Source organism: Ambystoma mexicanum, chromosome 5p (genome assembly GCF_040938575.1).
Source record: "Ambystoma mexicanum isolate Mex_15411 chromosome 5p, UKY_AmexF1_1, whole genome shotgun sequence".
Classification (NCBI taxonomy): domain Eukaryota; kingdom Metazoa; phylum Chordata; class Amphibia; order Caudata; family Ambystomatidae; genus Ambystoma; species Ambystoma mexicanum.
This window is the reverse complement of record NC_090930.1, coordinates 281577664-281721842: the sequence shown is the minus strand read 5'-3', so window position 1 is coordinate 281721842 and position 144179 is coordinate 281577664.

The following is a 144179-nucleotide window of genomic DNA, read 5'->3' as shown; positions in this document are numbered from 1 at the left end:
ATTTAAGTTTGTGGAACCCCTTTCTTGAACTCACCCTCTCCTCTGACTACTTTAACTCCACCCCCTAACCCAGTCTGCCTACATCATAAGAACTTCTGTAATGAGAACCTTGGTGCAAGAGGGCCATTGTCATGTCAGGACTGGCTTTGAAGCGCTAGTTTTCAAGGGACCTCTTGGGAAGCGTTTCATGTGCCTTAGAGGAAGGTTTCAGCCTTCCTCAAAGAGAAGAAAAGAGAAGCTTCGTGGGCAGGATCCCACATGGTTGGTGTGAGTACACCCATGCCAGACAAATGATACACAGCCGCCCTGTCAGGAATGAGCCACCTCGCCAAGATAACACTAATACAACATTCAAATGCATGTAGCTTTATAATTGTCTGATGCCAGTATCCACAATGTTATAACCAGGCATGGTGTATTTTCAAATATTAAAGCGGCTACTAGAGGCGCACAATTATTCTATTTTAAACCAGAAGTGCAGACGATGAACAAGGCCAACTCTTTTTGTTGAAACTTTGTTTTTCAGCAGTCTTGTTTTTCAAAAGTCCTTCAGCAATGCACAGGTGAACCTTGAACCTGTTCCACCGTTACTGTAGGGCATTTGCTTTGAGATGTCAGTAGACAGGTTGTAAAGACTGGACTGGTGTATATGTACTCCTGCCCTCTATATGGCAGAGTAGAAGCACAGAGCACCCCAACCAAGATTCTGTATATGGTAGTATGGACGAGCAACCAAGGCTTATGCTCTCAGGAGGTGATGCAGGCTGGTTCTTAAGCACAGTGTTGTCTCCCAAACCCCCACAAAGAAATGTCCACACACTATGTTATGTGCTAAGACAGTTCTTTATATAAAAATAAGGTTCAAAGATATTTACACAATTAATAATACACTTTGTACTCTGACAATTCTAATATGGTAAATATTTACAATCTCTACGTGTTACCACACTTAGCTTTAGGTTGCTTTAAAATGCATCAACTGCTGACAGTTATAATGGCATACAAATCATGCAGCAAGGTGTAAAAGCATTGATCATAGGAAGGAAGGCAAATTAGGTTAAACAATGGCAGAATGCTTTCTTTAGCTACTAAAACATCATTCTGAGTGAGGATCTCCACAGCTGTGCATCCTGTAATGAAGTATTAACAAGCCCAGTCCATTAATGTTTAATCAGTCTTGTTTCCTGGTCAAAACGTTCAACCACCCCAATGTATCTGACATAGAAGAGTTTCTTCGATGGTTCGTCGATGGATCCCTTGAGTGTGGACTCACTTTAAAGGAGACACAGGGTGTCGAGATTCCTCATATAAAAGTGAACACTTGCGTCGAGACTGCAACTTCGACCTTCGCTGTGCTCTTCAACGATCGTTCGTGGAAGTCCTGGGAAGATGAGGTCTGCGGTCCAACTCGATGGAAAGAGTTAGTCACCGCAAAGACTCAAAGAAGACTCAGTGATGGATGTAGGCCAAGCAGCGGGCGTCAGGAGATGCTTCGGCTGTCCTCTGGTCAGTTTCAGGCAGGGCTGTCTCATTCATTGTGTCACACACACAGAAACCAGAAACCCACAAAATAGAATGCATATTGGTCCCACCCTCTTTTCACACAGGTCCCGCCCCAAGAGTGTATCCACAACATGCAGTCACTGGGTAGGCACCAGTCAGTCTGGCCTGGACTTCCCCACAATACCATCTATGGTTCTTCCACCCAACAGCAAGTCAGGGGAAGGGACAGAGTCAGGGCTTCCCAGGACTTTGGGAAAACAAGGTAACAGGCAAAAGAAACCAAGAGGCCCAGGGGCCATCTTGCTTACTATCAGGAATCCACTGATTCCTATGGCAGGGGCTGGGTATCTCAAAATGGAGGTTACTCTGAGCACATGTAATATTCAGTATGGAGCTGCCACCAGCCCAAACCCTTCTCTGTGGGCAAATCACAGGTGCCCAAAAACATACACTAGTGATACAGGGTTGTACCCCCACCCATGGGTGCAATAAGGGTATCCCAAAGGTTTCTGTTCACCACATCCAAAAAGAGGAAGAACTGCACTGCCAGGAGACTGTTGTGTTCTGCTCACAGGCATGCTATCAATAAGGCACAGACACAGGGCTCCAGGTCTATCTCCTTTATTTCCTCTACACCAACTGACTTCCCCACCTGCGTTCCCTCCCCTTCCATTTCCCTCCCAGGGCCCTCCCTCAGTCTCCTGTTCTGTCTCCCTTAAAGGGGACAGTGTCCAATGAGCCTGTAACTGAGACCCAACTGGACTCCTGTGCAGAATACATACAACACAGAACACACATAAGGGAATACGGGACAAGGAAATGGAGGCCCTGTCCCTCCAATGCATTTCCAGCATCACACAGGTACATGACAGACTATTCTTTTTGGAATGTACCTTTAATGAAAGCGAGTCCAATTAGCAGTGCTTGCTTCCAGAGATAGAATTACCTGCACCATGTAGGACCACAAAAGAAAAAAGCTAAGGCTTTCACACTCACACAGATACATCCTGTCACACAAAGACCCCCTCATTCTTGTACACAAAATCATACTGATAATTTCCAAGACAAAGCCTGTGTGCTGCTTAATCCTCCCCACAGCTCTCCTTTTTTCATGTTCACCTAAAGAGACTGTCCTTAGTTTGGATTTAGCATTGCCAGATTTGAAAAATCTGTGGGATGGAGGATTGGTGTGTGGAGTAAGAAAGGAGGGACTAGTACTCAGTGTAGAGGAGAACGTAGTTTGAATTCCATGGAACAAGTGCAAGTCACTATCCAACTTTCCATTACAACACTAATTTCTCGTTAGTGTAGGGAAAGCTATGAAGCCTTTGAGGGAGTTTAGACCGCCTGCACTTCAGGAGCCCTCAGTAGTTACGGACAGTCATTAGACAGCAGGGTTTTCTATTCTGTAGAACTATCCGGGGTTACAGATGCCTGCCTTAGGGAGGAATCGTATGGGAGACGAGAGAGAGGGATGGCCCTAAGATCCACAAAACTCCAAAATAAAAACTCTTGAACTCCTTGAGACCCATTGTTTCTGTGCCATCTCTGACATGTAGTATCAGACGAGGGATTTGTTAAGGCCCTGATATAGAGGTCGGCATATGTCAAGGGAGCGCAGATAAGCCATCAAAAGGTGCTGGGGGCTGGACCAACAGGTCACTTCAAACACTGAGCCAGAGACTTTTGGTAAATATTACTAGAGCAGTACCAGAGCTTGCCGCCTTATGTTTCGACCCACTACCGGAAACCCTGAAGGAAGACCTAGAAAGGAGGGATATGGATAACCAGGCAGATCAGAGCCCCTATGTGAGGCCATACCCTTCCCGACGGCAGAGTCTGATCGACAGGTGTGTGACCCAGCACAAGAAACCCAAGTGAGTAACAGCCAGCAGAGCAAGAGGCAAGCCACAAGGACCAGCTGCTAAGCCATCCTACTGGTAGCACCTTCGGATCGGGAGAGATTCTGTTAGTCCAGACGAAGAAGTGGAAATACTTTTCCATCTCCCATGGCTGTGGGAAAATCTGCTTCTCTAATCCCAGACCAAGATGGAAGACCTTTTATGGGCCCTGGTTGGGAGCCTATTACATATTAGTCGCCAACACCAGGAGAGAATGGCGCGCTTGATGGTAATGAAAGAGAGACTGGAACAGCAAGCAGTTCTCCAACTATCCTTCAGCAGCTTGGCACTGGGATCGTTCCAGTCACTTTCTTTGTCAATTTTGAGAGAGTGGCAGAAATGGTGGGATGGCCCCGTGATAGGTGGTTCAGATATATTGCACTTCTCTTGACGGGCGAAGCCCAACAAGCATTCCGAAAACTAAACCTAGATGGAAGAACCCCTGTACGAAAAGACTTGAAGACGGGTGTCCTCAGCGGCTTGGGCAAGATCGAGAACAACACTATCAAGTTTGCCATCAACATCTGTGTCTACGTGAAGTGGACAGACCCCAGCAACTTTCCTATTGAGTCAGGGATTGATTAAACAAATGTTTAGTGGACAAAACCTATGGAAAAGTAAAGGAGATGCTTATGTTGGAGCAGTGTGTAGATTCACTTCTCCCATTCTTACAGAATGTCATGAGGCAATTGCATGAGCCCCCACTAGAGGATGCCATCTAGACCAGTAATGCCCATCAGAGTGCCTTGTATGCTAGTGGGTCTAGCGAAGTTCCCAAGAAAATAGAGAACCTGCAAGCACTCAAGTGCAGAAGAGGTGAATGCCCAACCATTAGAACGTAGGTTCCTGCGACATATCCAGAATACACATCCAGTCCTATCCCTTCCACAGATCTGGGGAACGGAGTACCTCCCCTCCCCTACCCTGAACCTATCAAATGTTATTCTTGTGGGAAGTCAGGAAACCAGGCTAGGTTATACCCTGGGAAACCCAAGGAAGAACCCATGGAAATGGGCATCTTAAAGGCTGGGACCCTTCCTGGCCAGAAATTAGACGACCCATCCTGCTGGACTGGGAAAGAACCAGACCCCAAATATCTTGCCAGTTTATTTCCAGAAGAGGAGGATGGGCAGAACCAGGGGCATGGACAGTTTGCACTACCAGTAGTGTAAGGAAAGCATGGTATCACAGTAAGACAGACACAAGTGATCACATTTCAAGGGTGCTTATTCAACTGCAAAATGGGTGAGATAAATGCCTAATCTAAAACTAAATCTAAGATGGGAGCAGGCTACGACCATCAAATAATAATAATAATACTGTACTTGTGGAGTCTAGTCAAAATAAAAGGGCCTATACTAAAACAAACTATTGCCAATCCTTACCGCTATGCTACAAAGTAGTGTGGGATAATGTTCACAAAAAGAAAGAAGTGTTTACAAAATGATAAATCAGGATGTGTAGGCCAGAGCCTCCCTTCCCCACGCTTATAGCACGGGACAAGGTGGGTCACTTGAGCACAGAACACTCCAGGGCTACTCCAGTACAAGGTCACAGTTTCTTTCACCAACATCAGGGCCTTCTGTGCCCAAGTCTCTTGACTTAGAAGATCTGATGTCCCATAAACAATAAAGAAAAGTTTCTTTCTCAATCTTCACATAGGGCGATCTACTCTTCACCCAGGATCCCCCTCAGCCGGGCTCTGATCCTTCTTTCACCGTTAGCCTCCTTCATTCGGGTTCAGACTAACTTCATTTCGTAAGCATCCTTCATTTGCGTTCACATTTGCTACAACAATCTTCTCGGGTGCATTACTGGTCACCCTCGTTTGCGGGCTTCCCTCAGTCGGGTTCACATTTGCCACACCAATCTTCTCGGATGTATTACTGTTCACCCTAATTCGCAGGCATCCCTCAGTCGGGTTCACATTTGCCACAACAATCTTCTTGTGTGTTGTTCACCCAGGATCCCCCTCTTCTGGGCTCAGACCCTTTCTTTACAATTAGTCCCCCTCAGCCAGGCTCAGACCAACTTTAGTTTACAGACAATCGAAGACTTTCGAGTGTGCACGGGATTCAACGCAACCCGCTGCAGGATCTGGCTATCAGTGCGGGAGGGCCCTTTGTACCTTTGACACACGCTACACCTTTTGTCAGCTGCAATTACTGGTCTTATTTTTTTTTCCTTGAGGTTTCTTGAAAGTCGCGGTTCTGGGTTGTAAAGGGCAAAGGTAATTCCCTCCTTGTCGTCCTCTCAGATCTCAGCGCTTTTCTCCTCGGTTTAAACTGCTGTCTCAGGATAGCTGCTTCCTCGTGCGTTTGGCCTTGCTCAGAGTGTGCTTTTATTCTCTGCCTTTTTTCCGTGTGTGGAAATGTAATGGAGTCAGGTGTATGTAGTTATCAGTAATTGCCTGACCCTTGTGTTGGGACATGTCAGGTATATGGCTCTGGTGTTAGTCTGTTGTCACTCACAATTGACTGTCTGTGAGAAGGTGGCCGTGTCAGAAAAGGGGGTGGGGGTTGAGTTTCTAGATATCCTACCTGGTAGGATGGGGAAAAGGTGCCACAAGGAAGTGGACACCGCATCTCATCCTTTCGGTGTCCCACTTCCACTACCCGAAGACCCCTCATCCAGGTGATCCTCCTGCACTGGTCCACCCCCAGGAACTGGATCCAATAGCGATGGCCGTGTCCTGGCCAACTGGATGACAGATCCCGGGGACTAGCGGGTGAGCCACCTTCAGGTTTCTCACAGTAGACAGACTGTTGTATGAAACAGACTCATCCCGAGCAGCTAAGCCAAGAAGATCTCATCCAAATCGTATGTGTCAACAGGGACACTCATCTCTACACCAGAGCAACTCTGACTCTACGAGTCCTCGGCTAGGAGGTCTGGATGCCCATGATAATAAGATTTGGTCTTCCAGGTAAGCTGTTATTGGGCACAGACTTCCACTGTTTGATCAATGTATGGAGGCAGTTTAAGGCACTAAGAGAATTTTTGTGGGTGGGGAGACCAGTCAGTTAGCCATTACAGACAGAAGATAAACCTCGGATAAAGGGTGGAAGTGTGTAATAAGGCAGATCTTGCCTGGAAGTGGAGGGATCTGAAGACAAACCAGCAGAGGATTAAATCAACCTCCTAGCCGGGTAGGAAAGGCAGATAAGGCCCCACCCAATACTTACCCCTTCCTCTTGTGTCAAAATGTTTTTGTGCAGACCTCCTCACTCCCGGATCAGGCCTCAGCAGATTACTGGTCTGTTTCCTCTTTCTTTTCAGGTGGGAAGACCAAGAAACGATGGTGAAGAAGCAAGGGGAGAAGCACTAGCGGCGGATCCCAGGCCACGGCATATCAGACATATCATCTCATAATCACCCTTTTCAGAACTTCTGGCTGCACATGTATGCCCCAGCAGGGACGGTCATGACTATATTGGTGAGGGGAAGTCAACCAATTAGGTAGAATGGAGTGGGATTTAAATATAGCACAGGAACTAGGATGTGTGGGTTTTCGGTTGTGGTCAGCAGTGGAGGTGGATCAAGAGACCAGCAGGAGGGAGGAAGGAGCAGCAGCCTGTGGAGGAGGCTGTTTGAAAAGGTTTGGCATTGCTTTGAGAGTGAAAGTAGGTCCGAGTGTGTGTATGTTTGTGTGGCGTGATGAGAAGAAGAAGTTAAGGAGTGAATGAGAAGTCACTTTTAGTGGGTGAGAGAAAAGTGTGTCTATAGTTGTAGAGAGGTGTGTAGCAGTGGAAAGAGGAATGTAGCAGTGGGAGGAGTGCATACGTGGGAGGAGTGTACTAGTGGGAGCAGTATACTAGTGGGAGGAGTATACTAGTGGGGGGAGGAGTGTAATAGGAGGAGGTAGTAGTAGAAGCAGGAGAGTAGTAGTGGAAGGAGGGGTGTAGTATTGGGAGGAGGAGTGAAGTTGAGTGGGAGGAGTGCTTATATCAAATGGTGAAGGGGAGAGTAGAGGAGTGAAACATCTGAGGGAAAGAGGACTGGTTGGTAGAGCAAGGGAGGTAGGAGTGGCAGTAAGTGTAGAACAGAAAGGGTGAGTGGCCATCACTGAAGTAGTCTGAATACCACAGAGCAAGAACAAGGCACATTCCAACTTACCATTAGAACAGTAACCCCTGGTAAGAGTAGGGAAGGCTAGAAAGTCCCTGAAGCTGTTTAGAAAGCCTGCACTTCAGCCATCAGTAGTTACAGTTAGCCATTAGACAGCAGGTGTTACTGTTCGGTAGAACTAACTGGGGTTACAGATGCCTGGATAGGGAGGAATCCCACAGAAGACCAGAGAGGGGGACGTCCCTACTGCCCACCACACTACAAAATAAAAACCCGTGCACCGTCTTTGAGAGTCAGTGTTTCTGTGCCATCTATGACACTCGTGAAAACAGAAGTCATGTCCATGTTCTCAGAGCCTTATCTAACCCTGCGCTGATAGGTTCTTCATGATGGAGAGGTCCTGTATTTTTAGTGTAGGCTAAAAGCTGCTGCTTTAGCCATGGCATTGGAGTACAGATGGAGGAAGAGGGGACGTGAGGAGGGACACACAGCTTATGGATGTTGCTTGGTTATTTACGGACCCACTGACCGGCCAAGGCCATGAAAATGCCTATGCCCATTCCAACACGATAACTGCCCAACCCCCACCCCTACCAAAACATCTCTTTGAGTTTGCTGTGCTACGCAGTACACTCCTACTTTCTGCTCTATAGTGACTGCCAGGAATGTTTCTAAGAATTCTACTGCGAGTTAATGACTTAATTGCAGCTGTTAATGAGCTCCTGGTGCAATAACATTTCTTAAGTAAGTGTGCCTTCATTGACATGATCTATAACGAATGTGTGTCCTCACATCTGTTAATTGCATGGACGTCCTGTTATAAAAGAGCATTGGCCAAGTCAACAGTTTGAGTTTCTGTATAGGCCTGAGACAGTAACATTATGCCCAGGTACTGAAACCATTTTCCAGCTGTTGCCATCATATGTCCAGCTAGTACCATTATAGCAGAGTCTGTCAAAGACCTAGCTCACGCCTACACAAAAGCCAAGACGAGTCTTTGCCAGGCTTGTTGAATCTGTCCAGTAAATACTTGGACACATCCTTTTGCTTAACACACAAAGGGGCTCATTACAAGTTTGCCGGTATCCTGCCAGTAATTCGGTAGGATGTCGTCAAACTGCCCCCCTTTTTTCCGCCACCTGATATCCCGGAATTACTGGGATAGTACAGGCGGCGGAAAGTGTGGTAAATCCCCATTCGGACTACCAGTAATTCTGGCATTTATTTTCCAGTATGGGCCTGGTTTACCTACAGCTCTTGGCTGGAGGTAAATCAGTACGCTCCCCGGCAAACTTGTGTTTTGTCGGTCCAGATAAATTGCTGGTGCCAGAATTACTGGCAATTTTACCTGCAATTGTTTCCAGACCGGCAAACCTGTAATGAGACTAAGGGGCTCATTCCAAGTCCTATGGTAACTGCACCAGTGCCATCAGTGGGTTGCCGCCAGACTCTGAATGATTTACCAGTGCCTAACTTCGCAGTGCCACCGGGAAATTACAACCCTGGCGGCCTGGAAAGTCAGGTGCTGGTAAAATTGGGAATGGGGAACACGGAAGCACCGGCAGCGTTGTTAACGGTGCCGGTGCTTCCGTGACGGTCTGCCTACCATGGCAGCTGTGTCTGACAGGGTCAGACCTGACAGGCACGGTGGCTCCAGCAGGCAGACCTATAATGTGCCGGTCCAGAAACAACGGTGCCGGTAAGCTTACCGGCACTGCTGTTTCGGGACTGGAATAGTTGTAATGAGCCCCTAAGTCTTACTCACAAGCCATCCTTATTTCGTCTGTGGTTGTTGAGCAGTGCAACTGCATAAACAGAGCGCAGAGTACATTTCACTCCGCCAAGGAAGCAATCTTTATTTCTAAATCATGCTCCTGTCTAAACGCTTTCCTGATCCACACCGCTCTCTGGGGGTTTAGAGTCCTGCATGCGATTTCTTTATTAGTACGCATTTCATAAACATTCATTTAAGACAAATAGGTGCTTTCATTACAGTTGCAAAGAATCTGTGATGTTGTGCCTTCCTTGCAGCTGGTCTCCTGAAAGCAGTCACCGCCCAGCCTGGGGAAAGCGTGGGAGGGAGAGGCGGAGGTCACCATAAGATAACACTTGGACGCCTCAGCGTGAGCCTCCCTTTCACTTTACAGTTTTTCATTAAGGCATGCTCTCATGGTGCGTGTCATGAACTTTCAATCCCCTCTGGTTTGGAGGAATCTTGTTCCTCTGTGAGGAGAAGGAAGAGGTCACTTCCTTCCCACCAGCGCCAGAATCATGTGCGTTCATTATTTGGCTTTTTATTTTGATGTTGTAATGATTGTTTGCCTTCTGGGTGGCAGACAGAGCTTATGGGTACAGAAATATGGCACGAGGGATCTGCAACATAGTGACCGGGCATCCTGGTCTGGGTCACTTGAGTATGCAAGAGGGACCTAGGGGCTCATATGAGACAGAAAGAGTCTGGATTCTTGCAGTTTGGCTTTTCCCACAGGATTATTGTCATGTATTGCATGCAGAAGTGACAGGCACTAAAAACGGGCCGACCCCAGGTTCTCGTGCCTTTCACTGCTGGCTGCGATGAATACGTAATTGGCGTGAGCAATAATGGATGCCATGACAGATGTTATGTTAAAGACAAATGCCAATGTTAATAGTTAATAAAGGATGCATCTGATTGGGCTCTGGTTCTGGTTCTCAGCAGAGAATTCCCTGTAGGCTGATGCCGATATAAAACTGAAATGCTTGTGTGAGTTACACTGAACAGTTTATATTGCAAGATGGTATTGGATTGCGTTTACTTCCGCCTTACTGGGAAATGAAAACGAGGCTGAGAAGGACTGAGATACTTGTACTCAACCAGCGGAATGCAGAGAGCATTCCTGCACGGGAACAGATGTTTCTAGGGCAAGAACCTCCCTGGACCTGGAACAGAGTAGAGCAGCCTTCCGTTTGCTTTCGGAGGGGATAAAAGATGCTTGCCTACAGTAGTTGCTTTGGGGAGAGCTCCTCCCTTGAGGCCCAGTTACATTAGCTTTACCAAACACGTACCTGGTCCTTGCTGTGTGCACTAGTGTTGCATGTCACCCCTGTTGGGAGACATGGTAGCTCCCAGTGTGTTGTCTTGGTCACATGGAGCGACCATGTGACCAAGTTAATAAAAACAACAAGCTGTTTCAGGCTCGTCAGTCAGACCAACAAAGGCTCCGGTGTAGTTATTGTCCGGCACCATGCTGGTGCCACACCGCGTGCTGTGGGCCCAAGGACGGGGCCAGCACGAGGACGGTGCCCCTGCTGGGCAACGCCGTCCCTGAAGGCTGCGGCCGCCATGTGATCATGGCTGTCTGGGCGACCCCGGCCTGGGTGCCCCCAGAGCCGGAGCCGATGTGTGCTGGGTTCCCCCAGCCACGTGGGTCGCTCCAGTGATCTGGAGCGGGTTGGGTGACCCCCACTCATTTGCCCACAGCATGATCGCCGCACCGAGGGACTGTGTCGGGTGTTGCCGACACGTGTAGGGGCCTGCCCGGTGGTCCAGGGCAGGCCCCCAACAACTGTGCAGCGAGGGTGAGGAAGAGGAGGAGTGGTATGTCGCGGATCCAGTAGGTACAAAGTAAAATACAACCAAAGGAGATGCTGGCGGCCTGCTGCCCAGGATGGTTAGCTAGCCCAGTGAGATAAGGTGCAGAGAACAGCAATCAACCTACCACTGCCCCAGTCTCCCAGAATTCGCACTGTGTTTTCCTGGCAGTAGCCACTTGAAGGGGCCAGAGTGGACATGCTCTAGCCCATTGTCCGTTGATTGATGAACTACATACATTTTGGGTTCCGGGGGAGCAACCACGGAGCAACCGCTGTTGAAATGTTGGGGGAGGGTGGGAGGCACTACTGTCAAGTGTACATTTAAGATTGCATCCTTGGAGCAGTTTATTAGCATTACTTTACAAAATTACTCTTTAGTCACAGTTGCAAAATAAATTACCTGTGTACAGTGACAATATGGTTGCCGCCTGCAGGGAAGAATTAAGGACCTGTCTGATGTGGGAAGGGCGGATTCAGTGGGGAAAAATAACCTTATTTTAGAAACTTGAGCAAAAGGCATTCAAGCCCCATGTACTGCCACCCAACAGATTGAGGAACTCTAGGAGTTTACTTACGGAAAGAGAATTGTCACTTGCACGGCTTCGGGTCTAGAGTATTGCCAATGGACAACTACTTTTCACCTGTAGGCATAGATGTATTGTTGGCATTGCCACTGGGACAAAAGACATTTCACCTCTAAGATTAATAGATTCCGCCCATTTTCCCATGGACAAAACACTGCATTGCACCTGTTCACTGGGCATTGCCTCACTGAAAAGGAAGGGCCTGTAACATGTTTACCTGTTGAAATATTTTTTTGGGGCAATGTCCAGGTCCCAAGAACAAAGCATGGCCATATTACCTGAAGGATGGAAGGATCTGTTGATTCATAGAGGAATTTAGAATCTTGTAGGAAGGGTGGAACCTGTACATTTTCTCAGGGACAAAAACGAATAAAACCTTGTAGAAAGTAGGGGTTCTGGGGATTCGCCCATGGACAAAGACCTTGTGATTTGTATGGAGGATGGGGTTGTGGGATTTGTTGGTGAACAAAGAACATTCTACATGTAGAGAAAATGGGCTCTGAGGATCAGCACATAACAGAGAACCTGTCATTCAAACGTGAAACTGAACCAGTAAGCGCTATACAAATGCTAGTTATTGTTATGTTGAAAGAATTGGCTGTAATGATTAGCAGATATGTGAAACGTTCTGGAGAGTGGTCCCAGGATAATCAGATAATTATGTGTGGGAGGAATGGGTTTTGGGGATTTAGACATTGAAAGAAAACCTGTGAAGAACAAACTGGGATAATATTGGTAAGCTTTAAGGCGAGCGTTCACACCTTTTCAACCAACTGCAGTCAGAGACAGGCCAAATGCCTCCTCATTGCACCCATAGCTTACACATGGGTGGCATAGACCAAGATCAAGATGTCTGCCAGAAGTGCCATGGGATTAATAACCTCCGATTGCAATGTATTTAAGATACGGATCATGAATGGATTAAAAGGCCTCATTACAAGATTGGCGGTAATGCAGTGGTAATTCTGTTAACACTCCATTACCTCACTGCCAAACTACGACTTTGGTGGTAGGGAGACAGGTTTATTGCCACCCAAAAGTTGGAAGTAAAACATCCTCCTACCGCCAAACATTGGCAGAATTACCGCTGGTGGTAATTCTGACGAAATTCCTATGTACTCCAAAATATCTGGATTTACACAACCTACCACCACTTGTAATCCCGCGGTCAATCATCAGGACAAAGTGGCAGCAACATTCATTCCTTTTGGTGTATTCCGGTGGATTTTCAGCCGGAATATCGCCAAACTGGTAATGAGCCCAATGTGATTAACTAAGGGAATACATTCTGTCACCTGTAGGAAGGATTGATTCTGGGATTTACTCACCCAGGAATATAAAACATGTCACTCAGAGAAACAACATGTTCCTTGTATTTGGCCAAGGACAGACGTCACTTGTAATAAGGAAAAGACCTGGGGAGTCACCCAAGGATATGAACAGAGCAATGTATCAATGGTATGTTGTATGAGTTCACACAAATCAGACATTTTTTGACCCGGGAACAATATGTTCATGCATAGATGAATAATCTGCCACCTGCAGATATAATTAGCCTTGCTATCTCTCCAGACACTGGGAAATTTGCCTGTAGAGTGATGGGTATCTGAGGGTATGCTCAGGGGAAATAGAACCGGTAACCTACCGAAAGGATGGTTTCTGATGATTAAGCCTACAAGAGAGCGTGGCGGGTTTGAGCAGTCATCTCAGACATTTGTATTTAGCCCAGACGAAACATATTTGAAGCCTGGCAAGTCCAGCTCAGCTGTTCACCAGTTTGACTTCTATAAATGAACTACGATTACAATGGCTAATAACAACACCTATATTCAAAAGATTTGGGGCCAGTGGAAACCGGTAGGACGCACTACACAAAAACATTGTTTTTAATCTAGTGGCAGAGAACCTGTCAAAACAGTATAGGGCTCTGGAAAAAGCACCTAGGTGTAGAGCCTCCCATCTGTCAGGCTGTATGTTCCTGTGGGATACATATGCCCCCCTTCAAGACAGAATGGGCTGCAGTGGTGAGCCTAGGGACAGAACGCCTTTCACCTGCAGTGCAGAGTGAGCCCAGTGGTTCTGAGCAGGTATGCAAAGTCGCTCACCTTCTTCACTAGCGGACTAGTCCAGTAGGATTGGGAGGGGCTAATGGGTTTAACAAAGAAAAATAACTGCCTGTCTCTTAGAGTTGATGGATTCAGAGCTATGCCCAGGAACATGGGGTCTGACAGTATCATCTCTGGGCCTGAATGGGTTTAGGAAATTGGGACAGGGATCGAGAGCCATTCCAACACCACCCTTAATCAAGACTGAATGCATTTATGGGAACAACACAGGGATGGCTAACTCTACAGTGCACCATTTGAAATGTTCAAGGCAGGAATTACATGGATTGGCAATTCACATGCTTATTGGAAACTTTCTGGAGGCCTCATATTGAGGCTCTTGGGTTCACTTGATCATCCATTCTTCGACTTCTCTATAAAGGTGTGAAATCTCTGAGTGATTCTGGGTGCTGGGTCAATGCCAAACCTGTCTTATTACTGCAACAACTCCTCTGGAGATGAGGCTTTATGTATTGATGCCTATTCATTCTTTATCCTCTCTCTGGAGAGATCTCATCCAAAGACGAGGTGTAAACTCTATTTCCAAATATAGCCCCTTGTAGCAATCCATGCTCCATCAGTGGGACACAGGCCCCTACCCAATTTGCTCTGTCTTTTCGGTTCTCCATGCTCTGCTTTTGGCTCACCTATTCCTCTGATTCCCCTTTCCATGATCCATCAGCATCACTCTCAGGAAGTGGTGGCGATCCAATTCAATTATTGGATGAAAAAACAAAATGCATTGGCAACCTTCCAATCAGAATTTAGAGAAGGCTGCAGTATTGATACTACAACATTACCCATAATAGACGATAGATGATGTAGGTGAATGTGTGCTTATACCTTTAGACTTATCAGTGGCATTTGACACAGTTTACCATGAGGCACTACTAGATATTCTTCAGTAACGAAGGGGGATCAGAGGGAAAGGGCTGGAAAGGTTTTGGTCTTTCCAAACCTATCTTCATCAGATGATTGTTATTGATCAACAATGTTCTGACTCTCGTCTAGTACCATTTGGTCTTCCTAAGGGGTAAGTTCTGTCACCAATTCTGTTTAATTTGTACATGAAATTGCAAGGAAACATGGAGTGTATATGCATCATTATACAGATGGAACGCAGCTTTACACCATAAGGTCCTCTGAGAAGGCGGTCATACAACTGGAACACTGCCTAAAGGAGCTTTTTGATTGGCAGCTCACTTCTTGAAATTGAATCCTTCAAAAACAGAGTTTTAAATGTTCTCACATAAATGATAAAATGCCCAAATTGCTGATTGGTTTTCGAATTTGAAGATTTTAGTATTTCAGTCTATTGAGTTTACAGACTCAGCAATATCATTGGGTTTTATATTAGATGCTAAATTATTTTTATCATCACACATACATGCTATGGGTGAAAGCTGCTAATTTTCACTTGCTCCAATTAAGATCTGTGAAACATTTCCTTTCACACCTGCACTTCCACCTTCTCGTTCAATCTCTGGTAATGTTGCCTATTGATTTGGGGAATTCATTACTAATGGGTTTGTCTAAAACCCCATTAGCCCCACTAAGAGCTGTCCTTAATGCGGTGGCCCGTCAAATTGGGGGCGCATGAAAATATGAACATATATCACCCAATTTGAAAACATTACATTGGCTGCCTATAGAACAGAGGGCTGAGTTGAAGTTCCTTTGTATCATGCGCAGAGCACTTTATTCCAAGACACCTTCATATTTAGCAGAAACATTTCAAATTTCTGAGGGGCGATAGGTCTCAGGAGTCGAGATTCTCTACGACTAGAAGTGCCCAGATGTAAGCGGTCGTGCACATTCAATCAATGCTTCATTCTCAGGAGCAGCAGAACGATGCTGGAATGCGCTTCCAAGTGATTTAAGAATGCATCTGACTACTTAAGATTTAGAAAATGTGTAAAGGCATAGTTGTGAGCGAACATTTTCTATTAATTTCAACTTTCTAAGGACTGATTCTGTGACTTAAAACATCCTTTAAGGTTTTTAGTATGGTGTGTATTCATTGTATTATATCATATAGTCTATGGGCTTCATTACGAGGAAGACATGGTGCTATTAGCACCATGGCTACCCCCTTACCGCATACCTGGTCCGGGTTCTCGGAATGGGTACTTACCGGGTCATTCCAACCTTGGAAGACCCGGTAAGTCCCCATTCTGAGAACCATTCCCCATTCCCATTTGAGCCCCCACAGGGCTCAATGGGAATGGGGAAGTAGCTAATAACGGTACCACAATTTGCGGTACCGTTATTAGCCCTGAAGTCCCTTAGCGGGTCCCGTCCTTAACACCTGGTCAGACCAGGCGTTAAGGAAGGGACCCGCTAAGGGACCTCGGAATATGGAGGTAAGGGATCACCGGCACCCTTACTGGTGCCGGTGATCCCTTACCTCCTACCTCGTAATGAGGCCCTATGTCATAATTTGTATTTGTAGTTAATGTGTACAGTGCTCGGATACATTGCTATTTAGTTTGCACTATATAAAAACTGTAAATAAACAAATACAATCTCTCTAGCCACTTCCCCGTTCCAATCAAGCTGAGCGGTTAGGGTCTAATTACTGTTGCCGTTTATTATCCTTACAGTGTTGCTTCATGAGCTGAGCTCTCACTGAGGCTATGCGTCTGTATAAAGTTCTCCTCTCAACCATTAACACCAATCAAGGACCGTAGCCATTCTGCACTGCTTGTGGAATGTTCGACTTCCAGTAATTCAGTATGCATCTTTTAGCCACTCAACTAGCCACATTAAACAGACATCTAGAAGTTTCAGGCATTTTCTCTATCTCCTCCGGTAGGTACTTAATTAGTGAGAGGGATGGAGGAATATGTAACATGGAATCAAGTATCTTCGCAAACATCTCTCCAAAAGTCCTGAACAGGAGGGCAGCCCCGGTCCATATGAAATGAGTGTCCTTGCCCATGTCCACACTTGACACAACTGGTGCAGGCATCTTGGGAAAATTTAGCCAGCATATAATGTAAATGGTTTAACACTTTATATTGTATTGGTGGAGGCCGGCATTCAATGAAACAGTTCTGGCCAGTTGGCAGCATCGTTGCCATTGTTCATCTCCCAGTTCAATAGCCAAGTCCGTTTCCACACTGTCCATCATTCCATATGCACTGCTATATGTACCCAAGAAATGTGCCAAGTTGCCTCAGGGCTTGGTGCGATAAATAAATAAATAAATAAAATACAATACAATTGTTAGTGCGACTATGTGATTGTAGTATGCAGTATAGTGTAGACACCACATGTCGTGTCGTACCTGCCACAACCAGCTAATGCACTTGTGTGTCTCTGGCTCCGAAGGAAAGGAAGGCCATCTCTGCCCAAACGTGGCCTGCATGCAGTATGATATATGATATGATAGGTTATTTATAACACACTTAGAGGGTAATTCATAGAAATTCGCACAAAAGTGGCGCATGCGGCTGGCGCAGTGTCCCCGTGCGATACACTGCGCCAGCCGCATGCGAAAAAATCCTTTTCATCGCACAGCGTATTCATGGATTTTAGCCTCCGAAACCAGCCGTGGTGCAGAGTGGCGCAGCGACCCTGCAGCAGCGCCAGTTACGCCCCCAAGAACTCCCTCGCGCAAGGAAACGCCTTCAAAATTCCCAAATCATCGCAAAGGGCTGCGCTAACCCTGGACCAGTTCACAGGGCTGCCAAACAGCAAACGCCAAGCGGGGAACGTGTATTTCAGTGGTTCGCGGGAAGTTTCACACGCGATTTTCCTAGGTACGTGTACATCAGGGGTGCGTGGGAAGTAACACACGGGATTCCATCAGGGCACGTGTATTTCAGGGGTGCGCGGGAAGTATCACACGCGATTCCATCAGGGTACGTGGCAGCAGGGTACGTGTATTCCAGGGGTGTTCGGGAAGTATCACACGCAAAAGCAGCAGGGTACGTGTATTTCAGGGGTGCGCATGAAGTATCACACCCGATTCCATCAGGGTACGTGTATTCCAGGAGGGTGCGCGGGGAGCACCACACGTGAATTGCATGTGTGGGTCCTCCCAGGTGTTCCCTCTACACCCTCCACGGCCCCTGCAGGCGGCCCACACCACAGGGGCCTACCCTGCACATGCCCCGCAGGCAGCCCATCCACCATGCCCATGCCCCCCAGCCAACCCACATGTCACCTTGCACTACTGCCCACCAACGCGTGTCCCCCTGCACCCCCAGCCCCCAGGGGCACCCTCCACCAGGCCCCCACTCATGTCCAACTCATGTCTCCCTGCACCCCCACCCCCCAGCAGTGCAGGGCACCCTCCACCAGGCCCCCACTCATGTCTCCCATCGCCCCCACCCCCCAGCAGTGCAGGGGCACCCTCCACCAGGCCCCCACTCATGTCCCCCTGTACCCCCACCCCCAGCAGTGCAGGGCACCCTCCACCAGGCCCCCACTCATGTCTCCCATCACCCCACCCCCCAGCAGTGCAGGGCACCCTCCACCAGGCCCCCACTCATGTCTCCCATCACCCCCACCCCCCAGCAGTGCAGGGCACCCTCCACCAGGCCCCCACTCATGTCCCCCAGCACCCCCACCCACCAGCAGTCCAGGGGCACCCTCCACCAGGCCCCCACTCATGTCTCCCACCACCCCCACCCCCCAGCAGTGCAGGGCACCCTCCACCTGGCCCCCACTCATGTCCAACTCATGACTCCCTGCACCCCCACCCCCCAGCATCCAGGGGCACCCTCCACCAGGCCCCCACTCATGTCTTCCACCACCCACACCCCCCAGCATCCAGGGGCACCCTCCACCAGGCCCCCACTCATGTCTCCCATCACCCCCACCCCCCCAGCAGTGCAGGGGCACCCTCCACCAGGCCCCCACTCATGTCTCCCACCACCCCCACCCCCCAGCAGTGCAGGGCACCCTCCACCAGGCCCCCACTCATGTCCAACTCATGTCTCCCTGCACCCCCACCCCCCAGCATCCAGGGGCACCCTCCACCAGGCCCCCACTCATGTCTCCCACCACCCCCATCCCCAAGCATCCAGGGGCACCCTCCACCAGGCCCCCACTCATGTCTCCCACCACCCCCACCCCCCAGCATCCAGGGGCACCCTCCACCAGGCCCCCACTCATGTCTCCCACCACCCCCGCCCTCCAGCATCCAGGGGCATCCTCCACCAGGCCCCCACTCATATCTCCCACCACCCCCACCCCCCAGCATCCAGGGGCACCCTCCACCAGGCCCCCACTCATGTCTTCCATCACCCCCACCCCCCAGCAGTGCAGGGCACCCTCCACCAGGCCCCCACTCATGTCCCCCAGCACCCTCACCCCCCAGCATCCAGGGGCACCCTCCACCAGGCCCCCACTCATGTCTCCCACCACCCCCACCCCCCAGCAGTGCAGGGCACCCTCCACCAGGCCCCCACTCATGTCTCCCTGCACTCCCACCCCCCAGCATTCAGGGGCACCCTCCACCAGGCCCCCACTCATGTCTCCCACCACCCCCACCCCCCAGCATCCAGGGGCACCCTCCACCAGGCCCCCACTCATGTCTCCCATCACCCCCACCCCCCAGCATCCAGGGGCACCCTCCACCAGGCCCCCACTCATGTCTCCCATCACCCCCACCCCCCAGCATCCAGAGGCACCCTCCACCAGGCCCCCACTCATGTCTCCCACCACCCCACCCCCCAGCAGTGCAGGGGCAGCCTCCACCAGGCCCCCACTCATGTCCCCCAGCACCCCCACCCACCAGCATCCAGGGGCACCCTCCACCAGGCCCCCACTCATGTCTCCCACCACCCCCACCCCCCAGCAGTGCAGGGCACCCTCCACCAGGCCCCACTCATGTCCAACTCATGTCTCCCTGCACCCCCACCCCCCAGCATCCAGGGGCACCCTCCACCAGGCCCCCACTCATGTCCAACTCATGTCTCCCTGCACCCCCAGCATCCAGGGACACCCTCCACCAGGCCCCCACTCATGTCTCCCATCACCCCCACCCCCAGCATCCAGGGGCACCCTCCACCAGGCCCCCACTCATGTCTCCCATCACCCCCACCCCCTAGCATCCAGGGGCACCCTCCACCAGGCCTCACTCATGTCTCCCATCACCCCCACCCCCAGCAGTGTAGAGGCACCCTCCACCAGGCCGCCACTCATGTCTCCCATCACCCCCACCCCCCAGCATCCAAGGGCACACTCCACCAGGCCCCCACACATGTCTCCCATCACCCCCACCCCCCAGCAGTGCAGGGGCACCCTCCACCAGGCCCCCACTCATGTCTCCCACCACCCCCACCCCCCAGCATCCAGGGGCACCCTCCACCAGGCCCCCACTCATGTCTCCCATCACCCCCAACCTCAGCATCCAGGGGCACCCTCCACCAGGCCCCCACTCATGTCTCCCATCACCCCCGCCCCCCCAGCATCCAGGGGCACCCTCCACCAGGCCCCCACTCATGTCTCCCATCACCCCACCCCCCAGCAGTGCAGGGCACCCTCCACCAGGCCCCCACTCATGTCTCCCACCACCCCACCCCCCAGCAGTGCAGGGGCAGCCTCCACCAGGCCCCCACTCATGTCCCCCAGCACCCCTACCCACCAGCATCCAGGGGCTCCCTCCACCAGGCCCCCACTCATGTCTCCCACTACCCCCACCCCCCAGCAGTGCAGGGCACCCTCCACCAGGCCCCACTCATGTCCAACTCATGTATCCCTGCACCCCACCCCCCTGCATCCAGGGGCACCCTCCACCAGGCCCCCACTCATGTCCAACTCATGTCTCCCTGCGCCCCCACCCCCCAGCATCCAGGGACACCCTCCACCAGGCCCCCACTCATGTCTCCCATCACCCCCACCCCCAGCATCCAGGGGCACCCTCCACCAGGCCCCCACTCATGTCTCCCATCACCCCCACCCCCCAGCATCCAGGGGCACCCTCCGCCAGGCCCTCACTCATGTCTCCCATCACCCCCACCCCCCAGCAGTGCAGGGCACCCTCCACCAGGCCCCCACTCATGTCTCCCATCACCCCCACCCCCCAGCAGTGTAGGGGCACCCTCCACCAGGCCCCCACTCATGTCTCCCATCACCCCCACCCCCCAGCATCCAGCGGCACCCTCCACCAGGCCCCCACTCATGTCCAACTCAAGTCTCCCATCACCCCCACCCCCCAGCAGTGCAGGGCACCCTCCACCAGGCCCCTGCTCATGTCTCCCATCACCCCCACCCCCCAGCAGTGCAGGGGCACCCTCCACCAGGCCCCCACTCATGTCTCCCACCACCCCCACCCCCCAGCAGTGCAGGGCACCCTCCAGCAGGCCCCCAATCATGTCCAACTCATGTCTCCCTGCACCCCCACCCCCCAGCATCCAGGGGCACCCTCCACCAGGCCCCCACTCATGTCTCCCACCACCCCCACCCCCCAGCAACCAGGGGCACCCTCCACCAGGCCCGCACTCATGTCTCCCACCACCCCCAGCATCCATAAGGCCCCCACTCATGTCTCCCACCACCCCCCAGCATCCAGGGGCACCCTCCACCAGGCCCCCACTCATGTCTCCCACCACCCCCACCCCCCAGCATCCAGGGGCACCCTCCACCAGGCCCCCACTGATGTCTCCAATCACCCCCACCCCCCAGCAGTGCAGGGGCAGCCTCCACCAGCCCCCCACTCATGTCCCCCAGCACCCCCACCCACCAGCATCCAGGGGCACCCTCCACCAGGCCCCCATTCATGTCTCCCACCACCCCCACCCCCTAGCAGTGCAGGGCACCCTCCACCAGGCCCCCACTCATGTCCAACTCATGTCTCCCTGCACCCCCACCCCCCAGCATCCAGGGGCACCCTCCACCAGGCCCCCACTCATGTCCCCCAGCCAACATTTCATCACAATCTAGATCCCTGGCCGTTATTGGCAGCCTCCAAATGCCAAACACCCACCTGAGTATTGCATCCACCCACTCAGAAATGGCAAAAACATGATAGAACCCCAATTGCAAGTTTGGAAATGAACACATGTCCCTCACATACACCCAATGGGTGTCAGTGAATGTCAAAACCCATATCATGATATGCATGAAACCAATGAGATGATACTACACATTGAAGTTTGAAGAAAAAATATGTATTAAAAGCAACATAAATTGAATCAATAAATAAACAAACAATAATGGAAATTTTAAAAAAATAAACCAGCAGGTCCGTGAAATAATTCAAAACCACAAATCATAATCCAAAGGAAAGGTGTCCAAAGTCACAGCCCACAAAAGTAAATCCAATGGAAAATTAAAATCGAAAACCATTGCTCCATGGGTAAATCATAAAAAAAATGAAAATCCAAAAGTCAACTATATACAGATAAACAATCCAGGGTCCATGATCCCAACTGAAGAAATGAAACCTATCTAATAACACTACCTAAAAAATAAAAACTATATACAAAAATGTGGCCCATTGTCCAAAAGGTCCAAAAAAAATGCAAAACCAAAGGAAACCTAACACTAACTACAGAACTATTTACAAGGGCAGCGGGCTAGTCTGACGGCTCACTTCGGGATGTTCCGGGCCAGGGCATCATCGAACTCTTGCTCAATGTCCCGGAGGCGGTCCTCCTCCATGGCCCCGAGGGTCCGCAGGGCCGTCCACATGTTCACCCCAAACTCCCTGCGGATTGCCTCGAGGCACTCGGCCCGCCTCAGGGCCCTACGCATGGAGTTCTCCACCCTGACCATCGTGAGCAGTGCCTCTTCCGCCCGCTGCCGCTGCGCATCTATGGCGTGGCCCAACCGCTGCCACACGGATGACACTTCCCGTCCTGGGTCCTCCTGCCCTCCGGCCGTTGCCTGCCCCTCCGATGTCGAGGGCCCAGAGCCATCATGGCTCCCACCACGTTGCTGCTGCTGCTGTGTCTCTGCCCGTGCACTGCCTCCTGCTGCCTGCACATCCTCCGCTGGCTGGGGTGCAGTCGTTGATGTGGGCACCCCTGCTGGACGTCCGACTCCCAACTGTGGCAGGGATGCCTCCTCCACCAGCCTGGCCGCACTATCAGAGGCAGCTCCACAGGGCACCCAGGTGATTAATGGGTGGGAAGATGGCACGGAGGACGACTGGCGCATAGGGGGTTCAGTTTAGGAGGGGGTCATAGCAAGCCCCATCAAACGGAGGAATCCGGCCTGGGTGACCTGTCCCAGTAGGCCGACGCAGTCAACGAGCCATTCGAGATGACGTGCAGTCTCGCCATGAAAAGACTGCAGGTCACCTTGCATGGCCCGTTGACGCAACGCCACACCAGTCAGGACAGGCTCAACCCGGACCCGGATAGCCACTTCTGCAGGCATAGGAAGGCCAGTTGTCGTGAGCTCATCCCCTGCCTGAAAACGGGTCTGGATGTAGGCATCCCTGCTGGTGCAAGATGATGCAGTGACAGGATCAGGGACAGGATTGCACACAGGCACCTCCGTGGCGACCTGTGCTGCCTCCTGTCCCTGGTCCTGCACTGCACCACTAGCACCAGTGGACACCCCACCTCCAGAACCCGTCTCTGTTGCTTGCACGGCCTCCTCCTCCACCAAACCCCCCACCAACCTGGAGGACTCCATGCCATCTTCCCCCGTTGGGCCCAGCTGCCCCTTCTGCTGCCGAGGAGTCCAACTCCGACCTCCGCCTCTTGGAACTCCCCCCGGCAGCTGCGGCCTGGGACGCGGCACCAGACTCCTCACTCCCCGAAGAGATCACAACCTGGGAGGGGAGCCGGGCCTTGCGTCTCCGGCTGGCGGTGCGATCCCCGCCGCTGTGCTCCACAGCACCTTCTCCGCCCTCTTCATCAGTTGACGCTGCAGACAGCGAGAAATAAAACACAGGCATCAGGGCACTGCACAATGGTCACATACACACATGACAGTTGCACATGAGTGGCATTGCCAAACCTCAGACATGGCATCACAATCGGCAACACACATGTCATTTCAACTTGCACACATGAGCCATACCACAGCCACATTGCAACTGCCAGCACCATCCATACACATACAACAGCATGAGCAGGCAAAGGTGAGCCAAACATCACATGCAACACAGGGAGTGCACTACACATGCACGCACACCACCACACTTGCATGCATGTGTACACCTCAGCCAACTGTCGCAGTGTTCAGATGGGCATCCATGTCACATCTGCCAATCAGGCTTCCACATCCCGCTGTCACATGCATCCATGTTGCATCACTGTTGCACCCCTGTCAAATACACACACATGTACATGTACACAGTGCTGATACATGCAGCTGAAAACAACATACATGCGTGACATCACGAACATGCCTACTTACATACACATTCATCCAAACATGTGTGCCCACACAACTGCATTTGGCATGCAAGCCTACACACACAAGCACCATCCATGTCTCACACATGACAGCCCTCGCATGTGTTAGCCTCACGGCCTTGTACACCCCACCCATTCTCGGCCCCATACAAACAAATGTGCAACCGGCACACTACTGGCACATCACCACACGCACAGCTTACAATCATGATGCATGTACACTTACCGCTCGACTCCAGACGGGTCTGCCTCTCAAGGACCTGGACGTGGAGCGCTGGGGATATGCGTTCCAGGACCCTCATCTGATCTAACGACAAGTGGCCCCGGTGCCCCTTAGCATCCGCTGCCTTCAAGAGGCGCCGGGCCTTGTTCAGGGTCCTGGACCTGAAGTCCTCCCAGCGCTTCTTGACATGTTGGAAGTCGCGGACTGCCACCCCCTCCTCATTGATGGCAATCACGATGTCCGTCCAGATCCGGGTCCGTCCTTCCTTGATGGCGCGCACACTTCCGAAGAGGGCATCATACTGCCCCAGGACTTGCTCCACCAGGACACCAACTTCCCTGGCACTGAAGCTGGTGCCCATCTACCTCTCTGGCCGGGGGTTGTCAGTGGTGCCAGATGTTGCAGTGCCCAACATGACAACCCCAGAGGCAGGAGTGGGTGGGCAACTGGGTCCTGGGGCTGGGCTGTGGAGCGGTGGAATCCCAGTCGGGAGTCTTCGGTTCTAGCAGGGGTAGTCACAGCAACAGCACCCCTGGCTGATGTGCAGGCAGCAAATGGCAGGGCACGTGGGCAGCAGGCAGTCAGGCAGCAGCAGATGGCAGGTGGGAGCGTGCTCGGGGTGCTGGGGGGCAGTAAACCGGCTTTCTGGGCAGGATCGTGGTCTTCCGTGTGCTTATGCGTGGCCAGCTTGATACGGAGTGATTTGGCACGTGAAAATCCTGCACGTCTGCGTGTAATTCGAGGAAATGGCCTTAGCGCGTAAGCGCGTCTGCACGCATACGCGATTTCATTGGTCCAAAGGCCCCCATGCGCAGCTATGACGTCACGCCCATGGCCGTAGAGAATGGCACGTGTAAAAAAAAAAAGATACACGTCCGAGTGTCAAAGCGTGTAATTGGTGGAAATTGCCTCATCGCGTATGCGCGTCTGTGACGTGTGTATAAAAGGTACGTGTAGAACGCCATTTCCTTGTACATGCTTTTCGTGGAGAGCGAGTGGGTGAAATCTGTACTTCTTGTCGGTTCACACGCAATTTACTTCACAGCGTTTCAAGTTCGTACTCCCTGTTACCTCTGACAGCTTTTTCTCTTTTCCTCTTTTTCCTGGGCCTGTTTCCTCAAACTGCGTTCCCTTCTACTGTTGTCCTGTCTCCTCAGACAGCGTACAATTCTTCTTTTGGTGGGGGTGTTGCCAACGCGCACACGCGCATATTTTTCACGCTTTTGTTCCTGGCAGATGGTGAGTCGCGCACGTATTTAACATCTGTGCTTGCCCCGTGTGTCGCGTACCCCTTCAGAGGTCATTATAGGCTGCGTGTGACACGCATACGTTCATTCTTGTGTTTCTGGGTGCCACAGCGTAGTGCAGGTTTATTTTTCCACACACGTGATCTAGGAGGGGTTGCGTGCACCTTACTTCCCTTTTTTGGGGTGCCTGTGCGTTGCATGACCCGTCATCTTTCCCCAGGGGTGACATACAGCCTTGCTAGAGCACTAGGTTATGATTACCATCTGATACCCAACCCCTTTCACCCCCAATTGCCCAGGACAATAGTTCACATCGACTCCCATACGCACAATAACATCAGTGCCATGGCTGGGAGGCGAACAAGCCGTAAGGGTGGCCAAGGTGGCCGAGCCCCAAGTGGTGGCCGTGGTGGATTCGGTAGGGGACGTGGCCGTGACTTGCAGGGTGCCCCTAGCCCCCCATGTGTGGAGGAGCAGTCAGGGACACCCATGCCCCCCCCCTGGTTGAGAGTAACGTGGCTGACACCATCCATGCTCAGCCCTTGTTGGACCAGCCCACTGTGGAACCAAACCTGGCACAGGGTGACTCCATGGCTGACTTCCAGGTCAGCAGGTCTAGGCCACGTGCGCCGGTGCACGTTGTTGTCATCAGGCCACGTGGATCAGGGGCATCTAGGTCATCTGCTGCCCCACGTAGGCAGGCTGGGGAGGCTGCAGGGTCAGCTGCGGCTCCATCCACCCCACCTCTCATACACCCAGCCAGGACAGTGTCGGTCCAAGTCCATCATGCTGACATTCCCCCTGACACCATCACACTTGAGCTAATGCCTGCACCAACTCCCATGCTGAGTGTGCAATCCCACACTCCTAGTACAGAGTCCACCGGGGCTCCTGCCCCTAGTGTCCAGAGCGGCGTAGGACACTCAGGATCCCCACCACCTTCCAAGCGGAAGAGGAAGAGTGTTCGTCCAGTAGAGGCTGATGCCCCAGACACGGCTACACAGTCCGGCCCGTCAAGGAAGCCCAGCTTCAATGAGGCCGAACTGAATGCACTTGTAGAGTATGTGTCTGCACATGACCGCGAAATGGTGATTGTTGCAGGATCCAAGACCACACCTGCACAATGTCAGGCACACTGGCAGACCACACGGACATCATAAGTGCCCTTGGAATCGTGAGGCGCACAGCTACTGAATGCTACAAGCGCTGGAATGACCTGAGGCGCAGGGCAAAGAATAAGCTGGCCTCAAGTCATGCCGCAACTCTAGTGACTGGAGGTGGGTCTCCAGCAGAGGACATAGAACTCACTCCACATGAGCAGGTTGCTGGGACCTATGTCACAGAGGAACAGATCCAAGGCGTGGGAGAACTGGCAGATTACGAGGAATTGTCCGGTGAGTGCACATGCATGTGTGTGTCATCCATGTGCATGGTGTGTGTGTGAGGGCTTCTGTTTAGGTTCCAGGTGAGGGTGTGTGTGCCTGAGTGGTTTGGGTCACCCATGTGCCTCATCCAATACATTCTGCGCACCAGCATTTGGGTATAGCAGTATCCCTTCTGCCAACATTAGACATCCAGCCCAACACCACGCCAGTTGACCTTGAAGTGTCATCTTGCCACAACATTGTTGCTTATTTTCCTCTGTTTATTCAGGCAGATTGTTTGCATACCACCACTTTTACTAGGCATTTCTCAGTCCTATTGTCACATGTCTGACATGGCTATGTTACAGTGGACTGGCTTTGTTTCCTGGACATGTCCCTGTGCTATAGGACCATTTTGGACTGGCAGCTCCAGGTTAAAACATTTGAACCATTTCAATGAAAAAATCAATTTCATGAACAAACTGGACTGAATGAACAATTGGTGCCCTCCTCTCCCTCTTCACTTTATGGCTAGGGTACATGCCATCTGTGTGATGGCATGTGTATTTGACCTGCCAATCACAGGCCAATGTGTGATGCCACTGCTAGGCAGCATGCAGCAAATGTGTTCATCTTCCATCTTGGTGTCATCAATGTGTGCCATCTGCCTCCCCTTCACACGCAGTGACGTTGCATGCATGGGAGGGTTTTAGTCATGTGGGACATGTGTCAATCAAGTACTGTTTCTGTAGCTTCTCAGCCCTAATTGTGTGCCATAGTGCTAATGCCTGTTTCCATTTGTTTTCTTTTATGTCTTTGCAGGGGATGACGCTCTTGATACTGCTGGGGTTGTGGAGATGGTGCAGACCCAGGAGGGGGTCTCAGGCCCGACCGACCACCAGTGAGGGACGTGGTGTGGTGGTGGGTGAGAACCCACAACTGCTGCAGGTCATGCTCTCAAGGGGTGTCTCTGGCTGCACCTCCCCTGAGCTGTATTCAGGTGTCGATTCGGATGATGAGACCTATGTGCCGTCGCAGGTGAGTGTTCCTGGGAGGGATTCTGTTCAGTCCGACCCACCTGCACCAGGGTTAGAACCCTCAATGGGGATGTCAGTGTTGGCAGGTACGCCTTTGGTGGTTACGGATGCAGGGTCACACTCTGCAACATCTGATCCTGTTCCTGGGCCAGCAGATCAGAGGGGGAATGCAATCCTGCAGCCTCAGGCAGTGCCGGCACAGCAAGGCGCAGTTCGTCTTGCCCCAGACAGGTGTGGTACCCGCCGACGTGGTGGCCGTATGCCACCTGGCAATACCGCATGGGAGCAATCCATATACGGTATGGCAACCCAACAGGCAGCATCATCAGAGATGATGGCTCAGGCCATGGATAGGGTGGCCACTTCCATTGTCCCCCCCGAAAGGCTGATGGAGCGACTACAGTAGGCAACAGACTCCATCTGCCAGTCACACAGGGAGGACATGTTGGCGTCCGACAGGGACAGGCGGGCGGCACTGGCGACTCTTCGGGAAGCCATTTCCATAGAGTCCCAGGGCCACAGGGAAGCCCTGAGGGTGGAACTCCTTCACCTCAGGACGACTCTTGTTGAGCTTGAGGCTTCAACAAACAGAAGGACAGAACAGCAGCTGGAGCGTCTCACATGTACGCTCTCAGCTGAGATGCAGGCAACTAGGGCGGAGGTCTGGGCATCCCGTGAGTTGTTGCATGGGGACCTACGCACAATTATCCTCCAGAACGAGACCTACCACACCCGCATGCTTGCTGCCATGGAGGAACAGACTAGGGCTTTGCGTGGGCTGCCTCCCATAGTGCCACCACCTCCTGATGCAGCTGCAGAGGGTGAGGAGAGCGACAGCAGTGATTCTCTCACAATAGGGTAGCCGTGCAGGCCATGAGCCCATGGAGGTGTTTTTTTTTCGCAAGATCCACACAGGTGGGTTTTGGTGTGCTCCCTGTCCTCGGACCTCCTGGGTGGCCTCCCCCACCCCCCAGGCCCATTAATGGCCATTTTTGATTTTATTTATTTATTTATTTTTAAGTGTTTGTTTTTTGGACAGTGTGTTGCCTTGTGTGGCTCCCGTGGGCATACGCGGTATTGTGGCTGGGCACATGCAGGCTTGTCATCAATTTGGTTCAGATGCTTGGGTTTGTATGACACACACCCCTCCTGCTTCCCGTTTCCATGGGCTTGCAAAGGGTGTGCCCAAGTGACATTGACGTACATGGTGACGTTGGACTCCCATTCGATGTGTGGGCATTCTGTAGTCAATACTGTGTATACATTCATAGTGCATATTGTTGTTGTATTGTACACTGCATGGTGTATTGATATGTGCCTCTGCATCCATCTCATCCTCCTAATTTGCAGGTCCATTTCTCATGTCTTCACAAGGCGGTCCACCTTGGAACTGGAGTCCATGTTGTAAGCAGTGCACCTACACTCTTGCGTGGTGCTAACACTGTATACTTGGAAGTGTTCGAAGTGCTGGCATCATCAGGTAGTGAGGCTACCAATTTTTTAAGTCTGTAATGTCATGTTTAAGGTAGGTTGGAGGTTGTGTAGGTGATTGGTATTCTTGGTAAGTATTTGGTAATGTGTGTTGTTGGTCCTGCATTACTGTGAGCATTTCATGTGTGGCCATGTTTCCATTAGGGACACTGTAGTTGGTGACACTTGGGGCATGTTGTGGGGATTAATTTGTTTGCTCTCACATTGCATGACATGCCATGGTGTGTTGTGTGGCCGTGCCGGGGAGGGGTTGGGTGACATGGCACTGTTCTCATGTAGTATTTTGCAAGTGGGTATTCATTTCTGCGGCATGGAAGTGTGTCTTCTGATGACACTGCATTGGTGGTGTTTGTGTAGGTAGGGATGCACACATTGTGACACTTCCAGATGAACAATCTCAGGCTGCTATGGTTCTGACAGTTGACTGTCCCTTTGTTCGTCATAATTGTCAGGTCGAGTCATCATTGCTTATCAGATGGTATGTGCCAGGGCTATGTGCACTCCACAGGGGTGTGATTTCTATGTGAAGTAATTAGCCACCAGCTGCTTACGGGCTGCCTCACCCTGTGCCCTTTCCCCTCCGATGCGCAGCGAGCGTGCATGTGGTTGGGGATGTGGGGGCACCACCATGTCCACAGCCAGGCCCCGGCGTGTTGCAACATTGTACAGGACACATGCTGCCACTATGATCCTGCACACTACTGGGGGCGCATATAACAGCTGCCCGCCAGAACGGTCAAGGGAGCGAAAGCGTGACTTGAGCACTCCGAATGTGCGCTCCACTATGCCCTGGGTTGCAATGTGGGCTGTGTTGTATCTTACCTCGGGAGGCGTGATGGGGTTCCGAATTGGCGTCATCATGTGGGTGCTCAGAGGGTAGGCACTGTCCCCTGGTGAGGAGGTGATGGGAATCATTAGTGGGGTAGTGACATAACTCTGCATCTGACATGCATGCATGTGCAGTGGCATTCATACTCACCAAGCAGCCATGTATCGCCATGCCGCCCAGCTTCTAGGTCCCGGCTTAGGGTAGACATTCGGTAAATGAAGCTGTCGTGGGTGGAACCTGGATAGTTGGCATATACTGAGGTGATGATTCCCTTGGCATTACATACTACCTGCACGTTGATGGAATGCCAGTGCTTGCGCTTCCTATAGATGTGCTCATATGCCCTGGGGGGATGTAGTGCCACATGGGTGCAGTCAATGGCACCTAGCACTTTGGGGAATTGTGCCACACCGTAGAAATCAAGGGCGGCAGCCTTCCTTTCTGCAGGTGTCCTGGGCAGGTATATGTGCCTGCGGACTGATGGGCGTGCAGTGATGATGTTCAAGACCTGGTGTAGGCAGCGTGACTGCGTGGCCTGTGACACCCCACCCACTATGGCACTTGTCCGCTGAAATGATCCTGTGGCCAAGAAGTGCAGTACATTGAGGACCTTCTCTAGGGGGCTGAGTGCTTGGGAGCACAGGGTGGGTGATGTGAGGTCATCCTCCCACTCACTTACCAGGTCCAGTATTATGTGTGGTGGAAACCTGTACCTCCCATACACCTGGTCATCAGGCATCCTAAAAAGGCTGGTTCTGGGAGTGAAAATTCGGGCCCTCACTATCCTCCTCCTCCTCCTTTGGTAACCCACGGCCACTGCTGCTAGGAACGGTATATTCATCCTGGCGTCTGAGCTTGTTTGTTGCTTGAGCGCACTTTTATGCTGCGCGGGTCGACGTACGCCTGCTTCATGCTGGCGTACGTGTTTCAGGATTGGACCATTTATTTTTCGGCGCGTTGTAGGCGTCCGTGTGAATCTTCCCGCCCACCCCAGGAATACACGTACCCCACTCTCACAGGCCCAGTCGCATGTGGAAGTTCACGCGCACACCGAAATACACGTACCCTGCAAAATCACGTGTGATACTTCACACGCACCCTGAAATACACGTACCCAGGGCAATCGCGTGTGGAACTTCCCGCGAACCCCGTCATACACGTAGCTTGCAGGTATCGCATGTGGAAGCTCACGCGGACCCATAATACACGTACCCTGATGGTATCGCATGGGAGACTACCCGCGCACCCCAGGAATACACGTACCCAGGCAAATCGCATGGCTGGGGGGTGGGGGTGGTGGGAGACATGAGTGGGGGCCTGGTGGAGGGTGCCCCTGGATGCTGGGGGGTGGGGGTGCAGGGAGACATGAGTTGGAGATGAGTGGGGGCCTGGTGGAGGGTGCCCTGCACTGCTGGGGGGTGGGGGTGGTGGGAGACATGAGTGGGGGCCTGGTGGAGGGTGCCCCTGGATGCTGGTGGGTGGGGGTGCTGGGGGACATGAGTGGGGGCCTGGTGGAGGCTGCCCCTGCTGTGGGGTGGGGGTGATGGGAGACATGAGTGGGGGCCTGGTGGAGGGTGCCCTGCACTGCTGGGGGGTGGGGGTGCAGGGGGACATGAGTGGGGGCCTGGTGGAGGGTGCACCTGCACTGCTGGGGGGTGGGGCTGGTGGGAGACATGAGTGGGGGCCTGGTGGAGGGTGCCCTGCACTGCTGGGGGGTGGGGGTGGTGGGAGACATGAGTGGGGGCCTGGTGGAGGGTGCCCCTGGATGCTGGTGGGTGGGGGTGCTGGGGGACATGAGTGGGGGCCTGTTGGAGGCTGCCCCTGCACTGCTGGGGGGTGGGGTGATGGGAGACATAAGTGGGGGCCTGGTGGAGGGTGCCCTGCACTGCTGGGGGGTGGGGGTGCAGGGAAACATGAGTGGGTGCCTGGTGGAGGGTGCACCTGCACTGCTGGGGGGTCGGGGTGGTGGGAGACATGTGTGGGGGCCTGGTGGAGGGTGCCCTGCACTGCTGGGGGGTGGGGGTGATGGGAGACATGAGTGGGGGCCTGGTGGAGGGTGCCCCTGGGTGCTGGGGGGTGGGAGACATGAGTGGGGGCCTGGTGGAGGCTGCCCCTGCACTGTTGGGGGGTGGGGGTGATAAAAGACATGAGTGGGGGCCTGGTGGAGGGTGCCCTGTACTGCTGGGGGGTGGGGGTGGTTGGAGACATGAGTGGCGGCCTGGTGGAGGGTGCCCTGCACTGCTGGGGGGTGGGGGTGATGGGAGACATGAGTGGGGGCCTGGTGGAGGGTGCCCCTGGATGCTCGGGGTTGGGGTACTGGGGGACATGAGTGGGGGCCTGGTGGAGGCTGCCCCTGCACTGCTGGGGGGTGGGGGTGCAGGGGGACATAAGTGGGGGCCTGGTGGAGGGTGCACCTGCACTGCTGGGGGGTGGGGGTGGTGAGAGACATGAGTGGGGGCCTGGTGGAGGGTGCCCCTGTACTGCTGGGGGGTGGGGGTGATGGGAGACATGAGTGGGGGCCTGGTGGAGGGTGCCCTGCACTGCTGGGGGGTGGGGGTGATGGGAGACATGAGTGGGTGCCTGGTGGAGGCTGCCCCTGCACTGCTGGGGGGTGGGGTGATGGGTGACATGAGTGGGGGCCTGGTGGAGGCTGCCCCTGCACTGCTGGGGGGTGGGGGTGATGGGAGACATGAGTGGGGGCCTGGTGGATGCTGCCCCTGCACTGCTGGGGGGTGGGGGTGTTGGGTGACATGAGTGGGGGCCTGGTGGAGGGTGCCCTGCACTGCTGGGGGGTGGGGGTGCAGGGAGACATGATTGGACATGAGTGGGGGCCTGGTGGAGGGTGCCCCTGCACTGCTTGGGGGTGGGGGTGAAGGGAGACATGAGTGGGGGCCTTGTGGAGGGTGCCCTGCACTGCTGGGGGGTGGGGGTGCATGGAGACATGAGTTGGACATGAGTGGGGGCCTGGTGGAGGGTGCCCCTGCACTGCTGGGCGGTGGGGGTGATGGGAGACATGAGTGGGGGCCTGGTGGAGGGTGCCCCTGGATGCTGGGGGGTGGGGATTATGGGAGACATGAGTGGGGGCCTGTGGAGGGTGCCCCTGGATGCTGGGGGGTGGGGGTGCAGGGAGACATGAGTTGGACATGAGTGGGGGCCTGGTGGAGGGTGCCCTGCACGCTGGGGGTGGGGGTGGTGGGAGACATGAGTGGGGGCCTGGTGGAGGGTGCCCCTTATTGCTGGTGGGTGGGGGTGCCGGGGACATGAGTGGGGGCCTGGTGGAGGCTGCCCCTGCACTGCTGGGGGGTGGGGTGGTGAGAGACATGAGTGGGAGCCTGGTGGAGGGTGCCCCTGGATGCTGGGGCGTGGGGGTGACGGGAGACATGAGTGGGGGCCTGGTGGAGGCTGCCCCTGCACTGCTGGGGTGTGGGGTGGTGGGAGACATGAGTGGGGGCCTGGTGGAGGGTGCCCCTGGATGCTGGGGGATGGGGGTGGTGGGAGACATGTGTTGGTGATCAGTAGTGCAAGGTGACATGTGGGTTGGCTGGGGGGCATGGCCATGGTGGATCGGTTGCCTGTGGGACATGAACAGCAGTGCAGGATAGTCCCCTGTGGTGTGGGCTACCTGCAGGGGCCGTGGAGGGTGTAGAGGGAACACCTGGGAGGACCCACACGGCCAAATCACATGTAGCATTCCCCGGCACCACTGAAATACACGTACCCTGCTGAAATCGCATGTGAATCTTCCTGCGCACCTCGGAATACACGTACCCAGGCCAATCGCGTGTTGAACTTCCCGCGCACCAGAAGTACACGTACCAGGCCAATCGCGTGTGGAACTTCCCGCGCATCCTGAAGTACACGTACCCAGGCCAATCGCGTGTGGAACTTCCCGCGCACCCCGAAACACACATACCCAGGCTAATCGCGTGTGGAACTTCCTGCGCACCCCGTAGTACACGTACCCAGGCTAATCGCGTGTGGAACTTCCCACGCACCCCGAAGTACACGTACCCAGGCCAATCGCGTGTGGAACTTCCCGCGCACCCCGAAACACACGTACCCAGGCCAATCGTGTGGAACTTCCTGCGCACCCCGAAGTACATGTACCCAGGCTAATCGCGTGTGGAACTTCCCGCACACCCCGAAGTACATGTACCCAGGCCAATCGCGTGTGGAATTTCCCGCGCACCCAGAAACACACGCACACGCTATTTTTCACACAGCGGGTGTCCGTGTTTGTCGGTACCCCTTTGCACCTCATTTGTCCTAGAGGGCCACTGTATGGACCATTCATCATGGCTGTATATGGGTGCTTTTTGTTAGCGCACATTTTGGCGCACATTTATTTCAGGCGCAGGGACGCTACCGCCTGCTTTGTTGTGGCGTACTTGTTTGGCCCTGTGCGCGTCTTTCACGTGCGCTGGTTTGCCCTATTCGATTCCATGAATACGGGTTGTAGGCGAGCGTGTGGGCGTTCTGCGCACTTGCCTCCTGTACTTCCCCCGTGACGCCCCTGTTTTCACGCGTTGTTCCCCATTCAGAGTGTTACGCCCCGTGTTCCGCCTACTTTTGTGATGTGTGCCGCGCTATGTGCGATTTCGCAGTGGCCGTGGCGCACGCTGTTGGATGACCTGTGCGACGGCGTGCGCTGGTTTCCCTGCGATTTTCGCACTTGCACTGCGAATCGCACGTTTTGGCACCTCTGCGCAGGAATTTTCGGCGCACATTAATTCCATGAATCGACCCCTTAATACCCAGAGGTTTCTAAGCGCGGAACCGAGTATCGAACCTGTGTTAATTTGTGTCCTCTTGATTCCAAGGCGAGCACGTTGCTGCTGTGCTATCCTCCCCGGACGATAGTATAAATATATACTAAAGATACTAAAATATATACTATAAATATATACTAAACATATTAAAAATATATAAATAAACAAACAAACAGCATTGCAGCAGGCAGAGGGGGCCACCCCCCAAATGGCGAGAGAAATCCTCTAACAACACAAATTCCCCTTCTGGAACATATGCCCAAGAGTCACTTGCCCAGCAGGGTCCCAGGCCTTTTTAAGTTCCCTGTCAAATGTAGGTGCTAGCCCCGGAAAGTCCCAGAGCAGGATCACCTTATGGTAAGGAGTTTGGATCTGCAGTTTCCGCAAGATCCTTGACCAGGCATTGACACTGGTTCTAACAGGGTCATAAGTGCAAGAAACTCTATATAGCTTGTGGTTTTCTATATATAGCACCTGATGGTCCCTGGAGACCACAGGCCCCAAGTACCAAAATTTCAAAGCTGTCCAAGGAAACCCTCCAAGATCCGCAGACTGCCCAATGGCCAGCGTTAAAGGAAATAATTCCAACTCAGTTTCATTGATCTTATATCCCAAATATTTTGTGAACCTAAGAACCTCGTGCATAATAGGGCCCAGATTCCGATCTGGGTCGCGGACAAACAAAAGCGAATTGTCGGCATATAGCGAGATGATCTGTGGGGGTCCAGCTATTCTTATCCCTCTATGTCCATGAACATCCTGAACCAGCAGTGCCAGCAGTTCAATCGTGAGTGCAAATAACAGAGTGGAAAGCAGGTAACCCTGCCTGGTGCCAGGCCTCAATGGAAGGGGGAGAGAGCGTGGACCTTGATTACCTTCCCCATGTGCGTTCCCCAGCACCCCCAACTGGCAGTCAACCTCTGGTAATTACCACCTAATATTGCTAAGTGACCCAAAGGATGTGGACATAAGCACCCCCTCATCCAAACCTTAAATGTTTCCCACAAAGTGGAATGCAGTTGCACTGACCCGTCATTAAGGGTGAAGAACGCAGTAACATCAGTGTGTTGGGATTCAACAATGTTTGCGTCCCACAACATAGCCAGAGCCATTCTCCAGAGAATGTGAGGTCTCGGGATATCCTCAAACATCAATGACAGCATCACCAGGGAATGGTCAGACAGTGTATAGGTGAAAATGGAGCAGCCTTTAACCATCGGCATCAAGCCAGGGGAGATCAACAAATAATGTATACGTGACCCAGAATCATGTACTGAGGAGTAATATGTGCATTTCCTGCCATGTGGGTGTATGTATCGCTGCCGCCGGGCATCTACCAATGGTAAAAACAGCATCAACTGATGCAGTGTCTGCACACCCCTAGATAGAGCCCTGCGACATTCAACGTCCTGTCTAGTTGGGAGTCTAGGATTGTGTCAAAGTCCCTCACCCATATTATCATGTCCCTCTCAGTGTCAATTGGCTCATGGGTGACCTATTTGTAGAATTTGGGGTCATCATCCAGGTTCGGGCTATACGTGTTGACAAGGCTAAGCAAATGCTCCTCCAGCGATCCCCACACTTTAACATCGCGACCCATATGGTCTGCCACACTCCTAGCTACCTTAAAAACCCCAAAGAGTGGTGTATATGCATAAGTACCCCCCTGGATTGTGAAAAGTAATCTGTCTAGTACCATAAAAGGCCCCATCTGCTTGCAAAGACGTCATGGAGTCTCCCCAGCTCATGGGTTTCTACAACATAATTATTTTAGAGCATTGCGCTCTATAGACGAAAGAACCTTACGGGCCTTAACTGGATTGTTCAACCCCCGGATGGTCGATGTGAAAAGTGACAGCGGGCGCCCTTGCCCGCCCGTTCACGACATGTCACTCCCCTGCATTGGGACAAAAGCTTACGGGATCCACCACATCGCCCTGCACACAACTGCCCACAACATGACTGTCATACTTTTGAACTTTAAACCACTTTCCCCAACCCATCCACCCCCACCCACACCATCCACACCAACTTCATAGTGTACCCCAAATAACCCTGCTTGTGCTATCCTATGGAACGCCAGTAACATTATTATGCTTAAGGCAATGTAAGAGGCAGGTTTAGGTGCAGGGAGGCAGGTGGCACCTGAGGGGCTGCCAGAACTGTAAAAGATTCAAGGTCAGTGTAAGCAGGTAAATAATTTTAGTGGAGGGGCATTCACATCTCCTGCAAATTAGCGTGAATGACCGAGTAATAACAAGGGAGCTCTAAGTAATGTAGGGGGATGTTGGGGGGTTCCAAGAATGTTTTTAAAATAATGGGCCTTATTACAAGTCCGGCGGTAGCCGTACCGGTAAAACCGGCAGGTTGCCGCCGGACATGCAATATTTACCGGCACCTGGCTTGCCAGAATTACTGGGGGATTACGACCCCGGCATTCTGGGATGTCAGGCACCAGTAAATGTTAATCCCCCCATAGGACTCAATGGGAATGGGGAACACGGAAGCACCGGCACCGTTAATAACGGTACCGGTGCTGCCGTGTAGGTCTGCTTACATATGGCCGCTGTGCTAGGCAGGGTCCCACCTGACGGGCACAGCAACCTCGACATGAAGACCTGTAGTGTGCCGGTCCGGCAATAACGGTGCCGGTAGGCTTACCGGCACCGTTGTTACCGGACTGGCACACTTATAATGTGGCCCAATGTGTTGAAATGATACTTTTGAAAGCACAGTTTTTGAGACAAATGGAGTAAAAAGACATACAATTTACAATTTGTTATCTGTGGTAGCACATTAAAAAATTCAGGAAATGTGAAATTTGTGGCGTATAACGAGGGGTGTGGCCTAAAGAGCGATGGACGTTGCCTTGATGAGGGGGGGCATGCCTTATACAATAACTTGGGAGATCCTGCAAACATGTTTTTTGGGTAAGTGAACATGGGCTCAGGCAGGGGAGTTGCTAGGTCTGGAAAAGACCCGGGGCTAAGCTGATGTCGGAACTGTTGGGACTGGGGGCTAGCTAGTCTTTTGGCTGTAGCTCCTGAGATTCTATCCGGGGCTACAACCAAAAGATCAGGGGCTATAGCCCCCTTAGCCCCCCCCTAGCAACGCCCCTGGGCTCAGGTGTTCTGAGTTGTAAACAAATCACAGTCTGTATATAAAACACTCTCATACTCAGTATTCAAACAATTCGATCAGTCCGGCTCATTTTGTCAAAAACCATAGGGGACGTCCAGCGCCGGCTTCTTGTGTGCTGGTGAGTCACCTGCATGCAATTTTCCACTTTTACATAACAGACTGCAAAGGGAAAGGGGGCATATGGGCAAAATCACCTTTACTCACCATTGCAGGTGCACTTCAGGGTGTGACCAGCTTTATATAAAATGTTAAATAAAATGATAACTAAAATACTCTTTCATTTTACTCTTCGTTTTGTAAAAGAAAATGTGAAAGTCGCCTGCAAATTACACTTTGCAGACGACATTTACATGCAGTTAAATGCAGCCGATTCCATCGGAATCCATTCGTTTTACGCCTGCATGGAAATTACATTCAGGTGTGGAACTACATGGTTTTGCAGGTGGAGTGGGAATGAGGGGCGGGGGGAACCTATGTACCCTCTTGTCTACCACGCCATCTGCAAAAGCCTTTTAAAGTGTCCCACAGCAGTACAACAAGTGTGAAGACTGGTCTAACCCTTTTATGCCTTATTGTCATATGTAGTTTACCTCAATTCGCGCTTAAATGATTCCCAGTCAATAAATCTCACTCATTTGGTAAATGACCTATGAGAAAGGGGGGCTGGCAAATAGCACCATTTCAGCGACATAAGAATGATCACAGGTTGTTATGTTTGACAAATATGTCTGTGATAGTGATTTAAGCTGAAATGTGAGCACGTAATGTACACTGAGTTTGGTGTTCAATTAGTCACAACACTCACCCTAATAGTAAAATGTCTGCAAATCTCAGGACATATTTACCCTTTTTCAGACAGCCTTTGCTCTCGGCTATATGGTTTGGGCTATCCTGCTTACACGTCAGGCATTCCCAAATACATTCCTTCTTATGCCAGCACTAAGAACATCAGGCAACCTGAAGGGATGGGGACCAAAGTAATGTTTCATATTTTTGAAGGGATCATGACACCCTTAATCCCCCCCCCCCTGGTAGTTACGCCCATGCGATGGTTGACATTTTGTAATACTTCGCAGTCTGCAACTGTATGCTAGATAAACTTATCCGCCTAGCGATCTGGGCAGTGAAATTGATGCTGATTACCTAAACAGGACCTCTGATTATTACATGTGGTCGGTAGTATGGACCAGGATTTGCGATAGGTTTTCAGAGGTTCTTTGGAAATGTGTGGCCTGGTGTTGACTCATCGGAGGACTGGGTCCTTGGTATTCTTTTTTACTTGTTCCATTATTGTGTTTTGTGAGAACAAAGCAAAACATTTCACTGTGTCTATGTTTCATGTTTTGCAGTTGCTGTATCACACTGAAAGATTGGGCGATAGATTGAACATTTCCACTGATATTTTCTTGTTTTATGTAAGAGGTTGACTAGGGTCTGGTCTTTGGTCCTTTGTAATGGAATCAGAGCCCAGTGTGTTACCTTTCTGAAATCAAAGTATTGCTCACTGTCTCTCCTTGTCTTACTTGAGATATTGTATCAAGTCAATCTGTCTTCCTCTCATTGTCACAGGGACTACCTTTCCCATCATGCATCAGCTACTTTCTTTGAAGCCTCGTCAAAACAAGTTCATCCTTGTTCCTCTAAAACCATCAACGACCACATTGACACCCTCGCCCCGGCCCTTGCCATTTTTGCAACCACTCCTTTGCCTCAGGATCCTTCCCCTCCCCTCTGAAGCACTCCCTTGTGCATCCTCTTCTCAGGAAGCCCATAGTTGATCCATCCTGTCCGGCTAACTATCGCCCAATTTCCATTATTCCCTTTCTGGGCAAACTCCTGCAAAAGCTGGCCATCTCCCAACTTAACCTTTATCCCAATTCTGTTGGCTGTCTCCATGACCACCAGTCTGGCTTCAGAGCTGCCAGAAGCAAGGAAACTGCGCTCCTGAACATCCGTGAAGATCTGCTCTCCAACCTCGACTCTAACATTCCCTCTGTCCTCATCCTACTCGATCTCTCTTCTGCCTTTGACATGGTCAACCATACCATCCTGCTCAACCGTCTCCATGATAACCTGGGTACCACAGATCAGGCTCTGGCCTGGCTGACATCTTTGCACTCTGATCGACCCTCCCAGGTCATACTGGGGTCCTTCCCTCTCTACCTGTGGTGTTCCCCAGGGGTCTAACCTCTGGCCCTGGCTTTTCAGCCAATACCTGGCATCTCTCGCCCACTGCATTGCCATTTTCTGTTCAAATTTCCAGTGCTACGCTGACGACACTCAACTCATTTTCAGGCTGCCCTCGGCCACCTCCTCTCCCTCTCTCATCTCTGATTGCCTTACTGCCATTCAAGATTGGTGTTCCGCCAATGATCTTTGTCTGAATGCCAGCAAGACTGAGATCCTCCTCATCGGCACACCTTGTCCATCCTTTCCCCTCACTCTCTGGCCGGCCTCCCTTGGCCCTTCCATACCCCCACCTGCCAGGCTAAGAACCTCAGGGTCATCTTTGATTCCACATTTTCCTTCTCTGCCCACATCTCTGATGTCTCTAAAAGGTCAAACTTTCCACTGCACCTCCTTAGAGGTACTCTGCCTTTCCTCTCCTTCCCCCAGAAGCTCATGGTGTCCCAGGCTATGGTTCTCTCTAGATTGGACTATTGTAACAGCCTCTTTCTAAACCTACCTGCCCTCTGCAACTAATCCAGAACAGGACTGCAAGACTTGTCCTTTGTCTCAAGACCTGGGATCGTATCTCTCCAGCTCTGAAATCTCTCCATTGGGTCCCAGTGGATGCAAGGATTAAATTCAAAAACCTCTGCATTGTCCACAAGGCTTTCTGGGGCCTGGGTCCAAAATACCTTCAGCTATTCCTCCGCAAATGCCTCCCCTCTCTTTTTCTCTGCTCCTCTACCTCTAACTCCCTCAGGGTTATTTGTTTTTCAAAGAAACGAGCTGGGGGTAGATCTCAGTCTTCGGCTGGGGCCTCCCTCTGGAACACCCTCCCTGCCACTCTAAAACTTGAGGAGAACCATCTCCGGTTCCGGAAGCATCTCAATACCTTCCTCTTTGCTTCTGCCTTCTCCCCCCTCCCCTGCTGATCTGGTCTCTCTTGGCACCATGCACCTGGTCACCCTCTGTCCTCCGGGCCCAGGTTCCTGCTCACCTTGCCACCCTCCTGCACTATCCCTGGGCCACCTCTTGCACTGGGGTCTGTATCTGTACCCATACAGCCCCCCCTCTTTCTTCCTGCACTTATCTGACCTACCCTGTCTGCTGCCTTAAACTCAGCACTTGCCACTTGCTGTCTGCACTACCACTTTTGTTGCTTTTATTAATTAATGTATTTATGATTATTTATTCTTTCTACTTTTTGCTCTGCAATTTCCACTTCTCCCCCCTTCCTTGCACTTTTCCCCTCCCCTCTCCCATGCACTTGCACGTTCTCAATATCACTGTGCCTAGTAAGATCGTTGTTTTGTTATCCCTTGTTCCCCTCCCTTGCCTTGTCGCGCTCTGAAGCACTTGTGTATGAGTGCAAAAGAAATAAAATATCAATATCAATCAATATTAATATAGCCTCTTTCAGTCTTGGCCTGTGGAATTATTGTTCATTCCCCATTTTCTATTGTCCATTAGCTCTCTGGCGGAGGGTGTCAGCCAATCACGTGGCTAGGAACACTGGCTTGAACCACCAGTGAAAACCTGCATTCCATGCTGCCTGACAGCCGGCTCCCCCTGTCGCCCTCTACCATCCCCTTTTTAAAATATTTGTTTACATCCCGCTCCCTACTTACCTTATTTTGGCGGCGGGGGTGTGGCCGCTGCATCCGCTCCTTCCCCTTGCATCCTGTAGGCCACCATGAAAAGGGAGGAGGGGCTCCATACGGAGCTCTGCCTTCCCTTTCCATGGCGGCTATCTTTGGAAAGGATTTTCCTTCATTCAACAGGATGCGCACGGTGTCCCGTTGAACAAAGGAAAGTCCTTTTTTTAGCACCCCGGGTTACTGCTTTGGTAGCCCGGGCTGTTAATGGCCTTAAGGTCGCGTTCCAAGTGCTGGAACAGGGGGTAATGGCCCAGAGCCCCCTTTAATGTCCCTCACTTTGCTCGGGCCATCAACTTGGACTACCCGGCCCGTTACCCCGGTTCCAGCCCTTGGAATGGATGCTTCACGCCCCATTCAAGACTTTTCCCATTTCACTCTCTCAGCGTTGAGGATGCCTTATTTCTCATTATCACGTTTGTTTAGATATAACCTAGGCATTTCACCTCAGTATATTCACTTACGTCTTTTATCACTCAATCCCTCATTGTTGAGGGACCTACATTTCCCAGCATGCATTCACTTGTTCCCACTCATGCTTGTACTCATAGTATGCATACTCATAGTACTGCAGAGTGTTTTGTGTTCTGTGGCTCTGTGACTCAATGTTTGGACTTGATCACAACCAACCAAAGGCTCTGCATTTGAAGTGATTTGATGGTAGGGCTTCAGTGACTGCGGGGTGGAGGTTGTAACGTCTTCCCTTAGAGCAAGTACTTATGCCAGTGTATTTGCTTTAAGGAAAGTAAGACCTGACTGAATGCTCTACTGAAGAAGCGGCTAGTGGATTGGCTGTCCGCACGACACTCATTCATTCAATTGGTCGATTGATTTCCGTGATTGCCAGGGCGGTGAACTAAAGGAGCGGCAATCTGATTGGCCGCCATCGCGAACATTACCTCCACGTCCACTCTTCCTCGTCCCAGTACTTACCTCATGAGGCACCCGCCTCCGACACAGGACCTTCTTCTATTTCTTCTTATTTCTATAACTCCTCCCCCACACCCACGTTACTTAGTTTTAATTTTTCCTGCCTCCGGCAGGTTGGGCTTGTTTTTTTCTTCCCGGCGCGGGGCGCTGGGGAGCTCCGAATGCTGGCCCCCTGGTGGGGCTGTGTGGCGGGGCCTTCGGCTCCTTCAGGTGTGGCAAGACTCCTGGGTTCCCTGCGGGGCTTGGGACCCGGTTGAGTCAGGCTGCCTTGCCTGGTTTCTGCTGGGCTTTGGCCAGCGCAGGGCATCGTGGCCCGGGTTCTGGGAGAACGGACCCGGGTTAAGGTAAGGAGAAGGGGGGGCATGTTTATCCTGTTGCATGGCCATGCTGCATGGGCGGCTGTGCATGGATTGGCGGCTCCTTTTTCTTGTTTGAGCCACGTGCTCCGGAGGAGGGTGGGCTCCTCCTCTGGTGCTGCAGGCATGTTGCCATAGGAATTGATTGATGTTGTTCCTATTGGTTGTTGTTCTTTCTGGCCTCTATTTGAATGTGGGAGAGGCACGTTAGCAATTGTTTGTATGTGGAGCCTTGATTTGGTGTACACGGGTCTTTGGTGAAGCAGGCTTCCTTGGTCACTGTTTTTCAGCTTACTCAACATGGGAAAACATTCTGCAAAGAGCAGGCATCTGGTCCTGTCTTCTTCTTCTTCGTCTTCCTCTTCTCCTGATTTACACCGAAAGAGAAAGAAGAAGGCTAAGCGTTTTTCCCTGACCAGAAAGGAGTTGAAGAAGCTGCTTAAGCATCGTAGAGGGAGTCGCACACGTGCTCATGGACGCAAGCGCAGGCGTCTGTCTTCCTCATCCTCCTCTTCTTCTGGCGCGGAGTCATCGGCCTCTTCTTGTTCCTCTTCGGCTGATGCTGAAGGGAAGTATCTGGACAGAGAAGTAGTGGATGAGGTGCTGGCTCAAGTTGGGGATTGCATGGGATTTTCAGAGCCCCTGGTGCCGGTGGAGGGGGCCGACCCTTCTATTCCGCAGTATAGGCATACACCTAGGAAGGGGTTGCCATTGGTTTCCGATATCCGGGAAAAAATCCTCCGGGAATGGCATAACCCTGATGATTGCAATGCCCTGCTTCATGTCCAAACTTTACCCTTTGAAGGGCGAGATTTTGCTGTCTGATCCAGTTGAGGTCGACGATATCCTCGCCAGCCTGGTGGGTCGCACCTCTATGTCGGCCGAGGAGGCGGCCGTCTGGGATCCAGTGGACCGCCGAGTTAATTCCGGCCCTTCGAGCAAATATCTATGGTTCCTGCACAGCTGAAACAGTGTTGCATGGTTTCAGGGAGTAGAAAAAGGCTGTCAATGAAGGCTCTGATTGTGCCCCTTTGCTTACAGACATGCAGAGACAGGTTGAGTTTTTGGCCGATCTGGCTTTTGATGGGGTACATGGTTCAGCCATGGCCATGAGGGCTGGTATATCGGCCAGGAGGCATTTGCACCTAAGGGACTGGAAGACTGATGGGTCTCAGAAGGCGGCTGCCCTGAAACTTCCTTTCACTGGGTCCAGGGTTTTTGGTGATTGCCTTGAGGATAAGGTGCACAAAGTTTTTAGGGCGGACAAACATGCTGACAAACTTCGACGCAAGCCTCCTTCAACGGCCAAGAAATCTTCCTCTGGGGCTGGTCCAGTGACCAGCAGGTCTTTTCCTGGCTCCTCATCACATTCTTTTCGGAGATCTAGGGGGGGTCGGGGTCCTCCACGCTCTTCACGTCCTGGGCCGGCACCTAAATCCTGACGGTTTGGAATTGCCGGTGGGCGGGCGGCTCCGGCAGTTTTTTCCAGTATGGGAAAGGTGGTGTTCCGACTCATGGGTTCTGGACACAGTACAATGGGGGTATCGAGTGCATTTCCTGTCTCCTCCTGTCCAGCATTGCATGGTTCGGACTGTGGTTCCCAGGTCTCGGTTCAGGGTGCTCCCGTTCGGACTGCAATCTGCCCCCAGAGTTTTCACCAAGCTGGTGGCTCCCCTGGTGGCGCACTTACATCTTACATCTGCGGGGCATACAGATATTGCCCTACCTGGGCGATTGGTTGATCAAAGCGTCCTGCCGGCAGACTGTCATTTCTCATCTCCGATTGGTCTGCCAGGCATTGCAGGACTGGGGTTTCCTGGTGAACTGGCAGAAGTCCCAACTGGAGGCTTCTCAGGATCTAGTTTTCATTGGTGCACAGGTTTGCACCAGGATGGGGAAGGTGTTCCTGTCCCTGGAGAGGGTCCGTCGCTTGCTGACTGTTCTGGGCAGGGTTCTCGGGAGGCAGTATGTCCCGGCCCGCCTATTGCTGAAATTGCAGGGGCACATGGCTTCTTGAGTGTTTTTCTAGTTCCCTGGGCCCGTCTTCATCTACGCCCCCTGGTGTCCTACCTTCTCTCCCACTGGCTCCCTTCATCTCAAGCTTTCGAGGCTTTGATTCCGGTGTCTCTGGCGCTGCGGGTCTCCCAGCAGTGGTGGTTGAGGGTTCCGAAACTACGGGCTGGGGTGTCCCTGATCATTCCTCCTGTGACCACACTTACTACCGACGCCAGTGGAAGGTGCTGGGGAGCTACGTTGGGAGTCCTCTCTGCTCAGGGGTTGTGGGATCCGGAAGAGAGCCATCGGACATCCAATTGGCGAGAGTTGTGTGCCATTCTCCGGGCTCTGGTGTACTTCAGGAGGTTGCTGGTGGGCCGGGCAGTTTTGGTCCAGACGGACAATACGACAGCTTTGGCTTACGTCAACCGCCAAGGGGGTTCCGGCCGCTCCTTGAATGCCCTGGCAGCTCAGATAGGTGCTTGGGGGGAATCACATCTGGTGTCCCTGGTGGCTTCACATATCAGGGGGGTGGACAATGTTCGGGCGGATCTACTCAGCCGCCGGTTTCCCTCCTCGGTGGAACTGGTCCTCTCGACCCAGGTTTTTGCAGAGATCTGTGTCAGGTTCGGGACCCCTATTCTGGACCTGTTTGCGTCTCCAGCCTCAGCAAAAGTTCCCCTCTTCTGCTCTCGTTTTCAGACAGAGGGTGCGTGGGGGGTGGACGCCCTCTCTGTGCAGTGGCCTCAGGGTCTCCTTTATGCTTTTCCACCTATTCCTCTTCTGCCTCGGGTGGTTCAGCGCATCAGAATATCCAGGGTGACTGTATTGTTGTTCGCTCCGTACTGGCCCCGCCGGAGTTGGTTCCCCTCTCTGTTGGAGCTTCGGTGCCAGGAGCCTTGGCTGGTTCCGAAGTGGCCTTGTCCCCTTCTGGGGGAGCTACGGTTGGGGGTCCGCCAGATACAATGGGCAGTGTGGATATTGCACGGGTTAGGCTGATATCTCAGGGGTTTTCTGGTCCTGTGGTGGATTCCATAATGAATGCTCTTAGACCCTCCACTCTGAAGGCTTACGGCAGACATTGGAGCCATTTCCGGGACTGGTGTGGGCGGTCTGGGATTCCCCCCCTGCGTTCTGGCCTCCCCGCTATCCTTCAATTCCTCTGGGATGGATTTGACAAGGGCCTGGCGGTTTCCACGCTTCGCTCTCAGTGGGCCTCCATAAAATTCCTTTTGGGGGACTCTGATGGGCACTTGGATGGGGAGGTGTTGGTGGGGAAGTTGCTCAGGGGTTTTTCTTCTTCCTGTCCTTTTACTTATAAGGGGCTTCCTCCTTGGGATCTCCCTCTTGTCTTAAAGTTTCTTCAAGGGCCTCCCTTTGAGCCCATTTCCGAAATTGATATGAAACATCTGACGCTGAAGACTGCTTTTCTGATTGCCATAACTTCTGCCCGCAGGCTTGGGGAGATTGGGGCTCTGTTATGTCACCCCCCTTTCCTGAGGGTTCTGCCGGACTCGGTGGTGCTGAGGTGTGATCTGAAGTTTCTCCCTAAAGTTGTTTCTCGTTTTCACACCTCTCAGGATCTGGTTCTCCCTGCCTTTTTTCAAAATCCGCAAACGCCAGAGGAAGTGGCTTGGCATAACATTGATGTGCAGCAGGCGGTGTTGGAGTACTTGGCTAGAACTGCCCCTTTTCGCCGCTCTGACAGTCTTCTGATTACTTTTGGCCCGGCTGGGGCTGGGCGTAAGGCATCTGTAGTGTCCATTAGCCGATGGATCCGTCTTGTGGTCTCCATGGCCTATGTGGCTTCGGGCCTGCCTGTGCCTGCACACGTTCAGGGACGGTCCACCAGAGGTTTGGCGGTCTCATGCAAGGGGGGATTTTTAAAATTTTTGGGCAGCTGCAGGGGTTTCCACGCAGCCCCCAGCTTTTTTTCCATTTTTATTTATTTAGTTATTTAGTTCGGGTGAGCTGCGGGAGTGTCCCCCAGAACACCCGTTCATTATACTGTATAGTATAGTGAGGTGGTTGTTGCGGGGGACACCCCTGCAGCCCCCAGCTTTTTTTTCTTTTTTCTTCTGGCTGGGGGTTGGGGGTGTCCCCCGCAAGACCCGCTCACTGTAGTGAGTGGGGTGTTGCGGGGGACATTCCCCAGCCCCATACCGACCCCACCGAAACACTTAAACACATACCACGAAAAGTTCAAACTTTTGGTAGTTAGAACTTTTCATGGTGTGTGTTTTAGGTCTTTTGGTGGGGCCAGTAATTTTTATTCTGACATTCTGTCCGAAAACGGTTGGCAGAGGGAAAGAGGCAAACCTCTGCCCAGACATGAGCAATGTTGGAATTTATGTTCGATAGATCTGGCCCTGGTGTTCTGAATAGATCTTGTGTCTTTGTCCTCTTTAATGAAATACCTGCCCTTCGATTAATCACTACTAAAGACATTGAATTGGAATGCATACATCCTTCAAGATTTGACCAAGTTAAGTTGGTAATACCCTCTCGAATGGTATTTGAGGTTTTGCTAAAGGAAGCATCTAATTCATGGAAATTGGGCCATGAGCTCTCACCCTATGAAGAAAGAGGGGCCGTGATAGAGGCCCACATGGCTCCATTGGGGGGAGCTGATAACAATTGTGAGGGTTATGGGAAGTTTGGTAATCGGAAAGAAGAATTACATGGGAAAGTAACCCATGGTGTTGAAGATGGGTATGGTGATGGTTAGCATTGTGTCTGAGAGAAACAATTCTAACTCATAAACACGAAGGAGTAACTTTGGCAGAGAGGAAACTTAGTCTTATATTTCTTGGAATGCGAGAGGTTTTTCGTGCACTGCTGACGGATGCCAATGTATGTTCTTTTTTGGGAACTTTTTCAATCATTCTTTTTGCAGGAAATGTGGCTAGTTAAGCCCACTATATTTGATGGGTTCACAGATGTTTCCCAGACAGCCGCGAAAGGGCTATGTTGGGGCCCGGCCGATGGAATGATAGTGGCAATACATAATGATATTGGGTATAGTGTTTTTACACAAGTGAACCTTTCTAGGGGGGTGTTAGCAGTAGGTATAAAGAATGAAGCTGAAGGAGCATTTAACCATATTGTATTGATTAATATCTATTGGAGTCCTAATAAGGATATAAACCTGACAATGGAAAAGCTCCATGAACTACTTGAAGACTGGCTCATATCATGTGCAGGTGGACAGGTTATGGTGGCCGGAGACCTCAATGCTGACTGCGATAGTACTTGGTGTCCCGATTTAGACTATCAAGCGGTAGAGGGAGTGTGTGTAGCCTGGACAAAAATAACCCATGGGGTATAATGGCATAGGAATCTGGAAGGTTGGGTTCTTAACATGCTAAGTGAGCTATTGGGGGGTAAAGTGAAGGATAATCCCACTTGGTGTGGAATTGCTCGTCTGCTATTGGGTATGTCTTTGTAAGTAAAGTCTTACTGGATTTATGTATAAAATATGAAATCATCCCCAACCAACTTAGTGACCATTATATGTTAGTATGAGTATTTGTAGGGAATGGTAATGACCATCTCTTGTTAAAGAATCGGAATACCCTAATGGTAAACATGTGCTGCAATCCACTCAGTTGGCATGAGGGCAATATTAATTGTTTTAATATGGTGATGGTGCAAGACTATGTGTATTGTTCATATGAAGTTGAGTTGCCTATGTATCCTACCAAGACTATTAACCAACATATTGAGCTTTTATAAGGCTTTTATAAGGCCGATGCCAATAATCTGCCCCTGAAACAACATAATCATACATTCAACCATCGTGTTCAGATTCTCAGAAGGATAACACGTAAAAATATCTCCTGGATAAAAAAGTAAAGCAACATTTAAAAAATTGCTTAAAATTCTACCGACATCAGCTGTACCAACAGGATGGTGAGGCAAAGTTGGGTGCTTTGAACAAGGCCAATTTTAAAAAATGTCGGCCATTGATTAGTGGGCTGGAATTAAGCCAAATGGTTGCTCAAAGCATCCCCATTTCAGAAGTTATATGGATCTCCCATCTTGCTTGTTATATGAAAATGGGGGTAGTGTCTTTGAGGATAGACAATTATATTCATCTAATGGTTGGACCTTGGCGTACACAATAGAATCACTTGGCAAATAAAATGTTTAGGAATGCACCGGGACGATGGGCTTGTATACTATATATTTTGTATATGGACATTGTGGCTTCTATGTGCTCACCATCCTCATAGAAGACAGCCTATGTTATTCCAATTTATAAAAAGGGAAACAAAATGTCCCCCAATATCAGCCAATCACCCTTTTGGATGCTGACTCTAAGATCTTTGCTGCATTGATTTTGTAGAAAATGACAGAGTGGATTGCAGCAAATAATGTGTTACATATGTTTCAAATAGGCTTTAGAAAACAGATAGGAACTGATTGTGTGGGTCTTTTAGTGTCTTGCCTACAGAACCTAGCCTGGAAAGATGATACTTCACCCATTCATGCCATTTCTATTGATTTATCTATGGTTTTTGATTTAGTTGATCGGGACATTCTATGGGCCAAGTTAATTGATTACGCCTCCCAAAAGTCCTATTGAGTATTTTGATTTATTTACATGAAGGAACATCAGTCCAAGTGTGTCTTAATAATGAAGGGGTAGTGCTCAAATGAATACCAACTCGAAATGGGCTCAGACATTGTTGTATTCTGCCCCCCTGTCTTTTTAATCTGCATGTGACTAATGTTGGTGAGTGTTTATCTAAGGCCTCTTTTGTCCCTCCTAAAATTGGAGACCTACGTATTACATGGCTAGCTTATGCGGATGATTTTGTTTTATTTGACCTCACCCTAATAGGTCTGCAGAGATTAATCAATGCTTTTACTCATTTCATCTCAGAAAACAAGCTGAAGATTAATCCTCAGAAAATGGTTGTCTTAAAGTTCTGTAAACAGGGAAAGAAAAATACCAACTCATGGTTCAGAAATCATTCTAAGGTACTGTTTAGAGAAGGGCTGTTGTTCTTGCGGTACCCAAGTATTACTCACTTTTCTGAGGCCTTCTTTAGAAATTGTTTAAAACAAAAAGCAAAATGCTAGCTGCTCAAATGTGTCAGATGGATACAAAATATGGGAACTTTACCATGCTTCCAGTCCTGAAATTTTTGTTATGGAATGGACATTTTCCCTGTGTGGTTGTTATCAGAATTGGATGCATATGAAGCCTTAATGTGGATTGTATTGTATTCCCCATAGTGTCTCTTTGTAGCAATGCATCATGAACTGGGCTTGCAGTCGCTGCAGAGCAAAGTATGTGGGAGGCAATAAACTCTTTATAATAAACTCCTTAGCTCCCCCAAACAGACATTAAATGCTGAATTGGGTACATTGGGTGCGATGAATGAATGTCCTATGAGTGTGTTTATTGCTCACTGTACTCAGCTGTAATGTAAACTGGAAATATTGCCAGAAACACTGATATGCAATACGGATACAGTAAAGAAAATAATACAAAAAAATGTCTGGATTGTTACGAGAGAAACCATGGCCCACTTAAGCTTTCATCATGAAGGTGAAGGGAATGTTGAACAATTTCTAATGCAGTTTCCAGATAGAAATTTTAGAAATGATTTTACGCGTTTTAGATAAAATGTATTGTCAACAAATTAGATAATATACATTAGAAATGGCTATTCTCTGGATTCTGCCACTTGTCATTTCTGTAAAATTGACCAGCAGTAAGAAACCCTGCATTATTTGCTGCTAATATGCACAGCTCTAATGGTCAATCACATTGCCTACTTTGGTTAATGTACTCATTGCCTAGCCTGGATTGATTCTGCTAATAGGTGGCGGAATATACTGAATGGGAGATCAGTTTCTTTGAAATTGTCTGTTTGAAGGTATTTAAAAATGTTTTGTAATTTGTATAATTAGTCAAGAAAGTGTTTTTTATACATTTGTTGTATAGTGATTGTTAAAGACATTTTTAATGAGATGTGACTTAATTTTATGTGATTTTTTTTGTATTTTGAGAAAGTTTTATTTTTTTAAGAATGATAATTTAAAATGTTGATGTTATCTAAATTTTGTAAAGGTTTATTTAAAACCATATACAAATAAAGATAATAATAATAAAACATAGTATGCTTTATTGTAGATTAACGGGTATCTTTGCCTATTGACTGCTGTCTACAGTCTCTGTTGCAAACTGGTGAGTTTTACATATGCCCCTGTCTTGCTTTATTGCTTCATTGCCATTCCCTGATGTCTACCAACCATGTCCCTTCTCAACTCTTGTTCATTTCTCCTCCTCATGCCTCTGCACCACTCTCTCAGTTTCTCCTCTAATTCTCTCACAGACAAACTCTGTGTCTGAACTGCATGGATTATCTGCATCCAATACTTTTTTTTTTTTATTACCCTTTTGACTTCTGGGCTACACCACTATCAAAGATGGCTCTGACACTTCATTGGTGGGTCTTAGTTCCTATTCCAGGCTCTTAAATCCAGAAACCCATCTCTGAGTTGCATGATTCTCTGTGCGTCTGATGCAGGTAACTTTAGAGAGGGTAACTTTTCCCCTCACAGCCAAAATGGGTATGTCCGAATTGGGGATGCTCTCTCTCTGTTGGTGCCTTTTAGTATAGTTTTGAGGGGCCCGTTGGTTTGGGGAATTGCTCACATGATAATTGAAACAGAAGAAAAATGTGTGTTCTTCTTTCAGGTGTTACATGCCTGATGCCCGGGTTGGGATGAACAAGCAGCTGATTTGCATATGGTTTTCCCCTTTTTGTAATGGCATGGCAGGCGAAGAACGATGGTCTGGAGGGTTGCCCAGAGCAAAGCCAGAGGTTCAGATTAATTCAAAACCTTCCAGCCATCACCTGTTTTGCTTTGCCTTTGCAGACATAGCACCATGCAGATTTTTCAATCTCCAAAGGGATCAATAGTGTGTAAAAGGCTTTTGTTTCTATATGGGAAAGTCCTCAAGAAGATCGGCTCAGACTCTGCCCAGCTGAAATGATTCCAGAAGAACCAAGAATCTACAATCCCTCACAGTCACCACATGGCACCATCCGTCAGTTCAACAAACCATGTTACAGTATCACATGCCACACATTTTTAATCTCCAGCTCCCACACTGTGTGGCCTTGAAATATCCAACCAGTAAAGCCAGAAACAGCTAATGTTGACAACAGTTGGTACCTTTCTTTTTGGGTCTGTATTAACAAAGAGGGCTGTCAGTCAGAACCCATGTATTCTACAGGTAATTCACAGTGTGTATCATTGACCCACAGTCCATTGCACCCACGAGTTCTAGAATCACAAATCCTCAAATATAATCCAATCAAATGCCTCTAGCATTCACCCATCACACCACTCCAACCCCCACTCATGTTAAACAATGCTTTCTCCACTGAGACAAACATGTATCTGAAATCCACCAAAATAAATAACCTATTCCAAAACTTTGAAATCACAAAATCAAATGCTGAAGCCCATCAATCCACATGTACCCTGCAAAGTCCCTAGGTGGCACAGAGTTCAGCCACTGCCATTGAATCACTTGCTCAACTATCAGCTCCTTCATAGCTACAATGATGACATCCTACCCTAATCAATCATAAAATCTCTCACACAAGCAGATCTTATTTTTTGTAATGATAAATTGCTCTTTGCACTCTGGCAATTTCCTCTGAAAACTTGCCAAAACTCATTGCTCTTCATAAGACGCATCTAGACCCAAATTGACTTGCCAACTATCAGCCATCTCTCCCTTTTAAGACCTCGCTAGAAACCATGCAAAATCCATAGCAAAACAGCTATCCGCCATATAAACCAAAACAACCTCTCAAATCCTCCCAATTTAGCTTCTGTTGATGCTGCTGTGCACAAATAACTACCTTTTGAGTAGTCAACATGGCTATTAAAATCAGAGAAAATGGTGATCCGCGACACCAGCTTGTGCTAGATCCTTTGATTGCTTTACCCACATATGGCCACAAGGCTCTATTGTCATTGTTCTCCTCTAAAACAGGCAACACCAGCGGAGTATTCATCTTGTTCATTCATTTCATCTCAAATAGACAATAATACCCCTAAATAGATGCTTTCAGATTGTCTTCAATTCTAGTCGTTTGAGCCGTCCCCCAGGGTTCCATCCTGTCACCTATGATTGCAACCTTCACATGGAAACTTTGAAGGTTTGCTTTTTTAGGAAAGGCAGTACTCTATATCAGTATGCTGATTGCACACACCTCAGTCTTGTAGAGTTGGCAAACAAGGACATGAAATGTCTCAAAGAAAGCCTGGCACCATTGAGGCCTGAATGTCCACAGCGGACCTCAAACTAAATCTGACAAAGCCTGAATTCATGGGCGTAAACCCCATTCTCTATAAGAAGGCTGTGTCATAGCGATTAAGCCTGATGCCATCTCTGCCCCTCTGTCTCCATGATGGACAAATCCCTTGGTTTCCGCTATATTTGTGAAAATATCTTTTTGAGTACTGACTTTCTGAGTAATGTCTTTTCAATATCACATTTTGAGTTAAGACTGACTTTGTCTTTTTCTAATCGCTTTCACAGAAGTATCACCCTAATCCCTTTCTTCCCCACTCCTGTCCACTAGCATCCCAAAGTCTCACTTTTTGTTCCCTTAGTTACTTCCCCTTGCCCTTCATAACATTATCCTTTTGTTGCAAGGTCTTCTACAGAAGTTTGTTTTGACATGTTACCCTCAGTTACTATGCAGACTGAGATTCATGGTCCAAAGAACACATGAAGTAGAAAACAGAGCTATCTTGGTATCAGCTAAGTCTCATCTGGAGAATGAAACCATTTCTACCACTGACATTTGCTCCCCTGTGCAAGCTTTAGACAGGTCCCACATTGATGGTGGCTATCGACTCTTGATAGGCCTTCCCGCTTCCATTGGCACACAGTCTGAGGACAGTATAATTTCAACCACACATCCCCACACTTGAGGACCTCCATTGTCTTTCCCGCCATGCTTGCATGCAGTTGAAGCCCCTGTGCATTATCTCCAAGGCTCTCCACATTGGCAGCCTGTCCTACCATAGGGACACACACCACCTTGTTGGACAAACACGCTCTTTCCACATCTCGAATGCAATGCTTGCTGAAACCCATTTACCCTACAATGAATACACTAAGAAACACACTTTCCTAGCTAAGCTCATGCACACTGAAACACTCATCTCACTTGAAGCTAGTTTCTACCTTACAAATATTCAAAATGTATCTTAAAACCCTTCTTTTCATGCCTCAATACCATAGTACTTAATCTAGTCCATCCTCCTTAACTATCATCTTCATTGACCCGCCCTGTCTGTAAATCCCCACACCAACCACTCTCATCACATTCATTCATTGTAAGAACCCAAGTTTTCACTTTTAACCCTACCAGCTCTAGTGGTATATTTTATTATGTAAAGCATGCCACTGCCCCACGTCTCCCTTAGCCAGGACAGAGGTACATCAAAATCCCCTATTAAAATAAAATAAATAACAGAAGGTGCTTGGACCCTGATCCTGCAACTGTGGAGCACCAACTTCAATGCAGAGGGATATGTATGAAGCAGCCCCCACCACCCTCCACATAAACCACAATTCACATTTGTGCATGCTTTTTTGCTTTTACCACGTGAGTTGGTGAAGGAGGGTTCAGGTTGCTGTGGTATGGAATGCATGGAGCATGCATAGTACAATGTATTTGCCCTTATTATTATCATGGTTTGTTTGCTAATAGTCTTTAGTAAGAGGTGGGACACAAATAACAAGTACCTAATGTAAAGGCTGGAAGGGTATCTGTATTTCTGCCCCCAATAATACAGTTGGGGTAGAGGCACAGAGCACCCCAGCCAAGGATCTCTAATGGTAGCAATGGACAAGCAACCAAGACTGCGACTCAAGGGCAGTGATGCAGGCTGGTTCTTAGGTACAGTGAATTGCCAGGCCCTCACAAAGAAATGCCCACACTCTGTTATGTGCTAACACAGTACTTTTATTATAAATATGGATCAAGTAAATATATACACAGAAATAACACACTTTTTACTCAGGCAACACTATTCTAATAATGGCAATATTATACTCTATGTGGTACCTGTTATAATGTGGCTTGCAAGCCAATGCTGCTGATGGTTGGAATGTCAGCAGGTCATCAGCTGTGTTCGTGTTCTACATATGATGTACATTGTTTGTGATATATTTGTTTACTTTCTATTGAAGTTCTATTGTAGTCAGTTGTAGTTTGCTGGCCCAGGTAGTGCTGTGCTGGCATTGCTGGGGGTCTTTATGTATACTTTATATCTTAATAAAATTATCAAAACTTACATGACAGCATGGATCATTACAGCGTAACATTGGCAACGAGGATCTTGTGAAGTAGACCCCCAGCGAAGCAGGAAAGTGAGGAAGCAAGAAGAGGGCGCCTCAGTTCCTACCCACTGCCCAGCTCCACAGGCATCATAGTGTGCCGCTCTGCTCCATTAACACTAACGTTGCAGCGGCGAGCGGCGAGTTGATCAAGTAAGGAGCAACCAGCTCATATCACCGTAACATAGCTGCTCCGCCCGCGGGCGTTACAGCGGCAAGCGCACTCAAAATAAAAAACATTGCAGCGGCCAGGCGATCAAGTGATGAGCAACCAGCATGTTTTAGTGCAAGAGAGCTGCTCCGCCTCTCCCACATTGAAACAGCCAACATACTGAAAGGTAACTTACCTTTTCACCCGCGTCCGCCCTATTACCCTATGGTAATATGGAGCCCTGTGCTCCATACCACGCGCGCACCCCTCCTCATCTCTCGAGCAATCCAAAGCCTGTAGGAGCGCAGAGCATCACGTTGCGTTTCACGCCGCCCATAATAAACCGTAACACACAGTGTGGCTGAGCACCTTCAAAAGGAACCGTACTACAGCATATAACGGTGCAACCAACATTGGTATTAATGAATAGGCAGACATTAGATTAGAAGTGGCAAGGAGCAGGAGGCAAGAAGTTCTAAGCAATGCAGAGTCCACACCTCAATCTAGAGTTGAGGTTTGCACCCTGGCAGCTTCAGAAAGAAGGGGAGAAAGGAAGGAAGAGAGAGGATGGAGCAAAAAGGGGAGTAGGAGTGAAGAAGAAGAACGCGGTGAAGAGCAGGAGGGAAGAGGAAAATAAGGATAGCAGAAACAAAAAGAATAACAGAAAGGGAACCTAGTGAGGCGGTACAAAGTGTAAGTGATTTGATCAGCAAAGTTTTAACTTATTGGAGGAGTATTAAAGGAGAAACCAATTCTTTGTTCCATCAAGATGGCTATGTCAAATGTGAGTGGGCCACCAATGTTCATGGCTGTCCCTGGACCAATAAAAATCAAGTGGGCACAGTGAAAGCAGCAGGTGGAAATTCTTTCTCCAATGATAGGAAGCTTGCTCTCTTAATGCAGCACTTGGGATAAGAAGGACAGAGAATCTTCGAAACTCTTCCTGTGTTATTGAAGCAGAGGGTGATGCCACGAATGAACTAGAAAGTGCTTTTACCAAGTTGGATGCCCACTTTAAATGTGAGTGTACGTAAAAACAGAAGAAAAATGAAAGACAAGGCGAAGCATGTGCCCCGCAGTAACAGTGACACGAAAGTGGTCCGACAAAAGAGTGAAAAGAGTGGTAGAGTGGTAGAGAGGAACGCTTATGCTTCCAGTGCGCAAGTAGCACCCATTTTGCTGCATCACTCACATGTCCTGGGAGAAAGACAACATGTTCGAAATGCAAGAGGAGAGGACTATTTTGCCAACTATTGCAAAATCTATCCGTTTAACTGGAGGTAGGTTCTATATGTCAATGAGGAAGAATCTCGAAGGCCATCGTCAGAAGAAGAAGAAGATGACTATCCAGTGGATAACATTACTGTTAATACGATAAATGTAGTGTGTGGTAGTGACGATGAGAAATGTGAACATCCCTATGCAAACGTGAAAAGTCAATGAAAAGGATGTGTGCATGATGGCAGACTGTGGATCAAAGATTAATTTGATGTGCAGGGAAATATTTGAGGGGAATATGGGAGGTAATGTCCAGAGCCTATTGAATCCTGATATCACCAGGATGTTATTGAATTGTTAGGGTATGTGATAGGGCAGTTTGAATTTAAAGGCTGTAAGTGTGAGGGTAAGGTATACATAACTAAGAAGGGCCTCACATTATTGGGCTGGAGGGAGCGAAACAACCTGAAGATCAGGTTGGACCCCAATGAAGTAGAGCAAGTATTACAAATTGGGAGCTCTGTTGTCAATAGATACCCCAAGGTGTTTAGAAAGGGTGTTGGCAAGATTAAAGGTGTACAGCACCAGATCATGCTAAGAAAGGGGAGCGTACCTGTGGTAGCAAAATTGAGACCCATACCCCTGGCGGTAAGGGATGTTGAAAGGGAGCTAGACAAGCTTTTGGAGTGTGGGGTTATTGAAAGAGCTGGTGGGGTGGATTGGTCTTCTCCCCTGGTTGTGGTTCGGAAGAGCTCGGGAGAGCTATGTGAGCTATGTTTATGTCTCGATTTGCGCCAACTCAATAAGTGTGTGTTGGTGGACCGCCATCCGCTCCCCAACATGGGAAAAAAGCTACCAAAAAAAAAGCTACCAGCGTACCACCAAGTGGAATTAGAAGAGATGTTTTGCAATCTGACGGCGTTCATTACACATGAAGGGTGTTTCAATTTAGACAAATGCCTTTTGGACTTCTGTCAGTGTCAGCTGTATTTCAAAAAGTCATGGATAGATTGGTAGGTGGAATGAGTGGAATTTTTTGTTTTCAGGATGATGTACTGGCGTGCGGGAGGACGGAAGAGGAACACGATGAAAGATTAGAAAAAGTGTTGCGCATCGTTGAGAAGAGCGGCATTGTATTGAGAGAGGAGAAGTGCGAGTTTGGTGTAACCAAGGTGGAATATTTGGGTCATAAGGTATCTGCAAAGGGTGTAAGACCAAACACGAGCCTGGTTAATGCCATAAAGGAGGTCGAGACACCGGAGGATAAAGTACAATTTAGGTAATTCCTCGGAATGACGGAATTATATCAGAAATGTGTGTATAATTATGCCAGTAAAATAGTGGAATTGAGAAAATTGTTGAGGAAAGGATGTGAGTGTGTGTGGTCTGCTAAATGTGAAGAAGAGTTCGAGAATTTGACGAATGAGATAGATTAACCTCTTGGGAATTTTAACACAAGACGGCAGAGTAGGATCACTGTAGATGCTTTCGGAAAGGGGCCTTGTTGCTGTCTTCTCCCAGGTAGATGACAAGGGTGTAGAGAATGTTATGCATCCCTGGGTTTGAGGGGTGCCGAGATCTGCTATTCAGTTTTGGCATGTTATTGGGCAATGGAAAAGTTTAGAAATTTAGTGTGGGGCACCAATTTTGTACTTTGTACTGATCGCAAACCTTTGAATGAAATATTGGAGAATAAAGGACTGGAAAAGGTGTCGAGGAGGGTAGCTGAATGGATCGCATGGATGCAGTGTCATAGTTTTGGGGTTGAGGTAGTTCCGGGCAAGGAAAATATCCTGGCCGATAGTTTATCCAAATTGAGGATGAAGAATAACGCTGATACGGAATGTGAATCCATGGAAATGGTGTTTGTGAACACAGGTGGGATTGTGACTAAAGAGGAGTGGTTAGAAAAGGTTAGTAAGGACTCGATTTGGAGTTATTAAGGCTTAGGTGGAATTAGGCACTTGGCCAAGAAAGGCAGATGTTGGTCAGGAGGTCAAACAGTTTTGGGAAGTGAGGAATGAGCTGAGTGTGGTGGATGGTGTTATATTCAGATGGGAGCGTGCAGTGGTGCCAAAATCGATATGCAATAGAGTTATAGATTAAGCCCATGGAGGACACAGGAATTAACAAAACCAAGGGTGTTTTGCGAAATGACTACTGGTGGCCCGGTTTTGACAGGGATTTTGAAAGGAGGTTATTAGAATGTCAAGTGTGAAGCAAGATAGGAAAGGGGGAAGAAGCAAGAAAACAACCCATAGTGGAGGTTGATGTGCCTACGGGCATATGGAAAGATTTAGCTATGGATATTCCTGGGCCTTTGGATTTGGGATATGGAAGAGGAAAGTTTGTGGTGGTCAATATCTATGTTTTCTCGGTGGTGTGAGTTTAGTATTGTGAGGGAGATTTCAGGTGAAGTTATGGTGACAGAGATTCAGGAAGTGTTTTCTAGGGAAGGTATTCCTGAAAACATTTTAACAGACAATGGTCCCCAATTTGCAGGTGGATGTTTTGAGAAATATTTAAAGAAGTGTCGTGTGAGGCATAAGAAAATGTCTCTTTGTCATCCTGAATCTAATGGGCGTGTTGAGAGAGTAAATAAATGCATTATGGAAAGCATACGCTTGGCGGTGGAAACAGGATGTGACAAAAAGGTGGCAATACAGGAAAGAATATTTGCCTTGCAAATGTCTCCGCACACTACTACGGGTATTAGTCCTTTTGAGCTAGTGAGAGATCGAAAGCCCAACACTGTAGCTAGCCCGCCATGCTTGGGCAGGAGCAGAGAAAGTGACTATGTGGTGGATGGCGTGAGAAGAGATTTGAAGAGGAAGAAGGGAGAGTGGGTGGCCTGTGAGAATGTAAGAAGAGGTAAGAAAAAATTGAGGGTTGAATGTGGGGACATGGTGAGGATAAAGAAGGGGGTAATCAAGAAAAAGAGGGAGTCGTTATACTCAGACCCCGTGAGGGTGGTGGCTGTGATGCGTGGTGCGTCTATAGCAATCTATGTCAATTTTCCAGCATCATGTGTGATAGTCCATTGTGTAATTAAACACCACTGGAGCAAAAGTACAGAAATAAGCAATACTACACATCAATCTTAATTCTCGTCACAAGGTAAGCATGCTCTTGTTTACATGTAGCATACACCTAGCTGTGAATCAAGTGACAGCTGCATGGCAAGCGAATGGCGTAACTGGATACACTAATATGACCATGATTAGAAGGATAGATTATTAAGGGCAGAGTTAGAAGAAAAATCTGGGAGGGGATACCGAAGGTTTCAGACAGGAATACAGGTTACAGAGGGAACGGCAGACCCATTCTGGATCAGGGAGGTTATAGGGTTTGTCAGTCCGGGAGATATTCTCGGTAGAGATGTGTCTTCGGTCCTTTTCTGAACTGCAAATGCAGCAATAGCGCAGTCGATGTGATCCCACCTCTGGCCCTTGATCTCATTCTACTGGGTCCCCTTTCCTACAGTTTTACTTCTTCAGATCATGCAGCTTGGTGGACTATACGCAGTAAACGTTTAAATAGAAGCGTCGGGAACCCTTCTTCAGGTGGCATCCTTCCGTGATTATTGTTGTAACACTATTTGCCAAAACAATTAGACTTAGTGGGCCTCATTACAACCCAGGCGTTAAGGGGTTAACAGCGCTGTAAAAGGTGTCGGCGCCGTTAAACCCTTAACGCCTGATTACGAGGTCCCTTTGAGGGTTGCACTTTAACGCCTGCTTTTAGCAGGCGTTAAAAAACCAACCCGCAAAGGGACCTAGGAGCTAATTACGGCACCGTAATTTACGGTGCCGTAATTAGCGCCTTCCCCATTCCCATTGAGCCCTATGGGCCAAAAATGGGAATGGGGAAGGGGCCATGGTGAATGGGGAATTACCGCCCCGCCAACCTTGGAATGGGGCGGTAATTCCGCCATTCACCATGGCGAACCCCGGCATGGACCATGATGCTAATAGCACCATGGTTTAGCGCCAGGGTCGTAATGAGGCCCAGTGTTGTAGTCTGACTCAGTGTGGCAACAACTGGCTTTTTGAAGAATGTTTGGATATGATTGATTCTGTAGCCGTCTCCGTTCCTGCACTCCACTTCTTTTCTATTCTATTCGGGTGCTATCTATCCTAATTGAAAAAGTGCTCATATTCATTTGTGCTTTGGATATGTTCTTGTAGAAGGTTACCCAAGTGTATTTCAGTAGTTTTCTTGTAATTATCACTCCATTGGTGATTGATGCCCAATATACAAATTGTGTGATTTCGTTTGAAATTAAAATAAATAAATATTGTATTCCCACCAGCCGGCTTTGTCTCTAGGTTCCTCCTATACCTTTTTCCCAGAAGCCTACATAACGTGGGGGACACGCGCATAGCGCGCGCACATGCTAAGGTGGATGCTGTTTGGCTGTTCGGCTGCTCACAGCTCGCCAGCAAGCACCCAGTGAAACAATTTGTTTATGCACTTATGGCATTTCTAACGTTTGCGAGACGTGCATGTAAATCAGAATTTCCTTTTCTACGTATAACAAGATCGGTTGACCAAGAGTTAACAATTCTGACTCGTGTCAGTGTCGTCTCCCATCATTGTTAATAGAAATAAGTTAACAGGATTGGTCTTCTTTGTACTGGACAAAAGTGTATGGTCGATGACACACGAGAAATCGGCAACTTCTGTCGGCCTTGTTCCTTGACTCCTGGTGTTGCAGCAGAGGCGGCGAATGGTGAGCACACCTGGCTGGTGGACAACCAAGAACTACAGGTAGAAATAACAAATGTCTCACTTACTGACACACAATTCATCTCGGGGTCGGTTGCTCCACTAGCTGGGGGTGGCTCGGTGGCCTCTATTGTAGATTTACTAAGTCAGTCTACTCAAGCTGAGAGTGAGAGGCCGACAGGTGGGCAACAATTAAAATGTAGCTTTTCGAATGAAAACTGCCTTGTAGGGGCAGCGCAAGTGCCAATTAACTTAGATTCTACTTGGAAGGATGTGGTGGTGATTCAAGGCACTCAATGATTTTTACCAGCAAATGTTTTTCCTAAAGAGAGAAAACATTTGTTAAATCATTCTCAGAGCTTATTTGAACCTGCAAACCAGATGGCGGTCAACCTGTCTTTATCTTTTATTAATCCAACTCTTAGATGACCTCAGCAGGTCTCTTCACCTCTGACTTGTTCACATGAGCCAGCCAAGGTGGTAGCAGATCTGACACCGATGTTACAAATTACTCTAAATACCATAAATGCATCAATATCTTCTTTATTCAAATTATTTGAAAATTTAAAATGTAAAATCAGCCGCCAAGCGAAAAACATTGACGGCTTGATGTTGTGGTTGAAGAGTATTGATGTGAAATTAAAACATCAACAAGAACTAAAGGAAAAATACGGAATGCTGATAAGGTTAATGCATTCATCTTACACTCGTCTGACTTACCTCAGCGCACCTGGAGTGTGTTACCTAACATTCCCTCTATAATTCAGCCGAATACTTCATGGCGCAGAGAGGAAGCAACCCGCTGCCCGACCACACGTAGAGCCACGTCGCGACAGTCGAAGTCCAGACAGGAGAAGCACACGAGAACAGCGACGGTGCCCCGCAGCAGAAAGGGGACCAGCCGCCAGCCACCAAGAAGGGAAAAGATGACGAGAAGCAGCCAGCGAAGGGGGAGAATGTGCCGGTAAGGAGCCCCACCCTCCCCCTCCACCGCGCGCAAAGGCCTGCCACCCAGAAACAGTGCAGAAGGCTCCCAGGAGCGCACACACTGAGATAATTTAATTTGGCAGGCAAAGACCTGCCACCTAGACACTACGCAGAACGCTTGCAGAAGCATCCGCACAGCACAGGTCTAATCGAACATGCGCAAAGGCCTGCCACCAAAAACAGTACAGAATGCTCGCAAAGAGCACCCGCAGAGAGATTGTCCGATTGAACATACACTAGAAAGGTGAACTCATGACCACTGAAGCGGCCCAGTCACGGATCAGGCCACCAAAGCAGGCCCAGAACGGCCACCCCACACGCTGAGTGTGCACAAAGAAAGGCAACAAGGGGCCACACCTACCTGTGGCCCACTTTGAATACCACCAACAACCCCGACAGAATGAAGCGCAAGCACGAACCCAAGCTACCCACCACACCAAGCCTGATAATAGACCACGACCACCACCAGTGAAGGCCAGCAGCCTGCGTACATCCACCATGTCCAGGACACCATGGACTGAAACACCATGACCGATCAGGCACAGGCGGCCGCTGACGCCGGGGCACTACCCACAGCCAACACAGCCCCCACTTCCCATGCCAGCCTCATGAGACGCCCCAACCAATTTACCCTAAACCCGCACCATGACCAAGGACAGAGGTGGGAGGAATGGGTTGAGGAATTGAAGGACTTTGTAAGTGCCATAGGAACCCAGGACCCTCCCCAAAAAATCAGCATCCTCACAAATGTAGCGCGAAGAGAGATAAAGAACAAAATAAGAACAATTCCACCACAAGAAAGAACCACCTATCACCGCCTCCTTGTAGCCATCAATGGCAAACTGGTGGTGACACCCAACAGAGACTATGAGCGCTACGCTTTCAACCAGTGCGCCCAGCTAGCTCATGAATCCATTGGCGAATTTGTCATCCGCCTGCAAAGGAAAATCCTGAAATTTGATTTTGCCAAATTCAATAATGATGAAGCAATACGACTACGAATAATTGAGGAATGCATGTCATCATTATTTAGGTAGCACCTCCTGAAAACACTGCTCTCCCTCAAAGAGATCCTTGATCTACCAAGAGTGTACGAACAAATAGACGTCCAAGCCGCAGCCATCGAGAATCCAAAAAAAGGAGACTTCATTGCGGCCGTAATGCCATACCCAAGATACCAGGGTCCTCAGGGCAGACAGACCTTCAGAAACCCTCAACAATGCCCCCAAAGTGATAGACAATGTTACTGATTCGGGTTTGAATAACGCCACAGAAGACCATGCCCCGCAATTGGTCAAAGGTGCATGCGCTGCAGCCAAGAAAATTACTTCCAGGCTATGTGCAAAGAGAAACTCCCCGAAACAGGATCGTTCCTACTACAACCACCACAAAACCCAGGGCGACACCTGGAACAACTAAGGGAACAATACGACCGGCGACCACTTGAAAGATGAATGACCTACCCCACAACGCCCAACTCCCACCCAGACACTGTCAGAGCCCTCGAAGGCCTCCAAATCGAGCCCGACAGGAAACCACATGAACTATATGACTACCAGTACCATGCTCAACGACAGACGCTACCCCTGAAGATACCTACGCCAGAGGACACACGGCAATCCAGGAACAAGAAGGTAACGCGGCCACCATGATGCCAGACTAGGATCCCTACAACAACTCTCCCCCAAGAACACTAATTGCAGAGGACCAATACCCACTGTATCTGCAGGACGGCTATGACAGTTAATACGTCAGACTCCTCAGCGCAGCCGCTGACGACACGCCTGCTCCCAGAGTGACGGTACAGTTGGGAGACACCCAGAACTAATTAGTTGTCGACACAGGGACTACCGTCAACGTGATGAACAAAGAACTACACCACACAATAGCGGACCTCGACCCTCTGCGCCAGTCAAGAACACACATCTTCCAATGGGCAGAGCACTACCCTTAACATCCAAAGGTCAGTTCCTCTGCGACCTGTCCCATTGTGGCCTCACCGTGCCAACGACCATACACGTCATACAAAGCCCCTCAGTCAGGCGATGCCGCCTCAGCTACATTACGGCCAGAGCCCTGGCGCTCATTGATCTCCAATACGAACCAACAGAAATAATTAAAGGCTGCCCGTCAGACAGACAAGAAGTGCAATCGATAGCCCATCAGCCTATCGACAAGGATACCTTCAAAACCCACTTCCCAAAGTTATTCGAAGGGGTAGGGATGCTCAAGGACTCTGTCATTAAACTACATATTGACCCCACAATAACGCCAGCCCCTAACATCCTCGCAAAGTGGGTTTCCACCTCCAAGCACAAATAGCCAAGGAGCTACAACACTTATTACAGAATGACATTATTGAAATGGTCGATGGACCCACACCCTGGGTGTCCTCCCTCGTAGTAGTCCCCAAAGATAATGGGCGACTGCGCCAATGCGTCGACATGCGCATTCCCAACGCGGCCATACAGAGGGAAAGGCATCCCGGACCCAGCCCAGAGGACATGCTCGTCAGACTAAATCAAGCTACCCACTTTTCCAAACTGACCTCAACCAAGGATACCATCAGCTCGTCATAGATCTGGCCTCACGGCCAATAACCACCTCCGTCACCCACAAAGGGCTATTCCGATATAAACGCCTCAATTTCGGTATATTCTCGGCGGCCGAGATCTTTCAAGAGACCATCAGAAGACTAATATTACCAGAAGTCATTACCTTAAACTACAGTGATGACATCCTCGCCTTCGGAAGATCCCAAGAGCATCATGACAAAGCACTCCTCACGATATGCAAAATCCTGCACGACGCAGGCCTAACACTCAATGGACCCAAGTGTGATGTCAACAAAACCAGCTTGCGGTTCTTCGGACACAATTCTCCGACAGAGGCATCACAGCTGACCCGGAAAAGATCAAAGCCATCACCAACCGTCACGCCCCCATGAACACCGCAGAACTAAGATCATTCCTAGGGATGGCAGGACACTGCGCCTGATACCTCCTGAACTACGCCACCACCACGACCTACTAAGGGCATTGCTCAAAAAAGATGCACATTTCACAAGGGATACACGTTGCCAAGCAGCCTTGTAAACTATCAAAGAAAGCTTGGCCAACCACTGCCAACTAGCCTACTTCCTCCCAGAATGCGACACCATCATCACCGTCAATGCCAGCCCAGTGGTCCTCGGTGCCATCCTGGCCCAAACCAACCCAGAGGACAGCACCCAACATGCAGTTGTTGCGTATGCCAACAGGGCCCTGTCCCCCACCGAAAAAGCCTCCTCACAGGCTGAACGGGAGAGCCTGGCAGCCGTATGGGCTTGTGAAAAATTCCACCACTTTGTGATCGGCAGAGAGTTCACACTGATCACCGACCACCAAGCATTACTATTCCTATTCGGGAACCCTAAAATGAAGATGCCCCCCGAATTGAAAGGTGGGGCATAAGGCTCCAAGAATATGATTACACCATTATACATAAACCGGGGGGAGATGCCAACCCAACTGACTATCTATGAAAGCAATCTATGACCAACAACGACAACTCACTGGTCTGTGAAGCGGAAGAATACATTGCGTACTTATCCACCAATGCTATGCCCCCCACCATCTCAACAGAGGAATTTGCAGCCAGAAGCAGGGCTGATCCCACTATCAAGGCAGCACTAGACCTCACCAGCAAAAACAAATGGAAGCACATACACGGAAATGGAAACGGAGGGGGTGGGAGCCGATAAGAAGGACCTAGCATGCAAAGCCAAAATACATTCTGAATTAGTAGTCACAGACCAAGGAATACTACTAAGAGGCAACTGATTAGTATCCACAAAAGATCTCCGGAAAATAGTAGTAGCAATCGCCCATGAAGGACACAGAGGAATCGAAAACACCAAGAAAATTCTAAGAAATCACATATGGTTCCCATATAAGGACATAGTAGTAGAAGACATCCTAGCCCATTGCGATCCCTGCCAGCAAGCAGTGAAAAAGACAAACCCAAGCCCAATGCAACTGAAGCCATTACCGGAACGACCATGGCAACGAGTCGCAATAGACTTTTACGGGCCCCTAGAAGAAGGGGGATACCTATTCATAGCGATTGAAGAGTACTCACGCTTCCAATTCATCAAACAAGCACTGTCAACATCATTTTATGAAGTAGCACCAATCACAGATGAACTGTTCAGTGAATGGGGCATAACCGCCATTGTAAAAACTGACAATGGCCCCCCTTTTCAGAGACGCAAATTCATAAAACTAGCAGACCACCTCAGCTTCCACCACCAAAAGATCACACCGTTATGGCCCCAAGCCAATGGGATGGTGGAGCGATTTATGGCCACCATCAAACTAACAAGACAAAAGGCCCTCGTAGACCAAATGCCACACCCACAGGCGATCTGTCGCATGCTCAGAAGCTACAGAAACACGCTGCATGACGCAACGGGGCAAACACCAGCCGAACTGATGGTGAAGTATAAATCACGAACCTGCATACTCCAATGTGAAGACTACACTCCAGAACAGGATGCGGCCATGAGGGAACGTGACGCCGAGAAGAAAAGACGTGTGAAAGAATGGGCTGACAAGAAGAGAAAAGCGGAAGAACAACAGCTCGACGTGGGACAGACTGTCCATCTTGGTACAACAAAGGCAGCTCAGGAAAACTGACACTTGCTACAGCCCAGAACCCCGAGTGATCACCGCCATCAAAGGGCCCATGGTAATCGCCATAGGAGCACCTGGTGAGATAACCCAAAATGCATTGTTCTTCAAGAGACTGTATTTAGAGGACCCAGAGCCACCGGACACAGCAGAGGAGCCGGAGCCTGAAGAGGACGTAAGCCCGCCGACCGATACAACCGGCGAGACAAGAGAGTCCCCGGGCAGACCCCAGAGAACTCTGCAAAATCCCCTAGGCTTATTGAACAAATGTAGACCTCGAACTTCCATGTTAAGCACAGGGGAGATGTTGTGGGTGAATAAAGGAGAGCGGCCCCTTAAAGGAAAGAGAGCACACTAGGAGGAGGGCGGAAAGGGATGGACAAGCGAAGACACAGGCAGTTACAGTTGGGAGCAATAAAGAGAAGGTTGACCCTACCGCTGAGTCCTGGAATTTGTGTATGCATTTTGCATGAGAGCCCAAGGCCTGTAATAGAGGCCAACAATGATGACAAAACTACCTCCCCCTCGCCCTCACTATTACAAAATTCGATCTCATTTGAAAGTGGGGGAGTGGAAGCAGTCTGTGTTATGTCTCCTTCTCCTAACATGGCGGCAGACAACTCCAAAAATTCTGCAAAGCCACATATGACTATGCCAATAATAAAGGCAATGAAGTAGCTCCAGCATACAATATGTTTCAAATTAAATCGTTTAAAAAATCTAAGTGCAAGACGAATCAGTTTTTTTTTTTTCCCAAAGTTATTTTTATTATTTTCAACGTAACAAGTCATGCTGAGGTTAAGATCATTACATGTATGTCGGCTTGTTAGAACGTATAGATAGGAGAACATTACTTTGCGTGCTTTAGTCTTAGCTAATCTTGCGTTCTCTTCATTAATAAAAGCAAAAGAAATAATAACAGTAACAACTACAACAGGATGGGGGGGGGAGGACAAAGGGAAAGAAGGGGGGGGCAAGAGACAAGGAGCAGTTTTCACAAGGAGCTGATTTTACACATGAACAGGTTACTATCTGTTTCGCCAAGGAGTCTGTTTCAAGGGTTCGGAGTGGCACTTTCACTGGATTCTGCCGGGGTGCTTTGGTGTCAGGTCTTCCAAGTCCGGGGAACTCGGTTTATCGTTCGTGGCATTTCGGAGAACTGGGAGAACTCAGTTGCTTGTCTGGCTTAGGGCTGTGTTTTCTTTTTCAGTCTTGGGTTTCCATCCAGCGTAAGTTAGGTGGCTGCCTTGTCACCCCGGGGAATTGCTGCGCATAGTCCAGAAAGGGCGCCCATGTGCATTCAAATTTGGGTTTATTGCCTGACCTGATGGCTGTGACTTTCTCCGCTGCGGCGATTTCCCAGCATTTAGACCACCACATCTGTGTGGATGGACCCTCCGGGTTTTTCCAGAGTCTGGCGATGGAGATTTTGGCGGCTGTCAAGAGGTGGGAGCATAGGTCTGCCATGTTGCCGGTTAGAGGGAATTGGCCTTCTCCTGTCGACCCCAGAAGCACAATCCCTGGGTCCCAGGGGATGTTGAGTCCGGTGATTGTCTTAATTTGTTCCAGGATGTTTTCCCAAAATAGGGCGGCTTTGGGGCAGGACCAGAGGAGGTGGAATAGAGTCCCGCGGTCCGGGCATCCCCTCCAGCATTGCGCTGGGATAGCCGGGTTGCATTTGTTGAGGAATGACGGGGTTCTGTACCACCTATAGCAAACTTTAAACGCACATTCTTTGTTCGTTACGCATTTCGAGCTTTTCAGAGCGCGGGACCAGATGTGTTGCCATTCCTCCAGCTCAATCGGTCTCCCGATGTCCTCTTCCCATTTCACCATATATGGCTCTTTTTTTCCGGGGTCTGTTCTGTCTAGGATTTTGTACAGGGCTGATATTTTCCCCTTAGGGGGGGTTGTCAAGAGGGAGTGTTCCAGTGCTGTTAGCTCCCTGCTGCCTAGTTTCCTAACCAGAGGGTGCGATAGCCAGTGCCTCAGCTGGGAGTAGCGGAACCTTTCTGTTTCCTGGATCTTGAACTTTGTTTTGCACTCTTCGAAGTTCAGGGGGAGGCCGTTTTCGAAGAAATCGGAGATCGTTTCTAAGCCGCCGGCTCGCCACTCCGTGAACTGGTTTGGTGTGATTCCGGGGGAGAAGTCAGGGTTGTTCCAAATTGGCGTAAGTGGACCCATTGTGCTCCTGCATTTCCACCGGCGTGCAGCCGCCCTCCAGCTGGCAACTGTGTTTCTTGTTGCTGATAGGGGGCCAAGGTCCCTGGCCCCCCCGAGCTCCCTGGAGTGGGGCAAGGATTCCAGTGGGGTCTGACACCAATCTTCCTCCAGAGTTAACCACCGGGGTCGGTTGGTTGGAAGCTTCCAGGCAAATGCCGGGGCTAGTTGGGCTGCGAGGCAATATCTTGACACGTCTGGGACCCCTAGGCCACCCAGGGCAGTGCTTCGGAGCATAATGCGTTTTGGGATGCGGGATTTCTTTCCTTCCCAGACTAAATTCAACACCTCCCTTTGCAGTTTTTGCAGGGCCTTTTCCTGGATCGACACCGGCAGGGCTTGGGCGTGGTATAGCAGCCGTGGCGTGAGATTCATTTTTATCGCAGTCGTTCGGCCGAACCAGGAGATTTCCTGTTTTTTCCAGCGGTTAATGTCCTTTCTCAGGTCTCTGAAGAGTGCCGGGAAATTGGTCTTGTACAGTTTCTCTGTTTTATTGGGTATCTGCACCCCCAGGTAGTTGAAGCTGCTTCCGGCCCAGGGAATTTGGAACTCCTCTTCGAGATGAGCCTTGGTCTTTCTTGGGATGTTAATGCCCAGTGCGATGGATTTAGAGATATTTATTGTGAATCCCGAGGAAGACGAATCAGTTTTAAAAAAACAAAAATCAAAAGAACACAACCCTGCACTCTAAGACCAGTATGAAAGATTTTGTAAAATGAGCTACAACCCAAGAGACTCCTGCAACTCTTCAACTAGCACCCAAACGATTTTTTTAAATGGTTAAAAATGGTTAAAAGAAAGAGCAGAGAGTCTTCGGAATCAGAAAACTGCTCAACTGATTATGCCCAGCTTAATGCTCTAATAGCAGAACTAGTAGCAGAGGGCCAGTAACAAAAACACTCACCAGCTAAATCTATTTCAGCCCGAGCCCCGGTGTTATCAACTGGCTGCACTCAGAAAAAGCAGGCGATAACTGATAACCACCAAACAGCTGAGGATGTATCTCTCCCAAAAAGTAATAAAACATCTAGCACTCTAGCTGCAGGAACAAGTACAAACAAACTTACTGATGACCATGATACTGGTAGTGGTTTGTTCCTGCAAATAAGAGACTTGATACAGGCTTCTTTCAAAGAACTTGTGACATCCCAAAACCAGATTAGATACAGGGAGGAAGAGACCCAAAAAATGTATAGAATCTGGGAAGGCGATCAGTGTGATCAACTTATTCAGCATAACCCAAATAATGTTGCTACAATCAAATCCACAAATGTGAAATCTAATTGATAACAGAGATGTGCCTTTGAAGAAATCTCTTTGAGCTGACCATTGTTTCATTCTAAAGTGTCGGCCGGCTCGTTCCCGACGTATGACTTGAATTGAGCGTCAGTGTTAGCTATCTTTGAAGCGATTATAGTCTACAAGATATAAATTCAACTGACATTTCTCAAGTGGAATTCTTAAATGACTCAGATCTGTCAATAGTGAGGTTGCCATCCAGTGTTGTTAGAAACGTGTCAGTCGTAAAAAGATCGGCATTAGGTGACTCCTGTAAGAGACAGGTTGTGGAGTCAGGTAACAGTACATCACAAACTCATGATTACAGGCTATGCAGAGAAATTCAGGGACCCACATCTCACCAATCCCATTCCACCCGTTCCACCCTGTAACTAACCAATCAAACATACAATAAAAGCTTTGCCCTTGCGAGTGTCATGACCACTGTGAGGGGGCACAAGTTGTACCACAAGCAGGATCCCACCAGAACCCTGAGGGCCTTAAAACCACTGCAAAAGGGCTCCTGGAGCCAGTCCTGGCGCATTTGGCACCAGGCTCATATGTAGGAAGGAAGAGCTGTTCAAACTAGGTCCCATTTACGTACATGGGCCTTTAAATCCAACATGGAAGCACCCACACAGTCTAGTTCTAAGAACCAGGCCATGCGGTCTAGTGTTTTGGGTGTGGCAGGCCTGGAACTACTTTACCTGGGCTATATAAACCACACCCTGACTGCAGAACACGCTTTGTGTTATTCTGCTACCAGCAGCGTGACGCTCACCGTGTCCAGCTCCTGGACTTCAGGATCTTCCTGTAATCCTCCAAGAACAAGAACAAGAATATTCTGTGTTACCTGAGAAAACCCCATCCAGCACTCAGCATCTCAACTGGGTTGCAATCTGTGGAAACCGAGAGAAGAAGAAACATTACTCACCTGCGAGTACTAGCTTAAGGACTTCCGGCGAACCGCTACCAGAGCTGCTGTTCGAACAGTGCGACCTGCAATAACGAGAAAGGGAAAAACAATATTAGAACGCGCGCTTCCAAAACATCGAATTCCATCAGTCTTACCTGAATTCTATCGCGTTACGCCACGTTTCCATCCGGAGCACCAAAGCAACATCTGCAAAGGAAAAGAGACACATTCAGGTTCGCTTTCAATATTAAACAACTGCACAGCGCTGTACTTACCTTAACGGATTCGGGGGCTTGTTTTTCATTGCGCTCTCATCCACTCGCAGCACCACAGCGGCCTGTGAGGAAAAGAAGAAAACACAGGTTATCTTTAAAAGACAATAAAGGCGCTGCGCTTCGTGCTTTCTCTTACCTAGAAACGTGCCTCTCCATCCGGCATGCCAGCATCAAGACCTTCGCACCTGAAAAGAAGGAGATAAATACATTAACGAATTCCCATCATAAACAGAACAAAGACTTACAGTTAACAAACCTACCTGCCTACCAGCAGATTCGAGGTCACAGCAGGCCTGGGCCCAAGGAAGGCGTACTGCACCAGTGAAGCAACTCAGGCAGCTCGCCAACAAACGTCAAGCGCCCTTGCACAAGAAACGCAGGACGGATAGCTCACCCTACAAATAACTAAGATTCATTATTCAGCAATGGGCAACTATGCATCCAGGGTTCCAGATCTCAGAGCCTTCCAGACGCCCCCGGGATATCAGGTGAGCGTAACAGCGAGTTGGAATATTTGTGGTTCCTCACATTTGGCTGAATCTAGTCTTATAATTCTGTCTTCATTCCAGATACTCACATTACAAGAGATCTGGTTGATTGTTTCTCCGGTGTGGAACGGTTATGACATTATTTTACATCCAGCCAAATCTAACAGCAAGGGTCGAGCTTCTTCCAGTCTTTTGATTGCAGTGGCTAGTAATTATGGTTTGAGATTATTCCCTTGGCGACGCCTAATCATTACATTCAATTGGTTAGAATTACATACTGCAAATATAACATTGCGCTATTTAACCTCTATGGCAACCCTGTCGCAGTACCTAATAATATTTTCTTTGGTGACTTAGAATCACTGCTTGACATGGTTGCGCTAGCACCTGATATCACAAATGTAATTCTAGTTGGCGATCTAAATTTGCTATGTTTTGCGCAAAAGCACACTAAAAAGAGAAAAATCTGAGCGCAGAAAGGTGGCTAACTATGATAAAAGATTGTCACTTTGAAATGCTCAATGGAGCCTTTCCTAAGGACATTCCCCCAAAGAGTAGCTGGCGGAGGAACAAAAGTGAGTCAATCATTGATTACATTTTCATGTACAAAGTCACATTTAGCCAGACTCATGATTTTGAAATTGTCCCACAAGTTTCTAGCGACCATGAACTATTGGTGGCAAAATGGTCATTGGACTTCAACGTATATATATTCCTAACCAGAATTTGTACAGGCACACAATAAATATCAATAAAGCTGGCAACCGTTTTCGGTGGAATGAATTAGCCTTACACTCTGTGCTCCAGAATGGGTGGAGAGATGAACAATACACTGATACTTTGCAGATATATCAGTGGCATACTAGCAATATTCATTATAAGCAGGTAAACCAACCCATATTTTTGATTTAGAGCCACAGGCTCGAAAAAGGCAATTACGCAAAGACCTGAAATTAGCACTTTGCTTGCTGCTCTCCTCACATCAACAAACAATCTGGTCACTAAAATGCAAACGTAGGAACTGGATGCGCATGCATAACATTATATTGTATCAATGTGACGGAGAGGACATGCTAAGAGCCATTCAATTAAAAAATACATCAGATACATGGTCTTTGATAAATGCAGCCGCTCAACCTAGACAACCAGCTGTACAGATAAACGGGGTGGCACAACATCAATGGATAGCATATTTTCTAAAGCTGTATGAACGACCTAATGGGCATGCTGAGTGTCACAACAATCCCCAACATACTTATGCGAAATTGCAAATTACAGAAGACGATATCCTATTCTTCATAAACAAATCCAGCAGTTCGAGGGCTCCTGGCCCTGATGGGTTGAGCAATTGGACTTTTAAGCAACATCCCCAGACATGGGCTAAAATCCTTTTTGGTCTATTTCATCGGATTATAAAGACTGATGTCTCCCTGAGTCGTGGAGAAGTTCTGTCGTGGTGCCCATTTTGAAGAAGGACGACCGGTCGTGTCCAACAAATTATAGACCGATCGCCCTTCTTGATGCGCCAGGGAAGCTCATTTCGAGGTTTATCCTGAAGGAGGTCAGTGAATGGACCGCAAGGCCATCTCAACGTGATCTGTTTCAAACCGGTTTTATATCAGAAATGGGGACGGTGATTGATTTGCTAACTATTAAAGCCATCATATCCCACAACATCCCTTTAAATCAGTCACTTTATTTGATCTTTGTAGATCTGAAAGCAGCATTCGATACCATGTCCATGGAACGTCTCATTGAGAAACTGGTCAGGGCTGAATGTCCGGCCCACTTTGTACAACTTATAAGAGATTTACATACCAATACCAGAATGCAAGTTAGAGTTCACCTACAGGGCTCCTTGACTCCGTATATCGAGACGTGAAGGAGGCTGAGGCAGGGATGTATCCTTGCCTCGGCCCTCTTCAATTTCTTTATATCGGACAATCAGGACTCTTTTTGGGACATTCTTGCTGATCCGCCTAAACTGGCATCAAGGCCGGTCTCAGCAATTTTGTATGCTGATGACCTTGTTTTGATTTCGAAATCACCCCAGGGCTTGCAAAGACAGCTAGATGCGATGTCCATCTATGTACAGGAATTTTCTTTTCTGTTAATCTGACAAAAACGAAAGTCCTGACTTGTCACAAAAGCAATCACAAAAGGAAGTGAAACTATAAGTGGACATTGCAGGGCCAAGTGTTAGAGCAGGTACATCATTATACATACTTGGCGTGACCCTGTCAGATCAAACAGATGACAAGGCTCATTTTCAGTGCTTAGAATACAAACTGTTTAGATCTATCTCATAGGCCACCATCATTGAAGGCAAATATGGAACATTTTTGCTTTTGTCTACCCTGACCTGTTTTCTACAGAAGACAGCCCTTATCGTTCTATATGGTGTCGAAACTAAAAAGCCCATTACTGAAGTAATGTGGAACCAACTGGAATTTAAATTTTGGAAACGTCTGCTTAGGTTGCCTGGATGTGTACCCGGAGTAATGATTAGATATGAATTAGGGATAATTTCCCTCTATTCCCGTTACTTCTGGCAAACTATTGCACTCTTATGTGGTGGTATGGTGGGGAAGGTGAATGCTCTGCGGGTCCGGGCCTTTCTGGCTTCTGCGGACACAACTTCCCCACCATACCACCGGTTTCCTGGATTATCTACACTAACTTCCAGGATCCCATGCAGCCTGCCAATGCTGCCCACCACGAGGTCAGCAGGAAGACGTTATTAACTAACACATGAAGCTTTTGTGTGTCCTGCAAAAGATGGTCTATAAACACTAGAGAATCATCGAAACCGGTTGACCAGACCTGTTGTGGCTCCACCACAACACCACACGATATCCCCAAGACCAACAGGGGGTACCGCCAAAACTGAACAAGAACAAAGAAAGCACGGACTTTCAGCACACCCCATATCCAGTGGGTTTGTGGCTTTTAAGAAAATTTGCGAATCCTGATCCATGTTGTTTTAGACTCCTACTTGCTTTGGGCAACCATTCACATGCAAAGAGCTTTGAGCCATTAGGGTGAATAAAAACCAGTCAAAAAATCCTGATGTCTCAAACCTGCACATGTTAACCAAAGTTGCTTGGTTCATGACTGCGAGATTTAATCCCCCTCTCGTACTCACCTACTATACTGTTGGTTGCCCTCCCCTCACCTTTTAGGCTGTTGGTGATAGAATTGTATGCGGTATACAGACAACCACATGCAGAGAGCTATAGTCAGCTCCTCTCCTTCTCCCTCCTAGACAGGCGCTATACCATCTGCTGTCCAGGGTCAGGCAACCCACCATAACCCCTCTCCCACCCCGGTAGGGTTAGGGTTTCTCCCCAGATGGCCAGAACAGCTCGCCATCTTGTGTCCCATGCTTAGGACTACCATTGAACTACCACGACCATCTTTTTCTTCTTGCCTTTATCTGCAAGCAGACCAATGTTTCCCCAGTGAACCGCCTTTTGTGTACCAGTATGCCCCTACGGTTTGGGAAGGCAGTTGCACCCCCGGCTCCTTACCCCTAAATTGACCCTGTTGTTACTTTTCTAGTAGTGGTATACCCATCACCATCAATCTATCCAAACTAACGGAAGTTAGAACCTTTACCCAACCCTTCCCTAAATCGCAGATTGCCTGTGCAGCCATTGGAGCAGGCAACAGGCCAGTTTGTCAAAGGATGAGCACGAAGCCCTCCACCTCCTCTCAGTCACCCTACACTTACGTTAAAGTGTAGCTAGCGCCACCTAATAGCCTAAGCTAAAAAGTGCGGGGACTCATTAACTTATGTGAGGCCACTAGATCTCTTCTTAGTGTGGACAGAGAGTCGGTATTGCCATTGGAGCAGGCAACAGGCCAGTTTGTCAAAGGATGAGCAAGAAGCCCTCCACCCCCTCTCAGTCACACTACACTTACGTTTAAGTGTAGCTAGCGCCACCTAATAGCCTAACCTAAAAAGTGCGGGGACTCATTAACACCCTTTCATCCCCTCCTCCTCTTCTCCCCTTTCCTCCTGTGAACTCTGGCCCTCCTACAGCCACCCCCCACCCTCTTCCTCATCCTTTCCTCTTTTCTCTCCTGATAAGGTCTCTAGACAAGTACGATCTAGGAAAGTCTCATCAAAACAGGTTCCTCCCTGTTCTTCCAAAACCATCAAGGACCACATTGATACCTTGGCTCCTGCCCTGGTTGACTTATGTAACCTCTCCTTCACCTCAGGAACCTTCCCCTCCCCTCTGAAACACTCTCTTGTGCACCCACTTCTCAAGAAACCCATTGCTGACCCTTCTTGCCCGGCTAACTATTGCCCAATCTCCATCATTCATTTTCTGGGCAAACTCCTGGAAAAGCTGGCCATCTCGCAGCTTAACCTTCACTCTGATTCTGTTGGTTGTCCCCACGACCATCAGTCTGGCTTCGGACCTACCACAAGCACAGAAACTGCTCTCCTGAACATTTGTGAAGATCTGCTCTCCAACCTTGACTCTAACATCCCCTCTGTCCTCATTCTACTCGATCTCTCTTCTGCCTTTGACACCGTCAACCATACAATCCTGCTCAACTGTCTCCATGACAACCTGGGTATCACCGACCAGGCTCTGGCCTGGCTGACTTCTGTCCTCCCAGGTCCAACTTGGGTCTTTCCTTTCCTCTATCTCCCTTTCTACTTGCAGTGTTTCCCAGGGGTCTAACCTCTCACCCTGGCTTTTCAACCAATACCTGGTAACTCTCGCCCACCGCAATGCCTTTTTCTGTTCCAACATTCAGTGCTATGCTGATGACACTCAACTCATTTTCAGGCTTCCCTCAGCCACCTCTTCTCCTTCTCTCATCTCTGATTGCATTTCTGCCATTCAGGATTGGTGTGCTGCCAACGATCTCTGCCTGAACGCCAGCAAGACATATATCCTCCTCATCGGCACACCTTCACCTTCCTTTCCTGTCACTCTCTGGCCGGCCTCTCTTGGTCCTCCTCCTATCCCCACCTGCAAGGCTAAGAACTTCAGGGTCATCTGCCTTTCATCTGGCTCAGAGGTATTCTGCCTTTCCTCTCCTTCCCCCAGAAGCTCACTGTCTCTCGAGCACTGGTTCTCTCTAGGTTGGATTATTGCAACAGCCTCTTTCTACATCTACCTGCTTCTACTCTCTGCCCTTTGCAACTCATCCAGAACAGGACTGCGAGACTTGTCCTTGGCCTAAAGCCCTGGGATTGTATCTCTCCAGCCCTGAAATCTCTACACTGGCTCCCCGTGGCTGCAAGGATAAAATTCAAGACCCATTGTTTGCTTGTTTGTTTGTTTATTTATTTGATAATGCGCACCAAGCACTAGGGCAGCTGGGCGCAACAGTACAAGAAGTCTCGAAGCTTAGTTACAGTGCAAGTCAGTACAAAGTAGAATACAGAATATAGTACAGTACAGACAATTGCCAATGGGAGAAAAGAACATAGTTAGAGAAACTGGTCATAAGCATGGCGTGGATCAGGCTTAACATTGCGTATGTTAGGGGGGTGCCCGCAGCTATGGATAAGAGGTTCAGTATGTAGGTTACTGTGGCAGTGTTAAGTGCAGTGGAGGTCAGGGTCATGTCAAGAGGATAGGGTGGTAGTAGGGTGGGATGACGGTTGCTACTGGTTGTTAGTGCAAAGCCATTTGAGAGTGTTACTTCTAAACCTGCCGTACGGTAGTGGGCGTCTGAGGTCAATTGGGAGAGTGTTCCATGATTGCGCAGCTTTGACAGGGAAGCTAGTTCCACCAGCCGTGGTCAGTTTAAATCTGGGGATTTCAAGCATAAATGTGTTAGCTGATCTCGTAGGTCGGATTGTAGATCTTCTGGTCATTTTTTCAGAGAGGTAAGGAGGTGCTAGATTGTTTAGGCATTTGGACGTGATAGAGATGGTTTTAAGGAGGATTCTATCCTTTATTTTTAGCCAATGGGCCTCTGTCCGGTATTTAGATATAAGCTCTCTAGGTGGGATGTTCAATGCTGCTCTTAAGGTGTTATTTTGCAGTCTTTGCAGTTTGTCAGTGACCGCCTTGTTAGTTCCTGAGTACAGGGCATTGCAATAGTCTAGTCTAGACATGATAAGAGCATTGGCTAGGGTAAGACAGCTGGCCCTGGAGAGGAATGGTCTAGCATCTTGGATTAAATTACAGGTGTAGGCTGTTGTAGAGTAGAGGGAATTGACTTGCCTCTTAAGGGTGAGAGAGGAGTCCAGATAGAATCCTAGAGTTTTAACCTCCGGCATGACCTTAATGATGTTGTTGTCAATATTAAAAGATGCGTAGTTAAGGGGTGAGCTTTTTTAGGTTAGAGTCAGATCCTAGGAGCAGGATCTAAGTTTTATCGTCGTTCAGGCAGAGGCCGTGGGTCGCCATCCATGCCTGAATGAGGATGTATATCTTATTCAACAAGGCCAGGTCTGCTTCATAGTTGCCCGAAAGGGGTATGAGGATCTGGGTGTCATCTGCGTAATTAGTGTAGGTGACGCCCAGTCTATCCAACTTGTCAAACAGTAACAGTGGCTTGGTGAATATGTTGTACATGGTGGGTGAAACACAGGAGCCATGTGGGACTCCACATGTTATTTGGATGGGATCGGCGCAGGTGGAGGTAGAGAAAACTCTCCTAGTCCGGTTATCTAGAAAGGATTGGACCCAGGCTATAGCTTCCCCTGTGAAGTTGGCAGCGAGCCTAAGGTGGTTGCATAAAACTGCACGATCCACCAAGTCAAAGGCTGCTGACAAGTCCAGTAAGAGTAGCAAAGCTGTTTTACTGCTATCCTTTAACTCCTCCATTTTTGTCTTGAGGTCTAGCAGGGCTGTTTCAGTGCCATGGAGGGGGCGGAAAACGGATTGTCGAGAGCCTTACAGATGGTTAGCTTCCAAATAATCTTGAATTTGTAAGTAGGCTACTCTGTCAATAATTTTAAGTAAGAAGGGCACGGTGGTGATAGGTCTGTAATTTGTTGGGATAGATGGATCGAGGGTTTGTTTTTTAAGTAAGGGGAGGACCCAGGATTCTTTCAAGTTAGTCGGTACTGTGTTTGATTTAAAGGAAGAGTTTATGAGCTTTGTGATAAATGGGGCTAGGTCCCTAGCCGCATCCTTTATTATTTGCGCTGGGCAACTGTCGCCCTTGCAGTTGGAGTGTTTCACCGAGAGAATGACCTTTTCAGTATCAATAATTGAGATGGCTTTGAAGCAGAAAGGCAGGGTAGTATTAGGCTTAGTAGGCATTGAAGTTTGTTTATCCGAAAGGGGCAGAGAGTCCTTTTTTTTGGCTATTTTAAGTTGGAGGGTCGAGATGGCTAGGGCGTTTTGTATGTTAGTACACCATATCTTGTCCTTAGGGACAGTTTCCACTGGTTGGAGGGGGGATTCCATTTCCCTGAGGATGGAGAAAAGTTCCTTAGTGTTTGATTTAGCTTTAGTGATTCTGTCATCAAATAGATTTTTTTTTTGTGTTGATAATTTCTTTCTTATAGAGTTTGGATAGTTGAGCTAATTTAGCTTTATTGTTGTCGGTAGGTGAATTACGAGTGATAGTTTGAAGCTTTCTTTTTTGCTTTCTTAGATCCTCGAGTTGCGGTGTGAACCAGGCATTCAGGTGAGCTTCTTGCTTACCTTTGCATAGTTTAGTTGGAGCAACAGTATCTAGTGCAGTGGTCCACAAGGCTTTCTGGCGCCTGGGTCCAAAATACCTTCAGCTGTCCATCCATAAATACCTTCCCTCCCGAGCTCTTAGCTCCTCCACATCTAACTTCCTCAGGGTCAGTCGTATTTCAAAGAAACGAGCTGGGGGTAGATCTCTGTCTTCGTCTGGGACCTCCCTCTGGAACAGCCTCTTTGCCACTCTGAAACTTGAGGAGAACCATCTCAGGTTACGGAAGCACCTCAACATCTTCCTCTTTGTTTCTGCCTTTGCTCCTCCACTCCCCTGTTCTGTCTCGGCATCATGCACCTGGTCACCCTCTGACTTTCGGTCCCAGGGACCTGCTCCCCCTGCCACCCACCCGCACTGCCTCCTGGCAATCCCTTGCACTGGGGTCTGTATCTGTAACCCTACAGTCCCCCATTTTTTTCTTTCTGCACTTAACAGACACACCCTATCTGTCCCTTAAACCCAGCACTTGCCACTTGCTGGCTGCACTACCACTGTGTGTTGCTTTTTATTATTTATTTACGTATTTGTTATCTATTTTTTGTTTATTTGTATACCTTTGCTCAGCACCTTTCACTTCCCCCATACACTTTCCCCATTCCCTCTCCCATGCACTTGCGCATTCCCAATGTCACTGGGCCTAGTAACATCGATGTTTTTGTTTCTCCCTTGTTCCCCTCCCTTGCCTCGTCGCACTCTGAAACACTTTTTAAAAAAAAATAATTTTATAAATTTTCTGCAAACACAACAATACAAACCGAGCAAACAGTATAATTGTAACAATTCCATTACACACCATTTTATCTTAGTCACTGCTCCTCTAGTCCCACCCCCCTCCATGAGCCTATTTGTTATTCGCATTCAGTATCTGCTACCGGCAGCAGGGTCTCATTTTCTTCGGATTCTGTTGGATCTGATATTACTCCAAACAATTCTGCTATTAGTGATTTCCATGCCAACAAGGTGCCTGTCTCCTCCTCACCACTCACGCTGCTCGCTTCTTGCCATACCACTGTTTCAGCCTCCGCCCATTTCCGCAATTCCTTCCACCATACCTCCACCCGTGGCTTGTGGCATTTCTTCCATCCCATGGCAATCCTCCGTTTTGCGAGCACATATGCCAGATCTTTCAGTTTCCCAACATGCTTGAGTTTCCGTGATTTGGGGTACCCACCCAGTAAACAAGCCCAGGCCGTATCTATAACGAACGTAACCCCCTTTTCTGCCAATTTCTGTGCTACTTCTTCCCAAAAGCACTCAATCATTGGGCATGACCAAAATATGTGTGTCATGTCAGCGTTTTCTTGGTTACATTTAGGACACGCTTGTCTTCCAGTATTATGGAACTTAGATATCCTCAAAGGGGTCATGTATGCTCTATGCGTTATATACAGCTGTATTTGTTTTAGTCTGCAGTTTCTCGACACCTTTTTGTGATAACCCAGGGCACGTTCCCACATCCCATTCTCCATCAGGGCTCCCACTTCCGCTTCCCAATCCAATTTCAAATGTGTCAATTCCTTCCCCACCTTAGTCATCATCATCTCATATAATCTAGAGATCTCATGCCCCCCTTCTGATATATCATATATTGCCCCCACAGCTGTATCTGGCTCCTCTGTCAATACTGTTTCTGGCCATATTTTCTGAATCTTCTGCACCATCCTATTATACGTAACATATTGGCCCATATGTAGTCCTGTCTCTTCATTAAGTTCTTTAAAATCCTTGTTGGTCCCCTCCTGCCAAACGTCCCCTAGCGTTACCAACCCCACCGATTCCCAGTAGGTCCTGATAATCACCCTCATCTGTTTATCCCCTCCAGTCAAAGCAACCAGCGATATATGTGGGGAGCATGGGGATGGATCCTCCATCAGCCGAAATGCTCGACGCCAGATTTTCCACCCAAGCATCATCATCCCAGGGCGCTCCTTAATTTCGGTTTCAGGCAACCAAATCATTTCCCTCAAGTAAAACGGGGTACAGTCCCGCCCAAACAACCTGAGTTCAGGGGTCACTTCGTCAGAGAGCCACTTAGCCATATATTGTAATTGGCCCGCCACATAATAAACCTCAAAATTGGGCAGTCTGATACCTCCATTTTCATAGAAGTTCTGCAATTTCCATAACACCACTCTATTTCGGGTACCATGCCAAAGGAAATCTCTACATATACTATTCAATTTAGTAAAAAACTTCTTGGGTATCATATATGGAATATTACTGAAGTAATGCAGGAGCCTAGGAAGGACCACCATCTTGAGCATAGCCCCCCGTCCCATCATTGCTAGGGGCAGCTTCTCCCAAAACTTCATGCTGTTCCTAATTTTCTTAATAGCTATTTCGGTATTGCGTCTATGTTCCTCTTCCACTGTGTGGTACACGTCTATTCCAAGGTAGCAAAAGGAGCAAATCGCCCATGGTATTTGTAGTACCGGTAACCTATCTACAGGGGTTCCCCTATAGCTACCGAGCGGGAATATGCTGGACTTTTGAGGGTTTACCGCTATACCTGACAGCTCTGCATACCTCTCCATCACTTCAAGTATGTATTGGAGATTTTCTTCTGGGTATTGCAAGTATAATAACAAATCGTCTGCATAAGGATATCAGGTGTCGTTCTCCCCCTACCTCAATACCTACCATATCATATTGTTGCCTGAGGTATATTGCCAGGGGTTCCAGGGCGAGAATGTAAAGCATTGGGGACCAGGGGCACCCTTGCCTGGTGCCTCTACTAAGTTGCCATCTCTCAGATATCACTGATCCTGTTCGGACTCTGGCTAGCGGCTCATTGTATAGCATCTTCGCCCACCTGATGTAACCTGGCCCCACTCCATATCCTCCCAGTGCTGCCAATAGCCATGACCACTTAACCGAGTCGAAAGCTTTTATTGCGTCTAAAGACACAATCGCCATTTCTCCTTCATTCCTGCCACCCAATTCGACCACCCGGTGGAGTCACCTATGGTTATGAGTTATATTTCTATACGGGACATAGCCCGTTTGGTCGGGATGTATTAATTTACCAATCACTTTCCGCAATCTGTTTGCCACGACAGCCGTCAATATCTTGCTGTCCTAGTTCAGCATCGACAAAGGTCTATCGGTGCCGCACCTATGCCCTGGTTTGTTGGGTTTGGGGAGCGGTATTATGATTGCTTCTCTGAGCGACTCCGGCAACCTTCCCATCTCAAACGCTTCATTAAGCATTTCTAGCATTGGGGGGAGCACTTCCTCTTTGTATAACTTATAAAATTCGCTAGGGAACCCATCTGCTCCTGGGGTCTTACTGGTAGGCAACTGCTTCACAGCCTCCTCTAACTCTTCCAAAGTAATTGGCGCATCAAGCTCCTCCCTCTGCTCTTCACTGATCTTGGGCACTCCTATGTCTTCTAACGTTTCAATTATCTCCTGTTGGTCACCCCCACCTCGTCCCCATATAGCACCCTGTAGTAATCCACAAACTCCTTGTTGACCCCTTCTTGAGTGGCCACTACATCCCCATCTTCTCTAGTTATTGTCCTAATCGGGGGCCTAGAGGTCTCGTTTTTGTATAGCCAAGCCAAAAGGCGGCCTGTTTTATCCCCACCCGCATGCTGCCTCTCAATGTACTTGAGGTTACAAAGCCTTTCCCAGTGCTCTGCACACTGCTTCTGTAGTTTGAGTACCAGCTCGGTGTCCACACTGCCACTCTTTAGTGCTATTTCTAGCTAATCTTCTGTCTTCTGCAGGTCAGCCAAGACCCCACCCTGTAGCCCTTTTGACTTAGCAATGGCAACCCCCCGCATCACCACCTTAAAGGCTTCCCATAATGTGCCCGCAGAATCAACACTACCAGTATTTACTTTAAAGAAATTAGTAATCTCATCCCTTATATCTTCTCTAAAGACTGGATCCTTAAGCGCCTCTGTTCGGAGGCGCCATGTAGGGATCCTCGCCCTCGGGGGGCAATATTGCCATCCAAGGATCAGAGGCGAGTGATCCGAGAGGACTCTCGCCTTATATTCGATTTGTGTAATCTCTGTCATTACATCTGCTGTGGCAAAGACATAATCAAGCCTTGTATGCAGTTGATGCGGGGCCGAATAATGCGAATATTGCTTCTCTTCAGGATGTTTTACTCTCCATGCGTCCGTCAAGCCAAAATCCACTAGCAGTGTCTGCAACGCTTCACACTCTGAAACACTTGTGTATGAGCGCGATACAAATAAAATATCAATATCAATAATGATATGGGAATAGCAGATATAGGGCAGATGGCATATGAGGAGAGGCACACAAACTGCAGATGTTGTCTGGTTATTTGTCCAGCCCGTCAAATCCCATGACCATGATACGGCCTATGTGACTTTCCTGCCCATCGATGCCCATCTCTTCCCGAATCACACCCATTGCAAATTCTTTTACCATGTTCTCAATCAGCTGCATGTCTCATAGGCTTATCAGCAATCTTGTGATGTGCAGCTGATTGACACTAGAGGAAATAAAAAACTGAAATATAAACTCAGAGATTAGTCATTGACTCACCTCTATGAGGTTCCTGCACATCACAACCAAACCCATGCCTGGAAGCGCAGTGACGGCAAGTCCTGTTTGTTCGTTTCGGTTTTTAAAATGTGTTTTGCCCTATTTTCTTCATTTTGTGGAGCAAGGTAATTTGGCCTTTTTGCCAAACTGCTACAGCTTTTTTTTTAGCCCGTCTGGGTACTGTGTAGATTACCGAGTTATGAGCCTTGAGCTGATTCTGTTGTATCACATACACTTACACCTCTGCCACACTCACACAACAGACTGGCCAGCCACAAATCCACTGCTGCACACACACTGCTCCCTCCCCACACCCTACCTGCCCCACACATAATGCCACTTCCCCACACATGCGCTTTCCCCCCACACACACAGACACACTGACACACACTGCCTACACACTCTGCCTGTACAAGATTTCTCCACATACACTGGACATGCACACACTTCTGAAAACCACACTTCCCCTGCCGGAAATCATGGGGGTGGTAATTGATATACTCTAGAATGTTCTACAGGGAAAAGGGATAGGAATCACACTTAGTCAGAACAGTGGGGGTAGGTAATGTACTGCCACTAACATAACCATACTAAAAATTCACCCTTCTGCATACACCTCTCAAACTCTGCCCTAAACACAACTATAACTCTACAGCCACACAAACCGCACATACTTCACAACACCACAACAACGAAACAAACCACACCTAGTCTCGCCCAACACCACATGACTGCCATGAACCGAAAAACACACTTACGCTCAGTGAATGGTGTCACCGAACTGAAGCTGCCAACAGCACATCCCAGTTCCCTTGCTCCTTTTCCCGCTCAGTCCTACTAACTTACTCACCTCCCTTCTTGCTTTACAGATCTGCCAGAGTGCTAAGAGACCATGCAGGTGGCAACAGTGCACGGTATAAGAACCTTTAACATAAGATAACACACCCACTGCCCACACACACAAATACTGCCCCTCAAATACACTGCCCACTCACACACAATGCCCCCACTTGCACACACATTTCCCCATGCACACCCACTCACTGCCTTCTAGATGCCCCCACACACAGATTGCCCCCACACACACTGTTCTCACTCACTGTCCCCTCTACACTCATCCGCCACATGCACTGCCCCCACACACTGCCTCCCAAACACAGTTCCCACCCACACACTGACCCTACTAAATCATCTGCCGACACACACTGACTGCCCCTGCATAGATTGCCCAGATGCACTGTAAACTGCCTGGACACATACTGCTCCCCACACACACACTGCATCCGCACACTCACACACTGCCCCCATATACACTGCCCGTAGGTGCAGTGCCACCACACACATACTTCCCCTCACAAACAGACACTATGCCAGCTCACACACACAGCAGCTACCCCCTTACAAACTGCAACTTCCCCACACACACACACTGCCACTTCCCCCACAAATAATTCCATGCCCACGCACATTATACATTCACATCACACACACACACACACTGCCCCCACACATTCACTCTCTCCAATCACAGACAATCCCCCACACACTGCCCCCACACTTTCCACACACACGCACAAACACATATTTCCCCAAGCACTTCCCATGCACACCCACTGCCCACACATACTACATCTGCACCCACACAGAGCCCCTACACACACAGCTCCGAAACTGCTGGACCACACACACTGCCCCCACTCTCCCAACACAAACACACTGTCCCATCACATACCGAGCCTGCCCACAATGTCTGCCCCCACACACTTTTCACACTGCCTCCCAAACACAATACCACCATAAACATTGCCCTCCCAAACACACACTCACTGCTACCCACACACATTACCTGCCCCACACACAGTCACACACCCCGCCTCCACTGATGCACTGCCCCACAAACACACACACTGACCCACACACACGCTGCCCCCACACACTGCCTACACACACTGCCAGCAGATGCATTGGACACATGCAATGACCTTAAACACACCCACTGCTGACACACACTAACAATGCTCCTAAATATTGTTTCCCAATCAGACACACACACAATGCCCTAATGGACACTGTCGACTCAAAAAAAAACACACACACACACACACACACACACACACACACACACACACACACACACACACACACACACACACACACACACACACACACACACACACACACACACACACACACACACACACACACACACACACACACACACACACACACACACACACACACACACACCTGCAAACACCAACCCTTTCCAAACACACACCTTACCCCCACACACTGTTCCCACACACTATTCCCACAAACCCACACACTGCCATTTAACACTCATCCCACACATACCCTGCCCATGCAGTGCAAACCCACATTGCTTCCCCCACAAAATTCCCCCTCACACACACTTCCCCCATACATAGACTGCCCCCACATACATTGCCCACACATTGTAAATTGCCACAAGCACAGACTGTCCCCCACTCACATTGCCTCCACAAACTACCCCCAAGCACCCCCTACACACACTGCCCCCATTCACACCCCACACAGAATCCTCTCCCAGACACACACTGTCCCCACACCAGGCATTGTGCCCCCACATACACCCGCAAAACACTGTCCCACAAACAAAATTGCACCCCGTACACACAAACATTGCCCCACACATGTATCGCCTCTCCACCACACAGCCCCCACCCATATAGTCCACCCACACCACGTTTCACCCCACCACCCCTCACAGACCCACACACATTGACTGAACTCACACACAAACACTGACCCCCACACACATTACCAACATGCAGCACACACACACTAACACTGCCCACATATGCACACACATGCACATACATTACTCCCACACATGCACACACAGTGCATAGACCAACAGAGTGCATACACACACACCTACACACACACACTGTGAGTACCTGGACATATCAGGAAAATTCATGCCAATAGTTTGTGTTCCTGGACATGTGATGTCAGTCCTTGGCAATGAAAGACGTGCTTGGGCATATGTGGGCAATAGCTGCCAAAAGGTGCGAGTAGCTGAGGATAGTCTGGTAATACCTGACAAGTGCTATGTTATAGAATATTTATACTGCACCCACCACCACCATATTGTGACCCTGCTAGGGTGACTCCAGCCCTTAGTCTGTGGAAAAGAAGAGGAGGATAGTGGAGGAGGTGACTGGAAAGAGAAATTAGACAATAGAATTACAAATGTAGACATGAAAAATAATTGGGATGAGTGGGAGTGAAAAAGGTTGTTGAAGTAGGGATGCGTGTTTCTTAAATGTGATTCGTTATTTGTAACCATGAGTGAAGGACAAAGATGAGTACAGCAATGTTTAGGACAGAGTTTAATTTTGATGGCAATATCTAGATCCCATGAAGAATGGTACTAGATGTAGTTAGTTGGAGAGTGGTTGCATGATGGATTGAGAGGTGGTCAAGCGGGTTCTGGTATTGTGGAGTCATTCACCAGATTTGTTTGTGAGAAACAATCCCTATATCAAGGGAGAGCACTAGGTTTGCCAAGCTAGCTGACAGGAGTGTCGGCACCAAGTCGGATGTGTATAGACCTATCCCTGGGTAAAAACATGGGGTAAGTTGTAGGTGAGTGGGAGAGGAGACATGATGGACTTGTGTCTAATAATACTAGGTTCTGTAATCTAGGAGCTAGGTATTATTCACTGTAATATAATCAAATAACATTCATAATAAAACTTCTCAAGCCACCAGCTACTCAAGTTCGGAAGACAATTACATTCCTAAGTAGACCCTTTATAGCCTCTTGCAGGATGACCTCCAACACACACTAGATACCCGACATCACCATTTTCCAGATCGGCCAGAAAGCAACTGCAAGCCAAGTTGTCTCATCAATAATGCACATTTTTGTCCAAATGACAACAGCAACTATTAACTATTTCTTCAGAGCAGGACAAGCTTACTCTTTTTTGTTCTGCTCGATTAATTTATCACCACCACCAAGAGGAGAGGAATAATCTCCTTCATAAACAAGATTACCATTACAATTGCATTGCCCTACACTTGCATCCGATTATGAATCCCCCCTGCATTTAAGTCTTGGACACCACAAGGATTTGATACTTGACCAGGCCCCAGTCTTGTGCTTCTGCGCAAAGTGCTTAAGGACACAAAGACTGTCTTTGGCTTAGCACTGGACAGACAAGTGAGCCTTCCACACTGTCGTGGTGAGCCTGGGCATGTTGATGCCATACCCACGAATTAACAGATGGCAAGGCCCTCCTTTTTACTCCCCTGGGGTCCCAACAACATTTAAGAGGGCTTATATGTCAGAAATGCGAATTTGTCCTGTTTGCAAATCCATCCCTGAAAAAAGAGCAAAACAACCCTTTTCTGGTTTCTTCATTTATGCCATGGTTACCACAAGGATGTTATTCTTGACCAAGCCCTAGGCTTGTGTTTCTGGGCAAAGTGTGTAAGGACACAAAGACTGTCTTTGACTCAGAAGTGGTCATGCTTTTGAGCCTTTGCATGTTGAAACCATGCCCACGAAAAACTAGAGGGAGAAGCCTTTCTACTTACTCCCCGAATGGCCATGACCAGCCAGAATCTATAGATGAGAAAGCTGAGAGGAAGGATGGGCAAATTTAAATGAGTATGGGAGTTCAACCACAGTTGCATTGGCAGCAGAAGCCCTGGTCTGGGCTTCCTACAGGTTCCTGAGATCTGCTAAGACCTTTGTTTGAATGGCTATATTGGTATGTGAGGTAGGGATACTCTTAGGCTGAGTCTTGGGGCTTATGTGAGTTAATTTACATAATCCAACCTTGAATAAGCCGGAGGGCATCATGAAAATCTTAGGTCAAAACAGGGATGTAGAGTCTGGTTACCAGATTACATTTCCATGTCTACATTCTGATCCTGTTTTATGTTTTTATTTGCGTGTTTAGAGGGTACTACTTTTACTTTATCTGTACTTATTTTTTTACATGAATGCTGGAAAAATAAAGGCTTTTTTGATCACAAAAGGGCGTACAGAGGTAGTATTGCAGTTATACAGGAAGCAATGAGCTTCATGCAATGGGGAGAGTGCAAGTTACATATTGACCAGGTTAGAGTAGGGGTAAGTAGGACAGATACCATGGACGATAGGGGACAGACTTAGGATAAGTGCATGTCAACATTTAGTGTGTGTGTAAACTGACTGGCCAGCTCGGGTCAGGAATCATAAGTGCTAGAGTGAAGGGGAGAAACGAGGAAAGGGTTGAGCGGAGATAAGGAAAGGTGAGAGAACTAGGGGAGGATAGGTGAGTCAAGAGGAGAGTTCTGAAGCGAGGAGGTGAGCTTTCAATTTGCTTTTGAAAGTATCGATTTGAACCGTGGTTCAAACTTTAGTGAGAAGGCAGTTCCGTTTAAGTGGAGGTAGAAAAGAGAGGAGAGAAAGCAAGAGCAAGCACAGGGAGGATGTGGTGTCCTGAGGGTCACTGAGAAGGCAGAGCACAGGTTGTGGGGGCATTCATAGGGATTGATAGTCCCGGGAGGATAGCTCAGCGGCAATGTGTTCGCCTTGGAAGCAAGATGACATGAAGCAACACAGGTTCGATCCCCGGGTCTGCGCTTAGAAACCTCTGCATATTTAAGCATGTTATAAATACGTAACTAAGACAAAAAAAAATTCCTGTAACAGCACCTCGATGCCTGCAGGCTGGGTGAGCGCTTTAAAAAAATGCAAATAGAAGAGGATAGATTGGTGACTTACCGTGGATGGATTTATGCACAAGCAGGAGCAATTTGAATTTGGACCTGTTTTTCATAGATAGGCATCCGGCCTGCTGGCGACAGGAGGTAGTAGGGGTGAAGTGAGGGAGTTCAGATAGAGTCCTACTAGCAAAGTTAATAATCTTGTCAAGGGGCTCAGAATGAGACCAATGAGGATGCTGACACAGTAGTCCAGTTTCGAGAAAGCAAGAGTGGTTAAGAGATGTTTGGTGGCTTTGAAGGGAATGAGGTGCCTTATTTTTCTGGTATTTAGTAGGTTGAGGTGAGCCGCCAGAGCAGCTTTAGAATCCCACCAATGTTTATAGCTGCCGGGGAGTAGGGGAGAGTGTCAGTTGGGAACTGCATAGGCAAGGGAGGAGAGGAGAGAGAGGATTTGGCAGGGATGAAAATCACTTCTGTTTTGGAGGAGTTCGACTTTAGGGAGTGAGAGGCCATCCAGTATTTTCCATCCAGAGAGGCAGTTGGAGATTTTTGGTATATAGGTCGGTAGAGAGTTTAGGAAAAGAGAAAAAGACTTGGATGTCATCAGCGGAGAGTTGGTACAAGAACCCAAAGGAGGTGATCAGTGCTCCAAGATCAGTGGCGTAAAGTGTGAACAGGAGGGGACCGAGGACAGAGCCGTGGGGAACACCAACAGTAAGAGGGGTGTGTTGGGAGGTGTTGTTGTTCCATAATATAGAGAATTGACGATCAGCCAGGTAGGACTCTATCCAAGCTAGGGCTTCATCACAAATCCCTAGTAGAGAGAGGGTATTGAGTAAATCACAGTGCTCGATTGTATCAAAGGCAGCAGATAGGTCAAGGAGGATGAGGATGGAGGATAGATTGGAATGTTTGGCAGAGGCAATGAAGTTGAAGACATTTATGAGAGCAGTTTCATTGGAATGGGAGGAGCGGAAAATAGCTTGGAGAGGGTCACGAAGGTTATGTATGTCAAGAAAGGTAATAAGGCAGTTGAATACAACTCTTTTTTAACACCTTGGAGCAGTGAAAGTTGGTTTGCAGGTTAAGATGAGGCCTTTGCTTTTTCAGAAGAGGGATGCACACTGTCATTTTGAAAGTAGAGGGAAATCAGGTGGAGTCGAAGGAAAGACTGAATATATTTGTGAAGTAAGTGGCCACTAGAGGGGCAATAGGTTTGATGAGTTGAGGTGCATGAGACTATGCTGGGGCGCAGGATGGATTAGTTATTAGGAGAGAAAGTGCATCGTTAGTGTAGGAATGGCTGAAGTGTGAGATAAAGTTAGGTGAAGATGGTAGAGTAGGTTGAGTACAGAACGCAGGAGGAGGAAGGTGGAGAGAGCAGTCTTAATTGCAGAAGTTTTTGAAGGAAAGTATTAAGGAGGGCTGAAAGAGTAGAGTTAATGGTTGCTGGTTTCGGGGGTGAAAGAAGTGAATTTAGGGTGTTTTGGAGTTGGCAAGGGTGGCTGGAGTGAGTGTCAATAAGAGAAAGGTAGAAATCTCGTTTCGCACTATTCAGAGAAGAGTTTGGAGGTCCTTGTGAGAGTGCCCCCATTTGTACAGGAGTCTTCACATGGACATACTGACATTGCGTATGGATAGGGTGAACCAGGGTTGAGGATGCTGGGTGTGAGAAATTCAAGTACGCAGTGGGAAGTAAGAGGAGAGTGTTGTGGAGTAAGGACTGGAAGTTAGCGAATGCAGTGCCAGTGGAGAACGGGGCTGGATAGAAGAAGAGTCAGTGTAGAAGGTCAGAGAGGAAGGGGGGAAATAGTAGAGGGTGTACATTTCCTTTTAGAAATGGGAGTAAGCAGTGTGAAAATGTAATAGTGGTGGAAACAATGGATTGGTCCGAAAGAGATGCTTTGACAGTGGTGGTGGTTGCAGAGAGAGAGTTGGAGATGAACAAGAGGTCAAAAGAGTTGCCCGCAGAATGGGTGGGAAGGTTATGAATAGACTGGATGTCATGGTCATTGAGAAGGGATTGAAGTTCAGATTTTTACGGGTTGTTAGGAGAAGGAAGTTTGAAGTCACCTAGGAGAAAGAGGTGATGTGCAGGGGAGAGATAATAACAGGGCTCCCCGAGTTCTTCAAAGAATTAACCAGTGGGACCTGGAGGGCGGTAAATGGAAATGAGGTGATTCGAGTGAGTAGGGGCCAAGATTGAGAGTGTAAATTCAAAGGAGGTAGGAGAAGATGAGGTATTTGGGGGATGAGAAATGGTAAGGTGTTGCCCGTTAAGTGAGGAGAGTGATAGAAGGAAAGTTTGGGGCCGTGAAGAGCAGCGGGCAAGATCCAGATTTTAGTGATCGCAAGAATATCCAGCGGAGGAGAGCTAGAGTGAAAGTCGTCATAGATGAAGGACATCTTGTTGCATCCAGATTGAGCATTCCTGAGTGCAATGTTCCTCTGATGTGGTAGGGAGGAGTAGAGGAGTTTGGTGCCTGTGTGGGAGAGGTGAGGTCAGTAGGAGATGTGAGTGGCGTGATTTGTTGGGTGGCGTTGTTTGTGAGAAGGGGAGTTAGAATGGGGATGATGTAGTGAGAGTGGCATAGTGTGAGATTAATTATGGGGATAACAAAGGCAGAGGACGTAGCATGGTTGGACAGAGTGAAGGCAAGTCCCTTTTTACGCACACTCCAGAATAAAGACAACCCTCTAGGGAAATAGGCCAGGAGATAGCATTGCAAGTATAACAAAGGTTTAATTGTATAGAATACAAATATCAGAAAAGGACTCTGCTGCTCGGGAGCATTCTAGTTAATCCAAAGACAAGCAGAAGCATAAAAGGCCATGTGGTGTCATCATATACAGTACAGACTGGTGTTACTGTTTGGATAGGAGGTATAGATGGGCCTGCTCCATAGGGGATGACAGGCTACAATTGGTTCGTTCTGTTGACGTTGATCAGGATCCACATGGGTCAGCTGGCCTCATCTCAGTCTTCGTTGAAGGTCAGGCTACTCGTATACTACAAAGTTACATATAAACTAACACGCTAAACTCCCTATTCCATCGCTGTGGCATGCACCTGGGTGGCACAGGAAATGGTGCCAGTGGGAAGGGAGGATAAAATACAGTCATGCTGACCCACACATTGAGGGCTTCGTTGATACCGCAGTTCCCGCACTCAAGGTCTCCACCCAGGGTTTGATCTTTAATTTATCCCTCCCTGTACCTCCTGTTATAAAGGCTGTGTTTTATGCTGGAAGAAATACAGTTGTGCATGTTTGGATCTTTTATGGACACTTGATTTGTGTTTAGGACAGGAGGGTCGCGTGTTTATCAGGTAATGTAGAGGTGTGGGGGTCGGGTCAGTGGGGTGAGCCTAACTTTGGGCTCACTCGGTGGGGGTTAGAGGCATATTGGCAGTTTAGTGAAGATGGATGGACATACTGCAGCACTCGGGGTTGTCTCATGCTCTTGCAGGCACATTCCTCTGAAAGATACTAAATGTTTGCATCAGTGAAGGGACAAGGGGGAAGTGAACTTCCGTGAGAACTGGCTGCATGGATTCATTCTGTCCTAATGAGTTCCGGCCTAGTGAACTGGGTTCATGGAGTTTGGCGTGTGTAACACGATCATGCAAGCCTGTGCTTTTGGCTTACTACAAAACTGAGTTTCATTCTATGTGTCTCTAGTGCCGCGCATCTACTGTTGGCGCTACGTTGCTTCTACAGCATGTTTAATCATGCGGTTTGCCCCCCCGCTTACCTACTACATCACTTCATATGGGGTTTGCCTCACCTGAAAGCGCCTAGGAGGGTGGGATATACTAATTTCCATCCCAACAAGATTGTAGGGTGGGAATGGTAGGGTGAGGATGAGGAAGATGAGGAGAGAATGCATAGTGGTACTGTAGTGGTTTAGGTGGACAGAAATACCTCAGGTGGATTTTAGGTCTTACCAAGTGAGGCAGGAAAGGAGGTAGCTTTGAGGCTCTTAGGCACATTTCTGCCTTATAGCTGCTTCGAGTTGCTTGGATTTTAGATATTTAAAGCATAACAACATAATGCAACATCAAGATACAGCAATTATACAAAAAGAAAGGTTTTTGAAGAGCGACAAAAGGAAAGATGGTCAACAGTTGCCGACAGAGGAAAAGGAAGCCAATTCCAAAATGTAGCTGCGGCAACGGAAAATGCACGCCCAACCACCCGGGCAAGCCACACCTGTGTAACTTGTGAGCGCGGCGGGTGATCAGGGACATATGGGTATAACTTACTCTGCAGGAACTCCGCCCCCCTGCAATAAAAGGCGCAATATACTATGCACATGGGCTTTAACTGAATTCTTTGCACAATAGAGAGCCAGTGCAACTGCTGCAGAACGGGCGGGTGTGCATACAAAAAGAGGTCAGAGTCACCAGTCTAGCTGCAAAACCTGCAGGCGGCGCAGCAAATGCAACGGCTGGGAAAGGTAGAGAGAATTACAGTAATCTACCACACTAAGTACCAGAGCTACAACCACTGGAGAATGAAACTGCAAAGGTATAAACACCAACACCTTGTGCAAAAACGTACGTTTGTAATGACCAGATTGGCACACAGATGCTATCTGAGCCTCAAGTGACTAAGAGGGTAGCATTTTGCCTCTTAAATCCTTCACCATGTACACCGGTGAGGGAAAGGAACCAAGAAAGGAGGGCCAGACAAGGGAGTCCATAGAGATAGAGTGGAGGGAGTGCTGCCAGGACCTCAGACTTCACCCCATTCAAGATTAGCCAATTGTTGCTCATCCAACAGCCCACAGATTTCAGACAACTCCTCAGCTGAGCTACTGGATTGGGCTGAGAGAGATCAAGCAGCAGGATGATCTGTGTATCATCAGCGTAGGAGTAGCATCGGAGACCGTGATAGTGGACAAGCTCTACCAATGGCTGGATGTAGATAGATATTGAATAAAGTAGGGGACGAGGTAGAGCCCTGGGGGACCCCGCAGGAAAGAGGCACTGGTAGGGAGCGGAAAAGGGGAAGAGAGATTGTGAACGATTAACCAAAAAAGCTTTGAACCAACATAGCCTGGCTACCCCTGCCCTGGCAATTGAGCAGGATGGAGTGGTTGACAGTATCAAAAGCAGCTGACAGATCTAATTATATCTGATGATCCAGACTGCGCTGAGGAGCAAGTGGCCATCAAAGTAGGATGTGTCGGAAGGCCTGTGAGGCTCAAATCTGCTTTGGGCTCACGGGGGACTCCCCCATCTGCCTGAGGTTGTGGCTTGGCTGGGGAATGCTTGTGTGCCTTGGGTGAGAAATAAATAAATAAAACGTTTTCTCTCCCGTTTGTCTTCCGGGTTTTCTCATTGATCTCCGGATTTGTGTGTAGTGGATCCACGGTCCCTGAAGGTTTCCCGCTGAGGCACCTGCTACGAATAGCACACCTGGAAATGCTGCTGTGGGTTGCGGTTCCTGTCGGGAGTTCACATGCGCCCAGGTGGTGTGCCATCCTCGGTGCGAAGCGCTGACATGGTGGACAATGACGGTGCAGCCCCTGTGGTTATGTGTGCAGATGCCTAGACAGCAGGGCTCAGTAGCCCCTCTTGTAGAGTTCGATGTCTCTGGTGACCCATCCAGCCTGTGCCCAAGATGGAGTCTATGGATGGAAAGACTGGAAATGTACTTTGACGCCTTGGCCGATGTGAATGTTTGTGCCACAAAACCAACACTGCTGTACTCTGCTGGCCTGGCAGTACATAAGATTTTCAAGACATTGCGCCCAGCAGACGACTCTTACCCGGCTGCCAAGCTTGTATTAAGAGAATATTTCACCCCGATGGTAAACATGGATTATGAACGGTTTGTGATGTGCTCAATGAAACAAAAGGAGGATCACTGGACGCATTTCACAGAAGACTGAGGCAGTTAGCAATCTCATGTGCATGGAACAACGAGGAGGAGGAGGTAGTCCAACAACAACTAATACAGGACTGGTCTTCTGGCAAAATGAGGAGGCACATGTTGAGAGAACCAGGCTTTCGTTGGCCCATAGCCTCGAGTGAGGCCGATCTTATGAGGTAGCTGACACATGGGCACATGGGAATAAAAAATGGATGCTGCTATGAAATCTGTAGAGCTAGAGGATGTTAGCTAGAGGATGTCTGTGCCATAGGAAGACAACAAGGATTCAGGCCTGTCAGGAATGCCACGTGTCCAAGGAAGTACAGATGGCCTGAAGTGGCCACTCCTTGCCAGCATTGTGGATATGACTTGCCACTTTCCGCCGAGTGTCCAGCAAAAGGGCACACGTGGGGAAGATGTGGCATTGCCAACCATTTTGTCAGGGTGTGCCAAGCTCCCATACCAGTTACACCATCCTGAGGTCCAGCTAGACCTCGACCGCTCGCCCCGAGGCAAGCAATAAAGGTGGCACGCGTGAACCTGATGAGAAGCAAGAGGAACAGTTTGCTGAAGCTGAGGATGAAGAAGATGTGGTCTTCATATCAAGTTTGCACAAACTCAAAAAGAAAACGAGACGCCAACCCAGGCGTGTAGTCTGCGTTAATGGTTGCGATGTCCCTGTCCTTATTGACATGGGAGCACCAGCGAATGTGATGACTTTGAATGATCCTCCAGCACTGGGTGAATCCAAGATGCGCATGTTTACGTTTGGTGGGAAAACACCTCTAACGCTGGAAGGCGTGTTTGTCTCAGATGTTACTCATGAAGGGAAGAAAATAAAAGTGTGGTTCTTTGTCACAAAAATCAGCGAGGACACATTACTAAGTTGTGCCGTGGCTGAGACACTGGACATTGTGAGCTGCGCATATGGGGTGTACTTGGAGGACGTCCAATCACTGATAGAAAACTTTGCAGAGGTGTTCAGTGGCATTGGGAAACTCGAGGTGGAGAACATACGATTGCACATTGATGAATCTATCCAACCAGTTGCATTGAAACAGTGAAGGAGTCCTACTCATTTGAGGGAACAGGTTGAAAAAGAACTGGATAGCCTTACCCAGCTGAATATCATAGAGCATGTGGACGGTCCCACCCCATGTTCTCCCTCATCGTGGTGGCGCGTAAGCCAAAGCAACCGGACTCAGTTTGCATCTGCGTCGACATGTACCCCCCTGACAAGGCCATTATGAGCTAGAGGCGCATAATTCTGAACATAGACGATATCATCGCAGATCTACAAGATGGAGTATTTTTCTCCAAGTTGGACCTAAGAGCAGGATACTCTCAGCTTGTCTTGCACCTAGAGTCCCGATATATCATGACTTTTACCACTAACTGGGGACTCTACCGTTATAAGAGGCTCCGTTTTTGGGGTCTTTTCCCGGTACGCTGAATATCAGCTATGACATTTTAGTGCTCGCATAGTCGGAGGTAGAACACTTGGAGAGACTAGAACGTTTTGGAAGCGGATTTGCTCACTTGGACTCATGCTTCAGAAGGACAAGTCTGAATTTCTGCAGAGGAGACTCACATTTTGGGGGTTTGTGTTCCAGGTAGGTGGAGTATCGGCTGAGCCAGCAAAAGGGAAAGAAGCTAAATTCCCTGAAAACGTATCAGAGGTACAGAGTTTTCTGGGGTTAGTAACATACTGTAGACAATTTATTAAGCATGCCACGATTTCAGGCCCATTATGCAATTTGACAAAGAAGGACACCCTGTGGCGATGGACCCCACTGGAACAGTCTGCGTTCAATGAGATTAAGGAGGCCCTCACTGCTGACAGCACAATGGTGTTCTTCGATCCAGCAAGAACGTCTGAAGTGGTGGCAGATGCGAGCCCTTTTGGACTGGGTTCTGTGCTACCAGGGTCGACACCCATGGTAAGGTGTAGCCAGTAGCATTTGCAAGCAGGGCCTTGTTGGTGACAGAACAACAATATTCTCAAATAGATTGCGAGGCGCTTGCTGTACTATGAGGCTGCAGGCACTTTCACCTGTACATCTATGGGCAACCTGTCACTGTGGTCACAGACCATAAACTCCTGGTTCTGATTATGGCAAAGGCCTCATCTAAGAGATCGTCGAGTATCGAAAAATCGATACTGGCCTTGTAAGAAAGAGTACAGCATATGCTTGATTTATCACACGGGCAATGGCAATGCTGCAGACTACCTATCAAGGCTCCCTCCGGCGAGATTCCACTTCGAACCAGGAGGTCGAAACTGAAGATTTCCTCTGTCTGCTTACTGAGCCCGCCATGCCTAACTCCATGTCAGTACAGAATCTGAAAAAAGCCTCTGGGGATGCTGAGTGCTTTTGGATCTTGTGGGACGCCATCTCAAAAGGGGACTGAAAGTGGGCATTGACACGTTTGGACAGCATCCACACGCTGCCCTCTTGGAATTAGAAAAGCTCTGGAGCGTCAGAAGTGAACTCGCAATTCACAGAAGATAGACTGTTCCTGTGGGGATCAAAGATGGTAGTCCCTTCCAAGCTCATCAGACGAGTTCTCGCACTAGCCCACCAGCGACAGCAGGGCTTGGCGAAGACCAAGCCACGCATAAGGATGAAGGTTTGGTTTCCAGGATAAGAGGACAGTGTGGATGATTTTGTTAAAAATTGCATGTTGCCAAGCCTCCTGTGCAGAAGGAACCGCGTATTGAATCCATGCCATGGAGCTGCGGACCATGGGAAACTGTGCATGTTGATTTTTGGGCCACGAGGCGGGACACACATTTTCTAGTAGTCATAGACCAATGGTTGATATCTGCAGAGGTCGTATTTATACTCTCCACGGCTTTAGTGGATGTGTTGCCAGTTTTGGAAAAGTTATTTGCATCCCATGGATTCCACAACGAAGTGTGCGCGGACAATGGGCCGCCCCATAAAGGGGAAGGATGCCCCACTTTTATTCAGGAGTGCGGTATTACACACCAGAACATATCCCATCTGGTTGAGGTCGAATAAAGAGGCTGAAAGATTTATGTGAACTTGAAATAAAGTTTTCTACATTTTCCATGGACAAGGTCATTGCCTAAAACGGGCATTCTATATATTCTTGCGAGAATTTCACACTGCACCCCACTGCTCGACGGGAGTACCCCCTGCAGAAACTTTGTTTAGGAGACACCCCGAGGGTTAATACCAAACATGAAACTGCGAATTCTGGACGAAATTGACACTGGGAGGGTATTCGAAGATAGGAGAGAGAGAAATGGGGAGGAACATTTCAGACGAGGACTGCTTGACTATAATCTGACACTAGAGGATGCTGGGCTGTGGAGATCACATCATCTCGAAGGCAAGCTGTCCTTGACCTATAACTGTCCTTGACCTATAAGCCTCGACCACTAGAGGTTGTCGACGTCAAAGGGTCAATGGTCACGGCGTCTGATGGCCATGATACTGTCACCAGGAATTCATGCTTCTTCAAAATGTTTGATGCCTGGTGCCCCATGCAAGGAGCAGAAGAGTCCAACTCCTCCCATGGAGAAAGTGATGACGAGGAAGTAGGTCACGTTCTACCTAAGAGGAAGATGCCTGGCCCCGCTCCTCCCAAGGAGAAAGTGATGACGAGGAAATAGGTCACGTTCTCCCATAAGAGGAAGATGCCTGGTTCCACTCCTCCCAAGGAGAAAGTGATGACGAGGAAATAGGTCACGTTCTCCCATAAGAGGAAGATGCCTGGTCCCGCTCCTCCCAAGGAGAAAGTGATGACGAGGAAATAGGTCACGTTCTCCCATAAGAGGAAGATGCCTGGTCCCGCCCCTCCAAGGAGAAAGTGATGATGAGGAAATAGGTCACGTTCTACCTAAGAGGAAGATGCCTGGCCCCGCTCCTCCTAAGGAGAAAGTGATGACGAGGAAATAGGTCACGTTCTCCCATAAGAGGAAGATGCCTGGTCCCGCTCCTCCCAAGGAGAAAGTGATGACGAGGAAATAGGTCACGTTCTCCCATGAGAGGAAGATGCCTGGTCCCGCTCCTCCCAAGGAGAAAGTGATGACGTGGAAATAGGTCACGTTCTCCCATAAGAGGAAGATGCCTGGTCCCACTCCTCCCAAGGAGAAAGTGATGACGTGGAAATAGGTCACGTTCTCCCATAAGCGGAAGATACCTGGTCCAGCTCCTCCCAAGGAGAAAGTGACGACGAGGAAATAGCTCAAGGACTCCCATGAGAGGAAGATGCCTGGTCCCGCTCCTCCCAAGGAGAAAGTGATGACGTGGAAATAGGTCACGTTCTCCCATAAGAGGAAGATACCTGGTCCCGCTCCTCCCAAGGAGAAAGTGACGACGAGGAAATAGCTCAAGGACTCCCATGAGAGGAAGATGCCTGGTCCCGCTCCTCCCAAGGAGAAAGTGATGATGAGGAAATAGGTCACGTTCTCCCATAAGAGGAAGATGCCTGGTCCCGCTCCTCCCAAGGAGAAAGTGATGACGAGGAAATAGGTCACGTTCTCCCATAAGAGGAAGATGCCTGGTCCCGCCCCTCCAAGGAGAAAGTGATGACGAGGAAATAGGTCACGTTCTACCTAAGAGGAAGATGCCTGGTCCCGCCCCTCCAAGGAGAAAGTGATGACGAGGAAATAGGTCACGTTCTCCCATAAGAGGAAGATGCCTGGTCCCGCCCCTCCAAGGAGAAAGTGATGACGAGGAAATAGGTCACGTTCTCCCATAAGAGGAAGATGCCTGCTTCCACTCCTCCCAAGGAGAAAGTGATGATGAGGAAATAGGTCACGTTCTCCCATAAGAGGAAGATGCCTGGTCCCGCTCCTCCCAAGGAGAAAGTGATGACGAGGAAATAGGTCACGTTCTCCCATAAGAGGAAGATGCCTGGTCCCGCCCCTCCAAGGAGAAAGTGATGACGAGGAAATAGGTCACGTTCTACCTAAGAGGAAGATGCCTGGTCCCGCCCCTCCAAGGAGAAAGTGATGATGAGGAAATAGGTCAAGGACTCCCATGAGAGGAAGATGCCTGGTCCCGCTCCTCCCAAGGAGAATGTGATGATGAGGAAATAGGTCACGTTCTCCCATAAGAGGAAGATACCTGGTCCCGCTCCTCCCAAGGAGAAAGTGACGACGAGGAAATAGGTCAAGGACTCCCATGAGAGGAAGATGCCTGGTCCCACTCCTCCCAAGGAGAAAGTGATGACGTGGAAATAGGTCACGTTCTCCCATAAGCGGAAGATACCTGGTCCAGCTCCTCCCAAGGAGAAAGTGACGACGAGGAAATAGCTCAAGGACTCCCATGAGAGGAAGATGCCTGGTACCCAGAGGCACCTGATGACCCATAGTGGCAGACAGTATCCCAGACCAGGTGGCAGTAAAGAGGTACCCCCGGAGGGACTTGAGAAGTAGGCCAACATGCTTGCAGGACTATGTGATGGATGGGTGAAGTTCCAAGTATATTCCTGAGATGTGGGGGGAAGTTATAACTGTTTGAAATGTTGAGTGTTTAAAGTTTTGTTTAGAAGTCATGGAAAATGAGTGTGGTGTGGTCCCTTTAAGCATCCAAGCGGGGTGACGTAACACTGCAGCCTAAATAAATGGGGTGGCACACACACGCACGTCAATGCTGGTGCCTCTGTGAGCATCAAGTTAACTGAGTGGTTTCACTCAGTGTTTCGTTCAGGATCCTTAATACCAGACAGCTCCTTTAACAAACTCTAATTTATTTCATTGGAATTTCTAAACACATTGAGTTTTATATTCACTCCTGGTCGTGCCCACCTATCTCTCATAGATAACATTTTGGTACCTGCCAAGCTGCGTCGAAGCCCTTCGCTCTATAATACTATAGCAGTAGGACACTCCAGCCCAGTAACTTCTCACAGCAAAAATTAGCATGGACCAAAATTGCCCACGTGCAATTTTCAGTTGTTTACTGAATATGTCAGTGGATTAGACTTCGCGTTTAAGAGAGGAAGTGAGGTTGCAAAGGATGTGGAGGGGAGTTTTACTTTTTTTCATGAACGTCAGTGAATTTTCAGTTATGTGTATTTGTAGTTTCTTTATATGTCTGCGTTATGTGTTCTTTGGTTCTAGGTTTGCTGCACTTTGGACAGCCTCTATTCCAAAATCAAGGAAATACCACCACCTTCTGGCCAGTATTGGAAAAGGTCATGATATTTTGGCTGCAGTACTTGTAAGGAGCTCCACACTGCTTTATTCTCAATCCTTCCTGTTTTGCAAATATTGTACATACGCAAAACATCCCTATTCCCTAAAGTGTGGTAAAAAATCAGTGTGAAATGCTCTCTCTCCTGCACAATATCCAGGTAAGTAAATATCACAACACACAAGCTAAATGGACACAAAAAGCGCTGCTCCTTAAAATGTGTTGGGCAAAGGGATTGCAATTACATCTACAAATGCATTTTTAGGTAGGATCTGAAATCCCACGTTTATTCAAGCACAGTATTTAATGAGAATTGTAGTTCAGCTTGATTACTCCGTTGACCAGAGACAGTCACGTAGAAACAGTCATGTGTGTAGGTGCAGGCATGTGTGCTGCAGATAAACATTAATTCCACTTTCAACGTTATTACCCTAGCTTGCCATACATTGGCGCTTGCAGAATCTGACTCCAGGACCAAAGCACCGAAGAAGGACGAACCGAGAAAGGTGTCGCGGTTGATGAGGGGCCCCGGGGTATATGCGTATATTTTTCACCATGGGGCAATTTGGGCTCTGCACTGGGGGAGAGCGCCCCTTTCCTGTGGAGAAAAGTGGGCAGGGAAGGTGTTAATCACGTTCAGACCGTCGTTTTCTCCCGTTCCTTCCCTGTGTTTCAGGGCCGGGCTAGGGGGTGCGTAGTCTTGTGGATGGGTGAAGGGAAGGGGTATTAAAGAGGAGGATATATTATATATATATATATAAAAAAATTTACAATGAGAAGAATGTAATAAGGAAATAGAATTGTACGGGTACAGAGGTTGGGGTTCTTGGAGCTTACCTCCCGTGTGTGGGTTTCGGGACCCCTCGGTGCTCCTGCACTCAGTGGGTCAGCGGTGGGGTCTCGGCTGGGGTGTGCGAACCTCAAGCTTTTCTCACTCTGGTGGTGCTGGTCGAGTGGTCCAGCCTATGTCCCGTCGCAGGTGTCGGGCTCGTGTATCATGCCGGTTTGGTCGGTGGGTTGGGCAGCTTCGGGCTAAGACATGTCGGAAAAAGGGCTTTCCTGCTGAGTCGGGCTGTGCGTTTGTTGGGATCGGGACAGGGGTTATGATCTGCCGATCCTGGTGCCACGGGGATAAGGGGAAGTGTGGTGCACATGACAAGTCACCAGGTGGAAGTGTGATGCATGGCCTGGAAAGTGTGCATGGGCAGACAGCTGCGTGCAACGTTTGGGAGAGCCACGGGCATTGCTGTCGGGACAATGGTGGTGGAGTTATTTTGGCATGGATTTCTAAGAGTTAAAAATTTTAACAAAAACAAAAAAAACGAAGAGAAATGAAATAAATAGAGTGATGGGATCTGCTTTTCCAGCTGTCTACTTGGCTCAGTGCTCCCAGTGTCTTGGGTCCAGGGACGGCTGCAGTTTAGCCCCGGGCCATGAGGGGGCTGTGAGTTTTACTGTCAGTGGCAGCCTTGCTTTAGTGAGGGGCAGCCAGACTCCTTTGGGGGCAGGAGGGAAGAGATTGGTTGGTGAGAGTGCTCGGGTGAGTGTTGGGGGGAGCTAAAGGAGTATGAAATAAAACAAAATAGATACTAAAGAACAGATAATAATAACAGCAGGAATTAAAGGATTGGGGACATTACAGCTAGTGTGGTGTTTTTGCAGGGGTCACATCACTGGGGAGGTCTGGGAGGTTGGGTGGGCATGTCGGGGAGTTTTGTGGATGCCCAGGCCTTTCGTGAGGCACTAAGCATTGTCAGCAGGGCGCCCAAAGCTCAGCTAGAGGGGGTGGTGCAGGAGGTTACGGGAGAAAGGGAGCCCAATGGGGGTAGGCCCCAGCTAGAGTGGCTTCAGATGGGGCCGTGCAGCAGTGGTGGCCTGTAGCTCGTCGGTGGGGAGAGGGAAGGGCAGGGGAAAGGGGGCCAGCAGGAGCAGGGTGGACATCCCGAGGAGGGCAGCAAGGGGCAGGGAAGAGGAGGGAAAGGGGGCCAGGTGAGGGGTTGGAGCTCATAGGGATGGGGGTGTTGGTGCATGTGCGGGGGCAAAGGTAGGAGTCCTTTGAGGAAAAAAAGGAAGAGTGGGGTTGTGGAGCTCAGGATGAAGTGGCGATGTGTAGGCCAGGATGGCGTGGCTGGGCGGCGAGGAGAGGGTGCCCAGAGGTGCGCAGGGTTGGGAATAGTGTGCAGCATGGGTTAGGTTGGGGGCACAAAAAGGGGGCTTTGAGGGTACACATGATGTGGGGATGAAGGAGGGGTGTGTGACGTTGTGGCCTCTGGTGAGCCACAAGGGAGGTGTGTAAACTCACTGTTGGTGCAGACGAATAAGGTACCGGGGACGGTGGGGCAGGCGGTGGTGGGCGTTGGTGTGCCGGGTGCTGGGGAGAGTGTGAAGAAGGTGAAGAAGTTATCCTATATGAGTATAACAAAGCCTTTGAGAGCACATTTGATGGCGGCTACAAAGGAAAGAATTTGGGCCTGGGAGTTTTTGGATGTGTTCAAGCTCTTACACAGTGAAGTGAGAGCAAAAGAGGGGTCAAAAGTGGACAAGAGGGAGCTGGTGGCGAGGCCGCGAGTGCCTGTTATGATTGAGAATTAGACGTCAGCATTTTTAATATACGCTAGTGTCTACTGTCAGAAGTACCCTGAGTGGTGTGTAATGTTGTTTAAGCACATGGATGTTATTAGGAAAGCGTTTGTTTGTTTTGGAGGATTCGCCTGGATGAGGTATGATGAGGAGTTCAGGGCAAGAATGGGGGAGGACCAGATGGCAGTGTGGGGGGAGATTGATATGGACCTGTGGTTGCAATGGAGGACGCCCATGCACCCAGCACCCACGCTTCACACAGCGAATGGTTTACCTGTGCCTTACTGGCCCTTTCTTGGTAGCCCCGCCCCGGACGGGGCAGGAGGAGGCCGGGGACAGCCGTCAGCAGCCTGCTGGGCCTTTAATAAGGAAGGGTGCTCTAGGGCGGTGTGCAGTTTCAAACATGAGTGCAGTAGGTGCGCAGGATGGCACCCTGTCACACAATCTTTTGTGACAGGAGAGAGAGGGAGGGGCCGGGGTGTGAGACGAGGGGTTGTGAGGAAAGGCTTATACTCCAGTTAGCGTGGGTTAGGTTGGGGGCCAGGTGGGGGGCACAAAAAGGGGGCTTTGAGGGTGCACATGATGTGGGGATGAAGGAGGGGTGTGTGATGTTGTGGCCTCTGGTGAGCGAACCCAGATAGGGAGGGGGTCAGAAATGTGGGTGTGGGTCTTCTGGGGGGTGTTGGGTTGGGGTACCAGGGTCCCAGGGTTCGGCAGTGGGCAGATAACCTGAAGTCGGCACGTGAGAGACCGGATGTGGTAAGGGCGAAGCTGCAGAAGGCGGTAGCTGAGGGAAGGGTGGTTGGACCATATGAGGATATGCCGGGTGATCAGGTGGTGTCCCTCTTGGGGTTGACACCTAATAAGGTGGCCGGTGAGTTTAGGTTGATTCACCATTTATCGTTGCTGGAGGGCACATCTGTGAATGATTTCATTGCCTCTCAGGAGTGTGGGGTGTCCTACGCAAGCGTGGATCAGGCGGTGGGGCTTGTGAGGGAAAAGGGGCGTGATGCCTTTATAGCCAAGTGTGACATTAATTTGGCTTTTCGGTTGCTGATACATCCAGAGTATTTTTGGTTGTTGAGGATGTTATGTTGATTTATACCATGGGCAGTCTCCAGGGGTGCAGTTTGAGGATCAGATTTACGTGGACAAAGCATTACCTATCGGTTGTGCAGTGTTGTGTGCATTACTTGAGCATTTTAGCTCCTTTCTGCAGTGGGTCCTTACCTACAGGTCAGGGTTCAGTGGCGTGTTGCACTATCTGGATGATTTCTTGTTCATCACTGGGGCGGGAAAAGAAAATGAGTGCTAGTAAATGCTGGAAGCTTTCCAGACATTCATGATTGAGTTAGGAGTTCAGTCGGCAGAGGATAAAACAGAGGGGCCGGCTGTGGGACTTTTTTAGGTATCGAATTGGATTCAATGACTATAACCTCACACTTGTTGACGACAAGGTGAGCAGGCTCGTGCAGTTGCTGGAGAGGGGGTGTGAAATGGAATGAAGAATGTTGGATGGCTGGGAGAGGGAAAGGGGAAGGTAATGGATAGTAGGAGGCCATTGTCAGAGGGGCTGGTGGGTAGGTTGTGCAATGTTCTTGGCGGTTTATGTTGGACTCCATGGGAAATAGACATGGTTACGGCATGTTTTATGTGGTTGTTTTTTGGGGCATTTCGGGTGTCGGAGTTGTTTCTGAAGGTGTGGGGTTTTAGGGCATGATGTGGAGGGATGTCTGTTGGCTTGAAGAAAGTGGGGGTCATTACAACCCAGGCGCTAATTGCGCCAACTTTACCACCATGGTGTAAACCATGTTTACACCATGGTGGATGGCGGATTTACCGCCCCATTCCAAGGTGAGTGGGGCGGTAAATCCCCATTTCCCATTTTCCCTTCCCCATTCCCATTTTTGCCCCATAGGGCATAATGGGAGTGGGGAAGGCGCTAATTACGCCACCGTAAATTACGGTGGCGTAATTAGCATCATGGCAGGTTAGCGTCATGGATTTTAACAGCTGCAAAAGCAGCCGTTAAAATCAGAATAGGCGTTAAGGGTTAACGACGGCGTTAACCCTTAACGCCTGGGTCGAAATGAGGCCCAGTGTAGATATCACAATTTGCAAATCAAAGACAGACCAGTTGGAGAAAGGGCTGCGAGAGCATTTGGACAGGGGAAACAGGGAGTTTATCCGGTGGGAGCAATTTAGTATGGCAGAAGAGATGTACAGGGAGGGAGGGTTTGGTTTTTCAGCATGAGAACATGGAGTGGGTGATGGCTGCACATGTTTTGAGGGTAATGAGGAGGGCTCTGCTAGCTTTGGGCGAGAAGGCTGAGGAGTTCGGGACACATTTTTTCAGGATAGGGGCAGCATCTGAGGGGAGCATGCTAGGTTTGTCTGAGGAGGGGGTGAAGATTTTAGGGCACTGGAAATCGGCAAAGTATAAAGGGTACATCCGAGATCTGGGCGAGTGTATCCCTTAGGGAGTGGAGGGCAGGGGGGACTTTCAGATGGGAAGCTTGTTGTCTTTCTCTTTTTCAGATACAGCTTGAAGGAGCGGTGAGGTGCCTCAGATATGGATCTGCGCCCACTCCATAGTGAAATGTGCAGGGACAGCTGCGGCAAAAAGGATGTTTGGTACTCTGTTGGGGCGTAGCTATGAGTTGGCTTTGTTGAGATGGTCTGGGGTGGGGGGGCTCAGGTGGGACCAGCTGCTGCTAATGCTGGTGGGTATAAGGGAACTCCATGGAGTTTTGGCGGCCTTCATGTTACAAGCCGGGGAGAACGATTTGGTAAAGGAGACAGGTGTGGCGCTATTAAGAAAAATAAAGAGGGACCTCAGTTGGTTGAGGGAGATTTGGCCAGCGGTTGTTTTGTTGTGGACTAAGTTGATGCCAAGAAGGCTATGGAGGGGTGCTGTTAAGGAAGGGGTGGTGGAGCAAACTATGCAGAACATTAACAGGGAGATGTTGAAGTTTTGCAGGTTTTAGGGGTGCAAACGATTGCGCATCCAGACCTTAAGTATGAGGATTTCGATTTGTTCTGGGTGGATGGCGTTCATTTGTCGATTTTGGGGAATCAGTACTATTTTTTTACTTAAGGTTAGCGGTGGAGGGCATCATAAAGTGTTGGAGGTAAAAAGGTGGGGGGTGGGGTAGGAAGAAGACCTCAGAGGAGGGTTGTTCTGGTCCCATGGCCATTGCCCTTTGGAGGATTATTGGGGGAGGCAAAAAAGTGTAGCAGCACGGTAAGGAGGGGGTAGTGCTGTGTGCATGGATAGGCTAGCCCGGGGGGTACAAAAAGGGGGAAGAGGTATGGAAGAAGGAGGGATGTGGTATCAGGGAGAAGATGGGGGAGTAGTGGGAATAAAGGGGGAAGGGAGGGAAATAAGGAGCAGAAATTGATGAATTATTTAATCAATAAATTGCTTTGGTGAATGTTTTTGATCAGTAGTCTGTAAGGCCAAGGAACCAGGTTAGTGTTTATTTGTAAGCTGTGGCCTGTCACATTAAAGCATCCTTTTTCACTACTCGTAAGTCTGGATTTTGTGCAGTTTAGCCCAAGGGGAGCGCAGGGGCGTGCACAGATCCGTTTCACCTCAGGGTAATTTGGGTGCTGCACCGGCCAGCGAGCTGGCATGGGGGGAGAGCGCCCCTTTCCTGGTGATAAAAGTGGGCGCAGTAGCTGAGTAGCAGTCTAAGCAGTGGACTCTGCTAGGAAGTCTTTCCACTGTTGCTACAACTGCTGGAGGCAAAGACACCCTCACCAAAATCCCTGACACAATGGAGAGTGGCGTGGAGTTGCTGCATAGCAATCTAAGCAGTGGACTCTGCAAGGAAGACTTTTCACTGTTGCTATGACCGCTGGAGGCAGAGACACCTTCACCAAAACCCCTGACACCCTGAGTGGCGAGGAGTAGCTGAGTAGCAGTCTAAGCAGTGGACCCTGCTGGGAAGTCTTTCCACTGTTGCTATGACGACTGGAGGTGAAGACACCCTCACCAAGACCTCTGACACACCACGTAGCGGCGCAGAGTTGCTGAGTAGCAGTCTAAGCAGTGGACTCTGCCTGGAAGTCTTTTCACTGTTGCTACGACTGCTGGAGGCAGTGACACCTTCACCAAAACCCCTGACACACTGCGGCGAGGAGTAGCTGAGTAGCAGTCTAAGCAGTGGACCCTGAGGAAAGTCTTTCCACTGTTGCTACAACAGCTGGAGGCGGAGACACTTTCAACAAAACCTCTGACACACCGCAGAGTTGCTTAGTAGCAGTCTAAGCAGTGGACTCTGCCGGGAAGTCTTTCCACTGTTGCTACGACTGGTGGAGGCAGAGACACCCTCACCAAAACCCCTGACACTGCGGAGTGGGAAGGAGTAACTCAGCATCAGTCTAAGCAGTGGACCCTGCTGGGAAGTCTTTCCACTGTTGCTACGACTGCTGGAGGCAGAGACGCCCTCACCAAAACCCCTGATACACCGCAGAGTGGCACGGAGTAGCTGAGTACCAGTCTAAGCAGTCCAAATGATCCGGGTAGTGGAGTGGTGTGTAAAGGATGCTGCGGCCATCGCAAAAGGACATAAAGTAAGAATCACTCGGGAGGCTTGGAAAAAAAGATTTTTGAAAGAGGGGTGCTCCCACTTTTCCCTTGGAATAACCCTTTGAGGTTGGGGTCGCTGCATGGTTCTGATTTAACTTGCTCTGATACATAGCCTCAAAAATGAAATATCAAAGAATAGCACTCAATGGGTGACCCTACAAAGTGATCGTCTCCTTTCTGGGAAGCGCCCCCTTAACCCCCAGGGGGAAAAGTTAAAATTAATCTCATCGCCTTGTCGAAAAAAAGACAAATACAAGAGAGAGGGCACCATTGACCCAATGAGATCTAAGATAGAGGCTTTTTTTGGGAATAACTCTGTTATGAAAATGAATCGGCAGAGTGTTCAGTCTCAAGTGGCTCAATAGACAACACAGGTGGAGGTCTCCTCAGAGAATATCTCAATCGATAATAATGGCTCGTTGTTAAATTTATGCAAGGTCATACAAAGAAATTCTATGAGCCCAAAGGACATTGCATAAAATAACAATTTGGCTTCAAGCCTGTCACAGACACCTGACTTAGAGAAACTCCTTACCACCTATGACTCATCTACCAGCAAAAGTGGCATGGAGACAGAATTGATGTCCGAGGTCTTGATGCTCTCCCAGACCTCTCACAAGGTGTTTTCCTATGCAGGGGTCACCCTGGAATCTACAGAGGGAAAAATCTAAGCAGTATTAAGCCTATGTACTAAAATGGCAGAGGAACAGCAAGGATTTAAGGAAACTGTGACATGAGTGGTAGATATCATCCTGCTGGTTAGTCAAGATCCGATTACTTCTGGCATTGCAAGTTAGATGCAAGCCATGAAAAAACAGCTGGACAGCATCAACACACTGCCCGATAATCCCCTACACCATTGTAAGAACGGGGAAGAAGCACCGAAAGGGAGGGAGATGGCTGACATAGGGGATGGGAAACATCCACCCACCACTAGTTTTTTTGCCGCTGGGAGCGGGCTATATTGTGGCAGCCTCTGAGAGTGACGCCCTGGAGGCCCTTTGTGCAAAAATCTCTCTCCTCGAAGTCACACCACCCCCCCCAAGAGAATCTTAAATAAACAACAGCCACCATTAAGGAAGAAATTGCACAATAACCCATGCAAAGTAAGTTCAGAAATCACTGCAAACATTGGAGCAGATAGAGGCCAAAAAAACGTGATGGACAAAAAGACCATATGCAGGTACATTGGGGGTGGCACAGTCAGGGCCCGCTGGACAATTGGATGGCTCCTGCTAAGAGGAGTGGTAAATCTGCACTCCCTAGCCAAGTCGCCTGCCCCCCACCCCCACCCGGTGCTGAGGTCCACAGTGACAAAAGTGGGCTGTTTAGCTGCTGCATGGCATACAAAATGCCCATCCCATGGGGGGAGAGCGCCCAAGAGGTAACCCATGGCAAAAACCCTGAAGAACTGGAGGGGAGGGATGTGGAGCAGGGTCGCGAGATTCAAGCCTCAACTAAGTTTGTGGACAAACCATTAACAGCCCACGCCAAGACAGGCAAATTGTCCCCTTGGCCCGAACAGGCCAATGTATGAGAAGAGTTGAGGAACTCTGACCCTCCACACAGGCCATAATGGGAAACAGAGACAGAGCTGACTATTACAGAGAGTTACACTATGTTAAATTCGTGGAGATTAACCCTACTTCTTCAAGCACATTCCTCAACCGCTCCCGGCTTTTAGAACTACTGCCTCTTGTACCAGACTTGAAATCTAACACGTCAAGGGATACAGGGAAGCTGGAGCTCCCTCCATATGACAGCATAACAAATTGGGCGCTGCCTAGTTTTGACTCATCTTTTCTGGTAGAAAATGTTTGCAAAAATGCTCCAGCATTTAAGAAGCTGGGGTTTGAGATTTTGGTTTTTCATCCACAGGAACAAACTGCCCCTTCCACTGTACTCTCTCTAAATAATCAGTAGTTGACATCATGGGAAGAGTGGGGGGGGCAGGCAAGGAAACGGAAGGCAGCAGGGGCACTGGTCTCCAATTAAACAAGCATAATATTGACCACCCGAGGGAGCGGAATACTGGCAGCTAATCTCTTGGAATACCAGGGGTCACCGATCCTTCCTTAATTCCCAGCCAGAGCTTGAATTGATAATGAGGTCGCAGATATTCTGCCTTCAGGAGAACTTTCTGACAACACATTTTGAAATGGATGGTTATATTAATCTATTTAGTCTATCTAGCCGTCCGGAGAAGGGCCGTCCAAAGGGAGGACTGTGCATTGGGCAAAATTTCATTTGAACTTAGTAGAATTCCTGACAGCGAGTCCCCACTATAAGCTATCATGTGGTTATTCTTCCAAAATACTTCAGGGAGTAGGAGCCACACTGGTGGACATGCTATATGACTCCCCAAGAGGGGAATCAACAGAGGGACTGTGAGAAACCCTGATAGATACCCTCAGAAATTGGAGTAATAGTTTCCCCAAGTGGGGCATTATCCTGGCAGGAGATTTTAACATGGATTGTTTTTATGATTCCCAGGCGAATGCCTGTAAGGGGAGGAAGGAAGGCTTGGGACACAAGGTGGGAGACTGGAGGGAGGCCCTGGATGAGTTTGAACTTTCCCCCATGGTTGTAGATGATGGAGAGGCTCAAACGACATGGTCGAATGGAACGCTGAATAGTATTATTGATTTTATATTTGTTAACACACTAGTACTGAAACACTTGTGTATAGGCGCGTTATAAATGCCATATCATACCATATCATACTGAGATGTTCACTCGAATTTGGAGTAATCCCTGCCCCGAGTAGTGACCATGTAATACTCAGTATGAAGTGTAGATGGAGGTTGGTGAGACCAACTATTGCTGGGACAGGTAATCCCATAGTTGACCAACAAGGCAACAGGCTATACTGGTCGGTGGCTAGGATCCAATGCTTTGGTTACGCGGTCAGGGCGCAGGGCCAGAGCGAAGAGGAAATCTTGGGGGGTTGTAATTGGGAGCTAAAGAGGTTGGTTACTTCGCTGGTCACTCTTCTCCCCACCCCACACCCCAAGATATTCAGTTGTTCGCGACCGGCAGGGAGAAGTAAGACCTAGGTTTGACATGGGAATATATAAGGCGAAGTGGGACTTAAACTCCCTGATTCAGATAAATAAAAAAAGCCTGACTATCTGCTGGGGAACTAAGAGAGAAATCCTGGCAAGGTTGAGGTACAAACATAAAACCTGGCTCCGGAAATACAAATATGGGAAAACCTCGGCTGCCTGGAAATTCATTAACCAGCTGATCAGGGCACATGACACGCAAATGTTCTGGCACCTGATTCGTACTAACGGGATGCCCGGGTTTGTATTTATAGCATTTATTTGCAGCACACATAACCCATTGGTATCTAGATGCTGGTTTAATTGTGGAAAGGCAGGTGATTTATAACACGCTTGTTTTTTTGAGTTTTTTCAAGTGCAGATCCGGGATTTTAACCTGTTTGCACAGCATGGTCTTGCTTCCAAGACCTGCGCGTTGCCACAGAGCTATCTTTCCGTCTGTCACGCCGCACGCTCGCTCGCGGGCGTCACTTACCTGTCCTGGGGTCCCTGGTCCACGGCCGCAGCGGTCTCCTCCTTCATGGAGGCTGTACCCGCGGTGGCGTCTCTCCTTACGCCGACCCGCGGTCCGGATGGGCGCCGTGGACGCCGCCATCTTGCGAGGACCTGCGCATGCGCGGATCGTCAGTATTCGACGTCCCGCGCATGCGCAGTGTCAGAACATGCGTTCCAAGCCTCGCTTTGACCCCGGGCCTTAAAAGGGCACCGCATACACAGGGACAACGCGTCTCAACGCGGTTGTTACTGTGTATGCGCTGCTGGAGTCCTGGCGCTCGTGTTACAGCCCTCCAGTTCCTTGTTCTACCTTACTCTGCCTACCCCTGCCTCATCTCCTTATTTCCTTCTTGCTCCCTGGTCCTCCTACCCTTTCTTCCCTGTATTGCTGGTCCCTTGCCTGTCCCTGGTTTAGGATAGGGGAGGTCCTGTCTGGGTCCTAGTTGAAGTGGGGATTCCCCTGTCTGTACTGCCTTTCCTTGCAGTCTGTTCTCCTTTGCCTGTCTTGTGCCCTGCCAGTACCTGTGCCTTACTGCCTTCTTGGAAGTTCCTGTGTTCAGCTCCGTTATCATCGGTGTCTTCATCAAGCCTTCTCAGCCAGTGGAAACACTGTCCCTAAGTCACGCAAATTCTGAGAAGTGCCACCCGTGGCGTTGGGAGTTGGTTCAGTGCCGTCCTGTCTTATATCGTCAGGAGGGGATTGGGCTAATTTCTCGCGCTACCCATTCATCGGCTATAGATACATCGACATACTGGCAACCTCAACTCCACGGTCTACAGGAAGAAAAGGTAACCCACGATCTCGTGAAGACTCGTTTAACAGATTGAGACGCCTCTCCCCCAGTTTCGACATGGACGACATGCAGGAACTACGTGAAGAAATGCGTGCCATGCGTCTTGAAATGACCACCCTCCGCCAGGAGAACAACACCCTCAGACAAGCGTTGGACCGGTGTTTGGCTAATCCCACACAACCAGCTACACCGCCTGAGAACTCCATGGCTTACACTACTCCGATGAAGTATGATGGTGATCCGCGTCGAGTGGCAGAGTTCTGTACCCACTGTCAGATCCATTTCCAGTTCAGGTCAACTCATTTTGCTCAAGACAAGGCTAAGATCGGGTATATCCTTGGAAATCTAACCGGCAATGCACTTGCTTGGGCCGCACCTTTGGTCTCTACCAACAGTCCTCTGTTGGGTGATTTCGCTGCCTTCGAGAAAGCCTTTTTGGACGTCTTTAAACCACCCAATTTGGCAGCCATGGCCCAGAATCAATTAATGGAGATCAAGCAAGGGTCAGGTGACATAATCCACTACATCAGTCGGTTTCGACAATTAGCAACCGATTCACAATGGCCCGAAATCACTCAAAAAACCTTGTTTCGTCGGGGACTACGAGAAGAGTACAAAGACGAATTGCTGCACATTCCGGAGCCAGAAACGTTGCCTGCATTGGTGGAACAAGTCTTACGCATTGACCACAGGTTAACCGAACGACGGAGTGAACGTTGCAGATTTGACAGGTATCAACCAGTTCTTCCAGCACAGAATCCCGGACCAGCTGTTTCTACCGATGTGGGTCCAGAACCCATGCAGTTGGGTGCCATCCGAGGCCCGTTGTCCGAGACCGAAAAGAAAAGAAGACGACAGAAAAACTTGTGCATGTATTGCGGTGGTTCTGGCCATTTTCTAGGCACCTGTCCGCTACGTCCTCTGAAGAAACAGGAAAACTAACAGGCCCGTTGTTTGAGGCGAAGGCAGCAGCGGGCCGCCTTTCTGAATCTGACCTTCCTCCCATGAACTCAGTACCCTTGTTGATCCTGAAAGTCGGTGTTGCCTGGCTAGGTAAGTGTATGAAAACCTCGGCCCTTCTGGATTGCGGAGCATCCGGCAACTACATCGATGCCTCGTTCGCGATTGCCAATGGGATCCGTTTACATAACAAGGAACGACCAACAGTGGTGGAGGTGATCGATGGTTCTACTTTGTCTTCTGGTCCGGTTTGCCAACAGTCCGATCCCTTGTGGCTCTCTGTGGAAGGGCATCTCGAACGAATCTCATTGGACGTCATCAAGTCTCCCTCATTTCCGGTGGTGCAGGGTTTACCATGGCTGTTATATCACAATCCCCAGGTCGACTGGACCGCTCGTTCCCTGGTGTTCTCTTCGACACGTTGTCCTCGCGACTGTGTACTTCACGAAACCTTTCCTGCAATTTTGGAGTCCCTCAATCCTGCTGACGTATCTGCCCGTTTATGTGCCACTCAATCGGTTCCTCAAGAATATGCTGGATACCACAAGGCGTTCTCCAAGCCTGAGGACATACCATTACCACCCCATCGGCACTTTGATTGTTCCATTGACATCCTGCCTGGTGCGGTCATTCCCCACGGCAAGATCTATTCGTTGACTCAACTCGAGAAAGGCGTCCTACAGGAGTACATTACGGATTGCCTCAACAAGGGCTACATAGTGCCGTCCAAGTCCCCCGCAGGATTCCCGTTATTCTTCGTCAAGAAGAAAGAGGGCACTTTGCGCCCTTGTATCGACTACCGTCAACTAAACGAGATCACGAAGAAAGACAGGTACCCGTTACCACTCATCTGGGACATCATCGAATCCCTGAAATCCGCACAAATCTTCACCAAGCTGGATCTAAGAGGGGCCTATCACCTGGTGCGGATTAAGAAGGGAGACGAGTGGAAGACGGCCTTCAAAACACCTATTGGTCACTTCGAGTACAGGGTGATGCCGTTTGGACTCTGCAACGCCCCGGCCGTCTTCCAGCGGTTCATGGACGATGTCTTTTCAGACCTTATTGGAATATCTGTATGGGTATACCTTGATGACATTCTGGTTTTTTCTGACACTCGTACTGCACACGTTGCGCATGTTCAGGAAGTTCTCCGTAGAGTAACAGACAACGGCCTGTATGCCAAAATAGAAAAATGCCAATTTCATAGGGAAAGCATGGAATTTCTGGGTTATGTGATCAGCAACACAGGAGTGCAGATGGATCCCGCAAAACTGCAAGCTATACGAGAATGGAAACTGCCACATGGCGTGAAGTCGCTTCAAAGGTTCTTGGGCTTCGCCAACTTTTATCGACGCTTCATTCCATGCTTTTCTCAACTGGCCAACAGCCTAACCCGCCTGACCAGTACCAAGGTGCCGTTTCTCTGGGACACGCAGGCCGAGGAGGCATTTCTGGGATTGAAAAGATCTTTCATGTCGGCTCCTGTTCTTAGACATCCAGATGATGAAAAGCCATTTGTGGTGGAAACAGACGCTTCGAACTACGCAATTGGTGCGGTCTTACTACAGCAAGATGCAATCACGGGAACAGAGCACCCGGTGGCTTACTACTCAAGGAAATTGTCAGTGAGCGAGAGAAACTATGCGGTGATAGAAAAGGAATTACTAGCGATAAAAGCTGCTTTCGAGGAGTGGCGACATCACTTGCTGGGTGGGAAGTACCCGGTGGTGGTTCGCACAGATCACCGTAATCTACAGTTCCTGCGCTCTTTGCAATGCAGAACCTCCCGTCATGCTCGTTGGGCCTTTTTCTTTTCGCAGTTTGATTTCACCGTCACGTACATTCCTTGTTCCCAGAACACTAAGGCTGATGCCCTGTCTCGATCTCTGGAAAACAACGTTGAAGGTGCCAAGGAACCAGAACCTCTGATAGCGTCAAAACATTTTCTATCGATGGTGACTCCCCAGCTCCAACAGTTGATAGAGGCCACACGAACGGATCCCTCAAAATCACAGATACTACAACGCACTGACATCAGAGAACGTGACGGCTTGTTGTTCTTCAAGGATCGTCTGTACGTTCCCACCTTGGAACTCCAGAAAATCGTTCTACAGAATTGCCATGATTCCGTCGTTTGTGGTCACCGTGGAGTCCGCACAACACAAGAACTGGTTGCACGGCAGTACTGGTGGCCTGGATGGGCCACACTGGTAAAGCACTACGTGGACTCCTGCCCTGTATGTGCCCAGACCAAGATTCCTCGCAAAAGGCCCATTGGTCTTCTGAAACCCACACCTACGCCTCCGTACCCTTGGCATACCATCGCCATGGATTTCATCGTTGACCTGCCCCTGTCTGGTGGTTTCACGTGTATAATGGTGGTGGGTGGACTGTTTCACCAAGACTGCTCATTTCTTGCCCTTTCCTAAATTGCCCACTGCCTCCCAGATGGCACGACGTTTTCTACACGAGGTGTATCGTCTTCATGGTCTTCCGGAGAAGATTCTATCAGACCGGGGGTCTCAATACATCTCTTCCTTTTGGGGCCAACTGTGTCGGCATTTGGACATTCAGCGAGCCCTGAGTTCCGGCTATCATCCGCAGACTAATGGGCAGACGGAACGCACCAATCAGACCCTTGAGCAATACCTACGTTGTTATGCCAATGCTACCCAAGACAACTGGTCGGAATGGTTGGACACCGCGGAAGCAGCTTACAACAATGCTGTTCATTCCGCTACCGGACTCAGCCCCTTTTTCTGCTCCACTGGTCTTCATCCCAGACTGCTGCCAGTTCATCCTACATCTTCCAGTGCCGTACCATCTGCAGATGCCCTGGTGTCCCTGATCCGCGATCAACATCGTCTGGCAGCCGGTACCTTGGCAGTGGCACAAGCACATATGAAGGAGCGGGCTGACAAGAGACGGAGCCCTGAGCCTGTCCTTCATGTTGGGGACATGGTATGGCTGTCCTCCAAGAATCTACCGGTACGCAACTTACCTGTGAAACTAGCCCCCTGCTTTTTTGGTCCCTTTCGCATCATTGGGCGTATTTCGTCTGTTGCCTTTCGTTTGTCTCTGCCTCGTTCTTGGAGGGTCCATCCTGTCTTTCATGTTTCCCTTTTGAAGCCCTATGTGCCCGATGTTATGGGTCGTACCTGTTCCCGTCCTGCCCCGGTTCTGGTTCGGGGGGTTCCTGAATTTGAGGTGCAGGAGATATGTGATTCACGGATTTGGCGGGGTGCTCTGCAGCTCCTGGTCAGCTGGAAGGGTTATCCTGCTTGTGACCGCACTTGGGAACCGCGCTCCTTCGTGCATGCACCACGCCTGGTTCGGGACTTCTATCTCCGCTATCCTTGGAAACCCGGTGCTCCGGGGTTGTCCGGGAGGGGGTATGGTGTCACGCCACGCGCTCGCTCGCGGGCGTCACTTACCTGTCCTGGGGTCCCTGGTCCACGGCCGCAGCGGTCTCCTCCTTCATGGAGGCTGTACCCGCGGTGGCGTCTCTCCTCACGCCGACCCGCGGTCCGGATGGGCGCCGTGGACACCGCCATCTTGCGAGGATCTGCGCATGCGCGGAACTTCAGTATTCGACGTCCCGCGCATGCGCAGTGTCAGAACATGCGTTCCAAGCCTCGCTTTGACCCCGGGCCTTAAAAGGGCACGGCATACACAGGGACAACGCGTTTCAACGCGGTTGTTACTGTGTATGCGCTGCTGGAGTCCTGGCGCTCGTGTTACAGCCCTCCAGTTCCTTGTTCTACCTTACTCTGCCTAGCCCTGCCTCATCTCCTTATTTCCTTCTTGCTCCCTGGTCCTCCTACCCTTTCTTCCCTGTATTGCTGGTCCCTTGCCTGTCCCTGGTTTAGGATAGGGGAGGTCCTGTATGGGTTCCTAGTTGAAGTGGGGATTCCCCTGTCTGTACTGCCTTTCCTTGCAGTCTGTTCTCCTTTGCCTGTCTTGTGCCCTGCCGGTACCTGTGCCTTACTGCCTTCTTGGAAGTTCCTGTGTTCAGCTCCGTTATCATCGGTGTCTTCATCAAGCCTTCTCAGCCAGTGGAAACACTGTCCCGACGTCACGCAAATTCTGAGAAGTGCCACCCGTGGCGTTGGGAGTTGGTTCAGTGCCGTCCTGTCTTATATCGTCAGGAGGGGATTGGGCTAATTTCTCGCGCTACCCATTCATCGGCTATAGATACATCGACATACTGGCAACCTCAACTCCACGGTCTACAGGAAGAAAAGGTAACCCACGATCTCGTGAAGACTCGTTTAACACCGTCCCGTTTGTGGTGTGATGAAGGATCAATGGGGTGCCTTTATTAAAAAAATGTATAAGCGGGATACTTAACGCGAGGAACAAGGGGGGGATATTTCAATGAGGGACACCGCGGTGTCGGACCATATAAGAGGAGTTGACATCAAGGGGAATATATCCAGGGTGAAGCCCTCGATGGCCATAGGTTGGGATGGACTTTGTAACGTAGTTATAAAGATAGACCCTTCATTGTGGGGCTCTTTGCTACAGTCCCACTTTTTACATATATGTAACACAGGAAATATGCCCAATAGTTGGAAAAAACACTATACGTATCCCGGTGCACAAAAAGGGCCACCATAACCTACCGGCAAACTTCAGACTTCTGGTGATGCTGGACCCTAGTGCTAAGATTTTCACCACCTTATTGTTGGAACTCCTGGCAGAGTGGGCGAAGAGAGAAGCCCTGTTTCCCTTGCATCAGACTGGCTTCAGGAAGGGAAGTGGAATTAGCCACTCTATCTGGGTACTGCTGACATTGATAGCAGATATTCAACACTACCCTGGCACTACTCTTTACCTTGCCTTTGTGGACTATTCAGCCGCTTTCGATAATGTTATTAGACTTAAAAATATGGGAGAAGCTAGACAGGTGGGGCATAGATCCCTCACTTCTTTACTTTATAAAATTACTGTCTTCTAAAACAGAGGATCCGCTGAGAATTTTGCAGGATGATACTCTCTCAAAACCTTACATGACGAATATAGGTCTCAAGCAGGGGTGCTACGGCGGAGCTAGCATTGGTGCTAATAAAGGCACACAACTCCCCCCGCTTAGAAACAGAAGCCTTATATTGTTTAACACATACGGACCACACAGTCATCCTGGTCCGGACGGCCACAGGCCTTCAACGTTCATTGGAGGCCTTGCACGTTTTTGCATCGGAACATATTCTGAGCCCTAACATTTCCAAAACAATGATTTTGACAGCGGGGAGAGGAGCATATGGGGCCCCCTCCTTCAAATTGAATTTAGGCAGTTTCATTTTGGAACAAATTGAAGAATATAAATACCTCGTAATGGAGATTAGAGCAAAAATGACACCGTTTTACCTAAGGGAGGGAGTTTCCACCAAGGCGTTGAAGAAATGGCTGGTACTGAAAAAGATTATTAATACGCATGGTGGATGCTCGGTGGAGGCAAGGATCAGAGCATATAGGCAGTCAATAATTCCTAGTATACTATATGCTTTGGAAGTATGCCCGTTAAGTCTAGTTGATTGGCTGCCTAGATTAGAAGCAAAAATAATTTGCTATTTGCTTGGCCTACCATCATGTGTCCCGGTTGACGCAGTACGCCTAGAACTTGGGCTTCCCTCCTTTCTCTCCCGTTGGAAGGTATCGGCCTGTAAATTATGGGTAAAAATTCAGTGTAGTGATCCAAGGGAAGTGACCCTGTTGATCCTTACTATTTTTTATTTTATTTTTATGGTGTGTTTTAGAACAAAACTGAACTTTTCACACAGACAAACAAGTTTCACATTACCAATGTGTGCATCTTTAAAAGACTATGGTTAAAAGACATAATAAATACATACACCATTCAAAATACAATAATTCCTTAAAATTCGAATAGAAAAATCCTTAAAATCCTTTCACATATTATTTTTAAAATCACAAAACCTAGTTCATTGCCTATTAACAATCTTTAATAACAACTTCCAGAAACACCAATAACCTTATTGACAGTGAGAGCTCATTAGTATTCAAGATCCTAATCCATATATCCTCTTCAGTCAGTCTAGGGCTAAGCTCAGTTGTTTTTCCCACACAGTGCATAAGTCTGGGCATGAGACACAGAGGTGTTTTAGGGTGTCATGCTCAAGGGCCCAATAATGACATAACTGTTTTCCTTTTAGACTCTTACTCCTTCTCCCCAACACTTCCATAGTTGGGTAAAGATTTAGCTTCACTCTCAACATTTTGAACCTAAAATCTCTCGATGGATGTTTCCTTAGATATGGGGCTAAAATGTTGGCGTTTTTTATTGACCGGTCAATATAGTCATCAAAGGTTTCATATTCCATTAAGTCAGCCCTACTCTGTATCCAAACATGTCTAAATAATTTATTTTTTACCTTGTTAGGATTCAGTGAAAGTTCATTCGTTGAGGATTCAATTTCTGAAAGTAAGTGGGTGCCCCACTCCACCCATTTCACTAAAACTCCACAGTTACACTTTAGCCACATTTCATTAAGATGTGTAAAAAAGGAGGCATTGGGAGGACTGACGATCCTTGCAAAGATTTTCAATTCTCCCCAGTCAATTCCTGTCTCGATTCAGAGCTGACCTAATTCAGTCAAAATCCCAACCACCGGGACAGAGGCCGGAAGCCGCAAAACTTTGCGCCATAATTTAGCCTCCAGTTTAGCCCAGGGTGTACAATCTTCCCTCGTCTGTGCCCCAAAGGTAAGCTTTGGGATAATCTGCTGTCTGAATAATTTCATCACCGGCAGCAAAGAGTACCTTCCAAATTTAAAATCAAATTGAGTTAACTGGGAAGTTGCTGCCAAAAATCTTGAACTTATATCTGCATCCGGCGCATTCCTACTTGTTCCACCATAAAGAAAAGATCCCAGATATTTAAATATAACAACCACCTCTAACGCTTGACCTTTGATGTTCCAACCAAATGATTTCCACTTGCACTTTCTCCAGTTCAGGACCAGAATTTCTGATTTAGAATTATTTTTTTAAAAACATTTCTTTATTGGCATGGTGAGAGAACAGACAATCAACACACTGTACAGCATAGTAAGAGTGACAGGTATATACATAGTAGTGCAATACATCGGAATGTTAGGTAGATATCGGTGGGGCCATCGCCCAGCTCCAAGCGGCACAGCAGTGGATTAGATTACATCACCAGGAGGAGGGGAGGACAATAGTTCTAGGTCGTCTTTGTTATTTAAATATGTACAAAATTCTGTCCACACATTCCTGTGGCGGGAGGCCAGCGGTAGGGTATTGATATAGTCCTCCTCGCACGATTGAGTCCAGGTGAGGGCCCTCATCCACATCTCAAACGAGGGGGGGGATCGGCGCTTCCAACATTGTAATATGCATTTTTTGGCTATTATGGTGGCAACATTGAGAACCTAGACCTTTTCCTCAATTACGGGCTATCCCACAGGCCGAACAGTACAGCAAGGGATACAGGACGCTGTGATGTCTGAGAGAGCTTCAATTATGGCCTTCCAGTATGGGCCCAGCGCGTCACAGGACCAGAACATGTGAGTATGATCTGCAGCAGGAGAACCGCACTTAGGGCAGGTGCGGGCCTAGGTGTGTGCAAACCTGTCCAGTCTTTGAGGTGTGTAATATAGTCTGTTAAGGAGCTTGTATTGCATACACCTATGCCTGGGATTCAGAGAGGTGGTCCGGGTGTGTGTGCACATTTTCCCCCACATTGTGTCCATGATGGGGAGGCCCAGCTCCTCACTCCACGTATCTTGCGCCTTGATTGGCACGTCTGTGGGGTCGGCCATCAACAGTTTGTACAGCGCGGATATTATCCCCCTAGCACCAGCCGAGTTGGGTATATACTGGATCTCAGGTGAGTCTGGAGGTTCATCTAGGTATAAGGGCCACCAGGCGCGGAACTCCGCTCTCAGCCTGTAGTATTGTTGCAGTTCCAATGCAGTACCTAGGTGTCCGGGGCGCCACGTCTGCGGAGTGATAAACTTCTCGTCAGGGTAAAAGTCGGTCAGGGCTCGATGGCCTAGATCATGCCAGTGTTTCATCAAAAGCTTATCATGTGTAGGGCTGAGGCCCGGGAACTGCTAGATGGGCAGCCATTTGTAGTACGGGTGGTGGTCAGGTTGTATCTGCAAGATATGTTTCCAGGCCCTAACAGTGGCCGCCACAGGGTCTGCCGGGGCGTTGGCATGATATATGTGATGGAGAATGAGGGAGAGGGTGTTCACGCTCTCGCTTGCTAGTTACTCGAGCTTCACATGCGGGGGGGGGTTGGAGAACGTGTACCAGTAAGTGGCGTGTTGGGCCTGCGCAGCTGTCCAATATTTGACAAAATCGGGGGCGGTGAAGCCCCCGTTGCCATAGGGGAGAGTCATGTGTTGCCATTTCTTATGAACCGCGCCCGAGTACCACAGGAATTGGGCACATGCAGCGTGTAGATTCTTGAAATATTGCTTTCTGGGCCAGATCGGCACATTTGCAAAGACGTAGAGAAATTTAGGGACCATAATCATTTTGATTAGAGATAATCTACCCGATAAAGAGAGTGGGAGACTGCGCCATTTCAACATTTGAGCCCCAGCAAGCTGCGCCACAGCCGCATAATTGTCAGCCAACAGTGAATCTTTAGTGAGGGACACCTGCACTCCAAGGTACCTGATGCCTCCCGGTGACAATCGAAGGGGGAATTCGCAGGACGGTTGTGTAGTGGACGGGGTGAGCGGGAAGATTTCGGATTTAGAATAATTTATGGTGAAGCCCGAGAAAGTGCCAATTTGGTTATGTCTCTCAATATCGGATCTAGGTGGGCAGCCAGGTCTCTAATATATAGGAGCATGTCGTCGGCGTATAGAGAAATGATCTCGGGAGTATCACGGAGACGTATACCTTTGCGCCTATGTTTGTCCCTTACGTTATCAGCCATGGGCTCTATGGCGAGCGCAAAGAGTATTGGAGAAAACAGGCAGCCCTGGCGGGCACCTCTTTGGAGAACAAAGGGGGCTGAGGCCCTGGAGTTGACCAGGACTCTGGCAGCGGGGCTTGTGTAGAGGAGTTTGATGTACGACCTCATGCGTGGGCCAATTCCCATTTTGTGGAGCACCGCCCACATGTATTGCCAGGACACCATATCAAATGCCTTCTGGGAATCGAGGGTGACTGCCACGGCCTGTGCATTGGGGTCAATCCTAGCCAGAACATTGAACAGGCGATGGATATTTAGGGCGGTAGATCTGCCGGGCACAAAGCCACTTTGGTCGGGGTGGACTAGGTGGGGCATAATGGGGAGAAACCTATTGGCAATGATCTTGGCGAATATTTTAGTGTCAGTATTGATCAGGGAAAGGGGCCTTTAAGACCCACATTCGTCCAATGGTTTGCCTGGCTTGGGTAGTACAGTTATAAGCGCCTCACGCATGGATGGGGGTAGGATGTTTGACTCTAGGGATTCGTTCCACACCTCCAGGAGTCTGGGTGCCAGAATGGCTACATGCTCTCGATAGAACTCTGAGGTGAGGCCATCGGGGCCCGGCGCTTTGCCCCTGGGGCAGTTCGAGATGACCATGGTTATTTCATCGAGGGTGATAGGGGCCTCAAGGAGGTCACTGGTCGCGCGGGAGAGGTGGGTCATGGGGATCTGATCTAATAGGGTGTCAGTGTCTTGCAGGCTGTGTTCTTGCTGTGGGCCATATAGGGTCGTGTAGAATGTGGTGAATGTCCCGAGGATTTCCTGGTCGGACCAGCACATGGTGCCTCGTGTGTCCTTGACACAATCAATGCGATTCCTGTCCCCCTCAGTACGGACCAGTCTGGACAGTGTTCGACCCGGCATATCCCCCTCACCATACTTCCTGGCCGCCACAGGGCGGGCAAAGTACCGAACCTCTCTCAGGGCGTGGGACTCAAATGTTTCTAATTCTGCCCTAATCTGTGCCAGTGCAGCCGGGGAAGGGGAGGAGGCATATGCCCTCTCTAGCTCTTTTAATTTCGCTTCTGACTGTTGCAAGCTATTTTTTATGGCCTTGAGGACCCCAGCCTCTCTAGATATGCACATCCCTCTGATGAAGACCTTGAATGCCTCCCAGTGCACTCCATCAGAGGTGTCATGCCGTTGTTGCACTCAAAGAAGGTGTTGATATCGGCTAAGATATCGGCTTTAAAGACTATGTCTAGCAGGGCCTCTGACTTAAATCTCCAAGACGAGCGGGGGGGGCTGGTCGTGTCCCAGTGTTATCTGGAGTGTTACCGGTGAATGGTCCGATAGTGTGCGCAGTAGTATCTTGGTCTCCATGACCCTCCCCATCATCCAGCTCGATATGAGGAACAAGTCGATCCTGGAGAGGCTATCGTGTACCGATGAGTAAAAAGTGTACTCTCTAACTTGTGGGTTGAGAGCTCTCCATGCATCTCTGAGATCCAGTGTGTCGATATGGGCATGTAGCCTGTGGGCTGCGCGTGACGGGGCTCTGCGGGCCGTCCCGGACCTGTCCAGGTCTTTGTCTAGGATCAAATTCATGTCCCCGCCCAGATGATGGGAATCCCAATGTATTTCAGAAGCGTGGTGGCGATGGCGTCAAAGAACTCAGGGGCATCAAAGTTCGGGGCATATGTGTTCACTAGGAGGCATTCCATACTGGCGAGTGAGCAATGGAGGATCACATATCTACCCTCAGAGTCAATATGGCTGGAGCACAGGGAAAACTGGACTGATTTATGGATTAGGGTTAGGACCCCCCTGGATTGGGTGGAGTACTTTGTGTAGAATCTGTTGTTGCCCCACGTGGGGGCAAGACATGCTGCTAGGTGCCCGAGAGCGTGGGTCTCTTGGAGAAAGAGGATTTTGGCGCCATGTCGCTGGGCATAGGCAGTTATCCCGCGGGCCTTAGTGAAATTGCTTAGGCCGCGAACATTCCATGTGACAATGTTTAAAGCCATAGCAATATATTATGGAACATCCCAGTAGTAGTATTCGTCAGGATTGTCCCTCATGCACCTGCTGTGTGCACAGCAGTGTTGAGTTAAGGTCATGTATCTCTCAGCCATGTTTTTAACTGTTAACATAACCGCAATTACGCCACCCCCCACCCTCACTGCCCAACCCCAACATGCAGTGCAGCTCCCCCACCCCAAAACACACCCGATGCCCCATGGGCTTGCTCCGACCGGTAACGAAAGGTAGGAGTACCAGATCCAACGCTGGATAGGGCCACATCCTAGCCCAACAGGGGCCAGTCAATAGGAATAACAAAATAAAAGTGAAAGCAAACATTGCAACTGCAACGGGGGGCACTAGTGCCGTGTGGCCGGCATGTGTGGCTTGATGTGGGGCATTAGACACTGTCCCGAGTGTATTGTTGCGGTAAAACAGGTATCATAGACAGCCTCCGAGAACCAGAGAAGACGCTCTGGCAAGATGACATCGCAAGAGAGAGCAGGGCACAGGGATAGCTCCACGGGGCAGGTGAGGGAGAAGGCAAAGAAGCAGTGCAGGAGCTAGCCCGTGGCCCGCATACACATGGCAAGAGGCCGCCGTTATTGAGTGGACATGGTGGGGTTGCCATCAACACATCAGAAAGTCACAGATCTGTGGACACTTTGAGAACATCGTAGGCTGTGTAGTCTATGATGTGTGGTCGGCTCGCGGCCCGGGGAGAGGTATATGTAGTTCAATAGACTTCAGCGCTTCGTCAGGGACAGTGAAGAAGAAGATCTTACCATCATGGGTAATCTTTAGTCTTGCCGGGAACAGGATGGCGTTGTCATGATGCCCGCTCCCGGGGAGCCGGTTCAAGCCCGGCGTCCCCGAAGGTGGACATCCAGTCCCCAAGGAAGGACCCAGCAACCTCATATAGGGGCCCTTTGGACAGTGTCCTGGCGCCTGTGGCGCAAGGCTCATAAAAGACATCAGTCCTGGCGCCATAGGCGCCAGGCTCATTATGGGAATGCTTGGGTGCACTTACCTGATGCAGACCATGCTGCAGGATCCCGGCCTCCTTGAGGCCTGAAAGGAACTACTTTACCTGTGGGACTAATTTACCATCCGGGCGTGGTCGGGGAAGGATACATACCTCAAAAATATTGTTCGGCCACATGGATTCCATCTATACTAATCTCTGACCAGGGAAGCCAATTCATTTCCCACTTTTGGCGCAAATGTTGTCAAATGGCGCAAATCTACGTAAGATTATCGACCAGTCACCACCCTCAGACCGATAGTCAGACCGAGAGGACAAATCAGACCCTTGAACAGTACTTACGGTGTATGTTACAGCAATCTGAAAGCAACTGGAAAGACATTCTTTGGATAGCCGAATACGCATATAATAATTCGGTACACTCTGGAACTGGCCACAGTCCTTTTTATACTTTGTTTGGGCATCACCCTCGAACCTCAAACCTTGACTCACCTCAGAACCTCGGAATGCCTGCAGTAGCACATCTGCATTCTACAATTACCCAAGCCTTCAAAGAGGCGACTACGCATTTACAACAAGCCAAGAGAAAATACAAGGAGAATGCTGATCTACATCGGAGTGAAGCACCTCCGTATCAGATTGGGGATCAAGTGTGGTTAGCTACCAGACATTTACCACTCAAAGGGCCTCGAACTTTTAACCCAAAATATCTGGGACCTTATTCTATGACGGCAATAATTAACCCAGTGGCTGTTAAACTTGATTTACCAGCTAGTATGCGAATTCACCCTGTTTTTCATGAGTCACTTCTGAAACCAGTGGTACCCGGAACCCGACTACTCAAACCTCCAGAACCTATTCTAATAGATGGGGAGCCCGAATTCGAAGTGAAGAACATTTTAGACTCAAAAATGTTTAGGTCAAAACTGTTCTACCTAATTGATTGGAAGGGGTATGGACCTCAGGAGAGGTCTTGGGAACCCAGCGACCATGTGCATGCACCTCGATTAGTCAGGAAATTCCACCGACTCTTCCCAGACAAACCAAAACCCCCGGAGGGAACAACCTTGGGAGGGGCCTTGGGGGGGAGTGCTGTCATGATGCCCGCTCCCGGGGAGCCGGTTCAAGCCCGGCGTCCCCGAAGGCGGACATCCAGTCCCCAAGGAAGGACCCAGCAACCCCATATAGGGGCCCTTTGGACAGTGTCCTGGTGCCTATGGCGCCAGGCTCATAAAAGACATCAGTCCTGGCACCATAGGCGCCAGGCTCATTATGGGAATGCTTGGGTGCACTTACCTGATGCAGACCATGCTGCAGGATCCCGGCCTCCTTGAGGCCTGAAAGGAACTACTTTACCTGTGGGACTAATTTACCATCCGAGCGTGGTCTGGGAAGGATACATACCTTATTGGAGGACGGATACATATCTGGAACTTCTTCCAAGGCTATTTAAACCCCACCCGAACAGCCACACGTGCTTCGCATTGTTCTGCATCTAGCAGCTGGACGCTCACCCTGTCTGCTCCTGCATCCTGACTTCTGCCACGCTTGCCAGCATCCTGGATCACCTGCAAAGGAAGAGAAGAAGAGAACAGAAGAAGGAAAAGTCCTTACCTGCTAAATCCGCATCCCGGAGACATCTCGCCGACAATCCTGAAAAGGAAGACTTTAATTTAAAAGCTCATCGCGTTGATCGCTGCAGCGCCGCACACCACTCACCTTTATAGGGCGCCTCCATGTTCAGCAGCGATCATCCGGATTCGCAGTCACACCCCAGCGCCTAGGGAGAAAAAGACCAGAACAAAAGGTGAGAGAGAGAAGGGAATAAGCAAAGCTAAATCTCCATGTTAATACTTACCTGTTGATTCATTACCTCTTCATTTCGGGTCCGCGCCGCATCCTGGCATTTCCGGACCCCGGCGCCTATGGGGAAAAAAAGACATCAGCGTTAATGAGCGAATGAAAAGACATTACCAAAAAACGCTCATTAAACACTTACCTGATTTCTACAAGGATTTCACCTCTCATCTCGGGTCGGTGCCTGTTCCCTGGCATTCCGTAACCCGGCCCCTATGGGGAAAAAGACACTAGCATTAGTACATTAATGCATGGACACAAGGGGAACCTCTTATCAAAAAAAACTTACCTGGAAGCCAAGCAAGTTTGGTTCTCACCAATCCGAAAATCCAGTGAAGTAACTGGATACCAACGCGCCCCTGCATCAGAAGCAGGATGGAGAGCTCGTCCTTCCAGACCCTAATGTGAGACGCTACGAGAAATCACAGAAGGGTTTCAAGGAGGGTGAGAGGGGAAAGTGGGAGGCCGATTGCATTACCCCGCAGACAGTTAATCCCCTATTTTCGCCTACAGAAGGATACTTCTGCAAGCCAGACAAGCCAGATTTGGGGGCCTGGTCCAGTCCGTCTTCCAAACCCTGCGCATCACCTTAGAAGAGGTCACAGCAGCGCTAACCAGGCCAGCGCCTCCGTGGGAGTCAGGTGAGTGTAACAGGCATAGGGGACGTTGCGCTCCCGGAGCAGCTTTTTCACGCCTAGGAACAGGCCCCTTTCCTGCTGCACCGCCAGCGAGAAGTCCAGGAAGATTCTAACCATATGGGCTTCAAAACGCAGGTCCCCCTTTTCCCGCGCCAAACGGAGGATGAGATCTCTGTCGCGGTAGTTGAGAATCTTGGCGATAATGGGTCTGGGGATGTCGCCGGGTCTGGGCCGTAGAGCCAGGGCCCGGTGAGCCCGCTCGACCGTGAAATATGGAGAGAGAGCAGGGTCGTCCAGCAGGTCCTTGAGGAGTTTCTCCACTGCATCCTCCATCCGTCCCTTGAGGGCATTTTCGGGGACCCCGATAATGCTCAAGTTGTTCCTATGGGAGCGCAACTCCAGATCGTCACACTTCGCCTTGACTCCTTTCATGTCACGCGTTAGGGAGGCCACAGTGTCCTGGAGCTTGGTGATGCTACCTTCGTTCCCAGAGATCCTATTTTCCGCCTCTGTGATCCTCGATCCTGCCTGGTCCACTCGAGCCTTAAGCGAGGCGACTTTAGCGTTGATGTCGTCTAATTTTTCATGGAAGGAGGCAACGTTTTTAGCCATGGATTCCATTAGTAGGGTGAGGTCAGGGGCCTCAACCGCACGGTGCTGGGTTAAATCTGGCTCATCCTGTAGCGATGATGTGCTGGCTGGGTCATCTCGAGGGACCGCTTTAGTGTATTTGTCCATTGTGCCTCCTTGGGCCCCCGCCTTATTTCTGCTAGGCATTGTCGTTGTGGTGGGCACAGTTGCAGTGAGGGCCCACTTATGGGTAGGATGGAGAGCTGAGATGGGCCAGGGCCAGCAGGCTGATTGTCCCTCATGCACCTGCCGTATGCACAGCAGTGTTGAATTAATGTCATGCGTCTCTCAGCCATGTTTTTAACTGTTAACACAACCCCAATTACGCCACCCCCCACCCTTACTGCCCAACCCCAACATGCAGTGCAGCTCCCCCTCCCCAAAACACACCCGATGCCCCATGGGCTTGCTCCGACCGGGAACCAAAGGTCGGAGGACCAGATCCAACGTGGATAGGGCCACATCCTAGCCCAACAGGGGCCAGTCAATAGGAATAACAAAATAAAAGTGAAAGCAAACATTGCTACTGCAACGGGGGGCACTAGTGCCGTGCGGCCGGCATGTGTGGCTTGATGTGGGGCATTAGACACTGTCCCGAGTGTATTGTTGCGGTAAAACAGGTATCATAGACAGCCTCGGAGAACCAGAGAAGACGCTCTGGCAAGATGACATCGCAAGAGAGAGCAGGGCACAGGGATAGCTCCAGGGTGCAGATGAGGGAGAAGGCAAAGAAGCAGTGCAGGAGCTAGCCCGTGGCCCGCATACACATGGCAAGAGGCCGTTGTTATTGAGTGGACATGGTGGGGTTGCCATTATCAGAAAGTCACGGATCCGTGGACACTTTGAGAACATCGTAGGCTGTGTAGTCTATGGCGTGTGGTCGGCTCGCGGCCCGGGGAGAGGTATATGTAGTTCAATAGACTTCAGCGCTTCGTCAGGGACAGTGAAGAAGAAGATCTTACCATCATGGGTAATCTTTAGTCGTGCCGGGAACAGGATGGCTTAGGGGAAGTTGCGCTCCCGGAGCACCTTTTTGACGCCTAGGAACAGGCCCCTTTCCTGCTGCACCGCCAGCGAGAAGTCCAGGAAGATTCTAACTGTATGGGCTTCAAAACGCAGGTCCCCCTTTTCCCGCGCCAGACGGAGGATGAGATCTCTGTCGCGGTAGTTGAGAATCTTGGCGATAATGGGTCTGGGGATGTCGCTGGGTCTGGGCCGTAGAGCCACGGCCCGGTGAGCCCGCTCGACCATGAAATATGGAGAGAGAGCAGGGTTGTCCAGCAGGTCATTGAGGAGTTTCTCCACTGCATCCTCCATCTGTCCCTTGAGGGCATTTTCAGGGACCCCGATAATGCGCAAGTTGTTCCTATGGGAGCGCAACTCCAGATCGTCACACTTCGCCTTGACTCCTTTCATGTCACGCGTTAGGGAGGCCACAGTGTCCTGGAGCTCGGTGATGCTATCTTCTTTCCCAGAGATCCTATTTTCTGCCTCGGTGATCCTCGATCCTGCCTGGTCCACTCGAGCCTTAAGCGAGGCGACGTTAGTGTTGATGTCGTCTAATTTTTCATGGAAGGAGGCAAAGTTTTTAGCCATGGATTCCATCAGTAGGGTGAGGTCAGGGGCCTCGACCGCACGGTGCTGGGTTAAATCTGGCTCGTCCTGTAGCGATGATGTGCTGATACGGTCATCTCGAGGGACCGCTTTAGTGTATTTGTCCATTGTGCCTCCTTGGGCCCCCGCCTTATTTCTGCTAGGCATTGTCGTTGTGGTGGGCACGGTTGCAGTGGGGGCCCACTTATGGGTAGGATGGATAGCAGAGAGTCAGCGGTGGAGCGGCAAGGCTGTGATGGCGAGCGATCGCGGCCCCCTTATATGTACAGGTTGTGTGGGGGTGCCAGTGGGATCATTCATAGGGGGGCGCGGGCAGAGGTGGCGACACTGTCACCGGAAAGGTGGGCAGGCAGTACGATGAGGGCCGCTTCTTTATGACAGTACAGGCCCGTAGTGTCGCAGACAGTGGGCAGAGGTCTCGACGCCCACCGCTCCAGCCCCCGCTCACCTGGTTCGCGACAGTGGACGATGGGATCCTCCGTGTCGTCGGTGCCGGGGGGGTCGCGATGATCACTGACGCAGCAAGTGGCATCCACGGAGTGGCGGCATCCAGAGCAGGACCCCCAGGCACTCGCCGTGATTTCACAGAGCGGCGGGCAGTGGGAGAGGGGAGGGGACCCAGGAGACAGGCAGGCCAGGTGGGAGGGCCGGTTGTTAGGCAACCGCCGGGGCCGGATGGAATGCTAGGCCCAAATCCGACAGGGCCGCCAGCCAGGTCCCAGGTGGGCTGATTGAGACCAAAATCGCATAAAATGTCCAGTGCAGTGGCAGAAGCAACTCGGCCAGCTTATAGTCCTTCGCAATAACGGGAACCGCAGATGGGAGCAGATGAATGCCGAGGCCGCATGGAGCTGAAAGGCTAGGCAGCCATATTGGGCTGCTCCACAGCGCCACCATCTGATTTAGGATTCTTAATCTTGAAGGCCCGCTGGCTGAGGAACTCTTCCACTGCCTGCAGGGCTCTTTGCTGCCCAATGGGGGCCATGACGCACATGAAAATGTCAGCATATGTCAAATGTTGCACTTTTTGATCTCCTAGTTTGGGTGGGTTTGTTCTGATAGCATTCCAACAAATGGGCATATCTTTAATATAAAAACAGAAAGGAAACAGACCATAGACACACCCCAGCCATTTTCCCTGATTGAATTGAATTTGAATTGAATTGATATTTTATTTATATTGCGCTCGTACACAGTGTTTCAGAGCACGATTAGTCTCTATCCAGTTAGAATATGAGCCTTCCAAGTCTAATCTCACTTATATTTTTGTGCCTAAGTGTACCACCTCCAGGAGACTAGTTAATGGGTAAAGGCAACTACTATCATACATACTTTTCCACAAGATTGCCCTGTTTACATGATCAAAATCTTTGCTGACGTCCAGGAATGCCAGGTACACTGATCTCCCCTATTCCTCAGCTTCACCAGACAATAGTGCTAGAAAAAAAACTATTCAAAGTTGTCCCTGCTCCTTTCTTAAAACCCACCTGGTATGAGTCCAAACAATTTGCTCTTCCTTCCCATAACTCAAGTTCCCTCAGGATTATTTTAGCAAAGATTTTATTTGACGCATCTAACAAATAAATTGGCCTATACTGTGTTGCAGACAATCTGCCACCTCCCTTAAATATTAAAACTATCAAGGCCACATTCCATGAATCCGGAAACCTTCTCGTTAATAGTATGTTCTTAAATAGCAGTGATAGTAATTTAGCCCATAGTAGAACATTGGATTTAAGGGTCAAGTTTGACAGACCATCAGGCCCCGGGCATTTGTCTTCTTACTTGATTTTATCAACAGGGGGATGTCGTCCAGCTCCCTACCCAAAGCCCCTTGCCAGCTATAATCTAAAAATCGGCTGCTTCCGGTATTGCCTGGGACAACATACACCTCTGTGATCTACCTCTGATATGGCTTGAGTTTGCAAATATTGGTCAGTTCCACTAGGTTTTATTAGCTGCCAAAATCGTGTGGTATCTTTTTCAAGCATGCAACATCAGGAATTTGTGTCCCTTTAACCAGTTTTTATATTTTTGTTTTATAGTGCAGACTTTGATGTAATCTCCTAGATGCCTCTTCCTCCCAACTTCCCTTAATTCTTGGCGCATCTGCTTTTTGTGCGCCCTCACCAAAGGGTCGAAAGCATGGTTCACCCCCAACCTTGCTGGCACTAGGCTCCCCAAAACCATTGAGATGCAGGGGGCGAAACCATCTGGAAAGCACAGGATCTCTGCGACTGAACAAAAAAGATTCATGATCTTTCCATCAAAGGCCCCCAATATTCTCGGGGACCATTTAACTGCGTGGTTTCTAGGGGTAATCTCCACGTTCAGTGGTTTAGTCACACTATGTTTCACCCCGGAAATCATCAATTCACAATAGACCATATAATGATCGCTCAAGTCTATGTGATTAATCCTCAGAGTTCCCCCTTTCTGAAACAGATCTGCAGACATGAAAATATAGTCTAGGGTAGACTTCTGCGGACCATTCCACCAAGTGAAGCTCAGAGGGACATCACCTGAGGAATTTCCATTTAAAGGTGACAGGCCCCATGCATCTAACTCCTGTGTTATCATTTGTCCCCTCCTACGAGTTTCTCCTGATGTTTTTTTCTTGATTGTGGATTGATACCAGATATCATCCAAATATTCCATATTAAAGTCTCCCACAATGACAACAGAGGCACCCACTTCTAGTGTTTCCCCCAACAGTAAAACAGATACCGAATTCAGAGCTTCCTCCATCTTTGTAGGATTTGAATTTAGGTACACATTCACCAGCAAACACTTGTTAAACTCCTCTACTCCTTGATATGGCCAATCGAGCACTATGAACCCCTGATTTTGCCTTACGGCCGTTAGTATTGCACCCAAAGGACATCCCTTTAGAACTCGTTCTGCCTTAATAAATACAACATCAAAGCCTTCGATAATCAGAGTTTCCATCAACAGAGTCTCTTGCAAACATACAATGTTATATGACACAAAAAGATGTTGATTGTTTACAATGTTTACAAGGCCTCTGAAGTTCTAAGAAACTGTAGATACCCTCACATTTCAGGTTTCCTGGTCCCTGCTATTATCTCCAGCAGTCACATAGTACTGCCATGTTTAACCTTGAGCCTTACTATTGCACACTCTAAAAGTAATTGGTACCGGGCATTGGGCAAGATGGTAGAACAGCACTTTGAGGAACTTGGAATTAAATCCCTCCCGGCAACATGGTTGATGCTCCATTTATCAAAATTGCAGCAGAAGACCAGACACCATGACATCTCGCAAGGGTTGAATCATCTGCTCACCCTGCAAAGATACGCAATCTTTTCTCAGCAAGGTTTTGATAAGGCCTCTCCATAAGTCATATCTCACAAAACTTAGAACTCCCGCCCTAACACGATTTATTCTGACACTGCGCTTAAACATTCTTCCTGTGTTGGAAAATACCGGGGCATGGGTGGGGACTCCATGGGCCCAAAGGCGATGCCGCTTGTGTGCCGAAGAAATGGCGTCTCAGAGGCACATTCTCACAAATTGCATGGCCCTCGCAAGAGAGTATGAGAAGGGATACTCGAATTCTAGGTTGCATTTGGCAGACCAATTTTGGAACACAATCTTCGGGACGGAACAGCTCGTGATCGCAGCAGCCGCATTCCATATATGGCTAGGGGCCCTGGAAAAGCTGAATGCAATAACTGAGACCCAAATTTAATTAAAATTCTTGTTCCCACTCAACGGTCCATTATTTTTACTCTACATAAACTGGGAGGGAGGGTTCTCCATGACATAAGGGAAACGATTTTTAGATTTTAAGCATGTTTTTATGTAGTATGGAAAACCTCTAATTGGTTTTAATGCTGGTTTTAATTAATTCTATGCTTTGAATGTAAATTAATTTTTGTACTAGTTTTTAAAGTGTAAAAGGTCGACAATGCTCTTCCAAAAGCACTAATATTTTTTTTATTTTTAAAAAAAAGATAAAAATGGGCAGGGAAGGTTCTGGAGAAAGCGATGGTTGGTGATGTACCTTCCCTCCCTCCCTACCTTTAGGCTTGTTTTCTTTTGGGGTTCCAGGGAAGGGGGGTTTCTCTGGGTTAAGGAGGGTATGGGGGTATGAGAGGGCAGCCTTGTAAAAGGGAGGCTGGTGGCGTTGGTGTGACAGGCTGGGGTATTAGGGTCTCTCTTGATATGTTAAATGGTTTACTGTTGTTGCTGATGTGGCAGGTCAGCCGGGCTGTGCAGCCAGGATTACGATGGATGGTGATTGGTATTAAGGGGAGCATGATGGGAGGTCCTATGTGAGGGGGGCTTGCCGGGGACATGGAACTTTGGGGGATGGTTGGGGGAAGCAAAAAGGGGTAGTAGCGCAGTAAAGGAGGGGTTATCACTGTTTGCACAGACAGGCTAGCCCAGGGGTACAAAAAGGAGGAAGAGGTATGGAAAAAGGAGGGGCATGGCCTCAGGGAGAAGATGGGGGGAAAGGAGAATGAAGGCTGAGAGGAATTGAGGGGGAGAGGGGAGAAATAAGGGGCAGAAATTGATGGATTATTTAATTAATTGTTTTGGTGAATGTTATTGCTCTGTAGCCTGTAAGGCCAGGGAGCCAGGTTAGCGTTTATTTGTAAACTGTGGCCTGTCACATTAAAGCGACTTTTTCCACTAGATGCAAGTCTGAGTTTTTGTGCAGTTTAGCCCAAATTGTATCTGACCAGTTAAAGGTGCTTTATGCTGTGTGCGGTTATGGGCAGAAAAATTGCTTACCTGTAATACCGGCACTATATTGCAGAATTTGTCAAATCATCAGTGATAAAAACTCTGACTGTTGTGAAGCAGTACCAACAGCAATACTATCAAAGAAAAATATGGATTAAAACCTGTATGAAACGAATAAGTTAGGAAGTGCACCAATGACAATTGTGTGTTAGGTGTGACACAAGCAATCACGGAAGTCTTTTTTTATGCATTTGTGTTTGCTGGTGATATTTTACCGCTGGCTGTATATTTTCGCCACCGGCTAAATTGAAGTGGCAGAAAACACAACCACATTTTAACCACTGGTGGTAATTCCATGCTACCTATGGTAGACCATCTATGGTTCATCGGTATGGACGGTGGAATGGTAATTTACCACCCGCAGTGGTATTCGTGGAATGAAGCCATGCATACAAAACAGACAAAAGCAATTGCAATTCTGCTCGTTACATACAAACATCAACGATAACAAAGAGGCACCGTTACACATCTATGTTCAGTTTGAAGATGCAACGGGAATACGCTGGACTATTTTCCCCACACAGTAGACCTTTGCCAAGTGCGGAAAATACCATGTGTCAGCAAATGGATTCAGTAGAAAGAATTTGAAACTGATCTGCCTCAATTTTCAACAGGACAACCTTGACGTGAGAAATATACATGATTTAAGAGGATTGGTTTATTGCCAACAAACCCGAAGATGTTTGCAGACAGCGATACACCCTCTTCCTCCGTTATGTACACTATGTTTCGAGTGTGGCATGTATGCAGGTCACCTGCTTTCCCAATCATGAGTGGGTACATACCTGGGATGCATACGTGCTCTTTTCTATCCCCCATCACAGCTATAACTGAATGTATGGGTCTTCATATTCAGGGTAACTTCACAGTGGAATATGTACTGCACACTACTATTGGCTCCAGGCAGGATTAGGAAAACCAGGATCATCATTCCACAATGATCTCTGTTCAATTCAGCATTTGCATTTGAATTTACTGTCACTAAATGCAAACTAAGCACATAGCGAGATTATCAGTGGCGGCTGGTGAATTTTTTAACTGGAGGGGTGTAAATATTTGGCCCAGATATGCCACAACATCTGAGCCAGGACCAATCAACGGGAGTTTCAGGGGCTGGAGGTTCTCTCCCCGAGAATATTTTTTAAAATAATGTTTTTAAATGGTATATTTTACAGCACACTTTTTAGAAAAATTGGGTAAAAACCCAAACAGTTGGCAATTGGTTTTGTAGGGTAACTCATGAAAAAATCACATAGGTGCAAGTCACCAACAGTGTACAGGAGCATTTCTCCAACACATTTTCATGATGCCTTTTCCCACAATATGTGCGACTACAAAACATGTTCACACTAGATGTGCCCATACATTTCCATGCTGACTTCACCACTATGCCCTAGTATTCCCATATAAGTACATACTCATGTTTGCTTTGCGCATAATCTCAGTAATGATACTATAAGAAAACATGTCCTTGTTTGTTCTGCAATATATGGCAGTATCCCCACGTAAGAACATATTCCAGTTGACTTTACCATTAAAAATGCATGCCAATGTATGAAAACATGTCCAAACTGGCAGCACTAAAATGCACCTATCATGCTTGCTTTATCAAAGATGCCCAATACAAAATGTCATACCACATTAGAAAATGACTGTCTGCATTGAAATGCCAAGCCTGCTCCATGGTGCACCAGCACCTTGCACTCAGACATAATCACATTAATGATGATTGTGATTATGTGTGAGTATGATGTGCTGGGGAGCTGAGGCGGCAGATGCATGTCAGGAGCTGGTGTCCCAGGGTTCAGCCATGGCATTTTTCTATCATAGATGTCCAGTAAATAAAAACCATGCCTGTCCCCTGGGCCCGAGAGCACCTAACACATGCACACACTCAACGTGATTATGTGTGTATGCAAGGTGCTGGGATCCCCAGAGAGCAGGCATGGTATTTCTTTTTACCAGACATCTGTCATAGATGTCCAGAAAGAAAATACCATGCCTGTCCCCTGGGCCCCACAGAACCTCAGAAGGAGAGCTGATTGTGGCCGGTGCCTTTGTTGTACAAACGTCCCCCCACTCACCAAAATCAGCTCCACACACACACACACACACACCACACACACACACACACACACACACACACACACACACACACACACACACACACACCACTCTCTCATTCACACAAGCATCCAGCATCATTATTTTACTCATAACACAAACATACACGTATCCATGTACATATTTAAATAATTAAATAATACAAGCACACACATTTACACAACATACACACAGCAAGCACTCTCTCATTCATACAATCGCCCATCATCATGCACTCACTCATAACACAAGCACGCATGCACCAATACACATAATTTAAATGAAAAACACATGAACATAAACATACTTACCTTCTGCCGCGGGTCCTGAATGAATAGGAATCCGGAAGCTTCCTATTGTGCAGGGGCCTGAGCGCAGGTGAGCAGACACCCCACTTCAGCCTGCTCTGCCTGTATGTGAGTGGAGGTACAGGAGCACCCCCTTGCACCTACAGACATGCAGTTTCCCAACCAGCATTTCCAATGAGCTATGCAAATCCAGGGAAGATAAAAAACGTCCCAACCCTTGCATGGCTCACTGAGCTTGCAGTGCTAGGAAACTGTAACTGTCAAAGGGAAACAATGTTTCCGTTTGACAGTTCAGAGCACTGCCTCAGCTGAAAAGAACAGCTCAGGGAGCGCTGGGCTAGCTCCTCCATAATGGGCAAGAGGGGACCAAGACCCGGAGGGTCGGCGTCCCCTCACCCATTATGGACGAGATACCCCTGGAGATTATGCTAGGGAACGTTAGTGCTTCTTTGTGTATTAAGCGGCATGCAACTTGGATATGCTGTAGCTTTTGTTAGCAGCTAGAGTATTTTTATTTATACATCTCCATTTATAGATTTCTTCTCTTTTCTTTTCACTTGACTCCTTTCTATCGGAATGCGTTAATTTGTGCACAGGCAAAGGGCAAACCTCTTATGCTCCTGAGGTCTAACATGACTCCCGTATTAAGATTTAACATGAGGTATTCCAGCACAGCAGGGTAGCGCTGTGAGGTCAAACATGTACAAAAATAAAAACCTTTATGAGGTCTATTCTGACTCCCAATGCAAGCCCGCCCATGCCAGAAAGAACATGAAACTATGCAGGGGCACACATCTGAGTCTCATTCTAGCAAGAGATTGTACACTCTTTTTTTTAACGTTATTTAAAGTTCACATCACATCAGCATAGCACAATACCACAGCCTGTTTGGAAAACATATTACTTACAGGTTGGTCAATATTTCGTTCTGAAAAAAGAAAATAAACCAAAGGATCAGAGGAGTATTCAGGGAGTCATAACCAAGTTTGCCATCTATATCCGGATACCAACCCCACCCCACCACAATATTCAACTAGAGATCAACTATTAATTCATCACAATATATTACAATTACTCAGCTACTTCGGTATGGTCCCATAGGAATCGTTTAAATGGGATCCAACTATTACGAGGACGTTGATTCTGAGCCACTAATGAGCAGTAATTCAGTTCCATGACACAGCCCCAAGTCAAGTCTCTACGATTTTTGGACAGTAGGAGGAACCGTATTGGTCCAATGCATCAGAATGCAGCGTTTGGCCATCATTATGCACATTAATAAGAACTTACTGGCATTTTCAGAAAGCCCACGCATCCTGCTATGAAGACAACATAGAGGGTCCCAAGGTATATCTATAGCCACTATTTGGGACACTGCAGACAAAACCAAATCCCAAAAAGGGACAATCATAGGGCAAGACCATATCAGATGTATTAAGACCGCACCTCTAACCTGACATTTCGGCCATTTCCCATTATTAGTGCTATCAAACTTCATTTGATGGACCCGGGGTCATGCAGGCTTGGTGAAGGATTTTATATTGTATTAATTTGAATGTAGTGTTAAGTGTAATCTTTTGGGTGTACTGACACAGTGAGGTCCATAGCTGATTATCTATTTGCATTGTCAGATCCCTTTCTCACTTTAGTCTGCTTGCGGACTGAACAGGGTGGGTGGAAGCCTGTACCATTTGGTAAATAGTGGAGACAATTCTTCTGTATCCAGCAGAGATTACAATGTACTGTAATAGTGGAGTCTTGGGAGGCTCATGAGGAAACTGTGGGGTCCATGAAAAAAAACAGCACACACAATTATTCCTTCCAGGTTGTGTATCATAGATTCCCTAGGTAGATAGGACAATCAAATATTACTCCACATAGTTTCGTATATTTTCATTTTCATTAAATCTTCATACACATTTCTTCAATTTACAAATGAATCTTTTAATATTTCATTAATATTTCCATACTAAAACATTATTTTTACAAAAACCTCCAGTTGTGGAAAGATCAACACATGGTAGGACAATTCCCTGCTACCACAATTTTTCACTAAAATATTCACTTTCCTTCTAAATGCAAATATTCACAGTCACTCCAACTACACATTCAATACCCAACATGTTTCACGCCTTCATGCAATTTAAGATCGATTAGCCTGGAAATTCATCAGGGGTACATCATAAATCAATTCCACTTTTCCAGAACAGGCTTCAGATGCATGGCATCTCAATTTCATGTAAGAGTATCTTTTTCTCCTGTTCTGTCTTCACTCTTCCACTTGTCTTTCTTGTTCCTTTAACTACTCTTGAATGTACAATACCAGAATACAAGGGAATATTAATTACCCCTTATGAAACCTCTTTACTGTTTCAGTTTTGGCATCACAATTCACTTTGCAAAAGAGATTAGAATTCTCAAATTACTTAGAATGCATCATCATTCTCTATCCGCTCACTCGCTCACTCACCTATTTTCAAAAGGTGTCCAAATGCCGGGAAAGTGTTGATGAAAGAAAAACCATTCATAGCCTTAAGATATCAACTGAAAGTCACTTTGCTGGCGAACTGTTCCTTGCAAACAGTTTCACTATCCGTGTACATGTCATACATGAATCCCACACCCAAATCAGAGCAAGTCTGTACAATTGATTTGTCACATGTTGGATCAAGGTCCCTTATCGCCCATAGACTCAGTTCTGGTGTATATGGAAATTGCTCCTGCAGACGTTTGTACAACTTCCTCTAATGCGCCTTCTATACAGGGCACTGGATCAAATGTGCACTTGTCTATGGGAACCGAAGACAGAAGAGCATCCTGTAGTGGATAGTGATGAACGGGCATTTGCTCGATCCTGACAAGGGAGAACAGGGGGTGGGGGGGTCCTAGCATCAAATACGATGTAAAATGAGTTTACGCCACCAGGAAATAATGTTCCATGTCACATGCACAGAACCCACCTTCAGTGTAGGGTTTGGTAATTGTTTCCCACTTGATCCTTGGCAAATTCAGGTACCAACTCAGAGACACTAGGAGCGACGCAGTTGCCTGAAAGATTTAGTACCAGGCCATACATGGATATTTTGAAATAAATACATTTAGGAACTATCACCATTTTGGCAATAGCTATCCTACCGTAAGTAGATATTGGGAGCGTGGACCATCTCTCAACTTTACATAGAAGAATTTTTAAATAGGAGTAGTCCTTATCGTTTAAAAGAGAGATATGATCTCTGCTTATCATGATGCTGAGGTATTTCACCAATGTTTGTTTCCATCTGTAAGAGTCCATTTCCCGGGGTTTTGGGGTCTCGTTGGTTAGGGGAAAAAGAATCGACTTAGTTAAATTTATCCGTAAACCCGAGCATTGTCCAAATGTTACTATTTCCTGCATGAGGAGTGAGAGATTAATTTCTGGGTCTTTGATATAAAGTTTAAAATCATCAGCAAATAGGGACACAATTTCTCTCGAACCCTCCCATTGCTAGGCCGCACCCCGATGTAAGAGTCGAAGCTGAACTGCCAGCGGTTCGATCGCTATAGCAAATAACAGGGGCAAAAAGGGCACCCCTGTTTAATCCTCCCTGCCCAGTTTAAATGGATTGGAGGGCTTATCCAGTAGGCCAATCCTCACGCTTGACCCTGAGTAAAGGAGCTTTATATATAGTAAGAAGTAACCCTTGATGATGGCCATCCTTGCCTCTTAGTTCTATTTGACCTCTCAGTAGCATTTGACACAGTAGTCCACCAGACACTCACTGACAATCGACATCGCTGCATGTGGATCAGCGAGATCATCCTAAACTGGTTCAAATCCTACCTTGCTAATCGCCAACAGTTCTCACAAATGGATCCTTCCAGGTCACCAACTCTACCCATCACCTGTGGAGTCCAGCAAGGATCCATCCAGTCAACCATGATGTTCGATCTTTACATGCAACTGCTCGGGGCCCCCTCAGTCTACACAACATACACATCCACCAATAAGCAGATGACATGCAGATCTATCTCAAGATATCCTCCATCGAAGACATCCACAGGCTCAAGGCCTACCTCACATTGATCCAGTCCTGTACATCCAGTGCTTACCTGAAACTCAAACCCTCCCAGACTGAATATCTACTGCTGATCAACAACACCAAACCACCTGACATCCAGAACTGGCTCTCTGCTAAGAATTTCGTAGGCTTCACACCCCAGCTGGCCACCTGTGCCAAGTCCCTCGGATTCAACATCGACAGACATCTCACATTCAAACAGCACATAGCAAGGAAGACACAAACGACTTTCTACCAACTTTTTCTCCTGCGGAAATCAAGCCCTACATTCCAGAAAATAACTTCAGATCTGCTGTTCAAGCCTTGGTCCTCTCCCACCTGGATGGTGGCAATGCCCTTTTGGAAGGCCTTCCAGCGACTACCCAGGCACCCCTGAGATGTGTCCTACTTGCTTCAGCAAGACTCATCAAAGGACTCTGCATATTCGACCACATCACCCTGACCGTCACTGAACTGCACTGGCTCCTGCTGCAAGCCTGTATTGTCTTAAAATCCTGTTGCATCATCTACAAGGCTGTCACCATGACGTCCCCAAGCTACCTCACTGAGAAACTCAGCATCTCCACAGGCCTGCAATCTGCCATAAGTAAGGAAATGTACTGACGTGACCTTTGACACTGCAGGAAGGAAAGAACCAACAGACAGGCCTTTTAAACTCCAAGACTCTGGAACCTCCTCCCCGTCAACATCAGACTTCCCCATCACTTCAACAGTTCAGGAAATAGCTCAAGACCTTCCTCTTCAAGGTCTGGCTCCTCCCTAACACCTAGGCCCACACACCCTGCACTCACCACCCTACCTAAGACTCAGTGATCTGCTCCCCACTATCCCGTCCCCTGGTTGCTTGCAGATCCTTTGCTGTGAAATGGGCCTATAGTAGGCACAATCGGTTGGGTCTTTCCCAGGTTTCAAAAGCAGTATAATCTCGTCTCCCCACATCATCCGGGAGAGAGAACCTTGTTGTAACGATTCTTGCCACACCTTCAATAAGTGTAGAGCTACTTTAGGACTAAGCTCCTTAAAAAACTCAGCCGTTATGCAGTCTGAATCCAGGCCTTTGGAGGAGGGAAGTGCCATTATTATAGCATTAATTACATCGCTGGTCGTGATTGGAGCATTGAGAAGTTCAAAAGTGAACTGAGGAGTACTATGACTATTTCTTATCAGTCGGATGAAGTGCCCTCCACAGATTCAGGAGTTCCATGTCATTAAAGCCCTACACATTTTCAATG